The sequence below is a fragment of the Magallana gigas genome, chromosome 6 (genome assembly GCF_963853765.1).
Source record: "Magallana gigas chromosome 6, xbMagGiga1.1, whole genome shotgun sequence".
Classification (NCBI taxonomy): domain Eukaryota; kingdom Metazoa; phylum Mollusca; class Bivalvia; order Ostreida; family Ostreidae; genus Magallana; species Magallana gigas.
Window position 1 is genome coordinate 40,195,874 of NC_088858.1, and position 143,579 is coordinate 40,339,452.

The window sequence follows — 143,579 nt, forward strand, 5'->3', positions numbered from 1 at the left end:
ATTTCATGTGATATAATTCTATATTACAGAAACTAATATCATATTATACAATATCGTATGATACAATATTATAGAATATACAATATTGTATCATAGGATACAATATTATATTTTGCAATATCTTATGTAATAGTATCATGTGATAAAATAATAAATTAATAATACAATATAATATTATACAATATTGTATCAGAATATACAATACTATATATAACGATATCATGATACAATATCATAACATAAAATATCAAAAAAACTGATACAATATCATATCGTATCATATAACTTTTTATAATATTACATATGGTATTATATTGTATCATATTAAACAATATTGTTTCATACCATACAATACTATATTTATATTCCACGAATATTTTGCATGTAAAGCTACTGCAGACCATAACACAGACAGGGTACTCAAAGTTTAAATGACGAGTTTTAATTGTGACGTCACAAACGTTGAACGCTGATAAATACAACGTCACAAGCGAAAATCAAAGGTCACGCTTGTGGCTGTTACAGTGGCTCTTCCATTAATTTAAACTTACCCATAGGATAATACAGCAATTTTGGGGTATAATTCGCATTTGCGTACAAGGCAAGAAGGTAAAAAATGTAAATTTAAGTATTGAATCCTTATTTTTTGAAAGATATGGTCTCATAACTGCAACGGTGTGTGCATACAAATTGAATAACGCGCGTTACAATACTATACCATAGGAATCATGTTATATCATTTATCAAAAAACACATCTATCTATCGGGCAAGTTTGAGTGAGGTAGGAGATTTCTTTAGCATCCTTGATAATTGAGATCAGGCTCTGCATCTGAAGCAACCTCTGCGTTTCATTTATAATATAGTTAAATCAACTATGCAAGCTATCATCTATAAAACATGTGATCTGTTCCAAAAAAAATAAACCTCATCCAGCATCCGAAACATATGGCTTAGATTCAGCATTCAAGCCTGTCAGGTGCATCAGTATACATAAGACGCATCTCCATGCAAGTTTGGTGAAGTTCAGACCAGTAATAACTAAGATATCATCATCAGAGGGTACTAGCAATTAAAACCTTAAACTGCTCCAGCATCCGCAACCTTTGGCTCAGATTCAACATCCATGCCTGTCAGGTGCATCTGTATCATAAGACACACCATCCATTCAAGTTTGGTGAAGTTAGGACCTGTAATAACTAAGATATATTTTTTAGCATCCTTGATAATGGAGATCAAGCTCTGCATCTGAAGCTTCCTCTGTGATTCATTCATATTCGGTTTAATCGACTATGCAAGTTTGAAAAAGTACTATTATCTATTAAACATGTGACCTGTTCCAAAAAACTTAACCATATCCAGCATCTGAAACCTATGGCTCAGACTCAGCATTCAAGCCTATCAGGTGCATCAGTATCATAAGACGAACCAGCCAAGGAAGTCTGGTGAAGTTAGGACAAGTAATAACTAAGATATAATCATCAGAAGGCACCTGTTTCAAAAACTTTAACCAGCTCTAAAAACCTTAACCTCCTCCAGCATCCGAAACCTATGGCTCAGATTCAGCATTCAAGCCTGTCTGGTGCATCAGTATCATAAGACGCACCATCCATAGAAGTCTGGTGAAGTTAGAACAAGTAGTAACTAAGATATAATCATCAGAGGGCACCTGCAACAAAAACTTTAACCAGCTCTAAAAACATTAACCTCCTTCAGCATCTGTAGCCTATAGCTCAGATTCAGCACCCAAGCCTGCCTGGTGCATCAGTATCATAAGACACACCATCAATGCAAGTTTGGTGAAGTATGGACCAGCAGTAACTTAGATGTTGCTATCAAAGGGCACCTGCAACAAAAACTTGAACCTGCTCCAAAAACCTTGACCTTCTCCAGCATCCGAAACCTATAGCTCAGATTCAGCACTCAAGCATGTCTGGTGCATCAGTATCATAAGACACACCATCCATGCAAGTTTGGTGAAGTACGGACCTGCAGTAACTTAGATATTGCTATCAAAGGGCACCTGCAACAAAAACTTTAACCTGGTCCAACAACCTTAACCTCCTCCAGCATCTGAAATTTAGGACTCAGATTCAGCATCCAAGTCTTTCAAGTCCATAAGTAGGTCCAGATGCATCATCCATGCAAGTTTGGTGAAGATAGGACAAGTAATAGCTTAGATACAGGACCTGCAACAAAAACTTTAACCAGGTCCGGACGCCGACGCCGACGCCGACGCCGAGGGTATAGCATAAGCTCCCCCTGACTTCGTCTCGGTGAGCTAAAAATTGTTTCTCTTAATTATATTTTATGTAGAGTTTTAAAAACTAACGTCGAGGACAAACAGATGGAATGACGGACGGACAGACAAATTAATGAATGCTCAAAAGGGTATACTAACAAAAAAAATTACAGTAATAAAGACGTAGACTTTCAAAACAACCCCCTTGTTGAATCTGTTTAACCACTAACATTTTCTGCGTGTGTTATTCTGACAAAACAGTTCTACTATTTACATTTACCCCCCCCCCCCCAAAAAAAAATGTTGTTGAAACCACACTTTCTGAAACGTCTTACGTATAAGAAATGTGGTACTTCTATTAGGTACACTGACCGCATTCCTTATCAAACGTCTTATTGATCGAATTTACAGGCTCCGGTGCCATCTTTTGTGCAAGGGAGTTCAACATACACCAGACATCGTCTTTTACGTGGTGTTCTTGCGATCTAACTAAACTAATCTATCATAGTTGTTACAATGACAAGGGAATATGTCAATTTCCGTTATCCTATTGCAGTTAGTTTGATACATTGAGGTTTCCATAAATATATCTATAAAATTCAATAAAATTTCGACAAAACAAAGAATATCAATTTGGGTACTCCATTTGATATTCAAAACTTTCAAGCTAAAGATGTTTATCATATGATCATACCCATATCTACATTTGTATAAAGTTTGATAAAAAAAAAACCCAACAAGATTTGGCTACACACAAAATAAAGAATAGTAAAAGCAATGCTAGAAAAGGGCGCATAAGGCGGTAAATGTCCCTCACTTGAAGCAATCAAAGCGAACTGTGCTCAAATGTAGTCAGAATATTCTTTTTTAACCTGACTAAATTTTTAATATAGATTCAATGACGCAAATCAGTACTACGTTTTCATTATGTAAGCATGACAGGCAAATAGGATTCAATTGTATGCCTAAATTTTGCCCATTTACTGTCCAAAATTACAAATTTTAGGTGTGATGGGTGAAGTTTCCACTCTATAAATACATTTTTTAAAAGACAGATTATTCATTTTTATTATTGATTTATAAGAATGGGCAATATTTGTGTGTGTTTTTAAACAAGTTTGATAAGCGGAGGCTTTATGTTATTTCTACTTTGGCGAGAGGGTGTTTTAATCACCCGGGGGGGGGGGGGGGGGGGGGGGATTCTTAAATTTTTGTGCCTTTGTTTTCATTGAAGTCAAAGATTATTATTTTCTTTATATTAACCTTTACGATAGTATTGGTAATTTTTTTTAATCAAGTGGATAACGACCACTTATAAACACGTTTGACACACGGTAACGTCAGTAGCGCTTGCATCGAAAGCGCATGGGACCATGCTGCAAAGTTTAGAAGATTAAAAAATAAGTAATTTATTATAAACATTTAGGGTTAAATATGTTCATCTTAGTTTATATATATGTAAGAAAATGTACTTTTTTTTATCAAATGTAAGATTTCGTGTATGTTTGTCGTTTAAACATCCTTTGTGCGGGGATAAAAGAAAAGCCTTGTGCAAGCCTCACGAATATATACACCATTTCAACTCTTTGGATAAAGTCAATATAAAATCAAACAATATAGATATCCTATATAGATACAATGGATTCATTCAATGGTAACATTATCCGGTGTGTAAAATTTCAAAGGCGTACGATTTTTGCTTTTTCTTTTATTTCTTATAACGTACTTCTACAAAGCTTCACTTTTCATAACGTCATTGAAGCACAATGGCAACGCTCAACTATCATACAACGGAAAATTGTTTAAAAAATATTTTTTTAAAAATGCAGCTTTAACTTGCTCTCATTCAAATGCACTGATAAATAGAGAATAATACATACCCTTTTCCATATCACAGCTTGTATCAGCCCGAGACTCCAATATCAGCCCGAGGGATGATATTGGTCGAGGGCTGATACAAGCTGTGATATATATTTATTACATACTTAGTAATAAATTTAAAAAGAAAACCCATCAACTTGAACAAATTAATTATTCATATCATTTGAAAAAAGTCTGGACATGTACATGTATTTAATAAAAAATATGAGTTCTTCTTGTTTTAACAAACATGAAGCTACAGAACGGAATTTCATCAGGTTTAAACGTTGACTGCTTTAAAACATTTGCTAGCATTTGAAGTTTTCAACTGCACTTAAAAATGTCGATTGTAACTGAAAATGTTTTATTTTTCGTCTGTAAACATGCACAAATGCCGTAGCCAAAAAAGGCAGAGGAGTTCCGCAAGGGGTGTGATACGGATCCGTATCAGCCCTGGAGGGCTGATAACCTGTATCAACCCCGGAGGCCGATACGGATTTTGTGATGTCATCTGTATCAAATATGCAAAAAACCTGTATTTATTACTAAGTATGTAATAAATTGTTTCATTAAAGCTGACATGAATTCATAAATACGCATTATTTCCCTTTTATCTCTGACTACCGCCATATTAGATTTCTATTGTTCTGCTCATCGCTACACACCCCCTATATACAGATATAAGGCCGAGGGCACTATCCATGCTTCACCGCATTCAGGAATTTCATACACCCGAACACGTTACCTTGGACGAAAAGAATTGTAAAAACGCGTTTTGAACAAAAATAATATGACAACTAATGCACTGGCAAGATATATCCAATAAACGACGAAACAAGACAGACTGAAATCCAGGCGCAGATACTTCGAAAATTCCTCGATAACTGTAGACCGTTTTCCAATGTATTACATCGCACATGCGCAAACCACACACTGTGGCAGATCGAGCAATGTCAATTATCGCTTGAATTTTAGAAACGGAGCGTTTTTGTAGGATCAGATGGAAACGTTGTTACTTTCTTGGATTTACTATCATTTAGCTACTGTGTTCGATGTAGTGTCGCCGGGGTTTTCAAGAAGATGCAGGCGTTATGCACTCTGAATAAACGACACGTGTTCGATGTGCATGCGAAGTAAGGCAGCACTGTTTGTGCAAAATAATACGGATACCTTGGCCATCCTTTCAAAGAATGAATAAATATTGTATTTCATTGATTGTTGTTTTCTTTATTACATTTTACTACAATGTGTAGTCCATGCATTTAGAAGTCCGTGCAACGTAAATGCCTTGATCGGAAAGCAACCGACCGTAACTTTCTCAACCGGTATATATACCCCTATGGCAGTAGAAGGAGCGATCGAAACTAATATGGCGACCAAATGCTTTTATGAATTGATGTCAGCTTTAATAAACTGGTTTGAATTCCTGGTTTAAAAGGGCCAAATTTCAAAGAAAAATGATAATGGAATTTCCCAATATAATGCACATTTGTTTTCATATAACCTACAAAGTTTCTTAAAATTCTGAGCATAGGTTGGAGAAGAGTTCTGCAGACAATAAAATTAACAACCAGAACAACATACAGTTAAAAGAAACCCCAGAAACTTCTAGTGTGGGGTAAAATGATTTCCATTAATATTAGCATGTTACAAGAAAGACAACTGCTAATTTTATTTCCTTTATTTCATATCTACAAAATACATGGATAAAAGTAAAAATTATCAAATAGGTCATGTAAAAACAAATATATACTTAAAGGACACATGCTGAATATCTTTATCTGATGCAAATGGCTGCATTGGACAATGATTTTAACAATTAACAATGTTAGTTTAGTAGTAGTATAGGTAGTGAACAAAAGTATAAAATATTCAACAAGTGTCCTTTAAATATACACAAAATTTTTGTAAAGCCTTAAAATTAATTCCTAAAATTTAATTTTCACCAATTTTTCAGATTTTGGTACAGAAAATCTAGCATTATCTATCTTCAATGAAAAACTGAATAAAAATATTCCAACAGATTTCATCATGATTTAACAATTCAGCACCTACAGTTACTTTTTTTTTTTTTTTTTTGCATTTTTCTGTTGACAAAACAAGAGAATGGGAAACTCGGTCAGGTGTAAAATAAAAAAAGAGAAAAGAATGAAGTCATGTGAAAAATAAATGTTATCCCTTGTTTTGTAAACATTAATATCATGATATCTGAGTTAACTATTCTTTCATACATCATTCATTCATGCTCTCTTAATAAATTAATGGAGGAATGGTTACAGTCTATGGAACAGTCTAACAAGATGAAGTACAGAGATCTTTTTACAGCGAAAATTTCAAATGCAGAAATCAAAAGTTGAAATGAAAAAAATGTTTTCAAGTATCAACTGAACTTGTATGCTTCAAGATAATGATAAAAAGAAATGGGTCTCAAAAAATAAAAAAAACTTCTGATATAAAAAGGGGTTTCAGATAAAAGATCCTGATATGATATGAACAATGATATTCGCATACACAGCACTCCATATGGAGCGACACATAATGACACATTTAGATTTATCCACCATTGAGGGGATCACACACAGATTTCATCCACTGCTCCACAACAGTTCCACTTCAATCACCATGACAACACACAAATCACAGCCTGTTGATTAAAACCTCTACGACTTGTTCATAGATCATTCTGAGATGCCAGTTCTTTCACCACCTGTCCTTTCAGTTCCGAACAAGAGCTGATTTTCATAAACTTTGAAGAGGCATATTTTGTTCGAACAGCCTGAAAATTTAACAAATTTATTCATAATCCATGCTGCTTAATTACAAATGAAACCATAATCAACAGTACAATGTTTTAGAGAGAAGAATTTAAATATTTTTCTATTTTCTAAACTTAGACATGTAGATATCTGATCGGCTTTGATTAGGAGAACTTAAGTATTGTACTAAGAGTATCCATTCAATAGAACCACTGGGGAACAATTGATACCTCACTTGTCTTAATGGAAATTCATCTCATAATGCCCCCAAGAAAACAATTTTTGTTATTCTAATTCTAAATAAAAAAGTACTTACTGTCAATTTGTACGTCTCTGCTTTGATGACTAGACTACACAACTTTTTCATTAGCGGGGACAAGTCCTCCTCCGAGTAGGAACTGTAGTGCTCTAATGTGTCCGTCTACAATCAATCGTTACTCAGCATTACAAAATGACATCCAGTTTAATTAAACAAAGTAGCAAACAAGAATTCAAGAGATTTTGCCTCAATATTAGTGGCAAGTTAAACTTGCATCAAATCTTACCCATTTTGTTCCGTCTAATAACTTCATTGAAAGACAAAGGGCAGCAGCTGCTATTTCTGAGGGGTAATATTGCACCATATCGTACTCGATGATTGTCAGTTCCATCAAATACTTGGCCATTGTGTGCTTGCTGGCATCAACCTGGTAGGAATTTTCAAATGAATCTTTACTTGGAAGTTCAAAAACCACTTCTCACTAAAATGATTAACTTCAATTGACATTTCAAAATTAAAATAAAAAAAAATTAAGATAATATTCTCACCCCTCCAGCTTTTGAGTTGCGTCTGAGGAAGTGTAAACACAGAGGTTTTCCCATGCCAAAGTCCAGTGTTCTGAGGATCAGGGCTTCCATTTCCCTGATGTCTTTTTTCTGGTATGCATTGTCTGTGATGTACACAAAGTCAGCAACCTCTGGAGCATACATTTCTTCATATTTGGAAGCAATAAGCATGGCTGTCACCCCGACCAACTGGAGCTTGTTACGAGGCACTGGGTACATCTAAAAAATATTAACAGCAACCTTGTATCCATTTGAAGAATGGAAATGTGTAATAATTCTGAGAAATCTTATGCATTTTATACAAGCTTGAATATTAAAAATGTCATTTTCTTTTTAATATGACATTAATATTGTGTGTTAAAATCACTTGCATTAACTACATTTGCTTTACACTTATTTGTGCATGTAAATTCTTAAATACCTGAAGAAAACGATCAATGATCGAAACAGTTAGGTAGAGAGTTTCTTGTAACAGGTGAAATCTGTGATGAACTTGGCACAACCAGTCAATCAAAATAGCTCGCATTTTTCCAGTTATTTCATATCCTTCTAGGAATTTTGATTTCACTGGATACTTTTTCTGAAATAAAGATCAAAATGTGAGCCTTAAAACTCATCTTCATACGCTACTGATTCTAAAGATTCACTTCAATAATAGTGACCATTCTATGTGTAGATTCCAAAAAATAATTCAGTTTAAACAAAGCTTGCACATTCTAGAACTTCCAAACAACTTTTCTTTAACAGTAGTTCATATTTTAAGCAACTTTAGAAATTGTAAGCAAAGAAAAGAAATAAAACCTACCTCTAATTCTTTCATATACTGATAAATATCGTTGACATATTCACTGACAAGTTGGGGATTGTCTTTGTCATTTTCGTCAATATCTTCCACTTTGAGTAGAGCCTTAGAAAATGCCTCAGGTTTATCCTCACTAATGTCCATAGACTCGGGGTGTCCGAGGAGGATATCTGTCTTTGTAACATTTTTCACAGCTTCTATTGAAGGTTCCTGTTGTACAAGGTTTTAAAATTTTTATTTGCATTAAATTTTTAAAAAATTAATGTGCAATCCATTTGAAAAAAGAATTTAATCTGTCATGCATACAACTTACTGATTTTGTCTCGGTTTCCACAAGATCTTTTAAGGAGGAGGTTGCTTTAGCTTTGCACAGTTTCTGTCTGGTGACAATCTGCTGTTGCTGTAGGATTTCCTTTTTGATTGCATTGGTCTTTTTGCTAGGGTCTATCGTTATAGCCGAGACTTTGTGTCCAATATTGTCGATTGTTCCGAGAGCAGACCTGGTTCCCATGTGTGACGCTGGCCGCTGTAGTTCTGTTTTGGCGAGTAATGCTCCATCAGGATTTTCTTTGTTGATGAGAATCTGTGTGCTGCCAAGTGGTTGACGTGCCTACCAAAATGAGAACACACTATTATAATTTTCAGTCAATTACAATTTCAAGCATGACAATACTGAATGTAATAAAATTACATGTGCTGATTCTATACTTTCACTAATGACTAATCACCTCCATATCTCTTAAACCTAACTTCTTGAAAAAGTATAATGTGTAATAATAAACATCAAATATCGCATTAATTTCCCTGTTTTTCTTCTGTTACATGCATATTGTATAAAGGAAAAAAGTCTATGACTATCTCAAGATTGTTTTTAAAACCCCCATTTCATACATTCTTTTAAGAACATGTCTAATCCTGCTATACTTCAACGTTTTACTTCGGAAAAACATTTAAAAAACCCTCATGAATGTATAAAAAGGTTATAAAAACATTAAAGTAATAATTAATGAAAGCAATTTGATTCGCAAAATGAATGCATATGTCTAGTTCATATTTTTAACTGAAATAAGAACCCGGGAATGTCGTGCTGCAGTACAAAACATGTCGGCAAATGTTTACACCACCTCAAAATTGCATTCTGCTGCAAATATCTTACCGTCTGTGGTCTGTTGGTTAAAGCCATTGTTTCAAGATGAGTATGCATAAACTTTCAATTGTTTTCTATTGTGAAACCACTGCATATGATGCCCGTGCGTCGCTGCCTGTTTTCACAACATACTGATGCTTGTTCTCACCATATTCACTGCGGGGGTGTTCAAATTCTTACCGCTGTACACCCATTGGATACCTTTAGAAATATACAACTTTCCGATTGGTTAATTCATGTTTTAGCTTGTAGCAACCCTATAGATGGGAGAACATTGAAATTAAAATTTGATTCTATATCTTTTCAAAACATTTTATTTGATAAGACATCTTTATATAGTAAAGAAAGGATTTTTTAATTTTATTTTTTGCAGTTGTTCTTTTCAGCCCATTTCCGTCCGTGTGGTACTTCTCGGACTTTTACCATTCTATGTATGGAAAGCACCTGCAATACGCGTTTCAATTAGTTTATTGCATGATGAAACTTGTAGTTCATATAGGTATTTAAATTACCTATGCATTGTACATAGATTTAAAATAATCAATTTAATGTTCTAAATATAGAAATAGTGTATAGTAACCCGCTACCGTACATGCAAATTGTTGAATTAGCTGTTTTAATTAAGGTTGCGCGGATCATATCGATCTCGGCCAGTACATACATGCATTTAAAAAGCATGTAAAAATCGAGCTGGTCAGCAATTTTTTTTTTTCAAAGCCAGTAAAACAGTTTGAAGTAAAACAAAAAATTGAAATTAACAAACTTAGACATATTAAAGGTATAACTAAATAAATTGATAAATTCTTATTTATATCTAACCTAGCTATATCTTATTAAATGAAACAAATGTTATGTATAATATTTATATATATACGTCCCTGATTAAATGTGAAAATGCATTGATTATTGAATATTTTTTGCGGAATATTTGCCGTTTTTAAGCACAGGATCCTCCAACACTGCCGCACCTGCACACCTCTGTGACCCCCCACCCCACCCCCCCCACCCCCCCACCCCCTTGCGAATTTGGTTATTTTTACTCTTTTGTAAAAGTTTTAATTACTTGTAAATACTGTATATTTAGTCTACATAATCAATGTATTTATATCGTTAATTAATTTATTTTTACACATACACAGAGTGCACACCACTGGCGAATTAAAGGGAACATGGGGACAAATCAGTACAAGTTAATGTTAGATACTCACTTGTATAAAGGCCGGAAAAACTGTCATGATACTGATCAACTTAGGTATATTACCTTAAAGTTTTGTAATTCAAAGAAATCAAAACTATCTATTACAATCTTAATTTTTTTTTTCAATTACAAAACTTGAATGTAATATGTATATTACATGTTACATTAAAAGTTTTAAATTGCTGCATGGAACCCCGCACGTTAGTGGAGTGTGTGATATTGGACTAACTGTGTTGGATTTCCACACGTATAAGTGTCGATTTTGTGTACAGAATTATATCGGACTGTCCGTGCTGGAATCTCCGCACGTTGAGTTGTCGTCTCGGAACTCCAAGACTGAACTGTTTCATTGGAATGAGTGTGCCGTTTTATTGTCCGACTTAAATACAACTTGTTTAACTTGTTTCGTTTTGGAGTTAAAATTTCAATTGAGCATTCCCCTGAATTTACCATATGAATTTTTACGAACTTTTACATTACAATTTACATTTTTCAATACAAATCGATTACAAGGTACGTTCGTGAAAGTTGGGTTTTATTTAAATAGTAGAGAGCTGAGTAACATCCTACCGGATTAACCGCGACTTCATGGAAACTTCACGAAAAGAAAACGCTTAAAATTTCATTGGTAAAATGTGTGTACCAAAATCTCATGCGTAAACGTAAACATAGTAAAAGAAGGAAATAAGTTAATGCGTACAGTGTAATAGAATAATAATAGAAACAAATAAAAGAAAAGACGCTTGTTGACCAAATATTTTGACTTTAAAATTCAATTGAGTGAATGATGATACAGCATCAAGCTATGCATTACCTTTTTTGAAATTATGTCAGTTTTCTTCTTCTTTCTATCGCCTATATAAATTATCTTCCTTCTTTTTTTAACATCGATCGCATAATTCAGGGACAAGTTTTATTTTCCATATACCAATTCTTTAAGGAAATGCAGAGGGAAAACCAGCTAAAATTGAGTATAATTAATTGTCAAAGATGAGATGTTTTTGAAAAAAGAACTTTACTTAAATTCAATGTTTATTTACTATAATGCATACACTAAATTATTTAATAAATTTATTTAATTGTTTAAATGAGGGAAAAATAATAGTATTGAATTAAAAAAGAAAAATAAATGAACAGTGAAATAGAAGTTAAAGGTGTATTTCCACCCCCCCCCCCCCCCCCCCCACGGTTTAGGATTTTCATGATTCTGGAAAGTATCATTTTGCATTTTCCCTTTTTGCTTGTCACGATTTTTTTGGATGAGCCTGCCCCCCCCCCCCTTCAAAAAGATGCTACGTGCCTGAAAAACACCCAAAACAGACAAAAACAAAACCAAGTTTAAAAAACCCCGAATGACACAAATGGAAGTTACTATAGAGACATCTTCCTAAGTCAAGTGTTTCTGATCTGCTCTGCTACTTTGTGAAAAACGAAGCGGCCTAGCGGATCAGAAAACTTTGACTTGGGAAAATGCCCTAGAGAAGGAAATTAAAAATCTAGAACAAAATGTGCAAGACAAAGAAAAAGAGTTAAAAATATATGTACATACGTTAATCTCGGTTGAGGGGACAAGTTGTAAGAGCTTGGGTAAATTAAAGTGAATTGGTGAAGGGAAAAAGCCATAAAAATTTATTTTTGTTCTTTGGAATCCGTAAAAATTTAAAGCATACAAATTCATAAGGTAGACATTAATAAATGGTCGATTATTTTTAATTAGGAGGAAATAAAAATGTTTTATGAATTTTATTGATAGATTTTAATGTTCTTTCAGAGAGATAATGATAATTGATCGAATACGTGTCAGTTGTCCAGAGCATGAAAATCGTCAGCTATTGAATGCAATAAGTTAGGTTGATGATTACATGAATTCCAAAAACAGTTTAATAAAAAAAAAAATGGAGGCCTATATTATTGTGATAAACAATCGTCGGAGGTAAAACTGGTTGAGAAAAGAATCCTTTCTGTTTCCGACTTTTCCCGCGCAAAACTCACTCTCTCTTACCTTCCGCTGTACCGAGAATGAATCGGGTCAAAACATGATTGGCTTGAGTAATCATTTCGATTTAGATTTATATTGTACAACAATAATGCAAAACGTAACATTTTAAATGTGTTTTAGCAATATATACCACAAACACATAATATAAGTCATTGGAAAGTATTTAAAAGAAGAAAATGTATGATAAATACGAAACTGTCATAATGTCACGTGACGTTTGTTGATATAAATATTTTGGACGTATTTATGTCAGATTGGCAATGACGGTTGATCCTTATTATGAAGTGAATAGAATTTGTTGAGTCCACAGGTAAGCTATTTTAATGAAGAACTCGCATGATAATCATTTAGTTTCAAATTAAACATGACATTAAACATGACAAGTTAATATAGCAAGTCAAATGGTTTATTTTCTGTTCATTTGGGGCAAAGTATAATGGAAACTTTTGGACTGCAAAGATGATTTCATCATTTGTCTAGATTTCCATCGAGGACTTCGTTTAGCAATACAACAGCAAATGAACAATGAAACAATTTCTATATACTAATATAGTTGTTTAAAGTTGTGAATACTGAGTGAGAATTGTGTACATACGTAGGCCCACCAGATTTGATCATCGTTATAATCATGTTAGGCCTAATAGGTCTATAAACAGAGATATGACAAAACATAACTATCAATGTATTGAACTAGTATATGGATATTTTATATATTAGGTTCAATCTTTATACTCTTTTATACTGAAAGAAAGTTGCATGTCAAAGTTAAAATTACTCTGAAAATGACTTGTACTTTCTCATGTTATTAATAAATTTAATTATACTCTTTCCCGAGTTTTTGCTTCCACCACTTTTTGCTTGATATTTCAATAACAGTAAATACCTTTGTGCTCAAACTACGTTCATCCACTAATATGAAAAATGTCCAGATCATCTGTTTTGAAACGCCCCCTCTACCGCTTCAGGTTTCAATACACATCCAAAAATTGAAAGTCTACGAAGATTTTGCATTGCATCAGCCATTAATAAGCCCGGATGATAATGTTGAAAAATTGCGCGATGTATTCCGAGTATATTCCGAATGGAGAAAAGATGAAAACATTTCCCATTACAAATCTCCGTAAGAAAATTGTTTTCGTTTCTGTGAAATCTTATGAGTGAAAAGGGATAATTGTTCAATGAAGATATCTTGGATATATTCCCTTTCATTGATTTCAATTGTATTTCTTTCACAGGTATGTGTATTTTGATTAAAAATCATCAAAAATTGATGGAAGCAATAACTTGGGACAGACTATAATTTAGGAATAAGGAATCATTCTTTGAGTATTACGAGGTGATCAAATGTGGTTGGGAGTGATGAAGGGATAGGAATTTATGTTAGATTTGATCACACCCAGTCATATTTGATCACCTCATAATATATGAAGAATGATTTCTTGGGTATTTTATAGAAGTATCAGAATATTAAATTAGTCATTAATGAAATGTATTTGACTATACATTTCAAAATGAATTCGAAGTGTTATCACAGACAAAGACACTGTAAAAATGTAAATATTTATCTATAAATGTGTATGTAATGATTATGTATTAGATTTTTTTGGATTTAATAATTCTCAGTTGATTACTTGAAATTAAAAAGAAAATTTTCATTTTGCAGGTTTATAAGTAAAAGATGGCAGAGAGCAGTTCAAGTAGCAGTGGATGGGAGTTTATTGGAAATGACGGAAAGCGAGTGGAGGTTATTTAATTAATACAATATAAATTCATGGAAAATAATTGACCAAATGCAGATTTTTGCATGAAAAAGTTATTGGAATCAATTATTTATAGAATAACATTTATTATTGGCTATTGATACCATTGATTTATTTTCTTATTGAAAATTCTAGCACATTCCCAATGAATTTTTCTTCTGCAGTGTTCTGATGATAACCAAAGTGAAACCTCGGATAGTTCTATCGAGGTCGTCTCTATGGATACCAGTGACCTCCATTCCTTGGAATCTATCCAATTGCCCCAGATACCTTCAGCTTCTTCTGGACCTTTCCTTGTTTTGAGACTTAGGAGCAAAGAAAAGGGTAAGTAGCTATTCAAACTTTCAATATGAAATTATATGTGTAACAGAATGTATTTATTGAAAGTTGGTCATTTTAACTTGCGTGCATGCATTAGCTGTTGGTGAGTTTATTTAGTTGTCTCTTAATTTGTGTACAGATTCCCTGACAGAATCAGATGAATCTGATGATCACAAAATTGAAAAGAATGAAGGAACTCTGAAGCGACGAAAGAAATCAAAGTCTAGACAACCAAAGTCTTCAGAGCCTGAGATGTCAACACCAAGTGAGGAGGAGAGGGATTTTGTGACCATCCCAGACCCGGAAAAGGTTTGATAGCCCTCACTTTGTTTAACCATTATATTATTTTAAAGTACTTTTAAAAAATCTTGTTTGTTTTAAATTTCTTGACAACATAATGCTTGTAGATGTATATGATATTGTGAAATGTATTTGCATTTTTAATAGTACCGGTACATGAATTATATATGATCTTTTAATAAGCATTTGTATTTGCTGTAGGAGAATGCTGAATGTGTGGATAATGCCCAAGCAGAAATTGTGAAAGAAAATGTGAACAGAGAATCACAAAATGTAAGGAAGAAGAGCAATCCCTTGTTGTTATTCTATCTGAGAATATTAATGAAAGATTATTGCAGTTATCTGGCATATCATCTTTAGACATTCAAAACTTAACTAATATTAGATGACTCTTGTACCAAAAAGTGTGTATAGAAAATAACAATGGAGTACAGATTTTGAATATTGATTATTAAGAATAAAAAAAATTCTGTGTTCATTGGAGGTTTTAAAATTTTCTTTAAGAGTTTAATTGCAGGGAGATTACATGTTTATATTACTCTTAACCAACATACTTACATGCAGAATGCAAGAATTCAAAAGCCTTGATAATTTAAGTAATTATAATAAGTTTGTTTATATTTTTCAAGCAGTGTTGAACATTTTTTGGAAACTGTTGCAGTTGCACATCATGATAAACTTTTTTCTCCTTGAATTTTTAGGAGGTGGATGATGGTCCCATGCAGGGTTTTCAAGTTGTGGAGGCCTCACAAGTGGAACACCAGGAACCAGTTATTCCCCCTCCATTTGAAGAAAGTGGAGAGGTTGATCAAAGAAATGGGGAAGAGGAGGAAGATTTTATGTTTTTGGGAGTTCCACAAGGTTAACTTTTATTCATGCTTAATTTTCCCCTGTAATTATTTGATATATATTAGAACATACCGGTACATATATACAGGTTACAGAAAGAGATTATCAGTGGTAGTCTATTTTGATGACCCAAATTCTCGATGTACAGAGAGTTAGAATTGCTGGATAAAGAGAGAAATAACCACCACATGTACATTTTACTTTTTAGATGACCCAGATACTGAGTCCTCCCCAGAGATAGAAGATGAGCAGGACGATCGGATGGAGAGTGACCGGAGCGGAGACCCTTTCAGTGACGACTACTCCACTCTGTCCAATGTGGACATTAGCGATTTGATGGCAGAAAACAACCTCATCCGTCAGTATGTGTTTCGACCCAACCCCAGCGTCAATGTCACCCTGAACATGGTGATGGTGGTGGTGATATCTGTGGCCGTGGGGCTGGGCATTGGTCATGCTATTGGTGAGTATATACCTTACAAGTATGTCTGCCTTGTACAAGTGGTACAGTATTACTGTATTATCATAAAATTTTACTTTTAGTGCTCGCCTGCGATTTTACCTCAAAAGTATCTCCGCCTTGTATGAGGGATAATTTTACTGTACATGTTATCATTAACTTTTTCTTAAATCTTTTCTCAAAATTTCCTTTGAAAAATTGAAAGATGATCTAAAGTTCCTAATTATAATTTATAAAGGATTGTTTAGCCATTATAACCTTTGAACTATAAAATTCCTGTCGTTTTATCATTGTAAACGATTCAAAGATCAAGTGTAGATAATTTATTCTTCTAATAAAGGCCATATTTCTGTATATCTGCATACTACACTTATACTATACCAGTTATACCTTCTGATTTATATTGTAATCATTTATAAGATTGCTAAACTTTGATACCTTAACATAATTTTTTTGGTTATATCCTTCATTTGTAGGATCTGCTAAGGAGAGGTTTGTCAACTCGAACATCCAGGAAATGTCTGTCAACATGGATTTAGATTGGGATTGTCCATTTGAAGAGGTAAAATGTTCATACAAAAATCATATATAAATACTAGCACATCAGAAAATACACTAAAACAAGCTCATAACAAAATGTCAGGGACGGACGATTTTCCTTCGTTATGAGCATAATTTGTGAAATCATTCAAGTTTAAGACATATAATATTATCACGAGGAATGAAAATCACTTTGCTGTAAGTGTCTATTTATTAAAGGCGTGTTCCCTATAACCATGTTTTACTGTTAACTGGTAAGCCTTACCACTTTTTTTCTTCAAATCTATTGTAACACTAATACATTTCCTTTTTTTTGCCAAGTTGAACAATATCAAGGTTACATGACTGTTTTTAATCGCAGCTTAGTAGAGTAGTTTAAAAGAGAAGTCATTTACATTTACTAAATGAAAAAGGATGCAAAGACAAGATTTATACTGTTGAAATTGCATGGAACTTTAATTGTGGAAGAAAAATTTGCCCATGATCTCCAGAATTGCTTTTTAGTTCCTTAAATGAAAATATTTTCATTCATTCAACAGGATGTAGAAAAGTTAACCTTAGAAAACAGGGGGCTGAAGGAGGAGGCAAATAAAGCTCAGAATGAGGTTGTTGACCTGCGCTCAGAGGTCAGGAAGCTTAGGTACAGCCCCATTGTGTCTACGGCAGAGGAGAAAAAGAGACAGGCTGACCAGAAAAACATGGCTCTCAAGTCAGAGATGAATATGTTACAGCACGAGAATGAAGACCTTAAAAAGCTGGTGGGAAGTCTGAAGTATGGATCCCACCCAGGCAATGCTGATGGGGGATGTCAACAGAAACTGTCTGGTAAGTTGGACTGTTTTTTGAAACATACACTAGAGGGATGAAAAAATCTTTAATAAATGATGTACGGTACATTGAAGTGCATCTTCGCTAGCCAAGGGTTTTCGGTCCACTTTGCTCCCCGTAAACCCTTGGCGGATTTCATTACGAAAACTCGGTGATGTGGTGGCGCTATCTAGCGAGCAGCTTGAGTTGCGCCCCTTGCATATTTACATTTTAATCGAATTAAACAGTTAAACAACGGGTTATATACACACTACAGTATTTTAAAAATACAACTTAAAAACATGCTGACTACCGAATGTCGGAACATAATTAACGATGCTATTAAACATGTTAAATACGAATTAAGTAATAACGAAGGGAAAGCACAGAATGTTTTATTCATCGTGTTTTGTAAAGACCGGAGTGAGAAAGTCGCCGATTTACATGTATATGAAAGTTTTCATGCCATAAAACCAGGTATCGCTGTCGTGAATATTGCGGACCAAAGAAATTAAATAAAACAAATATCATTGAATCTTTAAAAGCAATAACCATGAGCAGAAACGTATATACTAACGGGATAGGCAACTTCTACTTTTGCCATGTTTACTTCCCATGCTGATCACGCGAGCCATGACAAGTTTGTAGAGCTACATGTTCAATCCCAGTAAAATAGATACATGTAGGTAACAGTAGGTTTTAAAGAGATCTGGTTAGACCATCGTTGAAGAAGCACTGTACTCGGTTGTTTTCTTTTAAAGTTTATATTTACATGCACTGTGATTGGATCAGCTACTCGCAGCTGCAGCCAATCATAAAGCGGAGCCTGTCACCGAGTTTTCATAATGAAATCCGCCAAGGGTTTATGGGAGCAAAGCGGACCGTAAACCCTTGGCTAGCGAAGATGATTGAAGTGCAAATAAATTTATTTTTTACACTACCATATATATACTGCATCTTTGAAGAAATATAAACTGAGTTTATTCAAGGACACAAACAATTATTTGATTAGGGGGGATTACCATTCTCATACCTGGTGATTTAATCCCTGTACTTAATTTATTTTGAAGATAAGTTAAATGAAGTTGAAGAACCTAGAAATTCTGAACCACTGGTTAAAAAGACTGACAGGGAAATAAAGAATGAGCTTGTTGTGGAAGAAGACAATAATGACCTTAAGGATGCGATGAGGAAACCTATGAGCATTGTCAACATTGTACATTCAGGTGGTAACCAGAAACCTCAGTTACATGAGTCAAATAGTGAGAACTCTGACAAGCACCTGTCTGACTTCAGTACATTACATTCAGATGTTGAGAATGAAGAGGCAGTGGAATATCATCATGATGAAGAGAAATATGAAGATGTGGTGCAGATGGATGGAAAGAGAGCATTGGAAGAGAAACTACCTGACCAAGGTGTTTTGTTATATGATGAGGAAGTTAAGGCAATTGAGGATGAAGAAGTGACCAACACAAGTACAGAAAATGTCAAGCCACCGAAGACTGAACACGAAGATATGATTGATGATGATGATGGAGTTGAGGTTCTTGATGAAGACTATGGAGATGACGTGGATGATGATGAAGAGATGACTAACACAAGCACAGAAAATGTCCAGAATCTGGATGACCAGCCTAACACTGGGTCAAATGGCAGTGAGAAGGAGGGAGAAAACAGAGAAGATGGGGCTGGTAAAAAGGTGGACTGGAGAGAGACCATGCAGAAGATACTAAACAAAACTAAGGCCTCTGTGTCTGATGTTTCTCAGCAGATACAGGACACTTGGAAACAGGTAGGATTTCAGTACATGTATAGCTATAGGAAGGACTTTGAATTACTATATGTTGACATCATGAGCTATCCATATTGCCAATGACTTAAAATACTGGTATAATATCTTGTTAAAAAATGTAAAAATACCTTTGTTCCAGGTGAAAAATATGTCTGGAGATCTCTGGAAAAAGAATGAACCTGTTCTCACCAAGCTTAAGACAAATTTGGTCTCAAAAGTGGAAGAAGCAGCTCAAAAGATCACATCAAAACTGGAGGAAAAGACCAAGCATTGGTTCAACAAAAGAAGAAAACAAAAGGAAAATGACCCCAAACACATGAAGCATGACCCAAAAAAGGAACACAGACATAGAAACAACCACTGGAAAAATCAGGATAAAGAAGAAAAGTATCCAAAACACAGACAAAATGATGACATGTATAGAGAAAAGAGGGAAAAACATGAGAAGAGGAAGACATCCAAGTATTACAAGGCCAAGACAGGAAGACGGTCATATGAAGAGGAAGAGGATCACAAACCCTGGAAAAGACAACAACGAAGGGCAGAAAAACTAGAGAAAAGAAGATCCAATAAATTCAACAAGATGAAGGGAAGATTTCAACAAATGCACGAATATCGGTTTTGTCAGATGAACATGAAAAAGAGGCACAAATTCTTCAACATCCTGGATGACTTTGATGAACGATTCAATGCGGACAGGTTGTTGGATCCTGATCACAAGTGGTATAGCTGTCAGTGGGATTGGTGGTGGAATGCCATCTCCTTCCATCTCAACACTTTCATGTTGATGGATCCAAGTTGCCAGGGAACCCTATTGCCATGGCAGGAGGGGATCTTGGAGTCTGGGAGATGGGAATGTCCAGGGTTGCCTCAGAATCTGAAGAGACAAAGCAACAATGAAGATGATGATGAAGATGATGATGAAGATAATGATAAAGATGATGATAAAATGGAAAAAGTTTACAGAAAGCACTTTAAGAACATGCCTTACTTTGGCGATTCTGAGCCTTTACCGAACAGCAACTACACAGAGGAGTTCAAAGGCTGCGATCCAACCAAAGGAATATGCGATTTCAACAAGAATGACTCCTGGTACCTGATGAAAATGAAGTTCCGTCAGTATCAGAGATTCATGGATGCCAAGGAAAAGGGAAAGACTGAATGGATGTTTTCCAGGGCCAGTCACAGGCGAGATGAAAGGGAGAAAACTGACTGTAATCGTGGTGTACATGGCGCCCATGTATGTGGATAGAATGTATTAATGCAAGTTGTAAATTGGGTTGGACCACCAGTAAATTCAGTCAATTAAATCAAATTAAAGATTCTTTGCAAGTGCATTTCTAAATAAAGCTGTTAGTTATACAATGGTCAATGAAATTGAATTGGGGAAATAATAATAGATGAATATTAGTACTGAATTATAAGAACAGGATATTTTATAAAGGATTATGTGTTGGTGATGGTTTGTTATTACATGTTTTTAAATCTACATGTAACGTTACTCGTTATTGTATGTGCTTGTTTTCCCCAGATGTACCGGTATTTGATTTTACTTTTGGTTTCGTCAAGAAAATCAGATAACATGAACACTTCACAACTACCTTTGTTATGAGAGTGGCAAATATTTAAAACAAATTGTGACAGTGTACAATTTGATTCTATATATATAAGCTATCAATCTTTCATCTGTAGTTTCTAGTCAATTGATTTTATCTTATAATATTTTTTAATAAAGCCTAAATAGATTGTACACATACCTGATATATTTTGTCCAAGAGGCCAGATGAACCGTATTAATACATGATATTAGTTGAAATGTATTTATAATTTTTTTTTCAATGCATTTGAAGTCTATGTATGCACCATCATTTGTAGGTTGGTTGAGAGATTCAAACTCCAGATTACTTACTGCACCATCATGTCTCTTTGCAATAATGTTGAAGAATATTTTTTATTATTTTGTCTGAAGTTACGGAATTATTGAAGTCTTTATTATGAGCAATTTTGGGGGAAAATTTTATCCCCAAACTTCTTTAAAATATGTGTAGATTGCTTAATATGGTGCAAGGTTTGGCTTACACAAGTTAAAGAAACATGGAATGGGCTTCTCTTCACTGGCAAGTGCTTGTTTTGCTCACAAAAAGTGCTTTTGTTTGTGATATTGGATTTATATACATTTACAATGACTGTTTTCAGTATAAAGATATTCACATGCATTTATATCCGATAGAGATTAAAATAAATCAACACTTTTAAAAGAAAAAAACATCTGTTTCGTTTTTGAACAATTTATCCAAAGAGAATTGCAATACTGTATGTGGTATTGACCCTGTATACACTATTCAAATTCATATTGGGAATCATTGGAACAAAAAATCAACTGTGGTAATTGAATTTCCATTGTGCTACTAGTGATTGAACATGTCTTCAGGCAGTTGTTATCTGCTGAGAACTTGATCTACTACCCCTACCAAAAGTCGTCAACTCTAACATCCATGGTCCACTGTATTGTCAAAGGTGGTGGTCGGTGATGAAATAATGCCCCAGGAGATCAATGTAAATCATTGAGTGTCACAACACAAAAGGCATCTGCACGCTGGTCAAACGTCAAAATAAGGGGATTGAATAACACGCCCGTATAATTACATTTTAGCGAAAGTAAAAGAAGAGGATTGCAACAAAACAATTTATAAAACCTAATTGATTTTTGAAAATAAACAATATGCATGGTATATTTTTAAACATATTTATTCATTGAAATCATTTGATAATAAATCAACAGTTCTTGCTGAAAATTATTGAATCAAAACAAAATAAAAAACAAAATAAACATGCAATATCTGCTGTTATAAATGACCTGTTAAATTATATTTTAATGTATGCAAACCATATATAGTAATCCTTGGTAACTGAAATTTGTTTTATACAAAAATTTTTAACTTTTGTTGGTAATTTTTTTACAAAATACCTTGCCCCAAGACACTAAACTAAGAATAAACTACAGTCAAAAATTTTAATCATTACATACATGTATGCCCAGTAACTACCGAAATAATTTCAACAATTGAATGAAACTGGACCAGGTAAAAAATTTCATTTCAAATGATCAAATCAACAATTTAATTCTAAAAAGAAGGGTAACTGAAAGTACTCAATGGAAATATCTACAATAATTAATTTAATTTTGAAAATATAGTGCACTTTTCCTTAATTTATTCTATGCATCATCTTAAGAAACAATGTGTACTGGCATAATAAGTACATATATGAAAACATTTTTACAAAAATTTTATTTTAACATAGTTCATATACAGAAGAAACCTGGAAACCAAGATTCAGCTGCCCATACAAGCTACTCACTCTGCATACCGGTACCTCGATGTAAAATAATGTTTACATTTAGAAGATGCTAATTACTTTTCATTTTATATACCGGTATCAAAAATTTTCTTCTTTAAGTCTACAAGAAAATCGTCTGCAATTGTTGTACTAGGATATATAGTCAAATAAACCTGGCCAACCTGTGAACATTTCATTTTATCATTTGAAAAAAATAGTTATGGTACCTTTAACAGAATGTGTTACAAACCAAATGCACCGTTTGTACAATAATATGCTTAACAGCAAGTTAACACCAAGACTGGCTACACAATTCCTCCTTGGTTTGTGACATATTGTTGAATCCAGGCGGATATTTTCTCTAAATTGTCCTCCAGATCTTCAGGATTATTGCTGGGAAGTTCATGCACAATATCTACTTTATACGAGTCTCTAGCTTCATCTAAAATGGTCTGAAAAATTTCACACTGGATGTTGTCTTCCAATTTCTTACCCGAGTAACCTCTGGAAAAAAGAATACATATAGACATTGATAAAAATATTTTTACGGTAATCAGAAAACTGGAAGATTTCTGTTGCAATAAATGGGAATGTACTGCATACTGGTATTCACAACATATAATTGTGATAATACATTTAATTTTCATGATAGAATTTGTCATAAAAATTTGATTTATTACTTAATTTTTTGTACTAGTACATGTGTATCTACATGTACTGCATTTTCGAAATATACATGTACATTTAGCTTTGTCCCACCTGTTTTCTAGTCTTTCATACAGAACTGAATTGTCCGTTCTGAGAACAAAGACAATGTCAAACCATCTCTCTGGAAAGAATTCACACCCATGGTAGTCCACAATGTTCCCACCTGCAGACATGACCTCCTCCAGTTCATCTATTACCTAAAAGCACAAGGAGCCCATATTCACTAAAAGGGTGGGACAAGTTTTATGGAATAAATTTTAAGAATATATTTCAAAATTATTGAAGGTGTAAACTCCTGAAGAGGAGGTACCAATAATATCCACAAAAGGCCAAAGGACCACATTGCTCATCTAAGCAACAACATTTTACTCAACTATATTACCAAGGTAACTTTACTATTTTAAACACTGTTAAATTCAATTAAACACAATGACATGTTTAAAGAAAAGTAAAGTAAAGTAGCCTGCTTAACATTACAATGAAAATCTGAATTATCCCTATGAAGCTGCAAACCTTGCCTTTAACCAATAAAGCAATTTATTGCAAAAATAATCATCTTTAGGAGACTTTAATTAATGGTGAACAAATGTAACATAACCTATGACAAAACTGATTATTTTCTTTCTGCTGGATGGTTTAATTTCATCCAGTAACAATGGTTACAACTTTATTTTATTGGTGACAAAGGGTAACAGAGGTGACGAGCCTTTTTTCTGTTTAGCAGGGGGTCTTATTTTATTTGGTTACAATGGTAACAGCTATAATCCATTGGAAACAAAAGGTAACAGAGGTGACGAGCCTTTTTTCTGTTTAGCAGGGGGTCTTATTTTATTTGGTTACAATGGTTACAGCTATATTCTCTTGGTGACAAAGGGTAACAGTGGTGACAGTCATTTTCATGATTTACAGGGGGTCTTTTTTACATTGGTAACATTGATTACAATAATTACCATAACCCTAAACTAACCCTAACCCCTAACCTTAAACTAACCCAAACAGCTAACCCTAATCCAAACCCAACTATTTTCTAACCAATGTTACCAGTATTAACCACTGTAACCTGTCACAAGTACATCAATGTTTGAAAATCATTCATAATCAAACATTGTTACTGATGTAACCAATGTTACTGGTTACAAATAGAAAGGGGTAAAAGTCAGGACTAATTTCTAGCCATATGTAAATCAATTCCTTGTATTCGTTTAATTCGTAAATATACAAGTATAACATTTAAAAAAAAAAAAACTCCTTCCTTTTACCATGGTAATTTTTTATTCCTTTTACTATACTCTGTCCTGAGTTTTTGCTTCCACCACTTTTTGCTTGATATTTCAATAACAGTAAATACCTTTGTGCTCAAACTACATTCATCCACTAATATGAAAAATGTCCAGAATATCTGTTTTGAAACGCCCCCTCTAAAGCTTCAGGTTTCAATACACATCCCAAAATTGAAAGTCTACGGAGATTTTGCATTGCATCAGCCATTAATAAGCCCGGATGATAACGTAAAAAATTGCGCGATGTATTCCGAGTGTATTCCGAATGGAGAAAAGATGTAAACATTTCCCATTATAAATCTCCGTAAGAAAATTGTTTTCGTTCCTGTGAAATTTTATGAGTAAAATGGGATAATTGTTCAATGAAGATATCTTGGAAATATTCCCCTTCATCGATTTCAATTGTATTTCTTTCACAGGTATGTGTATTTTTATTAAAAATCATCAAAAATTGATGGAAGCAATAACTTGGGACAGACTATAACTATGCTTTTAAAATAGTGTGACATGTGCTTACTCTGTCCTCGTCCAGAATAGGACACTGATACTGTTCATCCCATCCCTCAAACAACTGACCATCCTTGGCTATTTCACCTATGTTGACATATTTCAAGTTTGTCTTCTGGGCAAGTTCTGCTGCTAACGTAGACTTTCCTGTGCCTGGAGTTCCTGTAAATACAGTATTCAATGTGGTAACATTGTTTAACAACAATAAATTTATTCGGAGATATTTAAATGAAACTTCTTGTGGACTGACTTTCATTGTAATTTGGGAATAAAGAGGTACCATTCAATTCAACTTGTTCTCTTTTATAAAAAAAAACTAACAGGCAGAGAATATACGAAAAATATTAATTAACTAAGTTCGTATAAGTTACCAGTTATCAAAATATTTGGACCATGTGGTCTCTTTGCTAATGCCATTTTCTCATAACCGGAAATGATGATTGAAACCTTACGCCTAAAGTTTCCCGTAATAAATTCCGTTTTGTTTTTTCATTCTCTTCAGCATGCAGCAATGTTGTACATATGTTCTATCTAGAAGAAATATAATGGAAATTTTAAATTTGAATTACTGGAAACATCTGAGAATAAGATATTCAGAATAAGAAACAAAATAAAAAACAAACACAAGTACAACTTACCTATTCTGTTTCTGTCTGATTTTGTTCTGAATTTCCTCGAAGAATTGAGATGGTGTAGACCTCCTTGAAGGTAAATTTTACTAGTTATCGACGATATTGTTAGATAATTGATATTTAAAGATTAGCTCATTTTTCTAAGTAGAAAATTATAATTAGAAGTACAATGAAAATATAGAAATTTCAGAAGGATACCTGCATTTATTATGGTATTTATAAAAGTGAATGCATATTCTGTGACTATTATATCATGTATTTTGTTTATCCTGCAAGATAATATCCCATTTTATTACTCAAACAAGCTAGCTTGTTTAAATGTTAATGGTAAGGAAACTTGACAATGTTGTAGCTGTGTATTGAATTCTGACACCCTAAGGGGGGAGGGGGAGGGTTTCGAAGGAGAAATCTTGGCCATTTTTCATACTATAGAATGAACATAATTTGAACCCTGAGGTGTTTATGAATATTAAAGTGACATGGTGACTTAAAAGATGTTTGAATTTTTGATTTTTACCACATATTAATAAGAAAAAATTAGAATTATACAAAATTTCATCTTACTAAATGTTTCATGCATTATAATAGTCATTACCTATCGGTTAACAAGTCGTTAAAACTTATTCAGATTTACACATTGTTTTGGACATTGATTTGAGTGTCACATGATTGCGATTGCCATCTAAGAATAGTTACAGTGGGATAGAAACACCGAGAAAAGAATTTGAAGTTGAGGTTATTTGATGTCCGTATAAGTAAGAAACATGCATTTATAGAGTGTGCATTTTATAGATATAAAGTTCTTAAAGACATCTGGTTTCACTGAGAGCTGATCGTCCATGATATATGCCACACTGCATTATTTACATTTCTATGCACTTGCATGGCTATGATAATGAAGCAGAAGGGAAACTCTATATTTTTGTGTTGGCCAAATGCTTAATTATATTTTTCTCTTTTTAATTGGATTTATTTACTTTTGAACATCGTAATTTTTCAAAAGTTCATCTGTTCATGTGATATATGAAACAAGTAGAAATCATGAAAAAATTCAATATTTGGTACATCATAGTTTTTGCGTCACCATGTCTGTTTGAATAATTTAAGAACATATGCTGCATAAATATTTGGGACTGAGTATAGATTTAATAGTTATGAAAATGAGATCATGTTAATATGAAAACATGACACTGTTACTAGATGCATGGGTACTAAGAATAAATGCAATTTGTGAAATTTTTCTGAAAATGGGAAGGAGACAATCTGAATTAGGGCATAAATTACTTAATATGAAGATAAAAAAGTGCAATGAATAGGGCAATTGTCATTAAGTCGATTTATTGGAGAATATGGATTATTAAGAGTTCAAAGTATTTGGAAACATTTGACTAAATGGTACAACATTATATTCATCTGTCGAATTTCAATAACTATTCAACAAAAAGAAATTTGACTCAGGTTAAAGAATATAATTTTTTCTGCTTTTAGGGTGTAAACTGAGGGTCTGGAAAATGGGAGATCAGAGGCCCCCTGTAGACACTGAAACTTTGCGAAAGAGACTGTCGGATCACTTCCTGGCCACAGACTTACGCTGGAGTCTCTTCGTTGCTGCCCTATACAGCTACAGGTTTGACACAGTGCTGAAACCCTTCCCTCCACAGTACATTAAAAATGGAGAGAAAGATATGAAAAATCTGGTACGATATTCTAATACATGAAAGTCAATGAGCATTACTTGGTCAGTTTCATAACCTTTGTATCTCAGAAGACCTTCTGTAAGCCTTAGGAAAATTGATATAAGGCATGGAATTATATCAACCAAAAGTATTCATATATTCTAGTAGATGTATTATGAAAGAGAAAGAAAACTTTCCCTTGATCATAGCTTTGTTTTACAGGAGAAGATAGTTAACAAGGTACCTAAATTGAATCAGCTAGGAGAAGACAGTGACAGTGAGATACAGGTGCTACTGGCCTGGGTAACAGACAACAGGAGCTGGTGGCTTACAATGACAGACCTATCAAAGGTAAACATAGGGTTATTGTTAAAAGAAAAAAAAGATGAAAGTTTTTTCACTTGGAATTCTTATTTATTGTATGAACATTTGAATAATTTGTGCTATAGTTTAGAAATGTTGAACGAAATTGTAGAAAGGGGATGTAATGAATGTTCCAGTCAAAAGACACATCAAAGTTACAGTAATAAACATACCAGTAGGGATATTGATTACCAACATCATGCTTTTTATGTTAAGTTTTTTGATTTGTGCTGAAGCTTGCATTGATTTTTTATACAACTTTGGTGGATTTAGTTGCAACAGCTGTGGTATAAAAAAAATTCTTGCTCTGCGGAGTGATGATTGCAGCAGTATTGCAGTAAAACATTTCTCTTCTTTGTTTTACAGTTTGATGACATCCAAGCTTTGACAAAAGACAGTGGCGTTTCTGCAGTCAGGCCAAACTTTGTCTTTGAGGTGAATTACTCGGAAGCCAACAATGCTAAATTCCAAGATGTCAGAAAAGGGAGAGAACTCTTGTATGCATACCATGGAAGCCGACTGGAGAATTTCTATTCAATTTTACACCATGGGCTTGCTTCACACATGAATAAGGTTAAAAGATGTATGATAGCCCCAATAATGGCTTTGTTATTAAAGATAATCTCTGTCATAATGATGTTGGCAGTTGGTATCGTTTATTATGCCCTCTTCGCAGAAGGGAGGGCATATTGCTTTGCTACTGTCTGTCTGTCAGTCGGTCCATGTACAATTGAGCAATTTTTGACAGAGTTATGCCCCTTGCACTTCAAAATCCAATTATTACCGTAAATTGATATTTATCATGTGCTAGAGGCAACTGCAGAACTGTTATCACCATTCATTTAACTTGCAATGGATAAATGTTGTATATTCCAGTTTGACTGTATTATCAGTAATAGTTTTGTTCTGGAATCTAGCAATTCTGCAGCTAGGAGTGCTTATATAGAAAATAAAAATAGAATAACATGACAATAACATTTACTTACATTTTCAGACAGCATAAAAAATAATAGAATTGTTTGTTTGTTTACAGGTAGGTGTGTTTGGGGAGGGTACCTACCTGTCAGGTGAGTTGTCTGTGTCCCTCCACTACAGCCCCATGGGGAGGAGCTGGGAGAGGAGCAGTTTGGGGGACAAGCTTAGCTGTGTAGCTGTCTGTGAAATGATTGATGACCCTTCAGTAAAATGTCAGGTCAAGAACAGTAAGTTTATCAAAGGTCATGGTCATAGGAAATATTGATTTGTTGTCAACACTAAGCATAAATGGGATACATATGCATTGGATATAAATTGTTCATTAAAATGTAATCAAATTGATGACAATTGAAAGTTATATGGCAAATTATTGTTTGGAATTTAAAATGCCATAATTCTTTATTAAGATTTAAAGGCTTTTTTGTTTTTCATTTATAGTAGTGCATTCATTCCATTCCTGTTATCTGTACAGAGAATACATCTTTTGCTCTAAATTGTTGTTTTGATTTAAACTCTCATAAGCTTGTTGTATTAATTTTTTTTATTGATGCATGTAGATAATAACAGATCTCGAGCAGGAGACAGCATGGCTGGAGAGGTCCCAGAGAAATACTACATTGTTCAGAACAACGATGTGATCCGCATCAAATATCTGCTGGTTTATTGCCAAAAATCTAGTACACACAGGTACTGTACAAAGTTCCTTAACACAGTATACTTACCTTTGAGTTAAAGAATTAAATATAGAAGCATAAACTTTGAGAATGTTTGGGTATTAGAGGTTTCTTCGCTGAAGCAGAATATTTGTATTCATGTTACACTATATTGACTGTCTCAACTTCTATTCTTGTTTTTCTCATCACTTTAAACCTTTTCTTTATAGGAAAAACAATGGCAAAGAGTGCTCTTTTGTTCTTGAAAAATCTTATTTTTTTACATACGTACCATAATGTTCTTATCATTGTATGTTATCTGTATTGTATTTTTGTTTGCAGGAGATCAACATCAGCTTTCCGTTCTTGGTGCTTCAGACACAAGTTTCTCCTGATGATGATCGTTTACGCATTCATCTTAATCATTGTTGGACTTGCAAACTCAAAGACTTTTCGCTACCAACTCAAAAAGTTTGGCATTTTTAAACAGAGATGATGTCTGACTTCCATATTTACATAACTATAAACCCTCGGTAAAGACTTTCCAAAACCCATGGCAGTTGACAGGATCTGTCATTGCCAGAAGGAATGACCTGTCAGCTGGCTTAAGTTTCGAATGATAGATACCACTCACCAAAACATTATCCTTCGAGTTGTGTGCACAGTATACTGTATATTTAACCTTCTGTTGGAGTACATTTATTGGCATACAAGTACTGTTGGAGGGAGGGGATAGTCTGCAGATGAGTATGGAGAACTTGATTTACAAAGGAATGTCAGTCATTGATTATTACTGATAATGCATGATAATACTTCTAAAACATACAGTGTGGCCATCAAAAGCCAGCATACTGGTATATGCATTAATTTTAAGTGAAAATGGTATACATGTACATACAATGTATCAGTGGTTTTTTCTTATTTAATTTTTTAATGAGTCCCACTTAATTACTTTATATACAAATGTTTTTATGTATTGGAAGTAATAGTGTATCAAACCAGACCATTTACTGAACACCTGATCAGCTTACATTCACAATGTATTTGTGATATTTCTTGTCTCTCCTTGCAATACTCTGTGCAATTAACCTTATGTAAATGCATTTTCAAGTACATATTATATTTATTTAGTACACAGGAATGGATAAAACATGCATTTTTGTAAGATCTGATGATATCTGATTGTATATAATTCATGTTATTTGGGCATTATTTTGCACTGATGTTTAATACAAATTGTATATTTTTTAATGTTTATTCCTTCAATGAGGAAGGTAAAACATTATGTGGCCAACATGTCTGTAAAGCTCAAAGTTGGCAACTTATTTTCTCAATTGTATGAATTTGATAATTTTAGAGGTCCATGGTACAGAATAGGTAGAGGTTAAATGTGCAGCCATAGAAAATCTCAAGTCATACAGTAAAACTCTTTTAGTGCAAACATGGATATAGCAAAATCTTGGATATAGCCAAGTTTAATAGAGTTTCCAGCAAAATTCTCAGCAAATCCTTACAAATTTACGGTAACTGTTTTTAATGAATTTGGATATTGTGAATTTAAGGATATAACAATGATTTTGATTTCCATTGAGGTGAAAAATAATGAAATTTTAAACCTTTATAATAAATTTCTATATAGTTTCAAAAGTTAGAAATACCAATTGACATAATAGTATGAATAAATTTATTTTCACACACATCCAGGTTTCGAAAGAATGTATCTTTATTTTTGGCCTCAATAAGCATAAACTGTAGTCTTATGGAAGAAAACATGAATATAACGAATCTACTGTACTGATTATTATGAATTTGTTACACTGATATAACTAGTCCCTAGGGCTTCACTATAACCAAGGTATACTGTATTTATTTACAGATATTTTTTGCTCTTTCAGGAACCTTTACATAATATGTATATAGAAATTAAACACACAAGATTGTTTGTATATTGTAGGAAATTTTAACAAGCAATGATTGTACATTTATTAATTTTTTAGTAGTATGAATCATATATATACACTAATCTCTCAAAATCTCAAGCATAAAGAACTCTGGGCCATTATATTCATTGTTTTTGCTCATACATATACTAGTATATGTACCTTTATTAATACAATTCTATGGACATTATGTTGCCATATTTTACTAGACTCATTTACACACATACCAGTAATATGCACGACACGTAAATGCATGTACTATGGGATTTCTTAGAGTTCAGTTAACATGTATATCTTAAGCAAGTGAGCATTATAAATTTCGTGACTTGTAAATGAGCATTATTTACCAAGTTTCTGAGTGTTTGACGAGAAATCCATGTCTTGATAATTTTTTCTCAATAAATTTATGGTATTATTGGCATTTTACTCTGTTGTCTCAGATCAAGAAATGTCCATGTACATTGTATATATTCAGTAATTTCATCAAATCTGGTTTTCTTATTTGACATTGGTCATGTTTTTAAGCTGATCGTAAAAAAAATTATCTAGACCTTTCTGTTACATAAATTTTACGTATTAAATTTACTACTCAATATAAAAGAAGATACCAAATGGTTTCAATAAATATTTAATCAAATATCTTGATTGTTAAGTACATGTATATAAAATACAATGCAATAAAAATATATTTCTGATTCTGTACAGAAAACTGTAAACTGGAAGACTGTCAAATGTACTCCGTATGGATCTGTTACAAAGTTCTCTGTTATTCAGTTCTTTATAATATAGCCATTAAAGCTAATTCACATTCTCCATTCAGAAATACATGTAATATCAAACAACATTTTCTTTCTGTGCAAAAGCAACTTTAAAAAAATCTCTAAACATGTTCTGCAGTGTAACTATAATTTGAGGAAAAAATGATTATTAATATTTCTTGAATGAACAATAGGCAATTGGTCTAAAAAAATGTTTTCCTCTGTAAACTTGTTTTGGCAGAAATAATCTTTGTTAAATATGTAGCACATGACAAAACATGTATTTTTGTGCTCTAGTTTTCAGCAGGTTTTGTGATATGTACAGATCAATATACTAGTATTGAAAGTACATGTACAATATACCTGGGTACACTGAATAATTGGAATCATCATCAAACTAACAATAGTGGAATACCAATACATGTATTGTCACACTATATTTCATTCATGGTACATGTTCTGTCTTGGAAATTCTCTTTAAGAGTATTTCAAATCATCACTGGTCCTTGCGAAAAATGAAAGTGAACAGACCAGTTTATGAAATTTCGACAATTTCCATGTTGAGAAGGTCATGTACAAATTCTTTGCTTGTTTAATTGTTTAGCACTTTTTTATAAACATGCATTTGCTTTTCAACCACTTCTAAACTTTGAGAAGAGATTGTTCAAACTTGACCCTTCTACTGCGGTCAGAAACTTTGAAATAATAGTTTCAATTTCAGTCTTTCGTTGATTTATTGTGGATTCCAATATCGTCCTCTACCCAGCATTCAGTTGACAGGATGTCACTTTTGTTATCAACATCAATTGATTCCGATTCCCTTAGATCCTGAGCTGATGAGAAGTCTTTAAATATTTTCCTTCAGGAAAGAAAAAAAAACTATATAAACTTCAAGATACCACAATTTTTTTTATCTATATATGAAAATTATATCAAAAGCTTTGCAAGACTTTGAATGCAGTCATGGTCTTATTCATGCCTGATGTCATAAAATATGTGCTTTTATAATTTTGAGTACATTTTTAAGATACATGTATAGCAAATTTACGTCTTGAAAGAAACATTTTCAGTGACTAATTGTGTAGCATATTGAATAGATAAATACATTTTAAATGCAGTCAGTATTTCACAAAATATGATCAAAATACTTGGTTTTACATGAATGAACAATCATATATATATGGATGAAAAGCATTATATTTCATTATCACCGAGTTGAATTATTCAATATACAATGTACTTGCATGCATGTTAATGCATAATCAGCTGAAAACTTTGGATTAATTCATATACACTGATACACATGAATGTATATTATTTTGATTTATCATTCAAAATGATAATTTGTTACATACACATCAATGTTAATTGCATCATGATTTTAATTAAAATGAATTAGGATGATTTGATATAAATGAAACATTTCAAACATATAAGACAAGCTACAAGGTCTATGAAAAGCAAAGGAAAATAGTTAAGAGTTATCTGCTTTCTATATACTTGCCATTCTCTACAGCTCAAGAACAAAACTTGAGAAAATGAAAAAGCACATTAAGTTTATGCAAAATTAAGATTAATTAATTCTTATATTCATTAATTAATCAATTAACTTTGTTCTAGCATTTCTATTTCCTATGACACATTCATTCCAAATTATAAATCTTGAGAATTTAAGTATGGAAAGACTTAGAAAGAGTTCAAGAATATACTTACACTTTTAATGTAAAAATGACGTGTAAAAGTTTTATTTGGGCAATATGTTACAAACCAGTCTTGATACAAATGTATTATAAATCATATCAACCCTAGTCTTATTACATGTATCTGTAATGCTCATGTGTTTTAAAACGCCAACCCCAATTAAAGTTAGGTGTTTTGAATATAGAGGTAGCACATCAAAGTCAGAAAATCTTATTTTGATAACCGGTAGATTGCCTTTGCCCTACTGCACTTTTGCTATTATGATCTCAAACGCTTTCATCTTAAGAACACAATTTTCTTGGATTTTATAAAGAAAACAGAAAAGATGTACTGGTATGAATGAAGACTGTGAGTTAATAGACTATTTGTGACATTTCATTTGAGAAAAGAACACAACATATGAAACGGAAGAAAAAAAACCCAGTGTCTTATTATTCTTTGTGTACAACAGAATGAAAAGTGTGTGTGACAAATGAATTTAATTAGAATCTTGAAAGGTGAAATGAAATAAATACAGCATCAATTCTACAGACTATGTAAATCTACTTGAAATCCAGCAGTTTTCACTACTTAAAAAGTGAGAAGATTATAAAATCTCTGTAAATCACTCGATGGAAAAATAAAGCCAGAAACTCAATCTGTGCAGTGACTCTCATCAATCTAATGCTTACTACCACATCCACTGTCTCCATTTCATCCATGCCCGGCCTATTAAATTAAGCAAATAATAAAAAAAAAAATTGATGCCATTTAAATCCAAATCCATCCCCCACCCCTCATCACCTTATCTCTAGAGCTGACGATTCTGCCACCATTAAAATTTTAAATCGCTGTCATTGTCACCTTAAGACAGCTACATAAAACTCATACTTAAAATTAATTTTAAAGTAGGGTTATATGAAAGGTCTTGAATTAAACATTCATAATAAGCATAGCCCTTGGTCAAAGCTTAGCTACAGAAGCTAATAAATGGTCAGCCTCGGCTGACATGGGCCTATAATACATCTTTGTTCAATTCTTAACTTTACTTGACTGCAGGAATAGCATTCATGGTCAGAAAAAATCATGCATACAAAGCTTAATTATCAAAAAAATTAATATTCTTTACTATGGGATATGAATATATATAAACCAATTAAATCTGCCCATTCTTTGACAACACCTGCAATTCCCATGCAAAACTGAACATCTTTGATGTAATTACCTCATAGCTGATCAAGTTGGGGAATTGAAAAACTTACAGTCATCCTTTAAAAAACAGTTTGAAGTGAGAAATACCTCCAAACTTACTACATGTACTAATGCATTGATTACAACCTAAATCCCAGAGGAATGTTATTGCTGATCAGAGAGAGAAATTCATGAATTCCAGATGATCTTCAGAAATATCCATGAAATAAACAGAACATGAAAGCTATAAAACTAAATATATTTATAAATCAACAAACCTTTTACGTCCGAAAAAACTCTTAATGGACCCAAACTTGGTCTTTTTCTTGACTTTGGACACATCCTCGGTAGATTTTGAGATGTTCTCCATGGATCCTTTGCCCCCTTTGTCCTTCCTTTTGGGCATGTACATGGGGATTTTAGTGTCCCTGGCTAAAGCTTTCAGATTTTTTCCATCGGTAGGTGTAACAGGTGGAGATGGGATTTTGGAGGCAGAAGACATCTGGTCTAGATTTGGATAGCTCAATCTCCCGCTCGGAACAGGGAGCTTTTTGGCAGTTTTGTTGGAATTCCGGAGAACTGGACCACTCGTTGTAGTGACAGGGTCTGATGAAGGACGTGAAGGGGATTCAGTATTTTGAGGGGTGGACCTCATGGTTAAACTCTCAGCAGCCTTTACATCAAGCTTCAAGTCATTTTTATTGATATCTGGTGAGTTTTTATGACTTTCCTTCCTGTATGAGCTATCGTCTTCTGATGGTTTCTCAGCCTGCACATAAGAGTTCCTCTTATTACTTTCTGAATACTCAATAGGATCCATTTCAAATGCTTGCATATCCCTCCGCTTATTCAAAGCTCCATTTGAATTTTCAGCAGGAGCTGGCACCAAGTGTTCAGGTTTCAGCTGTTTACTGCCACTAGCATCATTAGAGGTTTTTCTCTCCACAGGTAACTTAGTAGAGGAGTCTGACATTCTGGATTTTTGAGATTCATTTCTCCGTGGACTAGGAAGAGGCTTTTCTCTGTGACCTTGAGGAACCTCTTGTTTCACACTTCTTACCTCTGGTAACGTTCTCCTTTGGTGAAAGTTCTCGTATGGATTCTCATTTCGAACTTTCATTGGGCTACTAGTATTCTGAGAGTGAAAAGAACCAGATAAATTCTCATCTTTTCCAAAATCCTCCTCTTCATCTTCATCACCATATATCCCATAGTCCTCCACAATCTTCCTCTGGAATGCAGGTCTACCTGCCTGGTATCCATTGTAAGATGCGGGGCCAAATCTGTCTTCAGCAGGTCCTACAGGTTCTGAGGAAGTGGTGACGGGCTGGAAGTACTGGTCTCTGTCCTCCTGTCTATGACTGCCCTCCCTTTCTCGCTCAGCCAACAATCTCTGAAGAGACAGATGCAGCTCATTCCTCGCCCTCCCCTCACCTGGATGATCTCTGGGTGAGTTGAGGCTTGAACCATGGAATGACCAATCCTCCAGCATCTGGTCTCTTCTCTCATTTCCTCTGTTGGTGAAATCAATGGAACTTGCTGGTCTGGTCCGTCCTCTTCTGCTAGAAGGAGGAGGTCTCAAATTCTCCTGTTCATCGAAAGTCGTGTGAGTTGTCGGAGTACTTGAAAATGGAAAATGAGGTGTGAGTGGGCGAAGATAATTTGAATTGATTGCACTCTTTGGATTGTCAGGTCGCCTCCGTATTTTGATTCGCCTTGGAGGTTTTTCGGGACTACGGATTTCTGGCACCTTGTTGGCTGGTATTTTGGACAGGGAAGAATACATCTTGTGGCCAGACTGATAGGGTAAGTAGACACTGCTCTCTTTGCTAGTGTTCATGAGGTCCACATACTCCTGTGCAGATAAATCTGGATGACTTCCAAATGCATGATGATGTCGAGAAGGGACGGTGACAGGGCGGTCCCTGTACCCCTGATCCTCCCTCTCTCTCCGCTCCCTCAACACCTGCAGCACGTATCTGCAAATATCATAAAACATGTAATACAGAGAAACAGTTTTTTAGAGAAGTTATCTATTCAGAAACACATTTTTTTTAAGCTCAGAGGTCAATTCAGAGTAATCTGAACAGAAATGAATGTTTTCATATTTAGGGTTAGAAGATGATTTCTCCATACCTCTTTGCAGTGTTGGGTGAGGCGGGGTGACGCGTTTCATCTTCCTGGATTCCACTGTCCCTGGCACTGGACACCTGATTGGCCTCAGCACTACTCCCACTAGAACGAGAACGCATTGAATTCCCACTCTCTCGTGACCTTCACAGAGAAAAGGAAAATTCAGTACAACATCAAATATTTACATGCAGTCTCTAAATCAGAACTTTGTTCTATCATAATTTATATGGAGATTCTGACACAAAGGTAATAATCTTGGAAAAATTATAAAAATCATATACCGCGAGACGTTGAGGAACTGCGAGGCGTGTTCAATGTCATTGTTCATGATGTAGAGGAAACTCTTGAGGCTGTAGAGGGCCGCCTCCAGGTACTGTCTGTCAGGGTGATCCATTGCTGTGTGCTTCAACAGATTCTGTAGAGGGAAAAAATCACCATTCAGTTACCATAGTCAAATGACATGTGATATGTATGTTTCTATAATATAATAAAATTTGAATAATACCTTCAGCAAAAGTGAGTATTTAGGTATCTGTTGTAATGGCTCCAAAAGCAGAGGTATGACATTTGATGAAGCTAAATTTGAACTCTGCAAATAGATAAAAAGAAGAAATTGAATTATTATTTCAGTACAAAAGTTAAAATTATGCATCAGAACACAAATGAATTTTTGGAATGGATACTACAATGGTGACTTACCCCCATGAGGGACTTGAAATGAGGCGATTGAGAAAACCACTGGTTCATGTTATTGATGATGGATGGAAAGTCGTTGATGTATTCTTTGTACAGGGCAAGTCCCTCTCCCTGTTGATAAAATAGCATTCAGATCTTGAAATAAGCTACATGTAAAGAACAATTTATAAAGAAACATCTAAAACCATTTTCTTTCCGAGTTCACAGACACTCCTCATTATCACCAATTTTAACAAAATTTTCAACCACTTAGGCCTATGTCCTTACGACAAAAAATCCTTGACTTACATCTTGTTTCTCCAGCATTTTGACAAACACGTCTCCCAACATGCCCGAGATCTTCCACTTCATCAGTCTCTCCTCCATCTTGTGAAGCTGCAGACAGTGCTGCTCGTACATCTGAGGGATGTAGGTGGGGAAGAGGGCAGACAACTCTCTGGTTGTCATGATGTCTGCATGCCTCAGTGGATTCATGTATGCATCAATTAATGTCCAGAGCTGGGAACAGTAGGACCTCTCAGCCTCAACAATCTCTTGGGCAGCCTTTTCCCTTTGCACTGTGATAAATAGGTACCCAAAATTTTAACTATATGAAATTTTTTGCACTTTAAATGATAATGATAATACAGTACCGGTATACTGCTTTAAACTTGATTCAAAAATTGTATATTCCATTTGATATTTGTTAAACTAAAGCTAAATGTTACCTTGGTAAGTATGAGTTTAAAAATGTAGTCATAAAAAGGTTTAATGATATAATTCTGTTAATAGAAAATTACAACAAATCCTGACTCTGAACTCCTTCAGATTTACAGTTAATCATTGGATTTAGCATTAGTAAAGGCAGACAGAGTGAAAGTAAGATTCAGTGAAGCATGAATCACCATGGTTACCTTCTTCCACCACCCTTTCATGGAGAGGTAATTTTCTTGGATGAACATGTTTATCATCAAGGTAATCTGTGAGTTTAAAAAAGTAACAGGATACAGTGATGTGAGAGGTGAAGGACACAGCTCCAAATGTCAAGGTCAAAGGATTTAGCAATGCAATTTAATAATTTCAACAAAGTAAGCACTAGCAGGCCTTTCATTTTAAACACTGGTGGGAAAGTTTATTCACACAGCAGGGTTCTAAAAACCTTAGGCATTACAATGTATTTCCTTTTATAAGAAATTTTAAGCACTGGATAATTCACCCTTTAAAAAAAATATGAAAGGAAGGAAACTACAGTAGCCATTTGCAAAATTTGGTCCTATTATTAAAGCAACAAATACCCGGTAATCACCAGGGACACAAACTATCATCTGATTGGTACACTTAATCTTTGTTAAAAGATGCTTTATTTATGATATTTTTAAAAAGTTTTAATTATCAAAATTTAGAATGACATGAATTTATGCCAGATGATTTAAAACTCCATGAAAATCATAAGTACATGTCCTGAATTTGCTTCAGAGGTGACAAGATACGTGCACACAACATCCCAAAGTATTACAGTAAACCTAACACCCTGAGAAAAACAAAACAATGCTGCTTGTGCAAGTGGACACTTACAACTGCCATCTTTGTCCATGAAAAATCCAGAGCCCTACAAAACACAATTACTACATTGTAAATTTCCTTAATACTAATGAACAATTCATATAGCATCAGCTAAATTTCTTTGTTATATGCAAAAACAGACACTATAGATTATACTTTTTTTTATTAAGCAGTAAGTTTAACCTCCAATTGAGGGAGGGAAATTCTGTATGGGTACCTGTAGATTTCTGAGAGTATCATCCTCGTCACTTGATGAGAGCTCCAGATGGAGACACTTCTCGTGTAGGGCCTGGGACAGGTTCAGACTCTTACATGCAAGAGCCGTCACAGAGTGTGTGTCACAGTCATCAGCAGCTATAACAAACAGACAAACAGATTTAGAGAACTCCACAAAAATAATGAAATAAGAATTCTCACTTCTTTTATAAAGACTGTTGAGTGCTTCCACTATGGGTATTAGATTATTCATGTATTGTACACCAAAAAGGTAAAATTGATTTCTAAAAATAAGCCAAATTGAAAAGAGAGAGAGAGAGAGAGAGAGAGAGAGGTGTACCTTTCTGCTGATGAAGACTAGCAAGATAAGGCTGCACCATTGGGGCCACATCTTTTCTGGACGAGTCTGGAGCAGGAGAGTCCACCAGTCGGGGCTTTTCAGACTTAAATCTGAAAACAAATGTTTACTAATAACATCTATAAAATGCATTCATTTAAAATACACTTTAAAAAGTAAAGTACATGTCCAATTTTGTCTTTCCCCCAAAAGTTGTTTTGAATAGTCACATAGGCATCTATTTTCAAACCTAAGCATGTACATTCAGTCTGACTGTGTCAGCAATGATGGTGATATTGTGGTTTCATTGATATTCATGGGCATCAATTTCTGTGGATTTAGATCACAGTTTCAAGATTATGTAAATTTGTGGTTCACAATGTTATTGGATATTGCACTTCAATAAACATTTAATTTTGTGGATCAATTTAACAACGAAATCTACGAAAATTGATATTCAACAAATATTGATGAAACCACAGTAATTATCAATGTAACATTAAAATTGTGAGATTGAGAATGTCTTTATGTAGTTGGAAAATAAAGTACAGAGAATGGGGGGGATGAGGGGGGGGGGGGGGGTGGAATTGAAGATAAAGTTGGGTTGGTAGGGAGATTGGTATGGGAGTGCATATGTAGCTTGTCTATCATAACATATGCATGTACCAGCAATACCAAATCAAACATTGTGTTGTAAAGTAGTCATATGATGATATGATACAAGGACTTTGCGATTTTAAACCAGTACATCAGCAAATACAAAATCTGACAATACTTAGTTCTAGAAACCCCAGCTATCAATGACAGTCCATTGTGCCAGTAATCAGTGTTTCTATCTAACATCATCTCTGCTCATAGCCACACACTAGCATCTGCACAGTTCACTGAATGGGTGGGTGCTCTACAGATCTGCTGTAACACAAGATTCCAGATACCAGTAGTGTACAACACTGAAGGTCAAACAGATACACAAAGCCCCCCATTATAACTTTACCCAAATGACGGTATGACAAATTCCAGTCAGAGAGTACATGTACCCCCATGCTTTGAATTTCTGTTTGAATACGGAATCGCACAAGTGTCAATGAAAGTGTTCTGTACGTGGCATGTCTTTTGTAACAGGCTTTAGTCAATATTGACAAAACTCAGTTTCGAAAAGTAATTAAAAGTTTTTTCCTACTCAGAATGACATAATCCACTGAAGAGTGAAAAAATATGTATTCTTTCCTCAATGTTGGCATTGAAAAATTCCATTATATCTTAAATATAAGCTCTCTCCAGTAAAGAGATCATCTGTTTTCTTTCAAAGACAAGAGGTAGTATAAGATGACTGACAATTGCAATAGATACAATACCAATGGAAACCGAGCTCTACGTTTAACCAGATGTCTACATTTCTCTTATTACAAAGCTATTCCAGGGTGGATGGAATGACATAAAAGTATAACCTATCTGTCGTCGGATCACCAAAACCGACAGTAAACAAGTGTCTTCTCCTTTGAAAGTCTTTTCACTCCATTACAAAAGGAGCTAAATGTCTGATTTACCAGATAACTATGGACATAAAAATCTATCAAGGACTGCTTCATCATTTAAGGATGATTTTATTTCACTGATAAAATCTATTGCTGACCTACCACATTATCATTGGGGTTTGAATTCAAAATGGTGTGGAAAGGAATATGATAATTTTAAAATATGAATGGATTGAAATGCATATTTTTTATGTATGTGTTGTTTATTGATTTTGACCTTGGAAATGTTAGGTCTTGGTATATGTTTTAAACAAAAATAGAAAAATTAAATTTCAGCATTTTGATGGGTTATTTTTTAAATAAAAAATTGAATGGGAACAGAACTACTGATAATTGTTTACAGATTATGATGTTTGAGGCTAAGCTTCCATTGTCAACAAAATATATATAGGATACACAACATGCATGTGCCACCCACATATTGAGCTTTACTGCAACATGTTGCACTCTGACTAATGCTTTGGTTTAAAGAAAATAACACATGACAGTTGATGGTAAAAAGGAGGATCTTGTTTGTTTACAGATTATGATGTTTGAGGCTAAGCTTCCATGCATCAAAAGTGACAACAATACAAAAACCAAGATTGTATTTTCTTTCTTTTTTTCTGTTGAAAAGGAGTTGAATGTAATGATTTTATTGTGTGGGGAGGGATTCAGGGTTTAAACATGAACAAAGGTATTGCAACATCATTGCTTATATATCCTTTCTGTTTGTTCTAACAAGGTAGATTTTAATAGTGAACATTAATCGCATAGCTGAAGAACTCACTGAATCTTCCTTACACTTCGAGAAAAGAAGTTATCATGCAATCAGTATTTATGATTTTTACATGCACTTCTTTTTCAGAAAACCTCTCAGTGAACAAAATTTTAAAATACTTACTTTTCCTCCAAAGTTTTTTGTGTAGCCACAACTCCTTTCAGCTCAGTTTTAATGGTGTCTACCTCAGACTATAGAAGAACATTGAAAACTGACATTTACACATACACTGTATACTTTATCATACCAATTTAAGCCATAATGATGAAATGAAAATAAAAACTCATACATGTATAAGCAATTAACCCATGTGAAATAAAATCAGAACAATTGTCTGTTTGAGGCAATATATATTTTACTTGTTTTTGGCCCTTTAGGAAGTTTCTCAGACAAATCATCATATTCAAAAGCTAAAATTTTCCCTTGTTACAAAATAAGGACAAGGATTTGCAGCTGGACCAGATATTGAATCCTACATGCATAGCAAGTTGACTGCTTTACAACTGAGCAGTACCTATTCTCAATGTTTGTACAAAGAGAGTGATGACTTGATATACCAGACCTTGAGACTTTTGACGAGGTCGGTGAGCTCGGTGATTTGTCGTAGGTTGCTCTCCCTGTCGGCTGACAGTTGCTGGTGTAGAGAATCGTCTCCGTACTGTGTCTTGGCCAGCTCCTCCATAGCCGAGGTAAAACTCAGCTTCATCTCCTGCACCATGTCCTGTACCTAGGGAACAAAAATAAAAGCATCATTTAGTAAAATGTCTGGCTAATATAAACATTAAATTCATGAATACTGTGTAAGACTAAATTCTGTATTATGGCTCTTTAAGGAAAGTAATCATCTAGCTGTTGAATTTAAAACCTGATACCTGGTAAGTAAACATCTGATCACAAATGATGAATACTCTTTAATTAAGACATATGTCATTAGTTCATTACTCAACAAGATACTAATCATATGCTCTCAAGCTTCCTCTCCCTTTCCCCACCCTCCAAAACTGAGAAAGCTAAAGAAGCAATATACATGTAAACTCTTATGACCCAAGAACTCAGATTTACCCCCCCCCCCAACTATCTGATAATCATTTCAGTGTCTTCAAAATTAAGAGCATTGTAGAAAAACTATGGTCAGTGTTGTATGCTATGCTGGGAATAGTTTTCAGATGGTCAAAACTCTTTCCTATGAATGCTGAGCTTGACAAGCATCTTATTAATATAGGATTTGAACCAAATTTTTTTTAAAGATTTGGTCACATTCCTCTGTTACTGCACCTAACACATGTACCAGGTATGTAAAGCAGTCTGTTACAGACTTGTTACTTTTTCCTTAACCACACTTTGACAAAAGTATGTATATATACATGATATTTCTGGATTGGTTTTTACTTTTTTATAAACAAGAGTAATTTGTGGAAACAAACATCATTCAGTTTATCTTTCCCATGGCTGACAATTTAAAGGTCAAGTGAAATGGTTAAAATCTGATAAAATCCTAATTAAAATATTCTACTCTATTGACAATATACACGTACAGTATAGTAACAAAGTGTTCAATAACGACCGAGCCTATTCAAGCTCTGATTTAAGCATGTCAATTTCATGTCCGAGTGATTAATTATGTACATGTATTTCCACTTTATAGATGAGGTTGTTTAAAATACAATGAGGAAATGAGAATTAATTGTGGAATGAGGGATGCAGGAAACCTAGACCTTTATCTTCCTTGTTGAACCAGGAACTGTGATTATGAACGATGTAATGAATACATGTGTTATGAAGTGGTGTCTGGCTGTTAGGGGGCTCTGCTCATTGGATTTAATTCAACAAAGATCAAGTCCGAAAATTTCTTGAAAGAACTCTTAATTTCTTGGAATAATGTCAAAATTTCTGTTGAATTCTTGGGAATTACATGTTTGTTTCATATTTCATGAACAGTTAGCTAGAGCACTGATTATGTTCACTGACAACTTAGTTTCTATATTATGTCATCTATTACGGCCTATGTATGTATGAGTTAAATGAGGAGGTTCAGAAATTGTGCCGGTAATAATGAGTTGACATGTCACTATAACCAAACGATCACTATAAATGTGACACCAAAATAGAACTAATAGCGATAATTTAACTCTTTCTTTTTTCATTGTTTGCAATAACTTTAACAGTCATGTTTCTACAGCACAAAAAGACAAATATAATCCTATTTCTAAAGATTAAAAAAACCAACCTTTTTTAATATTTCAGATTTTATACTAAATTCAGCAATAAAATACTTCAGCTATGTATACTAGTAGATAAAAAGGTACATTATTTTTTTTTTTACCTATGAATACATGGAATGTCAATCTTAACCCAATACAAGGTACAAGTTCTTCACTTGAAAAATGATATGAATCTGTTTGATATGGTAAAGTGGGTGTGTAATATACCCATTCTTACAGATTTTAACATTCATATGCTTAAACAAGATCCAAGAGATAAAATGGAAAACTAATTTAGGAATTATTCACTTGAGTACAGGTAATTTCCATGTACTATGAACATAAGTACTAGTGAATATATTAAGTACATGTATATACAGTATTTAATCAATAAATGACCTGGGGCATTTATACATGCATAGATCTATCAAGAGGTCATATGACCTTAATGACCTAAACTGTAACTTTTAGGAAACTAATTTGAAAAAATTCTTATATTTACCATAGCAATCTGTTCTGTTAGCTGTATTTGCTCCATGGCTGAAAATAAAAATAATAAAAGTTTTAAAACCTGTCAGATTGGATTTCATTTTTTTCTCTCCATATTTCACCTCATTTGCGTAATTGTAAAAAAGCAGCTCTCAGCAAATAACCCAAAACAAAGGCAAATTTAGGGTATCTGTTTAAGCCCCCATTTTATCAATGAGATTGTATGTCCTTTTAAACGCACCGATTTCTAAGGGTTTACAGATAATTACAGATCATAAAATAACAATGTGTGAAACTCCAAAAGACACCAAGTTTTGAAATAGAAAAATTCACCTCATAGAACAGATTCTTATCTCCTTGTTAGTATCAGTACATGAACCACTTTGATGACAAATCTGCACTAGAAATACCCAGGGACGAGTGGTACATGGGTAGTCTCAAATCCATACCTATCCTCCGCCTTTCATACATACACACGTTAGCACACAGGTAGATTTGCTGTTGGATTTAAATAAATGATCTTGTATGTCTGATCAATCTTATCTTTCCGTAAGATTAAAAATACATCAAATTCATTAAATGTCTTGCATACTGATAGTCCTATTTGTTTGGACATTACTGAAAATCAGGAGGTCAATATTTAACTTGCTCCCCAATACACACCTGAATTTCTACACCGCAGTATTGTGTATTTATCGTCCAACAACAAAACAGCTGTTTGGGTAAAATAGCTCTAGATTTTTTTGAAAGAATCGGCAGGAAAATTCACATTAGTTAATGGTCTTCAGAAATTCAATGGTTCCATTCTGTAAAAACGTGGGGCGGATTTCCGAGTACAAAACAGTTTGAATTGACGGAATGTTAGAAAAGACATTGACGATATATGGGTTTTATATTCCTGGTGGTATATTAAATAGACAGTATATAAAGGTCTGAAAGTTTTAAATCTCTGATTCATCTAATGATTTGACCTTTTTTCCTTTCCACGGATTGGAAAATATATTTGTTTGCTGATTAAATTTCGCCCCATAAAATCAATTCTGACAACAAATATTTTGTTTTATACCTAAAACTTGTTCAATAGTCAATGACTTCTGAAGTGATATGAACTTATGCATTGAAGTGCTATAAATGGTAAATGATAACAAACTTGTATATACATAAAGGAATGCAAAGTTATATAATCTTAGATCTGCCATGAACAAACATGATGTAAATTCAACAAAAGGCAAGCTATATTCACCTAATATCACTTAAATTTCTTCATTAAACTCCTTTCAAACACATTACAGCCCTCTTGTCTGGGAAATTTCTGGCATTTTTCTTTAGCCATGTTAGAATTCACCCATGCCCCCACCACCTGTAGCTTTCTGTCAACACCCCCCAAAAAGATATCTAATCAATGACAAACATTTAAACACAGAGAAAATAAGAGCAGCTGTCACATCCAGTATCAATAATGTGTATTCCTCAAGTTGTATAGATTGCTAGGGAAAATTGCAAGATGTACTCTAGACAGTGAAACAATACAAGTTGTATCAATTTAAATTTTTGGAAGATACAGTAGGTATCGGTAAAAAGGAGGGGGTATCAGAAGCAGAAGAGAAGGGACAAACTAAAAAGTAAATTGGATAAAATACAAAATGTGTAACTTTCCCCTTCTCATTTGCCAGGAGAGAGAGAGAGAGAGAGAGAGAGAGAGAGAGAGAGAGAGAGAGAGAGAGAGAGAGAGAGAGATGAAACATCTGGTGTAAATGTTATGTGTATATAAGCTGCCTTCTGTGTCTCATTTTGAAAAAAAAACAAATCCTTCAAAACTTTTTTGACAATAATGCATATCACACAATTCTCATGAGAAAATGCACAAAAATCTGTACATAATATTGCAAACAGACATCCAGATGTTCACAAGCTGGATAAAAAAAATGCTTAGATATAAAAGCATTGATCATAGATATCACTTACTAGGGTTCATTTTCTGCATAAACTTCAATAAACTTGGAACTTTTCCAACGCAGAATATTCCTAAATATGAAAAATTATCATATCCTGGTGCAGCATTCACACAGCATTATCTACATTATTACACACTTATCACCCAACCTGAAATGAACCATATGCAGCTTAAGTCGCTGGGTTAGATCCTGAAGAGACTGTCACAAAGACCTTATCCCTTACAAGAAATCTCCTTGTCCGTCTCAATCCAGACACGTACAAGAGCATTAAATATTAGCAGCCCTTACGACACATCTTAACCCGGTGGTAAAGCCATGGTTTAAAAAAGTTTTTCGGGACTCCCTTCGTTTCCTCTCTAAGCTGGATATTTAAATTCTCCACTTGTTGGAGAGAGAACCACAGGTTTACTGTTTCCATTAGCCCAAGGACAATCTCTTCTTTGAGATTTTTTTTTACTTACTTCAAGATGTATTATTGAACAATACCAGTGTGTATTCACAATGAAAATCCCTCTACCTCAATCTTGATAAAGACGATCATTTTGACCATACAGTGTGCATGGGGTCTTCTTTTTTAACAATATCTGTGCAAATTCATAACTAAAATCACCTTTTTTTTTGGGACAACCCAAAAGCATTATGACTTGCTCTTAGTACTTAAATGTACATCATATCAATCGAGAGAAAAGTAATCAAAAGACAATCAAATGTTAGTTACTACATGTATCACAGATAATATGGTAGGGAGAACTTTACTTTCATTTAGAAAGAATATTGGACAAAAATAAGTGTAAACTCACCACTCCTGTGTATAAATAAGTCTACCACACAGATTTTTGGCTGGTTTCAAACTCTACATGTAAGTTACAAATAAAAATTCCAATTGAAATGACTAGCTCACATGCCAAGCTTGTGTGGTACTTTGAACTATATATGTGACATTTTTAACTTGCACTAGCTATGTCATCTATGTTGGTTTTGGATTAGAGTGTTTTAATGGGAAATATGTACTTATACCATTAATAGTCATTGAAAGTAGACTCATACCATAAATAGTTATGCATGTGTGTTTCATATAAAAAAAAAAGATCTGAGAAAATACCCTTTTTTGTTTTTTCCCCTTGTAAAACATGAATGATACATTTATTACAAGATCATTCACAGCTTGAATAACTTAATATTGCCATAGTACAGCTAAAATAAATATGTTCTTTAATAATAAAAACTGTTATTAAGTTAGCAATCGTAGCCTATTGAGAGGTATATATTAAGACCTTGAGGTGAAAGATCACAGAATTTTTTAAAGACATATTTAAAGAGAACTTTTGCTGATTTGAACAAACCATATAATTGTGTCTATACAGTAGATATACACAGCAAAAAATTCATTTCAGCTACCTTTCAAATGTCATTATCGTTGCTTTGAAATAGGTACTCAAATCTTGCAACAAAGGAAAGGAATGCAATATAAATGATTTAAAAAATAGCAGCTGTAGTTTATTGTCTTCAACATTTAAATGGTTTTGACAACACATATGCGCCCAAGTTTTCCTGAGTAATACAGACCCACTGAGTCTCAATAAGATGATGTACAACTTCTGACACACACAAAAAGTTCTATATTGATTCAAAACTTACCCAAAATTTTAAGTAAAAACGATTCTATCTCTCAAATTATGGCCTGTATATCCCCTACTTATAATCCATATACTGACTGAACCCTTACATATTGGTTACAACGATTTCAACAATAATTCTCCAACATTCTGTCAGAATTACATAACAAAAATACCCCCATTATCTGACACATAATTTAATCAGGACAATCTTCTACTTAACTTTAAGACCCAACAAAAATGAACCAGGTATGAAGCATAGAAAGATGTATAATGGTCTTTACCGGCAAGGCCCAGGGATTAAATGTTTCTACAGTTCTCCCGATGTGCCCTGATTGAACTTAATCCTAGCTAACCCCACTTCACATAAGTTTCTTTAACTTGTGGATAATCTCTGCAAATTGTGATTTTCTAATGCTATTTTACCAATATGTACATATCTGTCCTTACTAAGATAATTTTTTATTGATCATGATATTGTCATTTCTTGAAAGTTGTTCAAATGTTTAAGAAAATTACAACACCGTATGCATAAAACTTAAAAGCTAAATAAATACTGAATGCTAGCTTAATAAAAAGAAGTATCAGTAAGTTGTTTTCTCCTAATTATTGCCATTAGAATTGATTTAATGGAATCATTAAAGCATTATTTTCTGCCCTGAAGCCCCTGGCTACTAAACTTTTAGTTGGCTGACAATTAATTACATCTTTTTAAAGCTGTCAGAAATGAACATTTAATTGCTTTATTTGAGCCTCTAAGCAGGAATGAAAATATTTAATAGAAACCTTTAATTACATACAAATAACAATGTATTCAGAATGTAACCATAAGGTTGAGTGCCCTTGTTAGAAAAAGAGGTCATGCATTTTACTGGTAAAAAATTGTCAAAAACAGACATCTGCATTTATTATTTTAGCTTTTAAATACCTCAAATATGCTTAATATCTAATATGTTTAAATATTTAAAAACAAATTCATATTTTAATGGATAACTGCTACTGTGAGTCACTTGGTTCAGATGTCTTTAGTTCTATTGTATTTAATCCTTTATAAAACTCATGAGAAATTTTTTTATACTAATCAATCATAGTAGGCTGCATCTAAAAAGTCTAAAATATATATTAAAACAAAGTTTAATTGTAATTATTTTGTTTCTTCTCTTTTATTTGTAAATTTTCTTTTACCATTTAAACCATTGTTCTGAGAAACCTATATATAGCTTCAGTTTACTTAATTAGCCTTAAGAACCATGAAAGAAAGAAGTACTTATTGTACAACTTGATAAAATTTTGAATCTCTATAGATAAAATTACTGGTTTTCTTTTTAGGGTTTGGGATTTGAGGATATCTCTATATAGTGAAGCAATGTTTTTCAAACTCTTTTAAATAATCAACATATCAACTGTGTATGTATGTTCCTATAAATACTATATATATAGCACCCTCCCTGAAGTATCATGATGTAATGTGACATCTGGTTGTTCCATCAGATATCAGAGCATGGATTGCTGGAATGTACAAAATGCATAAGAATAAGAAGAATGCATAAGAAATATCAAGATCTGGCACCTACCCCCTCCATCTCCTTCCTCAGCCTGCTGGGAGAAATTCTTCTCTTTTCTATCTAGATTGCCATTTTGTTTTGTCCCTGTCGTCTGCTCCACCTTTCCCGCCTTTTCTTCCTGGCTGGGCGGTGGTTCCCCTGGGGTAGCCACTCTGAAAATACACCACATTTCATCACTGCTCCGGGGCTCCTTCAAATACATTTTGATTTTGGTGAACCCCGTCCTCATTTTGTCCGATGCCATTTTTCTGATTTTCTCAGAATCAGGCACCTTGTCCTTTGTTAAGTCACCATGGTGAAAAACAGTTTTCTTCATTGATCACAGAATTCTGTGAAAATGAAAAATTAATCTCTCAATGAGAATCACAAAGTTTCCTGTGCTTTACAGAAAAACACTTATGAATTCCGTCTGTAAACAATATTTGTCCAGCACACATTGGTACGAGAAATAAGGCATTGTAACATAGACTCAGCCGCTCAGCATACAAGATGAATTAACTTCATCCTGGCACTTGACTTTGGCTCTTTATCAGAAAATCTGGTTTCTACCAATTTGCCCCAACTAATACACAGATGAAAACAGGAAATATTGGGAGTATTTCATTAAGTGAACATCCCCCAGATTTACCACCTTTCTTATCTCTCACCAGATCAAAGTTAACAGAACCTGCTCCTATCAATTATCAGGAGACAAGGCACAAATCTCAAACACTTCAAAACTTTTAGAAAAATTATTCCAATCAAAACTCTCAGATGTTTGGTTTTCAAAATTCTTTCAAGATACATCCAATTATAACAAACTTATCAAAGAATTTCATCTTACTTTGGCTAGCTAGGGGCTTGTTAATACCAAATATCTATCAGCAAGCACTGATCTATTCTATCATGATATCTACCTACATGAGAGACATAGTAAATGTGAATTACTCCCGACACCTGGGCACTTCTGCCTAATGATTCCTTCCCCACCGAGACTGGGCAGGGACCCTTATAATGATGAGTTCTCTATGTTTATTAATGGCTAGCTCTGTGGGGCATGTGTTTTACCATGTTTATGAATTATGAGGAGATTGATCGGACATGAAAGAGCTGTCGTGTCCACCAACTTTCCTGATTGTAATTAATTTCTCTTAAATGCATATTCACTGGCTAATTGATAAGACTGGCTCCATGTTAATTGACTTACTGTAGACTGCATGTACAATAAAGCTTTTAATTACCACCAATTAGTTTGCTATATTCATTTATTCATGTATCTGCACCATGAGCATATCAATAATAGCAATTCAGTTTTTTTTTCTTTTACATGCAACTATATCTTTTTTTTTTTTAATCTAGCCTTTGGTCAAATTCCAACTACATGTGATTAGTTTTAACTCAAGACTTCTTTCCAATCCATGCGCAATAAAAAGAATAAGTGTGCCTATATTCATAACACCTGCTTTGAAGTGCAATTTTATTTTTGATGCAATTTACACTGGGCAAAAATATATTCACATAGAATAACAGAGGACATGCCCCAAAGCCTGGCAACACTGTAGATAAGCCTTGAGGACATAATTGACGACAACGAAAATTGATCGTAAATAACATGAAAAGTAAATTATTTCAGAAAAGGTGGTTTATTGAATCTTGTGGTGGAGCACCCATATAAAACTCCATACTCTGTGTACACATATTAACACTTTCATGCCTTACTTGGCAACAAAATGATAATTCTGAAATGGCACTTTAATCCTTTTCTGAGGTGCATATATGGATATACCTGGGTAACTTTTTTTTAAAGCTGCAAATCTAGAGATTTACTTATAGAGTTGCATATAAAATTAATATTTAACATATTTTTTCTTCTATAATATAAAAAACTCTCATATTTATATGGCTAATATTTTTTCTCTCTCATTTCAACAATATTGTATCAAACAAATACATAGCATGTAAACGACTGCACATTAAATGAATATAAAGGCATTCTGTTTTGATTCCCTGTGCAAAAGAGATCCGATTCAGAAATATAATTGCTCTATGATTCATTGTATTTCGATTGATTTTGCCAACACAATTATTATCAAAGAATATATTCTTTAAAGGAACGACAGAAATGATGTGTCATGGTTCCTTAAATTTAAACATGTATCAAAAATCTATGATTTTATAAAGCACAAGAAATATAATTAAATGCAATTTCTTCATGATCTTATAATACTCAATTTCCATGTTGATCACTCTGTAACTCCAAGTTCATAGGGCTTGAACATTGTGCAGAATAGATGTTAGTCAATGATATATTCCTTTACTTATTTAGTACAAAGAAATCTTAGAAGTTAAATCTTTTTATTACTCTACTTACTACACTGAAACAGTGACAATAGATGTTTAATATATATAGTAAGATATGGGATACACACTCTCTTAAAAAAGTTAAGCCTCCATTTATATCTGGTTGTAATCCTTGAAATAAAGAGGTAAACTTAGGTTAACAGCTTACAACAAGGAAGAGCTTGTAGATTTATCAAAGAGAAGAATTACGTAAATAATTATGTACTAGAATATATCTGAGAAATTTCAAACCTTTTGCTGATGCAGTTGTAAGTTTCCTCATCAGGGAAAAGGAGCAGAGTCTCAGGAATGGTATCCATGGTAACACTTTTTCTGGAGTGATTTTTCTGACTTTAACAGGACATGCGGGTAGAAATCTTGTTCTGTCATCATTCCCATGGCGTGCTTGGTTACACCTGAGTTCACACTCACAAAACCAGAGTCGGACAGTTTTTTCTTTTCATTGCATCCCTTTTGAACGCACCAAAAAGAAGATTATCTCAACTTCAGAAAAATAATCTACCTTGGTAATTATGATGAAGAAATGGACACCAAGTTTTTTCTCTTCTCTGCCCTTTCTAAATCCTTCTGTAAGGATATGGATAAGCTAGGCAGGGCTCGCTATTAAAAAAAAGAGCTGTCAGTTCATCATAGACTACTCAACCAAACAATAACTAGTTGCTAATCATTCATCTACTGTTGAACCTGACCAGCCCACTTTTCATTCAATTACAATGGACTTATCATTGTTAAGACATTTAAATGATATCTCTTCATACAAAATGACATGCTTTAAAACCCCCATAAAAATATAAAAATTTCAATAAAGTAAAGATACTTTTGTTTTAGTTTACTTACAACTTTACATGTCTCTATAATCTGGGCAGGTTAAAACACTCACATCCCACAAAACATTAATAGAAAATAAAATTTACATTTGGTTGGAAAAACAAAATTAGTCATGTTAGCTTGAGGAGATACAAGTTGATGTTAACTTCTAGCAGTATGGGACATGTAATGAATAGTTGACTCAGGAAGGTAAAATTATGAAATATAGTAATTTAAGAGCTTGATCTCATTATTCACATGTTGCCATTTGTTAAACAAAAGCCTAAATACTGTTTTAGAAAAGTTTGTACATATTACGTGCAGTATATTTTAATTAGATATCTATAGAAGTAGAAAAAAAACCTGTATAAGGAGTCTACACTTAAAGGGGGACAACTCTGTTACTTTTTCATTTCAATCCACAAACTATTTTTATGTTAGGATGCGACTTAAGAAAGTTTGCATGAATTCATTGCATTTCTAGGAAGAATCGAGACAAATTCTGTTTTAAACTTTCTTACCGAGTCAATCTGTGTACATGCATAGTCACACAGTCTCAATTTTTTTTCAAGACTGATATCACAGGTTTCTGAATATCACCATGAAATAAAATAACTTTTCTCAATGAGTTTTCATAGATAATAAGAACTGAACAGATTTGCAACTGTAGCTTAAGGTAGCTCATGGGTTTACTGCTGCTTAGAAAATCTATTTACACTAAATATTTGTCAACTAGATACATTGGTTTCAAAGGTTTATTTATTTCTAAAATAAAAAATTTGAGATTCATCTGCATGTTATGTTATTGTACATATCTCAAACACTGCAATGTTGACCAACTCAAGTACCGCTATTTGAATAAAATTCCTACTATAGTCTGTATTAAGTAATTGTTTCAGTAACTTTTTGCTGATTTCTATCAAAAATACATATCCCCATCAAAGAAATACAATCGAAATCAAAACAATAGGAAAAACCTTAGATTTCTTCATGGACACTTAATTCAGCTGTATAATTTTTTTCCTAGAGAATTTAACAATGAAGAACAAAAACAATCTTTCTTATTGAAATCTATTATGGGAAATGTTGACACCTTTTTCCATTTGGAAGTACTCGGGACAACTTCCTCAATTTTTTAATGTTATTATAGGGGACCTTTCATGGCATTTGCAATACAAAATCTTCGTCAATGACTTATTTTAAATTAAACTGTGTATTAAAACCTAACAAGCTATAGGGTTTTTCTAAAGGGAAAATCTTGGGATTTTTTTTAAATATTAATGAATGAATATTGTTTGAACCTTAAGATATCTATAAACATTAAATAATTAAGTAAAATGTGACGTGAGGATATCTTGGGGCAGAGTACATACAGCAACATGCACATTTTTGTCAGTAATTAAACCCATTACGGGATCAATGCTCATAAATTTAAAATGAATCAGACGATCGAGTTTAATAATACTCATCAAAATACATGAAGAGATAATTTGAAACCAATCCATAAAAAAAAAAAATTACTGAGTTCAGGCAGGGACGTATATACGTCCCTGGTTGAGGTGAACATTAACAACCCTTTAGCTTATACCATTCCCCTTTTCTATTTCGTAGGAAACTACGCAAAATACATATATATATAAATATATTTAAAAAAAAACAACAACATATAATTATACCTTTGTTCTTTTCATCAGACACTTTTAACAAGTCCAACTGAGCAAGCTAACTAGGCCAACTTTCAACTTTCCCATTTTTCATGTGTCGAAATTACCCGAATGCCAAGCCCGATCCAAAAAGTAGCAAAAGCGGGAATGATTCAAAACATGAAAACCAGATCACATTGAAAATCAGCCTTTTTATGAAGAATACATAATCAGGCTTTAGTCTTTTCACTTTAAACATATGCAACTTCTTCATCAACATATTACATGCAAGAAATTCCAAATACCAACAATTTCACTGCATCTTGTACAGAAAATACTATGATTGAAGAAAACATAAATAACAAACGTTGTGTGAAACTGAATCTATCATGAAATAGCGTAGAAAAAAAATTATGCACTGCACTGTCTACCATCTAGTAATTTCAAAAATTTGATCTCCCATCATTAAAACAGAAATTGATACACCAGCAATGTTTTCAATGACTAAAACAATACTTAGTGCAAATATTGACGGTCAATAAAAAGAAAAATATTTAATTTTATAATCAATTTTAATAAATAAATTCATTAGATTTATTATAGCATCTGAAACTTGGTGAACACATTTAAAGTTTTCTTGCAACAATCAGATTTAGCTTGGGCACCACATGTTTCCATTGGAATCTGGCAATTCCTTGTGTGCAATGTCCCAAATCCATGGCTTATCTGGAAAAAAGAAAACTCTCTGGTTATGAACAGAATTTTGCATATTTACCAAAAAAAAATAAATATGTACATGCATACAAATACATGTACATGCTTTTTAATTCAAACATTTTATTATGAGATAGATGAGTCATAATTCGAGCTTAGGTCCAGCATAAATTTTCTGAAGAAAAGACTTCTAAGCCAATATACCGATTAAACTTAGTCTTGTTCTTAAGCTTGTAAAATACTTCTTACGTATACATTGTAATAACAAAATTTTATTGTTTTCATTGCCTTTTAATTGATACAAAAATAGCACTTTCTCTTTAAATGAATGTTTCATGAAAAATGTGAAATTTTTGTGAATTCTATGATTGCTATATAGTTCTAAGTATTTACAATCATAAAACACAACACATTGTAGGAAAAACTATGGTACATGAATATATTTTCAAAGTTCTCTACTTGCAACTATTTTTTTTCAAACACATGCAGAAACATTTTGTTGAAATCACAAAATTTTGTTATGTACATATTTTTATCAATATTTTGATTTAAGTAGTCAGTAGCATATTTAAAGGTGTACATACCGCTTTTGGTGTATGCTCTGGGTGGAAGATCATTTGGAAGAACAAAAGTTTTCTGTCCAGCTTCTTTCACTTTACTTGAGCACTTAAACACTGCATTCTCAACCTGTAATTTCAATGCAAGATGGATAAACGGACATTTCAAAAATTTTCTTAATTATCATCATCCTGTAATGGAAAACCAATATGATATTTCTCATTCTCTTCTATCATAATATTCAAATGAAAATTTAGGTTTCCTAGCTAGTGCATATTAAATGTGATTAGTATTTTTCTAACAGATGCCATAGTTTTTACCAAATATTTTGGGATAAACAGCACTCCTATTTCATAGGACCGAATCATCAGTTGACTCCCCTTCTTTTCCAAGGCCCCCCATGCCGCTTTTGATAGGTTAGAACTGAAATAAAAAGAGAATTTTCAAAGACAGCAACAAGATTCTTTTAAATCAAATAATTACATTTTTTCTCCAAGGCAAAAGTTACTCAAAGTGTACATAAAGATAAATGGTATAAGGTATTTTTGGCTGACCTCGTAACAAGAAACCATGCAGCCTCCCCCCAGGTCGGGGAGGGACGGCAGTAGGTTTTGATGTGAGGCATGGCCCGATTTCTTCCCCTTCCTTCAGACTTCCACTGGCTGGACAACAAAAGTAAAATAGTTCATTTTACATGTAATTACTTCACCATAAATGTATGAAGCAAACTCAATATTGTTTCATAGGACATTATAAAATCATTCATATTTCATTGTAAAATTAGACATTGACACAAAATCTAAAGCCAAAATAAAAAGAAAGTATTGGTTCTTTAGGCTTAATCTTTTTTGCAAGGGGGAATAACTCAGTTTTTTTATATTTTAACTTTGAATTGAAAATTCAGTTTCTGCCATTTTGTGCATCCTCAATCTTCTAGTATGACCAAGAACTTTAATTTGTTATGAAATCTAGCTTACTGGAAGTAAGAGTGAAGCCATGGCTGCTTCTTGGCAACATTGATGCTGTATGGGATGGAGCCTCCTGCTGGATAGCCCTCTAGACTGGTCCTCACATTGTCAACAGTAGGAAAAATCTAACGACAAGAATCACAATATCAGAAAAGGAAAATGGATTACAATTGAAGTTTAAAATATATCTAAATATTTGTATGATATTTTGATATATTAATCAAGCATTTCAATGTAACAATGTACTCAATCACAGTATTCACATAATAGTTTTTTTTCATTTTGTTAAACAAATAAACAAACCAGCTTGAACTCTACAGGAGCTAGTGGTACACTGCTTGTTCCTTTCACTGTTGCAAGAGATTGCAAAAATTCCACAGACAACCAGTTCTCTTTGGAGGCTCCTAGGGACCCAATACTGGAGAATTGTCCAACCACTGGCCATTTGGAAGCCTGCTCTTTCACTGGTCCATTTTCATTCAGCAGCTTCCGAAGTTTCATGTGACCAAACCAGTGCTTCTTTTCTGCCATGTGTCTGCCTGGCACTGAGCCCACAATGAAAACACTGGAAGAAAGATATTTATTCATTAGATTCTTGATACATTGAAGTAATGAAAAAGATGAAAAGACAGAAGATTGTCGGACAAGTTTTAAAGGAATAGCATTCTAAAAAGGATATGAAAGAAAGCAATACAAAGAAAAATTGTGTGGTCCATGAATTTGTCTAAAGTACTTAATTTTACTGAGAAATTAAATATCAATGTCAAAATTAAATTATTTAAAGAACTTGGCAATGTATTGGCATGTTTTAACAGAGGTAAGTTCAACAAAGTGAACGCTTGCCAAAATTCCCCATACCTGCAACACAAATTTTGGCGAACGATTGCAAGCACTCGCTCCTTGAACTCGCCTCAGGTATACAACAAAGGACATCAGAAAAACATTGACTTGTAATGTGCATGTACATGTCACTGCAAATATTTTAGCTACAATGACTTTGGAATATCATGCTGATGTATCATTTCACCATGAATTTCCTCTAACCAATATTACTGCTGATATTTTCACCACCCACTTACTTAGCTGAGGATAGGTCATGCCTAGATATGTGATCCTGCCAATCCTTCAGTTGGTAAGCCTTGTAGGCTGCGACATACTGCAGGAGGTCCCTCTTGAAATGAGTGGGAGAATCCCCTTGTGTGGGTGAAGGACCTGATTTCAGCTTTGGAAAGACAGGACTTATCCAAATCCTACAGCAGTACATATCCAAGCAATTAATGGTACATGCAAGTCTAAACTAGATATAGATGAACAAAATGGTTGGGTAAAGTAATTGTGCATTGAATTACATAATATTACTGTTTGCATAAACAGGTAAGACACCACAATTATAATCCTCACTGGTAGAATTTTAATATCATGTATAGTTTTGTAGAAAATAGAAAATTTCCATGTTTTCAGTAGTTTACACTAGATGTAATGGTTGAAGCACTGACTACAATAACTTAAATACACATGTATGCTGCGGTAGATTTCATGTTCTTACCCCTGAGTTTTCTGGTGCCAGTCACGCTCTATCAGGTTAGCTGTGTGGATCACAACACGAAGTCCATTATCATACAGCAAAAACATCATTTTCCTTCAAAAACATTTGAAACATAATTCAAAGCTGGAGGTTTTTTTTACTGTCAAAATATCATATGAAATGTTTAAATACATTATTTTCAGCACAATCAACATGTCTGTGGCTCTCTGTATTACAAACATAGGATATTCAAAGAGAATAAAACAAGCTACTTAAAAAAGAAATTGGCATTACTGTCAAAACTATCTCCCTTTTATGAAAAAATATAATGTTTCCAGGGTAAATCAAAATACAGATGTACTTACGTATGGTGAGTTCCATATGGCATTTCTAATTTTGCCTACAAAAGGTTAATTATAAAAGAGTTTTTACAAAACAATCTACAATGTTATAGCAATTGCCCTAGCTAACAAACAAGTGTTTTTTACAAACAAATTCTTCCTCTCTCTTCAAGAATCATTATATAGCAGAGCAATAGAACAAAATAGGTTTGAATCCATCAATAATGTTAAATGGAAAACCTAAATTACACTCTAAGACATAATCAGACATAGGGTATACATGTACTTCAATATTTAGAAATAATACTGGGTATTCAAGTTACATTTAAAACCACACCTGACAAAACTTGATGTTTGTAAACTTTCTGGCATCTGCCTCCAATCCAGCTTTTTGTCCCCCTTGAAACCCATGGACACAGAGAAGAGCTTTCTGTCTGAAACATTCAGGTACTGGTTGTTATCATTAAAACTACAACTCTTAATGGTCATTTCCTTTAAATCAAATTTCAACATTTTTTTCTCTCGCATTATGCCTCAAATTACTGTTATTTCACATCTCCCATAACACAGTAATAAATGCCAGTACATGTATATGGTTAATGATTCACAATGTAACATCTCATAGACAAACCCCACTACAGGGTAGTTGGTTTTCTACCTAAATGATGTTGGGTACTGTTGGATGAGCCATGGAATCTCAAACATGTAGTTGAACTATAAAAAAAAAAACAAGAAAGATGATACTTACTAATGCATTAACATGTAAAAAATATTAAATGCATATTTTAACATTTCAAGTCAATTAATATGCTACATTTTAAAGAACCAATTGCAGTCTCTAAGAAAACTTTTAAAACTTATTGGCCAGCAGGACCAGTGATCTGTCAACATGTACTGGTCCCCAAATAAATTTACTGGCCCCAAAATCTTTTGTAGCTCATGTGACACATAACATACAGAGTGTTGCATAAAAATTGAGTGAAAATATCCTGATTCCACAAGTCCATTGGACTTCCTGATTTTTTATTTTCACTGACCCAACCTCAAAATTTATAGGCTTTGATCTTCAGACCACTGAGTTTTCAAGATGACTGCAATTGCTACTAACAAAAATAAATCTGTGTAAAGGGAAATGTCAGCGGAAAACTTGTGTCATATGTGAAGCTGATGAGGCAAAATTAATGTTATTGTGAATTTACCTGACATGACTCTTGCAAATTCCCCATGCTTTCTGATAAAATGTCTGCAATGTCAAAGAAATGATTCCAGTTGAAATTTCATTTTTCATGAACATAAATTTTCTGTACTTCAAAAAAATTCAAATCTTTTTTCTGATGGCCTGTCTGTATATACCTCTGAGACTCATTGTATAGGCACCATTATAGTCACTAGAGATTCCATGGACTTTGGTTAAAAAGAAACTCAATGGCTGAGCATGAGTGAAGACATCTATGGGTTCTTTTGATGTCAGTGATATTGTTTCAGTCTTCTGCCTTTTCATTGGCGGAGATGTCTCCTGCTTTGTGGATTTTCTTCCTCTAGCATTTTCATTGCTGTCATTAACTGCTGCAAAACAGGAACTGACAAATACCAGACATTGTCGCTACAGGTTTATTAATTTTTGTTTGTCTTATATAGATATTAAACTACAGATGTAAAAGCATCAAAGCATTCAAGAACATAACGTATATCAAAACAAAAAATTACAAACAATATTAAAAATATTGATGAGCCAAAATTAACATGCCATAACATCTGTATACTTACAAGGATGGGAAAATTCCTTGAGGTGATCAGGGTTTTTCCTGTAACATTTAGAGCCATATTTACATGGAGGTAGAGCTTGAGAAGAGATTGTTTCTGAAACCCTCTTTGAACTGTCCCCTGATGAATGTTTTCTTTTTAACACCTGAGAGTCATGTAATTTTTTTTGTGGAACACCTTTACTTGCATCTAATTTTTTATCTTTTGCTGAATTATTCTGATCATCAATTTTGCCAAAAACTATTGATTTTTCATTTTTCTGTGAACTTGAGGATGGGGATTTTGACAAAGAAGATTTGTTAATTCTTTTGAGCAACATTGGTGAGCTGCGTCCATTGGATAAATCTTCTGTAGTCTGATGTTGAAATGAGTGTTTCACAGAGGAACATGGCTCCTCATTGTCAGAGTCAGACAACTGATGATATGAAGACTGTCTCTTGGAGACCGACTGAGGTGGGGAAGGGGTGAAGAGATTTGGAGAATGATCCCAATCACTTGGATCTGGTTCAATGGTAATATCAGAATCTGTATCAGACATTTCTTACACTTACAGCTTTCTTCTTACTTTACTGGACTGTTTAAAAGAAAGGATGTTCAGTTGATACATAAACGTTATATGAGCCCGTCCTATGATATCGCGATAGTTATAATCATTTTGACGAAAAATCTATCAGTACGGAAATATTTCCAAATACTAATGTTATTGTGAGATTCCTCTATCATATACCTCAGTGATGTTCAGCGTGCCTCTAATGACTATGTCTAAAAATATCCCGACGTCAAATGTCAATTTCAGCGCGAGCTACTATACTAAAGCAGAGATATCATAGGAAACACGCATATGTTGTAAGAACCTCTGGCCCCGCCGTCACCAACTTTCCTCAAGTCAATACTCAGCCTCAAATCTGAGGTTTGACCTCAAATTTATGCACTTTTCTTTATAGGATTTGAGTTGAGGAACGAGTTGAGGGATTTGAAAATTTTGGTGACGGTGGAGCCAGACCTGTTCTTGTTTTACAGTATTTTACTGGCTTAGACTAATTTGTTAAGTATAGGCGCATAAAAATACCTTAGATACAAACAATGTAAACAAATAACAACAGCTCACTATGCATGATACGTGCATGCAAGTTTCGATCACCACTTCGGCACTTCTATTTACATTGAACTTTCATTTTCATATTGAATTTGACGGTTTATTATACAGTGATAGTTTCGCATTTTAAGTTTCTTGTAGATAAATATCACAGATGATACCAATAACAATAATCATTATCTATTTTGAAAAATGAACACAAAATGTTTGCATAATGTGTACATAAATTAAATCTACAGATCTATTGTGTTGGTCACATTTACGAATATCTGAATACGAAACAGTGGCTGATATACATAGAAGTAAACATTCCAACTGCTTGCAATCTGGAAGAGATGATTAAACGTCTTTTTTGAGGAATTTTAGTAAGGTTTGTTCATTATATCTCTCATAAATCTTATCATTTAACCATTTCTGCAATATTTTAAATAAGCTTTTGAGCGTAGCTCATAGTTCATTAACACAGTCAAGCAACAATGATATTGTTGAAACATGTCTGGGCAGCACCAGTTAATTTCACCCAATTCATTTTCTACCATATACTTCATAACATCATTTTGTTAGTTATTTTGTCAGAAATAATTATGGATAAAACTTAATGTGTATTATATTGTCATTCATGTAATGATGTTTTTTATTGAAATAGCATGAACTTTCTCACTTTGACAGTTAGCTAGACACTAACATTAATAGACAGTATACATATAGATGCTTATATTAAACACAGGTAGAGACTCTGAATAAAGACATTTGTTACATTTTCTGCATCCATGTAGTGATTTGGCGTTATTCTCTTGTAGATGGCTGAGGTTCACATTGTTGGACAAATCGTTGGAGCCTCTGGCTTTCCTGACCACAGTCTTTTCTGTAAATGGGGAATAAACACAGGTATATTCTTGTACATGGCCTTTAAATGATAGCAGTTAACACACTATGAAGAAAATGTGCATCCATATTCAATTATTGTCCGTAATGCAATATTTGCTTGACTTTTATTTTAGGTGGTGCTTGGAAGGCTTTAGCGGGTCTAAGAGAAGGACAGACACAAGTTGATACTCCGCAGCAACATGACGCAGCATACTGGGCTCACCCCATAGACATTCACTATGCAACAAAAGGCCTACAAGGTAGGAAAAAGAGCATGTCAGGCCCAACAATTTTGACTGGTTGAATGCTTTTCCCAATTCGAAAGATTATATTCAGGGCAATTATAAACTCTCCAAATTGAAGATGCTAATTTATCTGAGAGAATGAATCATGACTTAAGTACGAACATTACATGTTTTTCCATACACATGGAAGGAGGGTACTCTGGAGAGGATTACTTTTGGGAGTCATTAATATAGATTTTTGGTCATTATTAATTTTAAACAAAGATCTTGGGGAAATTCTAACTTCGAACATAACTTCTTTTTGATTGTTTAAATACACATTAATCATTTTCATGGAATTCTAGTATCTGTGGTCATGAATTGCATGCCATCTATATTATCATGATGCAAGGAACAAGAAGTTCTATAATTTGGGGTTGGAACTCTTCAATGTTTTCAAGATTTTTAATTACGCATGGTTCCATGAGATAGGGACTGTGGTACAAAAGCCATGTAATAAGTAATGACAACTGGAGCAAGAATATGATGATCATTTCTGGCTCAACGAAATAGGAATGAACAAAGGAACTTGATTTGTTGTACACTGTACATAACATTACATTAGTGTATGTTTCAAAAGATTCCTGGGTAGTTTTCTTTGCAAAACTCTAAAGACAAGTTCTTTTGTTGAAGAGAAAACACAATGTGTCTCCTTTTTGGGAGACAAGTATCTTATAAGAAAATCAAAATAAATTTTGTTTTATTTCCATACTCTTAATATTTGCATGTAAAATTATAAATTTACAGGTTGGCCAAAAATTCACTTTCAAGTATGGCATCAAGATTCGTTTGGAAGAAATGAACTCTATGGTTATGGTTTCTGTCATGTACCTACAACGCCTGGCATGCATGAAATTGAATGCCCGACTTGGAGGCCCTCTGGGAGTTTCAAGGAACAAGTGTCACAGTATTTTCTGGGAGGGGGACCGCAACTGAAAAACCCCGACTTGATATACAGTGGTGCTGATCGTTACAGACTTCATACCATTGCGATGGGAAGTGTACATGTACGGCTCGGAGTTATACTCAGGAACTTTGACAAATATGGAATTGAATGTTGATACATGTAATGATATTTCTGAAGCATTTTTTTGAAACTGGACATCATAATTTTTTACCTGATAATTGACATGAATAACATGAAATATAATTTATTGGTTTAGAGATGTTAGCAACATCTAATGTAGGGACACATTCTTTAGTTATACATAATTTTTCATGTGTCTGTATATGTGTTACATAGTTTTTTATCATGTAAATGTATGTACATGTATAATAAAATATATTTTATGATACTGTAGTTCATGTTATATCAAGTTAATTGTAGCAATTGTGGTTGTTTGAAGGGCAACAACTTTTCAATTGAAAAATTCTGCCAAATTTTGTGAAAACCAGAAAACCTTTTAACAACAGTCTGGACTTAGGATGAAACTACCAGAACTAGTTCTTTCATCCAGACAAGTAAAGACAAGTTGATAAATAATAACATGCTTTTTGATTCATTAACAAGAGTTATCTTTAAGTTACTAATATTCTGACATCAGGGAGCCTTTAAGTTTTTTCAGAGCCATAAGTTACCTAAACATTTTCTGTTTAGAAAAATACAAAACATGAAACTGTGTCATTCCAAAGGTGATAATTTACAAGATATTGTACATGACTATATTTTAGTATTAAACTACAAGATAGCCAGAGTCTGCAAATTAATAGATTCTATACATTTTCCTATGATATCTCTGAAGAAAAGCCTCCCTCAAAAATATTTGAAAATGGAGAATATAAATCGTGTACCAGAACATGTTCTAGATAATATGTGGTTTCATCAATATTCGTTGAATACCAATTTTCGTGGATTGGTTAAGTTGATCCACGAAATTTAATGTTCATTGAAGTGAAATTTCTATTAACATTTTGTATTTATAGGGTCATTGGCCACGAATTTACATATCTTTGCAACTGTGATTTTCACTTTATCCACAAAAATTGATACCCTTGAATATTAATGAAACCACAATATTTGTGATTCAATAAATCATGATATCATATTGTTGTAAGGTTAGGTATTAAGAGGAATACGCTTGAAATTTTGCAAGTTTACTTTGGCTTTGAAACTATTATAAATCATCTTGGTGTATTTTAGAATGTAATAATTGCATAATACTTAGATTTACAACACATGATTTATGGCATGCATTTATCAACAAAGGATCGATCATATGAACCTAAAATTTCAAGGGTATCTCGCCCAATCCGTTATCTTATTCCCATGCTGAACAAATTATCAGCTCTCATTGGTTTAAAAATAATCAAGATAAGAGAATGTTCATGTATATAAGAGTTTGACACATTCAAGATAAATCAATTCTACTCAAGGAAGGTAGAAGGTAAGAATTAGGAAATGAAAACAGCATTTTTCAATATATTTAACAATTTTTAAAGTTTTGTATATTTAACATACTGTGGAATAATTTAAATTTGTGGGGGCCAATTTTCAAGGATTGCAAGTTTTTTTTAATATTACTAGTGATGCAATTTTGTGGATGTGTCAGTTTTTAGTTTTAGCAATTTTTCAAAATTTGTTTTCATTGAGAAAGTAAATTCATGGGGAGGGCTACCCACGAATACTACGAAAATTGAGCCACCATGAATTCTAATGATTCCACAGTATACGTACATCTGTCTTTATAGACAATTGCTTATAATGATACTCCAAGTATTCTGTTGATTTTAGCCAACAATGGATCCCAACAAGTGTGCACAAGATGCCTTGCTATGTGCTCTCTGTAAAGAGAATACTGACGTACAGATGCTTTGTACCGTGTGTTCCATGTACATGTGCAAAGAATGCGTTGGAGAACACTTATCCGATTCTAAATATCACCAGGTGATTAATTTTAAGCAGAGAAATGATATTCTGAAATATCCAGAATGTAAATTACATGAAAAACATTCATGCGAAATGCTTTGCAAAGACTGTGATATTTATGTGTGCTCTAAATGCATGTTATCTGATATTCATGGGAGACACAAGTTTTTGGATGTGCAAGATGCTTTCAAGTCCAAAGCAGCCATCTTGATGAATGATACTTTTTATTTAAAAGAAAAAATCCAACCAGCTTACAGAAAAATAATAATGGAAATGGAAGATCAAATGCAGAGAGTTGCTAAACAATATGAGAAGTTCTCACAAGCCACCACTGAATATGGTGAAGTTTGGCATGAAATTGTTAATCAGTGCACCAACCAATTGAAAGAAAAACTTGAAAATTACAAAGAACAGCATTTGGATGTTTTGAAAAAAGATATGGAAAAAATACAGCAAGTTTTGTCTCGTATCAATCATAATATTGAAGAAAATAATGAAATATTGAATTGTGGAGATGTTGCCAAATCTCTCTCATACAAGTCTGCTTTGAAACAATTTGACAAAATGCCCCCTAAAACCACTGCAACACTTTCAAAATTTCAACTCATGAAAATTGATAAAGAAAACTTCTATAAACAGTTTGGTTGTTTAGGTGAAATAATTTTTGGAAAAGAAGAGCGTGGGTGTATTTTAAGTTTAAAAGCTGAAATATCCCCATCATATGAAAGGCCAACACTTTCTGCAATATTCAACACAGGACATCCAAAACTTAGAAGCATTGCTTATTTTAGTGACAAGGAAATTTGGACTTGTGGACGATCTAGTGAATTAAAATGCTTTGATGTCAAAGGTCAACTCAAAGAAAGTCTCAGAACAAAATCAAAAGAACCCCCAAATGACATAACAGTTACCAAATATGGGCATCTTATCTATTGTGATAACGGGGGAACCGTAAACTTTTTAAAGAATGGCCAGGTTGAAGAGGTAATCAAATTAATTGACTGGACACCTAAAAACCTTTGTTTGACATCAAGTGATGATCTTTTAATCATTATGTACAGTCATGATTTCACACACACAAGAGTTGTCCGCTATGTCAATTTCAAAGAGGTTCAAACCATCCAATTTGACCACAATAAGAAAGCTCTGTATTCTGAAAATGTCTCTACTAAATACATTTGTGAAAACAGAAATGGAGACATTTGTGTATCAGACAGTCGACTGGGTAGCGTAGTTGTGGTTAACAAGGCCGGGAAGCTCCGATTCAAATACTGCGGAAATTCTTCCTCAGATACAGAGAAACCATTTATTCCTTTTGGCATTTGTGTGAACAGCTATCATCACATTTTAATTGTAGACTGCAACAACAACAGTGTCCACATCATAGACCATGATGGGAAGTTTCTCTGCCAAATGGACAACTGTGGTTTAGAGAACCCTTGTGGGATTTGCTTGGACAAAAATGAACATTTACTTATCGCCGAACAATATAGTGGAAATGTGAAAAAAATCTTGTTCTAAATTACATGTATACCTGCTAAACAGTATGAAAAATTTATCAAACACAGGATCATAGTGAAAATTGTCAGATCAATACTATTTATACAAAATAATTAACATTGTTAGTATCTGGTAAAACTTGGTCAATAGAAATGAAATGCAGTAATTTAAAAAATGATGATGTACCGGTGCATGTAATAAAGGTGTTGGCTACTTGACAAAATTCAACACTGCTTGAATTTACTTGATACCAGTACTCTAAAGAGCATTGCAATATTTACTCAAGATAAGCCATCAAATGCATAAAAATCTAGTTAATCTGCTTGTCATTATAATAAATGTATTTACACAATTCCAGTGCTGTGAAACATAAATTACTCACTAAAAAATACCGTAATTTTTACTTTGAGTAACGTATAAATGTCATAATTTATAATATGGTATTTAAGTTATAGCAAATTGAGAATGAAGGTCAAATTAACCTACTCTTTAAGTTGACACATGCACTCAAGGTTCAAAAATCAAACAATTGACAATATTTGACGATTTTAAGCATTCTCATTAAAAAAAACTATAAATACTTCGAAAATAAACAATCAAATAAAAAAGGAATTATTTGTAACATTCTTTTAATTGTTAGACCTAGCGATCCTAAGATGCATCAACTGACAAAGTTTAATGAGGATCCTAGGCCTCATCTTGCCTAAGACATGCATTAAAAACAACTTGAAGAAAAGCTGCACAATACAAAAGAAATGGGTCATTGACCTATAGTACTATTGGACCAACTTATCCTCAAGTCCCAAGAAGTATCTACTGACAGGATTTGATGATCCTCGTCCATATACAGTAGAGGGAAAAATATTAGAGATTTAACAAAAACCATTTAAAATCATTTTTGAATTGACCTTGATAACAGTCCCCTTGCCATACGGTGATGCCATCATCATTTTTGTAAGTTTAGTGTTTTCAAGATTTGATGTTTTTCAAGATTTTTTTTCTCTCTAATCATGTACCTTTATTTATACTTTAAATTGGCCAAGGGTTCTTGAGATATGACCCACATTTGAACAAGAGGCCCAGGGGCCACATCGCTCACCTGAGCAACAATAGCCTTAATTAACTGATCAAATTAGCATTACAGTATCAAAATCAAAATATCTTGACAACTAAGTACAGTAGATCTTGCTTTAAAACCATTTAAAATATGCCAATTTTTATCCACATATTACCAAGCCCCTTTTGTTGTTGTACCTGTAAGAAGATTGTTCTCTATTCCTATATACCCCCCCCCCCCCCCCCCCCCCCATTCTGTGGCCCCACTTTCCTTTAAGGAATCATGGTTTCATCAAATATTTATCTGCACAACCTGTGCTTTCACACAAGTTACTGCTTTTTGGACTGAAAACTTTTCCATAATATTTTCAAAGATTCTCTCTATAAATTCCTATATAAAAATTCATCCAGCCATTGTGGCCCCACCCTACCCCCAGGTACTATGATTTAGCAAACTTGAATCTATACTATCTGAGGATGCCTCTACACAAGTATAAGCTTTTTTTGGCCTAAAAGTTTTTAAAAAGATTTTCAAGATTTTCTCTATATATTCCTATGTAAAAATTCATCCCCCACTGTGGCCTCACCCTACTCCTGGGGACTATGACTTAAACAAACTTGAATCGATACTATCTGAGGATGCATCCACTCAAATTTAGGCTTTCCTGGCATAATAGTTTTTGAGAAGAAAATTTTCAAAGATTTTCTCTATACCAGTATATTCCTTTGTAATAATTTATCCCCCCATCGGGTCCTGTCCTACCCCCAGGAACCATGATTTAACGAGGCCGAGTACAGAACGAGTATGCACGCTTTCGCGCAGCGTTTCATTTGTATTGTGACGTCATCTTTTTGCTTTGTTGACGCCATGGCCTGATAGTTTCAACTGAAGATATTCAGCGAAATTTGTTGAAAATAGCTCGTTTGATGCGTAAAATTGATATTATATTGTGGAATAAACATAAATGTCTCGAATTATAAGGTATATTTGTGCTCGGGTCGAAAAAGTGAAGAGGGTTCAGCAAGCCTAACCCTCTGTCACGTTTTCTTAACCCGCCTAAATATCGCTTAATTCATTTATTTCAAGATATTAACCATGTATTTTATATTAATTACCCTTAATATGTGATGTTATATATTTATTTATTACTTAAATATGTCTTAATGTTTTAATAATACAATAAAGATCACCATTTCCGTCTTTGTCAAATAAAAAATAGCCATTATCTGACAATCTGGGAAATTGGGCGTACAAAAAATAACTTTGATAAAACCCCCGGAACAAACCAGAAGGTAAAAGGTTTTTTTTATTTGACAATTTGATGCCTTTTAGCAATAACTTTAATATGTAGAACAGAAAAAGAAATCCCTAGGGCAGAAGTTTAAAAAATGTGCAAATTTGGTACATTTCAAGCAAAATCCCATAGGGTCCTATGTTAAAAATTAACAAACTTTGAGATGACCCCTTAAACAAACGGTATGGTAAATGTCTTATTTTTTTATCTTAAAATAATAATTATATCAGTAGAAATTCTTGTAAAAAATTTCATTCAAAAATCTAGGGCAGAAAAAAATTAGACCTGGCCTCGTTAAACAAATTTGAATCCACACTATCTGAGGATGCCTCCACGCCAATTTGAGCTTTCCTGGCCTTATAGTTTTTAAAAGAAGATTTAAAAAAATTTTCTCTATATATTCCTATATAAAAATTTATTCCCCCATTGTCCTGATAGTTTTTGAGAAGAACATTTCTAAAGATTTAAAGATTTTCTCTATATATTCCTATAGTTTAAGCTTTTTTGGCCAAATAATTTTTGAGAAGAAGGTTTTTAAAAATCTTCTCTACACAATCCTATGTAAAAATCCATTCCCCCATTGTGGCCCCACCATACCCCTGGGGACCATGATTTGAACAAACTAGAATCTACACTACCTGAGGATGCTTCCACATAAATTTCTCAAATAGTATTTGAGAAGAAGATTTTTAAAAAATACCAACAAATTTTCAATAATTCTAAATTACAAATGTATCTCCTCTTGTGCGTGACCCTTCATTTGAACTAACTTGAATCACCTTTGCTAAGTGATGCTTTGTGCCAAGTTTGGTTGAAATCTGCCCAGTGGTTCTGGAGAAGAAGATGAAAATGTGAAAAGTTTACACCAATGACAACGCTAGCTGCAATAATGTAGCCCTCTCCCGATTTTTTTTTTTTTGGGAGAGGGCTACAACCCCATAGTATCTCCGTATGGTGCAAGTGCGGGAGTGATTCACTCCCGCATCAATTTCGTCTCAAATCATATATAAATGACAATAACATTTGCATTTTTTACCTGAACTCAAACGTTGTAGATGTCTATGGCATAAATTAATCCAAAAATATCAAGTATAGTCCATATATCGGTTATTTTTCGTGTATGTCAACATCGCAAGTTGAATTTGTCCGCCATGTTTAATGACCTTGACCGGTTTTATTTTTTCATTGGGACAGCCAATGAGAATTCAGGAGCGGATCTTGAACTGAATAAAGGAATTCCCCTATTTTAAACATTATTAACGCGGTAAATACGAATTTTCCAATATATAACATTTCCTTAAATGATGTTTTAGTGATAGAACAAGGTAAGGTCGATTATTTACACTGACATTCACTTTATCAAGCCAATGAAATCTCCAAACGTAAATCCCATAAAATCACGCGAGAGCTGTCATGGCTGCTGAAAAAGATGACTGGTAAACATGCTGATGTGTTCTATCTGGTTTTGATTTATATACGGTTAGTTTGTTCAACCAGAATTAAAAAATCATTTTATCTAAAGGAAGTCAAATATAAAATCGATCTTTTCAGACCGAAGTCAGCCGTATTAAAAAATTAATTTTGCACCATTACGGAGATCCTGTGGAATTGTAGCCCTCTCCAGTAAACATCAGATATAAAAAATCGGAGAGGGCTACATTATTGCAGCTATGACAACGCCAACACCAACGCCAACGACGACAGACAATGGACAAATTTTGATTAGAAAAGCTCACTTGAGCTTTCAGCTCAGGTGAGCTAAAAGCTTCAAGATACTAGTACCACACATTCTTGAGCCTTCCAAAGAGCAAATTGAACTCTGATAACGTTATACATATCTTGACAAAGACTTAAAAACAATTTTTGGTACAGCTGTACAATTCTTTGTGTAATGTGGTACCTAGAAAGTAGAAACACTGATATAAAATCTTGTTACACTCCTGCCATTTAGAGTACTGACAAGTTTAAAACAACACAGAGTCATACATCAAATATACTGCATGCCTCTAGAGGAGATAAGAAACACTGTTACAGAAATATGCCAATAAACTTAACACAAAACATCCTGGGAGATCATTCCAGGTTTCAAATTATCTCTGATAAATACACACTGACAACTAAAAACTGCAAATAAATTACCAGCTTGATGCAATGAATAACAGCTATCAAAAGTAGAGCATATTCACTGGAAAAGTCTATTTAAAACTTAGCAACTAAAGTATGTGCAAGGACAAATATATATCGGTAGTTGCATAATGTTACATGTACCAGTACATGTTTTATGCATGTAAATCTTAACTCGAATCATGCATAAAAAACTTCCATATATGTCACGAAATTCAAAAACCACATTTTAATATCAAAATCAGCAATAAAAAATAAGCCATTTGTGATATTTCAACTAGAACATGTATTTCAATTCATTCATTTACAAAACAATCTACTTTCATTTTGGCTCAGATTTTTGTTCAGATTTAGGTTCATTATGTGCTGTGATAGGGGTGAACCCCGGGGGTACATAGTCTGTATCTTTAGGAGCGATAGCAAAAAACTTGAAGCCCCATCCCATTTGCTGAGGGTGCATTAGTCTCCAGACACTCTTCATCATTGCTCTTCTGGTTTCAACGTCCTTATCCTGCATCAGCGCCTAGTTTAATAAATAACATAATTTTTTAGTCAAAGACAAACTGTCATGATCACTTCAAATAATTGTATGTTCATATGATATACACATGAACATACCTAAATATAATCAGAAAATTTTAATAATAATAAATAATAATTATGATCATTAGGATAGGTCAAAATTATAATGTGTCTGTTTGGCACAAATTACTGGCAAGTTTAAAGTTGAGCATATCAAAGGTATGCATCAAAGAGCTACACACTAGAAATGACCTTAATAGCAGATGTAACAATTTTAGAAAAAAGTTTGATGCACATGGGCCAAAAAATGTGTTGCAAATCAAACTCAAATCTGATCTACAAGTCTATTCAATGCTGCACACCAAAAAATCATCTCAATGCAACAAAAAATCTTTAAACTTTCCATATTTGAAATAAACTTATTCAAAGGATAATAACTTAATCTAGGAAATCGAAATTGGTGAAATAGACACAGAGTAATCACTAATAAGGATCACATGTACATTTATATACTGTGGAATCATTTTTATTCATGTCAATTTTCATTGAATGCAAATTTTCAAGGACTTTTTAATCAATTTGATCCACAAATCACATTTAAATGTTCACTGAAGTGAAATTTTGTAATGATATGGCCATCAATTTATGTGCGTTTATCCTTGAAACTGTGATTTTCACTACATCTTTGAAAACATGCCAATGAATACTAATACTAATGAAACCATAGAACATGTATATGGTAAATCAACAACAGACAGACAGTACCTGTAGCCTGGCTCCTATCCCCATTCCATTCAGGAAATTGTTCTGTGTCACAGGACCAAATGTTTTCACTAAACATAGAAAAAAAACATGCATCATAAAAAATGTTAGATTATTCAATTTTCCTTCTTTCACCGCTGCTCTTCAACTGCGAGTGCATAAAATTCTAAATTAGAATAAACCTTGTGTACTATAGGAAAAAACTGTTCAGGTATTTAATTGAATAGCGAGCATCGTACCATTCTCTCCACAACAGTGTTTAAAATAGGCAAAGTCCACATCAGCAGTCAGATCCGCTGATCCTGGCATCTCGAGAGGGTCATACAACTTGTGGGCTTTAAAAGCCTGTAAGTATACATTTACTTTATATCAATGTTCCATCAGCATCCAAATAGATGAAGGATAATTTGTGCTCTGATTCTTCTGAATGCTGTCCACCTACTCTGACAAATATAATCAAGTACTTTTGATTTACCTGGTAAACTTTGTCAATATACATGCACGTATCAAAATGTTTTCTTCCTTATCCGTAACTGTCTGTTGAGAATGTAATGACTTGTTGACTCAATTTGTAATATCGTTAAAGTTATAATTAAAATATTTGGTGCACATACCCGGTAACTTAATTGTCATACATGAGAGAATCCAGCAGAGATTTGTTTTACCCTAAATGTGTCTTTCTTTGTTCCTTCGTGCCCGTAGTCAATAATCAGTGCCCGTCCACCATGATCGCTGACTCTCTGTGAAATTTTCTGCACTATTATTCCACTTTCTGGGCTTACTTCAACATGATCTCTCTCATCTGTCTCTGCCAAATGCTGAAATTTTGTCAAAGCATAATCAGTTGGATTTACAATTTTTATATTGTGCATCATTAGGAAAAACAGTTTCTTCTCTTCACATACTTACTGTGAGAAATGCCTTTGCATTGGTGGTTGGTCCACGAGACATGATAAATCGTAGTCCTCCTCCCTCTTGAATATCTACTAATATCTCATGCCATTCACCATCTTTTTTCTAAAAATCAAATGTTATCTGTGCATTTACGATAAAAAAAGTTATTAATAAACATTTATTCAAGTACATACACCATATGATAATTATAAATACCTAAATAATACTAGTAAAATAATAATAATGGAAAAATTGTTGCAGATGTAAAATTCCGTACAATGCAACATTTCCAGGAATCTTTTCCCTGCAAATTACTATTATGGTAGTGGTATATAAACTTCCAATATGACCACTTGGTCATAAAGTTTGGTGGGTATGATACACCAGAACTCCCATGTTTTCAGGCCCAAAGTGGGCATGCAGACCACAGGTATACAAAAGTGTTTATTATTACGTTACATAATTTATAAGATGGACTAAGTCTCTAGTCAATTCATTCATAAAATTATAACTCATCTCTCTCACATTGCCAAGGATATCTACATGTATGTCAAAGAACATTACAGTACTAGTAAATGATCTGATCATGAAAGCTAATAAACTACCTGAAATTTATAGATGGGCAAAATATCAAAAAACTCGTGGGCAATAACACATGAACGCTCGTTGGGTACTTGGTCTAAGAACCTGTGCCAGTGAACCTCTGGTCCATACTTGGACCTCTGGGACTCTACAACAGTGTCTTCAGGAGTTGTTGCCCCTGTGAGAGCCTCTAACTGGAATTGTCTCATCTTTGGACTGACTTCTACCAAGTGAAGGGAAATTGCTTTGTTGAACTCTTTAAACTGGGAAAACACCTGGGAAAGCAGAGAAAATAGTTTTTAAAAAGGAGATACAGTTGAACCTCGTTATCTCTAACTAGATGGGACTGGTTAAAAACTTCGAGATATCTGAGTATTCAAGATATTAAGGGTAAAATACTTAAAGTTTAAGTGTTTGGGACTAAAACATCACTTCGAAATATCCATTGTATTCGAGATATCGGTGTTCGAGATACCGAAGTTCAACTGTAAATATTATTACAAGAGTTTTCAGCTATCATAATTTTTCCCACTTTAATCTTGGGCTATTTATGCTACCAGTAAACAAATAAAAAGTAACATACAAGGAAGGAAGGAATTTATTTGAAAAGAAACATTTTTCATTGATTTATACATGTACCCTCATCATATCTGCTGCAAGCGTTCCCTTCCCTGGTCCCAACTCCACTATCTGTAGCTTATCTGGTTTACCCATTTGTTGCCATTCGTGAACACACCAAATGCCAATCAGCTAAAATGGAAAGAAAAAACTGATTAACTGACTATACCACATACTGTACTTCAACTCAATGTTTTTTATACTCATGCAATCATAATTCTGATGACATATCAAAATACATGTTAGTTAATATTATAGAGTTCAATTTTGGTATCTTGAGAATGGGTACCATACTCACTGCATGATGTCAAAGAGAATTTGAAGTCTCAACCATTTATTCTACTAGAATTTTAATTTGATATTTCAAATCTTCAGACTCCTGTGGAGTTTGGGATAAATAGGTTTGACTGTAGTTATAGTCTGTCCCAAGTTATTGCTTCCATCAATTATTGATGATTTTTAATAAAAATACACTTACCTGCGAAAGAAGTACAGTTGAAATCAATGAAATGGAAAATATCCAAGATATCTTCATTGAACAATTATCCCTTTTCACTCATAAAATTTCCCAGGAACAAAAACAAATTTCTTACGGAGACATAATGGGAAATGTTTACATCTTTTCTCCATTGGGAAGTACTTGGGACACCTCGCGCAATTTTTCAATGTTATCATCCGGGCTTATTAATGGCTGATGCAATGCAAAATCTCCATAGACTTTTTATTTTGGGATGTGTATTGAAACCTGAAGCGGTAGAGGGGGCGTTTCAAAACAGATAATCTGGACAATTTTCATATTATTGGATGAACGTAGTTTGAGTACAAAGGTATTTATTATTATTGAAATATCAAGTGAAAAGTGGTGGAAGCAAAAACTCGGGACAGAGTATAAAGTATTGTATTGTCAGTATAATCCACTATTCTTACCTCTCCAAACATTTGGTTGATTTCAGGGGAGGTAATGAAGTCACCACTCTCTCCGAACACCTCATTTTTTATGTAGTAGCCCTAACAAGATTAAAACAAACATAACATTTTATTGATAATTTAACTTGTTGTGTTTTCAGATTACTCAGAAAACCCCCACAAGAAGCCACATAATATTACTTATTAGGTTTGTTACTGACTGTTTAAAGAAATTTGTGGGGTCGGTAAAGTCCATAGAAGGCGAGGCTCCGCCTCGCCTTCTATGGACTTTACCGACCCCACAAATTTCTTTAAACAGTCAGTAACAAACCTAATAAGTGTTTTGTTTTGTCGAGGACCTAAAGTTTGATATGTAAACAAACGTTTGTGTAGAAAATCAGTTCAAATAACGTTACGTCCGCCATGTTGCGCTATAAATTTTGACGCTTGCCTTTTAAAGAAATTTGTAAGGCAGCCACGTGACGCGTTTCATCCAATGACGTCGCGACATTCTAGTCCGAGGCAAAACAAAGAATTTCATAACTCTTCATTCCTCAACCAATACATAATTTACAGTCCTTTGATTGAATTTTCATTATGCATCTGTTTTTGATCCCTTACAGTGACTGGGTTAGTTAGGACTTCTTTCATATACTCAGCGATACTCAGTGGTCCGTTGGCCTTGATTCGTGCTGTCAGGTGCCGCATAAAAAACTCCTTGAGATCCAGTGGTTCTTGTGTGCATAAGTCTCGCTTGATCTCATGCTGTCTCCCTGCAAGGCACAAGCTTTAAAAATTTAACAAGGTTTTTTTTTTCAACTTAATAAATAAGTGCTGTATAATATTATTTATATGAGTCATGAAGTACATATTTTGTGGTTTTTTTTAAATGAACAATTAAGTATACTTTATATATAGTATGTACTGTAGACAGTGGGGTATGTAAATTTGTTTGATAATACATTAAAATTGTACTAGATTTTATGTTAACACACTGCAGTTGCAGGTAATTAAAGAAAAGAGTCTGCAGTATAAATCATTTTCGCCCAATCATGATTCATAATACATGCAGATATACTTCAATATCATAATGCAGCAGTGATAAACATAAATTTATAGTTGATACGCTTTCATATATACATGTAGTTAATTTTCAGTTTTTCTACGATGATGAAACACCAAACAACATTGCATTACTTCCTAATCTGTTTACGCCCGTAAGTCTAGAGAAAACAGACCACGTCAGTCCAGGTATATTTCTACGTGACATTGCACACACGTGCATCACGGCAAGATTGGAAAACCCCCTTTCCCGAATAACCTCGGTTTCGAATGACAAATCGCCACGTCTATTTAAATTTAATATTCATACTCACTGGTGGTATTTTTTCAATTTTCTTTGATTAGATACTTTCATGACTTTAATGTAACAAGAAGATAGTAAAAGGACTATGAGTTACTATTGTAAAATAATTGATTTATCCAGATTTTGGCTATAAATACAGGAACTATATCGTTTGTAAAAGCACGCGGAATCATATCCTTTGTATGTTCTCGGTGCGTGATAAATTTAGAATCAAAACAAAATTAGCATATGGGCTTGTTACTTAGATTGGAGGTGTAAAAGTGACAGAAGAACTTGTAGTAAATGACTTCTTTACTGTTAAAGTGTTTTGTGTTGCTTGCCATTTCTTTGCTGTTAGATGCAAAAAATGGAAGCAAAAGTCAACCAAGTGCATGCTTCTGCAAGGTAAGAGTTTCCATTTCGAATTATCTCTATATTTTTTAAACCTCTCAACTTTTATGGATTTACAGTTTTTAACCTGCTGATGACTATAGCTTTATGAGAAACAGTTTAAGATACACTAATTTGATTTTTGTCCTGTTACATTGTCTCGTGTTTCTAAATTTTTAATCAATAAGCACCATACTCTGCAATGCCTCCGGGCTCCAAACACACCGATACCGGTATTTGTTTATATAACATTTATGTAAAGTAACTGTTGTTGAATATTAAATATTAGACACTGTGCTCATATAACAAGCAATATGAGGGCCTCATCCCCTTCACGGTGACTATAGTACTGCTCTTTTGCAGGGCAAAATGACATAGTTTGGTGAAATATGATGTAACGCAAATTCATTTAATTATCTAATTACTAAAACTTGGCAAAGTATATAATTTTGCCCTGCAAGAGAGTAGTACCATGGTTATCATGAAGTGGTATATAAATGTGCCTGTGGTTTCTGTATATGAACATTTAGGGTTTTGATTAATTAAATTTGATGGCTTTTAAGACCAGAATTCTACATATAACTTTGAATTCAAAGACCGGTATCTATGAGTGTCGTTATTTTCAAACAGTTTCAAAATATTAGTGATCTGGCTATATGTGCTCAGATTTCATATCTTTCAAACTGGCCCTTTATTTTATAGAAAAGAATCCATAAATTATAGTCGTAACAAGGAAGGAAAAAGTTGAATAGCATCTTACAAAGAGATGACATGATACTGGTTCACATCTTCTATGTATTGCAGTTCAGTGCATTCATGGAAATAGATGTGGATTTGTAACATTTGTTAGTAAAAGAGCCCTCGGCAATGTCGGCATTGTTGATGGCTCAGTAATGAACAATATGTTTTTTCAATGGTGTACACATAGACATACAGAGATGACTGTATCTTGTGAGATTGTGAAAATGTAATATTGAACATGGTATTATAAGATTGATCTTTAGTTTTACTTGTTTATATTTGTTTTTGTGGATTAGACTGCCTAAAAATTTGTCTGTAATTTTTTTAGGATATGTAAGGAAAAATGTGCATGCATGTAACATGAAATACATATATGATGCTCTCTCTCTCTCTCTCTCTCTCTCTCTCTCTCTCTCTCTCTCTCTCTCTCTCTCTCTCTCTCCTTTTCAGCAGTTATTACAATAAATAAATGTATGATAAGATATTGTACTCATATTGATAGATTATCCTAGACAATGTAAAGTTACTATATGTTCATCATGTAAAATTGCAATCATGTCTGATTATTTATTGAATTCGTAGAAACAGATAAAGCTTTTAACAGCTGATTGAATTCATTCAAATTTCCATGTGGGAAACATCTGCTATTCACCTGACAGTGCTATGTTCGATAAAATTGGCAGACAGAACGATTTATTATGTGTACTTGGTGCTATATATTGACTTAATGACTTCACCATATGTATAATTTATCAACTTCAAATCAAATTGCACTGATGGCACAGTCACAGTATCAAATATAAATAGATTTGAAAAGATTGTAGCCATTGAACATAAACAGGAAAGCTTTGAATTATCGTTGATTTTGTTAAGATTAAAAATAGGAGTGGGCATCAAGAAAATTGGATTTTGCAAAATCAAAGTGCAGTTTATAATGCATGTATAAACAAGTTGCTGTCCTTAAACTAATTAAAAAAGACTGCAATATGGAAATATGAAAACCTTAAAATTATCACAGATTCCACCGACTCTAGCCCCCCTACTTTGATATGAAGACATCTACAGAGCTCGAGGAGATCTCTAATTGCAAAAGTGATATGATGCATATCATATTAGTAGCAAGCCTGGATTTAGTGCCTTTACCCACTAAATGTGTGCATTGTATTACATAGAGCACTGACCTTTCACTTCAGAATTAAATATAATTATGAACTAATCTAAAATAATGAAGATTGCATGTATAGTATCAGACATTCGGAGAATTCACTGTTTGCACACATATTACACAATCACTTCACAATACTTTGTTAGCTATACACCTTCTGTAAATTGATTTTGAATCATATTTTGATGCATTTTTCTTGAAATGTAAACTTTATCCAGAGAAAATTATATAAAGTTACTTACAGGTAATTAATTAATCATGCTTAAATGCTTAAAAATTTTACTCAGTAAGTATAAAAGCCCCGTCTACTAAAAATATAGGTAAGCTATTATGAAAAACAACCAAGCATCACGATTTATGCTATTTGATGCATGTTGCAGTTTCATTATAACTTTAACATATTCCATGATTCTGTCAGTTCATATCACATGCCGATCATTTTTTTTAAAGAAATACTTCTTTTTCTGTACTGTTCACCAACAATTTTACAATTATAGCTCCTTAGAACATATGCATATGGCATGGAATCCCAATCCCGATTCAGATAAACGTTAGCTAGCCTGGTTCCCTTAGCTACCCATGATATTGCGCAAGTACCAGGCTAGCTCATGTGCAAGCTGAATTTTCCTCATAGCATCCGGTTAAACTTTGAGGTCTACGCAGAAAGTACTCTTTTGTATGATTTTTGTTTGTTTACGCATTTTATGATCTTGTTCACAGACATTTGTTAAATATGGGCAAAATCAAATGTAGCTGCAAAAATGTCCTCTCCTGATTTTTAAAATTTTTTTTGGGGGGGGAGGGGGGCGAGAAGGAGAGAAAACATTATTTCAAATTTTGAATCTTTTGGCAATGCTACTAATAAAACCCACTAATATTAAAGTTCCTAACATCCTCAGAGCTGAGGTCTACTGATTTACTGTGTAGAGCTGTACTTGTAGCTTCAGGGAGAGGTGGATGACTGTTCCTGTAAAGTAGAGAACCTGGACTCCCTCAACAACAGAAAGGTCTATCCCGTCCTGAAGAGCCTGCTACAGAGGGACTACTTTCGATACTTTAAGGTAATCTACAAATTATTTCTCTTTGGATGGGAGAGGGTAAAAGGGGTCACTTTTGTTGTTATTATGCCAAAAAAGGGATTAATAAAAAGAAATATGCTTGGGAGATACTTCTGTGTTAGTTTACAATATTTCATATTGGTATTTATCCAGAATAATGAGACACATTGTAGTCTGTAACAATTACTTTTATTCAGTTTGGTTAAATTATTCTATAAAATATATTCTGTATTTTGATGAACTTGAATATAAATGGCACACATGTCTGTTGTAAATGTCAATTCTATATTGAATTCATAATTACATGTACATGAATTCAGATGATATGGCTGTTCATATTTTTTAAAAAAACTCCATTAGGAATAATTCAAGGTCTAGAACTTTTCAGGGTCATGTCTGCAATTATATTGTATTGTCAATACTTGAAACCATTAGAAGTTAGATTAATAAGCATCAGAGGAAGAGGTCCTTAATTGATACAAGTATGTGTACTTGTGATAAAAGTCTGAGAGTCACCGAGACCTCCAAACACAATGTTCCTCATGTAAAAAAGTGTGGCAATCTAGATTCTGACCACAGACTTTGTTCTTTTATTACATGAAGCTCGTATATCTAATTTAAGAAAGATCTTTGACATTAGTTTATTTGGACACAGACTTATTTTCATTGTACATTTTTTTTCGGAGACTAATAAATCATTTGTAATACTGAAAAATTATTAGATTTCATGGTGGCTCAATTTTTGTGGAATTCGTGGGTACCTCTCATCCTTTAATTAAGATCCTCCACGAAATAATAAATGAGGGTAATGAAGTAAAATTTTTGTTGGTACAAGAGAATACACAAAGTTACATCCCCACAAACATATAAGATTTAAGCAATCCATGAAAGTTGGCCCTCACAAATTGCAATGATTCCAGTATGCTGATTTATGCAAACATGACACTCGACATGAAATGACTTTGAAATTTAACAAATAATTCTATTAGCAATTCAATTTCCAAATTTGAACAAGACATATAAAAATTTATTTAGTACATGTAATTGACATAGATCGGTAATTCCCATCCACAGCAAGGTTGGTGTGAAGAAATCCAAAATATCTAGGTATTATAGTTTGTCACAAAAATAAATTTGTATTTGATTTCAGATTAGTGTGTACCATACACATGTATAAACTTTTAATGTGTGTCTGCTTTGAATATGTTTTTAGGTGAATTTGATGAAACCCTGTCCATTTTGGTCGGACGACAGTCGCTGTGCTCTGAAGGACTGCCATGTTCAGTCTTGTACAGAGGTAAAAATAAAACGAAAAAGAAAATCATGTAAACGGGCATGTATGGAAAATATTGTACATGAATAAACAGGAAATATTTTTTTTTTTTAAACTAAACAAATCGATAACGATATTTATTTCATTCCCATTAGTCTTTTAAAAAAACATGCATTGTTTGTAGGCATTGCCTCAAACAAGTTATTTTCCTGGATTAAGGCTTTGTAGAAATCTATGCATAATATGCAAACTTAATTTTGAAGGTATTCCAGTGGAAGCAATTTTTTTAAATGGTGAAAAGATTATTGATTTTGTCTTGAAATACAGTATTACAATGTAATAGTAAATGAGTTTTCCTAGACTAATCAACTAACCCTGATAAGGCTGTAGGCAATGGAAATGTGTTGTATGATAGATTAGAAGATTTGTTTTGAATGTATTTTTTTTTTTTACATTTAAATCTTGAAAACATGGTTGAGTTTATTTTTTTTACATTTCTTAAGAATCTGTGAATGCATAGTACCTTTATGAAATGCAAATACATGTACATAGTCAATTATGTATTTTAAAAAAACTTGTCTACTTTTAAGTACAAATTTAATGTGCATGGTATCCATGGTATCAGCAATGTAAATTTTATTTATTACAGCACAACCTTCATGATTGCTAGTAATATTCATCTTAATAGATCTATATACATGTATTAGATAGCTACTCCATCAAATCATGTGCTTGAATGCTGTTGCCATAAGCTACAATATACTTATACATTATTTTAATTAAAATTTTGATGGGTGCTATAGCACTTGTAAAGAAAATCAATTTTGATGGTATGTGTTTATTTTCCAGGATCAAGTACCTGAGGGTTTGAAGGGAAATAAAAATGAAAGGGAACCCAACAAGGTGACACTTATTACCTGTACATACTTAATATACGTTTGTGATTCCAAGTGATTCAAATTAACAAACAATATACATATACCCAAATATGCATACATGTACACTCAGGTAAACAACATCCTGAAATATGCATACAAATCAGTTTATAAACAACATCCTAAAACGTGCATGCAAGTACAACTCCAGTTAAACAACTTCTTGATACAAATTTTATTAGTCAAATTTACCAGTACATGTATAATGTTGCAATGTTGTTTTATGTCCATGAAACCAAAGAAAAAAAAGCAGCAAAACAATAGACTGTAGCAAATGAAGACTGTATGGTATATAGAGTGCATAAACAATTCTTGTCTTATAACAATTTCTAAAATTCTGTATGACAGTACTCTAAGGAAGCTCAGAAAGAGGAGCCGAACTGTAATGAGGAGAGAGAGCTGGGGGCTCTAGACAGAACCATCAGGTAGGGTGTGACCTTGTGTGCCATATGTTTCATACCAATTTATGAGAAGGGATTAGGAATTAGGGGAGGGGTGGGGGATTTATCTGGCAATATTCACAATATCCAGTGTCTTTGTGATAACACTACGAATCAAAGTAAATTTTGTTTATTACAGCACAACTTTTATGATTGCTAGTAATATTTATCTTAATAGTTCTATATATTAGATAGCTACTCCATCAAATCATGTGCTTGAATGCTGTTGCCTTAAGCAACAACATACTTATACATGATTTTAATTAAAACATATATAGTTCAATAATTTCATCATTGATGCATGCTTTTTTTTTAGCCATATTCAACATGTGTTGCTTATTATTCAAGATGACAGTATAATGATGAAAAATGACCGCAATGATCACCTCATTATACTCAAAGAATGATTCCTTATAAGTTATTCCTTAAATCCTATTAAGTGGGATATACAAGAATTGCTGTGTAATCTCTGCTTGAATTTGCTTCCAGTGCAGAGAGCATGGAGGCCTTTAAGAACTGGACCCAACACGATGACAAGCAGGAAACCTTTTGTGAAATAGATGGTAAGATTCATTCATTTGCATTCAAAGATTGCTTAATGCATTTTTATTTTGGCTGTCCATCTCAGTGTAGTCTTTGCTTTGGCATATTTTTAGCATTTGTACATGTATTAATTTTTTAATGTGTTCATTACATGATGAAAAGGTAAAGGGCAATGTGTTCTAGTCTATAGACTCTTGCTCTTCTGTTCATTGGACAAATGTGTTGCTGTTAGTCAGGTGATAAGATTCGTCCATTGATTCTGCAATGGAAACTGATCTGTTTTGTACTGCGCCGTGATTCATTTTGTTCTGTTTGACAACCCAATCTATATTGCACCTTTCTTTCAGATGAATACACCCCAGATTGTCAGTATGTGGATCTGCTGTTGAACCCAGAGAGATACACTGGCTATAAAGGAGCATCCCCTCACCGAATCTGGAAGAGTATATATGAGGAAAACTGCTTCAAGTAGGTGTTCTTTAAAATCTTCTTTGTATCATGACTATATGTTCATTTTTTTTTTTTTTTACAAAAAAATGTGTGAAGTGTCTATTATAGCTCTACTGTTTATTTTCAACAGACCAGAAAAATTGGTATATGGATCTAAGAAAAGTCTAGCAGGTAATGTGAATGCTTTATTATCTTGTTTACACACATATAGAAGCCAATGAATCACTATTTTATGATGTGAATATGTTTTTAATTGCATAATTAAATTTATGTGGGCAGACGTTTGAATTGAGAATATATAAATAATTTGGCTAGAACTTTATTTTTGCTAGATGTACCACTTTTTGTTCAAGATATTTTCCGAGGTTTGTTCAGCACGTGAACAATGTTCTGGTTCAATGCACTTTCTATCCATTCATTGGCATTAGGGGCAACTTATGTGAAAAAGGTTGCACTTCAAATATTTTGATTTATATTTCTTATTTTATGTATTCATGTCTAGTTTTTCAAGGATATGGTAATATCAAGATAATTCACCTAAAGAAACCGCTAATTTTTTCCTGTGAAGAACATTTACTTTATTGTTCTTTGCTCTGAAAAAAGCTATTAAGATAGGATCCAAATTACCCCTGTTTTTCTTTCTACCACTATTATGTTGTTTTTTTTTCACTCAGGGTTTGGTGTTTTGATTTTTATACCCCCCGCAAACAAAGTTTGGGGGGGTATATAGGAATCACCTTGTCCGTCCGTCCGTCCGTCCGTCTGTCCGTCCGTCTGTCTGTCCGTCTGTCCGTCTGTCTGTGCAATCGTGTCCGGTCCATATCTTTCTTATGGAGAAACATTGGAAGTTCTTACTTCACACATAGATTGCTTATGACCTAAAGGTGTGTCATGACCTTGACCCAAGGTCATTCGGGCAAGGTCAAGGTCACTGGCAGAAAAAGTGCAAAACTCTTGTCCGGTCCATATCTCTCCTATGGAGAAACAGTGGAAGTTCTTACTTCACACAAAGATTGCTTATGACCTAAGGGTGTGTCATGACCTTGACTCAAGGTCATTCGGGCAAGGTCAAGGTCACTGGCAGAAAAAGTGCAAAATTCGTGTCCGGTCCATATCTTTCTTATTGGGAAACATTGGAAGTTTTTACTTCACACAAAGATTGCTTATGACCTAAGAGTGTGTCATGACCTTGACCCAAGGTCATTTGGGCAAGGTCAAGGTCACTGGCAGAAAAAATGCAAAATTTGTGTCCGGTCCATATCTTTCTTATGGGGAAACATTGGAAGTTTTTACTTCACACAAAGATTGCTTATGACCTAAGGGTGTGTCATGACCTTGACCCAAGGTCATTCGGGCAAGGTCAATGGAAAAAAATGCAAAATTTGTGTCCGGTCCATATCTTTCTTATGGGGAAACATTGGAAGTTCTTACTTTACTCAAAGATTGCTTATGATTAAAGGGTGTGTCATGACCTTGACCCAAGGTCAATTGAGAAAGTTCAAGGTCATTGTTTCAAAAAAGCTAAATTCTGTCTGTGTCATGTCTTGTATTAATGGAAATATTAGAAGCTAAAAATTAACAGTTTTCAAAAATAAAGCAGTTGTTATTTATAGAAAATGGACAGTGAAATAGATTCATCCAATATTTTCTGTAATAGCAAAAATACATGCGTTATGATTTTTTTCTTAGCGGGGGGTATCAATTGTGAGCTTGCTCACAGTACCTCTAGTTTAAAATTTACTTTTTAAAAAAAAATAACCCTCCCCCAAAAATATTGGGAAAGAATACAGTATTGTGAATTATTATTCCTCTCTGAATATTTTTTTTACATAAAATTACAACAAACATGCTACTCTTTCTAACTGTGAAAAAGTTTCCATCCTATCTGCCCATGGTGAATAGTTATAGAAACTTTTCACCAGCAGCATTCGATTTCCAAACGTTTTAAAACCGGGAACACCTCTGGTGCTCCCAGTTTAAATTCATAGTCTGACAACCCTGAATTGCTTACCATCAAGAAAAACAAGTAAAGTTTTCTTTGGTATGATATAATACCTTTTTACTGACTATCCGGACAATAGCAACTTTGTTGTCCCCCTCAACAATTACTGTTTCCCTATACTTTGCTTTATGAAATAGTTGTTGTCTCCGGGGACAATAAACTTGTTATTGTCCTCATAGCCACTAAATAGGCATATAATATGTTACCGTATATCTTAATTTAAACTGTTGTTAAAAAAAATATGATCTTAAAGTTCCATGCAGTAATTGCTTTATAGAACATAAAACATTTCTTTATTTTATTGGAAAGCACATTTTTTACAACAAAAAAGGCAATGGTGGTCTTTCAACTTTCAACTTATTTACTAATCAGAATTTCTCCCATATTTCTTTGCAGGCTCAATGGAAGGTATGCGGATGGTAGTAGATGTAATAACATTTAGTCTGTGTATACTAACTCTTGCTGTCTCTCCCAATCTGCAGATCAAATTGCATGATGTATTTATATTATGTTTTGTAAATTATAAGTTTTAGCTTGACTAATTAATAGGCATGTATAGACATTGTAGTCTGAGTTTATATTTTCTTCCTGATTTCCATCATATACATAAATTTGAATGAACTATACACAGATTAGTTTATGTAGTATTCTGACTAAAGATTATTAACAAGTGCTTAAAATTACATATACATGTATCTTATTTTTGCAAAAGTAAACAGAACCTATAGTACATCATAGTACATTAGATCCACTCATTGTACTTTGCTTATTTTTGTTGCATATATCTTACATATTGCATTAAGGTACATTGACCATGTCAGTAAGAGAGATAACCTCATCTGGATATATTGATATAATTTTTTTTAACATGTTCAGTTGTTACAAATTTAAAGTACACAGATAATTACATTTTGGCCAGCAGGGTATGCAAAAAATGTGTGCATTTTGATTAACTTACATTTCTTTTCCAATTCCTTATTGCTATAAGTTAAATCCGAGTGAACAGCGTTAATGGACCTTAAACATTGTGTTGACAGAAAAAGCAATGACTTGTTGTAATAGATAATTGCATGCATGCATGTCTGCAGAGTTTAAATTCACATGTAGAATAAATTATTTTCTTTATTTGGAATGGTGGCACTAAAAACTAATGCCCTAAACAACCAATGCTTTAAAAATATAGTATTGCATAAATTAATGTAACTCTACTTTAATACATTTCAAAGATATATTAAAATTTAGTTTTGTTGATTTAGAGTTTGATATATTTCTCACATTACTACTGTGTGTTGAAAGTTTTATGTCTCTTGCTAATTTAGGTCTTTGTTTGGAGCAGCGGGCGTTCTACAGACTGGTTTCTGGTCTCCATACCAGCATCAACCTTCATCTCTGCAACGAGTACCTCTTTCCTGGTAAGTTCTAGATGGTTAGGGAAAAAGTCGAATTCTAGATGGTTGGGAAAAAAGTCAAAAGTTCTCATACATGTTCCTGACAGTGTATATGAGTGGGGTTTTTCTGAGAGTGAACATTTTTTGTGATGATTACAAAAAAATGATTCAGATTTTATTTTTTTGAATATTTTAAGAGATATATGAGCAAGTTTTTGCAAATTTTAGCTTTTATGTATCACCTTGCAGAAAAAAAATCCCATTTATTTCGATAAAGCTCAAATGGCACGTGTGCTTTTGGAAATGCTTGTCAAAATATTAAAGATATCATTTAATAGCAAAAAATATAATATATTTACTTTTCATAGTACCAGTATTTAATGTAATACTGTTAAAACAATTCAACTACTGTAACTGCCAAAATTGAGAATACTGTACCGTTACTTTTTATGCAGCAAAAAACCTACTGTCTGCACCTGAATTTGGCCCAAACACTGAGGAGTTCATTCGGCGATTTGACCCCAAACCCACCAAAGGTCAAGGACCACAGAGGCTGAAAAACCTCTACTTCACCTACTTGGTAGAGTTGCGGGCCCTGGTGAAGGCTGCTCCTTACCTAGAAGAGGTATTGTCTAAGTCAATGTGTTTTCTTCCATTAGAATTATATTCAGTTTCTTCATATTATAATCAGAAAAATTATTCTCCTTTTTCCCAGTTTATTTCATAAATGTTAAAGTTGTCAATTTCAACTTTTCAAAATTGTGGATGATTTTGAGTCTCTATTTTGGGAATCTAGGAAGACTTTTTTACCGGAAATCCTGAGGAGGACAAAGACGTGAAGGAAGGGGTCAAGGACTTCCTGGAAATCATCAAGTGAGGCTCTTAATTAAACTTTTAGGAATTTTATTGCATTGTGTAATCGTTTATGTCAAATTTCTGTTTATTTCCTGTGTGTTTGGTTGAGGTATTTCTGCTTATTTCCTCAATGTAATGTCAACTTGATTTAATTCCAGGTCATTCCCAGACCACTTTGATGAGAGTAAACTCTTTAAGGGGGACCCCAAAGTTGCTGAAAAACTAAAGGTACCTGGGTGCAGTAATGAATCATAACCAGCATTTTGTGTTGCAGTTTATTTACTAACAAAAAGATAGATTTATGTCTAGGTCCATAGTAAGCTTATCGGTTTCTCTAACTGATGTCTACTTGATCAATCAAAGTAGCGTTAAATGAATATTCATGCACCAAATGAAATATCATGTTTAAACTTATTGAATTCTACACACTTTGGGTTGTGACCGCATAAACAATGTGTGTTATGCAAACTGTAATTTGATAATTGAAGCTCAATATCCAACAATGCTAACTGGCATTGGTCAATACTTTAATACGCTATGTGATATTTCCTTCTCATGAGGATCGTATACATGTGGGTCATGGGTTGTGACATTGTAACTTAGTGTAATAAATATCATAATTCACCTAATTATGTATGTTTTATTTGTATTTGTTTTCATTAATTGCAGACTGAATTCCGAGAGCATTTTAGGAATATCTCCAGAATTATGGACTGTGTTGGATGTGACAAATGTAAACTATGGGGAAAATTACAGGTTAGAAATCTGTCCAACTCTTTTCCCCACAATAAACAAAAGCACAAGATGTTTTGCTCTACAGGAAAATATACGAATCATACATTCTATTTGAATTTTCTGTTTCTAAGAGAAAGTAAATGTATGGGGAAAAACTCAAAACTTTACAATATGAATGATATAGAAAAACAATAGTACAATACCTGTATAAATGCTCTTTATTGTTCTCCAGGTACAAGGCATGGGGACAGCCCTGAAGATCCTGTTCTCCGGGGACAGGATTGGGTTGGAGTCCACAGTTAATGCTCATCACAAGCAGAGATTCCAGCTCAGAAGATCGGAAATTGTCTCCCTTTTTAATGCTTTTGGAAGGTATGTGATCGATTAAAATCTACCCTGTACTTATCTTATTAACTAGTTTTCCAGATGAGTTAAGGTAGTCCTATACTCGGCACTAAATGGGCTCAATCATTAAAAGCTTAGCTTTAAATGATAAATATACATTCTAGCAATACATATACAAAAGAAAATATGCATGTTTACATGCTAGTTTGTTTGTTATCACCTCTCAGACGGGTGTACCCCCTTACGAAAATTATTGACAATTATGAAATTTGCCATACGTCCGTTTTTCCTAAAAATAATTAACAATTTTGGGAAAATTAGAACTGAACATACAAAATAGAGTATAAATATTTATTTAAGCCACATCTCATCAATAATTTTGCGCAAATTTTTGTAATTAAGTAAGCTTTATGGACCTGATGTATCAAAATAGAATACAAAAAATGCAATGCTAGTATCGCGTTTGGTAATTTTTTTACTATTTTATGGACTCAAACTTAAATTCATGGTGTTTTTTCTATAGATTGACATCTTAGAAAAAAGATTTGGTAAAATAAATTATATGTTGACGGATTACTTTTCACGCTATAAGCTCTAAACCAAGTAGACCCTGACGAAAAAATCCGTAAAAATCACATTTTGCTACAGTTTTCTGCCTAGCTCTGTCAACAATGTTAGATATCATTTAAACATTAATTAATTGACGATTTATTAAATTCGAAATAGCTTCTGTCTCTAAATTTAAACCGATTTTAGTAAAAGAAAAAGAAAAATTCGGGGGGGGGGGGGGGGCATCAAAACAAAGAAGATATAAGCATACCTGAGATTCTGGTCAATCAGAAACTTGTTTTTCATTTTACTTTAACAGAATCGAGTTTCTCAACATTAATCATTTCTATCTCTCATAGAATACATATATTACCGTTCTAATTGCTTATTACTGCCATTGTTTACAACAGTGATGTAGAGCAAAATCAATACCGGGTATTTAAAACGCTTTGTAAAAGTGGAACCAATATTGTAAAATCCGTATTATGACGTAGTGCGATACTCGGACTACTTTAAATGATACTGCATAAAGAGAAATTCACTTGTCTGAAACTGTTCATTCTTCTTAAGGTGGCTCTATACACCACTTTTTGATGACGCAGTACGCAAAAAAGTAAATCTAAAAGCATGTTTTTCCGGTACTGGCTGATTTAAACTGAGGCGAGTTGTATAGGGACCGCTTTTTAAAAAAAATCGTTAAATGAATAGTCTTAGATTTAATTTGTTAATTGGAAAAATTATTACTTTCAAGTAATGTGACTCCTTCAAATTGTGTCGTATTATTTATCGAAATAAACAATAAAATCAAGTATAATTTTTTAAATAGTTTCTTTCCAATATTTGGTATCTTACCGCGTAGCGCAGTGGGTTAGTACGTTCACTTCAAACCTGTAGGTCATGAGTTCGAATCCCGTAGAGGACACAACAAAATTTAATTTCAAAAATTTTCTTAAACGTATTTTTTGGTTGAATACTGTGAAAGAGAATTCTAAACCGGTGAATGTATCTAAATTATAATATACTTTGATCAACATTAATTTTGACAGATGTTCCTAACCATTATAAGGGGATGGGTGGGTGGCTTTGAATTTCTCTCGGGTTGGGATACATAGATCCTATTAGTTAATTTTCCTCGTTATTTATTTGACTTAGTTTTGCATTAAAGCGAATGAATTCACATATATAGGCCTATAATGAAATATGTGTGTATTTTTCATTCCATCGTGATATTTAGGAAGTTTTCTTCAACTCAGAAATGAAAAATCCCCAAGATGTTTGGGCCTTGGGACTTAGGAACGATAACTCTTACCAGCGGAACTTTTATACCAAATAAAATTTAAAATATTTTTTGTGTTTGTTTGCAATGATTTTCATTCAAATTTTTTATGTCTAAGTTATTGAAATACATTTTCTTATAACATCAAGCAGCTTTTTTTAGATGATTTGTCAACAGAGTAAGAAAATATGAAAAATTATGTTTTGGGGAAATACTAAAAAAAATTGCAATAATAAAATTTTTGAATGTTAAGAAGTATTATATTTATTTTTAGGTGCCCGAAAGAAATATCCATCATATGACCAAAAAAATTCTCTCAATTTGTTAATAGTTAACTTTTTAAAAATTATTTTACAAAAACACGAAAAAACATTAAAAAAATTCTTTAAAAATACCTATAGTACCCCTTCATCATTTTAATATTTGATAAGTATATGTTTTGTGGTCTTCTGTTGAAAATTGGAATAAACTGTGGGTGTATAGAGCCACCTTAACCCATTATCTTTGTATGTGAACTATTAAGGTAAAAATAAATTTATCTGATATAGTAATATATATTATGTGATTTATAAACTGCTTGCTGATCCTATGGTTTTAAGAATTGTGATATGTTTAACAATAACATAATTAGGGGTAAGCAGTGAGTTTTTGAAGCTATTATTTAGAACTCTTCTTTTCTTGCAGGCTTTCCAGTAGCATCCAAACCATAGAAAAATTCAGAAAGCTGACCAGCTGACAGGGGATGGATAAGAAGTAGTTCAGAATCTCTGGAATCTTAATGACTACTGACTACAACAATGGATCTCAGCTCTAAACTTACCTGTCTGTGTAAATCCATGCTAGGTTTAAAGTGGAAAATATCTTCTCATTAAGAAAATCCCCTGCTGTAGAAAAATAAAAACCCTTAAGTTTTGGAAGACCAACCATTCTGTCTCATGTTAGGATGTTTTAGTATGGTAGGTATTTCAGATTTTTCATGCTTATTTCATTCAGTATTTTGTTGTTTTTCAAGATAGATTTTGTCATAATTGTTCTATGCTGTCACTATAAAGGTTTTACATTCCATGTACATTTTAATGGGACCCACCGTTTAATAACCTTATCTAATTCAATAGTTTCTTTTTTCTGAAAGCTAGGTGAAATATATTTTGTGTATAACATCTGGTACAAGAAGATTTCCTAAATATTAAGAAGTAGTGTATTTAGTGTGGTGAGTTAGATTTTTTAAGCAGTGCAATATCTGAGGAACACAAACTCTGTAATAGATTGTGTATACTGAATCTTTTTATCTATGTGATATTTTTAACTCTGATGAAATCATACTTGCTCATTATTGTCTGTAATGTTTGATTTCACACAGAATATAATATGGTTGAGGAATTTATATGCTGTATTTTTATGACTAGAGTACTCTATTAGCCTTGTTATAAAATATATGACAATAAATACATGTACATGTACTACATGTATGTATTGTTGATGAAGTTATCATATTGTGCAGTTTTCCCTATAATTTATTACCAATGTACAACGTTGTCACGTGAGTAAGAGATAAAATTGATTTTTAAAACAGTGGGACTACTTCTTTATAGCTCATCTGTTTTGTTTGTTATTATGGAACTATCTTTACACATGTTTCATCTTGTGTTCATGAAAGGTGCTGAGTAAGGGTAATGCATTGGAAACAGTTAAAAAATAAGAGAACTTTTGATGGATTATAATGCAAATGAATGTTCTCTTAAAATTCTTGACATTAAGAATTCACTGGTTCTTTGTTCATACAATGCATACCATATTCTTACTTTTTTCAGTGTTTTTTTTAAAATGTTGTGTTTTTAAAATAATAACTTTAAACCTTATATCTAAAGGCATGCTTTTTTAAAGTCTCTTATTTGCTCTTTTTGTAATGTTTATAAAATATCGTAAATCTTCAACATAATTGTATCATACGTTTTACAGGAAAATTATTATACAGTAGGAAAGAAGTTATAATTTCATAACATTTTAAAAAATATTGGTACACCTGTATTTTTCAAAACTCAATGGAAAATTTTTAACAAAATGGGGGGGGGGGGGGCTTTTGGCCACTGGATTGGCACCAACACTTCACCAAAAATGCTACTCAAATGAACCACCTACTAGATTGACTTTTTGTTGTAATGGACATGAAAATTGTAATGACATGTACATGTTGAGTACTGTGATATTGTTGAAATGTACTATATTCTCTTCTTTAGATGATATTATTTTTGTTATTTCATTCACATACCCAGATAAAGTATAACGGTGCAGATGTCTTAAATTTAAAAGATTAGGGTGTACATTTTTCCAAAAATTTCAATCATTAGTGTATTTTAGGGCTTATGTGCCATAAATGTATTGTATAAAATAGAAATTTCTGTGTCTGTTTGAGATTCGTATAATGTTTCTTTTTTCACTGGGTATAAGATTGTATAGACAATCTCTAAATGGTTTTAAAGTTGTTTGTAGTTCAAGAAATTGTATTCAACTTTCTCCTTGTGGGTTGCTTTTGTGCTTTGTGCAAAAAAATATGTTTTCTTATGAAATTGAAATCCATTTCAATTTTGACTTTAGTTTTGTTTATGATTGTCAAGGCTTTCAATTTTTAAATCTTTAGGAAAATATTCAACAACCAATATGAGTGCATAATTAATCAGTCAGCTTTTGGAATACATGTGAATTTGAATGCCCCACCCTCTGTTTAAAAAATATCAGTATACGCTAGCAGTCATGTACTGAACTATTTTGAAAGTACAGTTTTGGTGTGGCGCTAATGTGATAAAAAGACATTGCGTAGAAATACCTGGTAAAGTGATTCTTTTATCTCCCAACCAGCTACTGGTTGTTTTGATGTTTGTTCATATTAAAATGCTTATTTATACTAAAAAATATTCAAGTTTCTCCTTAGCCCAGTTCAGATTTGTGTATTGAGGTTTTAAAGATGACAACTGGAAACATGTTGAGTGGATCTCAGTACTTTTAGTACATGAACCACTGTAACTGTACTTTGATTTGATATTGCTAATAGCTACTGAAGTTGTATATAATGGGGGTAAATTAAGTCTTTTTTATGCATGTATATTTTTTGAGAAATCCACTTCTCCATAAACATTAAGCTGGTGCAAAAATGCTTTGTCGTAGAATTAAGTTGGAAATGTTTCTTTGTAAAATATAATTTAATATAGAATGTAAACCCTGTAGCATTTACGATAGTTTTATTTAAATTACCATGTCCATTATTGTTGTATATTTATGTGTCTATACCGAAGATCAGTTTGTTGTATTTAAAGTTTGGTCAGTTTCACATTGTTAAGGAGCAAGTTGAATGTTATGTCTTTCTCTTCTTGTTGCTATTCTGCCTTTGTGATTAATTTAAATTCATACTATGAAAGATATATATATTTGCTACATTTTTCAAATCAGAATAAATGTTGATAATGACAAATTGGCTTTCTTATATTTCTTAGAAACGTTCACAGCCATGTGCAAATCTCTTATTTTTGGGCTTAAATGATATTAATGCCATTGATAAAACTTCAATGCTACAATTTGTAAAATTACAGAGCAAGTATCCTATTAAAATTTGAAGATTCTTGAAATTACTGTAGATTGGCAAATAAACACGATGGTTTTTATTTCACTTTGTTTGCGATTCATTTTCCCGTGAAATCAAACCCATTGTGAATACTATCATTAGTTTTCAAAAATGTTTCAATGCTTGTATTCTGATCAATTAATTTTTTGCAGGGTGAAATTAAAATGATCGCAATTGGTACTTAATGAGAAATCGTGAAATTTTAACGAATTAAAACGACTTACAGTATTCAAACTGGGACCACCCTCTCCCAACCAAATAATAAAGCCCTATTAAATAGTGGTAAAGTTCAACATACCAGTAGATGGAGAAAAATGTTTATTCACAAAATGTATACTGCTACAATTTGTGATATTGTCATACAAATAGCCTGATGTTGAAAAGATTCAATTTTTTTTTTAAAAACATGTCCATTTGACCAAAAGGAGAGATACCAAGTTCAGCATAGGTATTTGTTATACCCCTTTTAACAGTCTTCTATATAATTCTTGCCAAGGAAAAGTCCAACAAAGCAAATATTACTTCAACTGGTCTTACAATTTCCATGTTCACCAGTCTTTTGGTCCAACATCAAAATTGCTAGACAACTTTGTCGCAGCTAGTACATGTACGTGTTAATCCGATCTCGGCAGAACAGATAAAGCCGAATGGCTCTATGACATGAATTGCAAGTAACTACATGTACTTGAAATAATACTTGCATCAGCAATGAAGGGTATAACAAAACAGTTACTGACTGGGATTTTGGCAACCTATAATTTGTTGGACCTATAGAGAGAAATGTTGACTTCGGCCTCTGTCTTCAGTTCAAACAAATTATATGTTGCTCTTATAACCAGTCAATAACTGAATGATATATGAAAATATCATTAAACATTTTTTTCTTTTGTTCTTAACTCAATCCAATAGTCATTAATCATTTTTAAATAGAGAAAGATTGCTTCACAAATTAAACAAAAATCATTGATTTTCTTGCTCTAATACATATACCGATAGGTCTGACACACAATATTTAATAAATCTTATGGTATCTTACATGTACTGTACATGTATTATTATGGAAAATCACTCTTTTATCAAGCTAAAGATGGATTTCAAAATACAAATATAAAACCATATATCATTTATATTTTATTCTGTAATACGCTGTATTTCATGACACATATATCTAAAAATATGTAGACTGACTTTAAACTTAAGCTTCAAATTTAAACTTTTAAAAAATAACATTTTTGGCACTGACAACATATTGCAATGAAGGTAGGTAATGTTTGAATAACAACTTTGCGATGATAAATATATTTGTTATTTGGATCAGTAACAGTTTTCAAGTTCTGGTGAGAGCTTGAACGCCTTCCTGTACAGCTCCGCTGCCTGCATACAATCTCCTTGAGCCTGGAATTAAAGTCTTAATGTTAAAAGTTCTTCAGGAAATTTATATATCCTTGAATGAAAAAAAGCATTTGTACATCACCAGTTTGTAGTTTATTCAAAACCTATAGCTAGCAATTACATTTATAGATAATGAGCAGAAATTACTGGATGGTGATTGAATATCAAATCCCTTATACCGGTACATGTACCAATACTTGTATATAACATACCCATTCAGTCCCATTGTCATGTATATAATATATGGGTTATGCATGGGTACTTGTATTAAATAGCTTATTCATTATAACTTTACAAAATACTTGTGTAAATAAACTCATTATTTTATAGATCTGTATTGTGAGTTGAAACATCTGATTTAAAAAAAAAAAAAACTCTAGATATATCAATACATGTTCCAGTACATTTAGTACCGAGCTCTTATACCAGGTTACCTATAAAATGCACACATTTACATGTATATATAACATGCATTATTATAATACATACTTCAAGCCGTTCCGCTTCCTGTATCATTGCTATGGCTTTTTCTTGCTTTTCATCCATCTTTTTCTCTCCAATCTTTCTGTACATAATATCTGTTCTCAGTATGTATTTTTTGCCAGACCTACACATAGGATTAGAAAAATCAGAAGCTGTTTAATTATTAATTACTAACCAGGTTATATAGTATTACCAGAATTGCAAACAAAATAAAACCTACAAGAGTTGTTCCCCCTCATGCAGTCTTTGGTGGTTAAACAAAATGGCCATCCCTGCTTCAGGTTTAATCTTGCAGATTATGTTTTCTTTTTCTGCACAGTACTTTCCATTCTCATCCTAAGAAAAGATTTGTCTCAAATTTCAGTCATTGGTATTTTGATTTTGTGCTAATTTTCAACTAAAATTAGGCATGGTAATCGAAGTTTTGTCCCTTTGATTGTGCACAATGAATGCACTATTTTTTTTTTTTACCTTATGTAAGGTCTGTGTCTCATCAACAAAATTAGTGCTTCCTCCATCAAAGTCTCCATTGAGATAAATCATAAAGGTCTTTAGAGACCTCTCTCCTGGTGATTTACTGTAAAAGCCATCAAAATGAGGGGCAAAATGTCCTCCTGGGAAATATCTGCACAGCCTGAACAGCTGAAAAACATAAAACAACTGCTCAAATAAAGAGTGACTTGGTCAATCTGTTTACATGTGCCGGATGCAGAAATCCCCAAAAGTCAATATCCACATGTGGCCCTTGATTGATTTACTGTCTTGATGTATATCAGGTCATTTTGATAAATTGATTTGAGGATAGAATAAGGGATCTTTATTTACCTTATTCAATCCAATTGGCTGCCATTTGCCTCTCAGTAAATAAGGCACACCATGAATGTGTAAATCTTGGAGATGGGCGTCTTCTGGTACATTAAACTCTGGAAGGTAAGGCTGTATTCTCTTCCATAAAATGTGTGATAATTCTTCACTTTCTATTACTATTCTACAAATGGACATATACAACAATTTAAGGTGAACTGATGGAGAATTCAAAGCAGGATGTTAATTGGGACTAAAGAAAACCAATAATTAAAAAAGTCTCTCTCTCTCTCTCTCTCTCTCTCTCTCTCTCTCTCACTCACCTATCACAGCTGCGATAATCCCTCTTCGCTCCTTTAATTTCACCAAATCCGATCTTTTCGCCTTCATCAATAATGTGTGCACACTCTTCAGGTGTCATTAACTGGTGCAGTAAAAAACCTTGATCACCGAAGTCCAGAATTTCTGATCTGTTAACTTCATCGTCGCTGTATTTACGTGTGTCCTCAAATACTGACAAACTGTGAACATCGTTTAGGTCGCTTGCAAGTTCACCATTGACATTTGCCCCCGCCTCCGCTCCGGGTATAAATTCTGAGCTCATTTCTAGAATCTAGTAAGTAAAACGATTCTCTGTCTCCGATGTTTGTTTATTTCACAACACATGCTTCCGGATATCTTCATCTATTTTTACCTTTGACGTTTTCGCAATTTGGCTATGTCGGTCTTGAACTGAGTCGTTTATGTCCGTCTTTGGTTAATTCATGTGGGTATGAGCGAGCATTACAGAAAAAAATACATAACTGGTTATATTTGTTGTCAGACCGCACATGACATTGTTTTGGTGGGTTTTTTTTAATCTCAATCAAATTTGAAATAGTCCATGAAAAGCTCCTGAGAGTATAAAAAAGTACAAAACAACAGCAACACCTATATCATCATTTCACGAGTATACTGAATAAAACAATGAAAAATAAACAAGAAAACACACAATTCTATATATCGTTGTTCATACGCGGACAAACTACGAAAGATTGTCTCAGACCAAAAAAGGGATATGGCCAGAAATTAGTCCTGACTTTTACCCCATTTCATTTGTAACCAGTGACATGGCACTGTTTTTTGGTGACAAAGGTAATATATATGACAAAACTGATTATTTCCTTTCCGCTGAATGGTTTAATTTCATCCAGTAACAATGGTTACAGCTGTATTATATTGGTGACAAAGGGTAACAGAAGTGACAAGCCTTTTTCTGTTTATAGCTGCTAGGGTGTCTTATTTTATATGGTTACAATGGTTACAATGGTAACAGCTATAATCTATTGGTGACAAGAGGTAACAGAGGTGACGAGCCTTTTTTCTGTTTAGCAGGGGGTCTTATTTTATGTGGTTACAATGGTTACAATGGTAACAGCTATAATCCATTGGTGACAAGCGGTAAAAGAGGTGACAAGCCTTTTTCTGTTTAACAGAGGGTCTTATTTTATTTGGTTACAATGGTTACAACTATATTCTATTGTGACATAGGGTGACAGTGGTGACAGTCATTTTCATGATTTACATGGGGGTCTTTTTTAAATTGGTTACATTGGTAACATTGATTACAATGGTTACCTAACCCTAAACTAACCTTAACCCTAATCCTAACCCTAAACTAACCCTAACCCCAAACCCTAAACTAACCATAACCATAGACTAACCCCTAACCATAACCCTTACCCTAACCCTAACCGAAACATAACTCTATATTGTAACCAATGTAACCAGTAACCACTGTAACCAGTCACAAGTACATCAAAGTTTGAAAATCATTCATAATCAAACATTGTTACTGATGTAACCAATGTTACTGGTTACAAATTGAAAGGGGTAAAAGTCAGGACTAATTTCTGGCCATATATGAAAAAGGGGGTTAAAAGATGAATTTGTCATGTAAATATATGTTTGTTCATCTGTTCATAGACAATAACCTTTATAAATACAATTACTGAGTGGAGAAAAAATTCAGAGGATATTAAAATTTATTTTAATAAATCAACCAGTCATTCCAAATAAATCTTGGACTCTTTGCAACCGAAGACGAAATTTTCTGACTAGCCTCAATTAACTTTTATGGTTTTCGACTTGTCAATCGTAAATTTGATTAATTGTTCATTAAATCAAGTTGTAAGGAAATTAAAATAGTACATTTTCCTTTCTTTTTTACTATCATACAACTCTGGCATAGAAAAAGTAATCAATGTTTAATATCTTACAAGGACTATATTTTTGGCGTAATAATGGCGTAGGAAAATATCACACGTTTCGCAATTCAAAAATGCTGCAGATTAATGAGTCTGTTTAACATTTTTAAAAACATTAACATTAATGTTGGGTTTTTTTTACTAATGTGAACTAATGATATGATACTTGGGTTTCAGAATAAGTTTTTAAAATATGATTTGCTCATCAAATTACATTTTTATAAGCCTTTTAAAACGCCCATTCTATAGATTGGTTTTTGTAAAAAAAAAATCACAAAAATTAGTTTTTCTCTTATTAGATGGTCAATATATTTGAATTTCTGTCAATTTATATCTTTATATAGAGTCTTCAAAATATATAAAAATCAGAAATATTTTATTATTGGAAGCATAAAAAAATAATCAAAATCTCTTCAAAATTGAAGAAAATTAGAGGAAATGCAGGCTAAGCAATCTCAATTTTAGTATAAATGTTTATTCCAATTTAGTAGTATAAGCTTATAGACATTCTGATATTCTATCATTTCATTGAAGAATAAAATCTTTAAACTTTATACAAATGTCAACAGAACTACAAAGAGCTACACTTATTTTTATCATCCTTTACGTTGAGGGAAAAGGTAGTGACCTTGACCTGACCTTTATGCGAAAACAAAAAGGTCAAATTTGATTAAAGTGATAGAATCATTTGGTAATATGATCCGTCTGACTGTATCAAAATTTCATGAATTTTTTATTTTAAGAAATGTATTTGATAACGAGAAGACTACTTCCTTAATTAAGTTGCTTCAAAAATAGCCATAATTCTTTTATTCCAATTGTAGCATTTTGTTTTTGGACAATACAAAAAAAACGCGGTTTCACATGACAGTAACATTTGTTTCTTAGTTTTATTTTTGCTGTCACTAAAAGTGTAAGTTGTGTCCCAAGAAAAGATTCCATACATTACAAAAGATATCGGAATATTTTGACGACTCCATTGCTTCCTCCCACCCAGAGATAGCCGTCAGCGTCCACGGCCACCGAGAACGGCTGCTTCGTAACGCTGTCCGACCTCGTCAGGAGACTCACAAACTGTCCTTGCTGGTCCAGGAGGTGAATACAGTTGCTTTTATAGTCTGCGATGATCACGTGTCCATAGCGATCACACGTGATTCCGCACGGTTCGCCGAGTTTGGTAGACTCAGTCCCAGTGTATCTGTGTTTGACCTTTCCGTCATGAGTGAGAATGTGAACGCATCCTTCTTTGTGGTCAGAAACATAAATATCTCCGTTGAGATTTTCAGCAATTCTTCTTGGGTACTTCATTTGAATGTGTGCCCGCTCAAATTCCGCAACGACCTTGCTTCCAAGTTTAGAGTATTTCACAACAACGTTTTTGTCCATTGGACGATATTTGTCATATGTGCTGGATTTTGCAAGACAGATAAGAAGGTCTCCGGATTGTGATAAAGCAATGCCTCTAGGAAAATCGTTCAAAACCACCATGTCTCGAATCCTTGTATCTTTATTCAAAAGTTTGATACATCGGTTCTTACGACAAGAAATATACACGTTATCGTTTTCGTCGGAAGTGACGTAGTCGACATCGATGTCGTTTCCAAGTTTAATTGTACGTAGTCGAGAACCTAGTCGGTTAAGAAGATGAAGACGAGGATCAAATCCACATATCACCCAGGCTCTACCATCAGATACCGGTGCAATACCGCGAATCAGATGCCTTCCTGGAACCTTATAGTGGCCGACTTCCGTCACTGTTACCGTTGTAGATCCAAGTTTCGAAATTTTCCCGAACAAATCCTCTGTTATTGTTTCCGCTGACTGCGGTTCTAAAAAGTTTATATCGAAACGTGGAATAAAACCAACTGGTAACATTTTAGACGCTTCTTGTAGATGGAATTGCAAAGTTTCCTTGCCAACAGCAATGTCTTGGTTCGAACCGAAATCTATGCAATGTTTTGCTGCCGCTACTTGGGAAGAAACAAACGTTATCGCTTCGGTAACTCGATTTTTGAAAATAACCAATCTGTCCTCTTCTATTTGAATTTCTGAATTTATCTTGGTTATAAATTTCTCTCTCAGGTCCTCGATTTCCCTATGTAACTTTTCAGAACGTGCGTCAATTTGGTCGATCAAATGTCTTTTTATGCTTAAAACGGCTTCATCATGATTTTCGACATCTCTAAGTCTCTCCTTTAGTGACGGTAGGTAACTCTGCAAGAAATCCACTGATTCAGTCAATTCCCTCTTCACTTCATTGGCAAACTCCTTAATGTTTTGCGTATTGTGTTGTTCATGTGCTTGATCACGGCAGTTCTCACAAATTGGCATTCTACATTTGAAGCAAAAAATGTCGATTTCTTGTTTATGTTCCCCGCAATAAGAACGTGACGTCATCTTTTGGCCGTGTTCGCCTGGCTTTTCTGAAACTAAATGATGAGACTTGGACATTTTCATCTTCAGGTGAATTGTTCCACATCGGGTACAAAAATTCTGCTCACATTCCAAGCAATACGTTTCCGCTAATGTTTTGCCATCGTCGCATGTTTCGCAAATTGTGTTTTTGATATTTTTTGTAGCCTGTAAGGCATTTATGTAGATATTTGGCTTAAACCCTTGCGCTCCGTCCATTGGTACTGCGTGTCTTATCTTACAAAGAGGACAAGCGAAGCTACCGGCATCTTTTGTTTGGTCGATGTATTCGTTTAGACATCGGCTGCAGTAGGAATGGTAACAGGGCAACATTTTTGGATCGCTGTAATCATCAAAACAAAGTCCGCACCATTCAAATTGGCTGTCTTCATTCAGTAAAGCCCGAGGGGTTCGGGTTGTTTCCGATTCTTCGGATATGACCGCCATCTTACTTGTTATGGTACTGGAACTCCTTGTTTTGGCAGAATTTGAGAGTGGTACACCTGTGAGACTGTTAGAGAAGGAAGAGATCGAGGGTAGTCTTATTACCTCTCCCGCCATCTTGGATGAATTCATTTCATTATATTCCAATTCAACAAGCCTCATTCAATCGGCAGAGATTACAACTTTTAGACAGTCAACTGCCATGCTTCTCAAATGCATAAGTTCACTTTTTGTTTCTTTGCATTCTATCGGTTAAAAGGCGTGATTTTTCTACCTATTAGAAACCACTCTTGCGAATGTGCTTTCTATTATAGTTAAATTTGGACCCTATTTTAGTAATTGATATAAATTTAAAGTTCCTTTGTTGAACTAAGCTATTGTTTTAGCTATAGCAATTTCAATTAAAAATCGATGATTATTTTAGAAAGTTATTAATTTTTAGAATATAATAACATGCATGCATTTATAGTACAGTTATCTAACAAATGTGTTTATCGACATGCATGCATTTACACAATGTACTATACATTCTTGTATATTTTTGGTTCAAATTAACACACTTAAAAGTTTTATTCTTGGTTTCTCCTTTCTATCTCCTTCTTTCAGATAATGACCAACGACATAAAACATTAATTTGGTGCAAAATGTGATGAAATTGTCAGGTATGTTTAGCATCAAAATGTTTGCACAACACGCGCATATTATTTTTTAAATTAGTGTGATCATATTTATTTGATCAATACTGAATGGTTAGTATATTATTTTTACATAACATTCACAAAGAAAATTCATTTGAAATCAATGAAAAATAAGTTTTTATGTGGAAGGTTACTCAAAGGAAAGTGACTACACCCCCCCCCCCCCCAAAAAAAAAGGCAATCTTATGAAATTTCAATGTATACTTTTTGTTTGATTGAACTTTAATTTAAAACGCACATTTTTAACATTTGATGTGTTTGAAGCGTATTCTGTAGGTCCTTTAACATGAACGAAATCAAATCTAGTAGAGAATTTGATAGACATTCAGTACGGGCCTATAAAATCATGCCGCAGGCTGATTTTTTTTCGCGCCAAATTTTGCAATAATTTTACCTTTGAAGCCCTTTATCTAAATTTTGACATCACCTACCACCATGTTTTATTTAAATATGTCAAAATAATACTGAATACACATCTAGACGAACAGAATTAAATTTATAATTTTTTTTATATATTCAAGAAGCTTTAATCACAGTGCATTTCCAAACAAATTGCATGTATGTCATGAGAATTTTTAAAGCAGCTTCAAAAATATTTTTTCTTAATCTCTCTAATTAATCTTATCATTGTGTATAATCCAAAACAATATGTGATGTGACATCAGGGATGACATTCGTCCCTGGCGATTGCATTTTAAGTCCAAAAAGACAAAATTAAATGCACCATATAACTCAGAGGAATGAACACTGCTCCCCTATGTTTTCTTTGTATTTTTAAAGTATTTTTTGTCTACATATTTTTATCTTGATCCAACAACATTAAGTAGTGAGAGGCTTCGCTAAGACAATTCCCTTTTTTTGTAAGTTAAAATTTATCTTGTTTAGCGACAAATTGCGAATCATTCTGCACTTGGGCTAACATTTATTCTATTTTTACGCCATCTGTCGGGGAAACACCTCAGTAAACGGAAGTAAACATGCGTCAGCCATGTTACTGAACAGGGACAAACAATACTTTAATTTAGTTTAATGCAGCGGTTTTCATGGATATATTGTTTTTGTAATAATTAACGGAAGCTTTTCGAATTTCGATATTCACAGGGCTTTCCTTCGCCGTGTATAGTTTGCAGATAAGATCGTGCACATTGTACAACAAAATACAGTACCATTTTAATCTGTATACATGGTGAAAATGAGCGTTTCGTCAGTGCCATCTGCAGGGTCAAGTGCTCGTAGTACACCTGTACCGATGCAAAACTCGCCAGGTCTGGGACCTTACAAACCTATTACCCCCAGCCAGTACGGTGCCTCGATAGGTAAACAGAGTGATGATGAGCTCAGAAGACAGGGGGTGGATGATCTTCTACGTATGGTGAGGCGTCTTGAATCAGAAAACCGATCAATCATCGCTGAGCATAGTAGCATCATCAAAGACGTAAACAGACGAGTCCAGATCTACAACAAGGAGATGCGAGGTCTCAAAGACATTAATCAGAAATTGCAAGACGACAACCAAGAACTCAGAGACCTCTGTTGTTTTCTGGATGATGACAGACAGAGAAGTAGAAAACTGGCTCGCGAATGGCAGAGATTTGGCCGTTACACTGCATCGGTAATGAGAAGTGAGGTCTCTGCATATCAAGAAAAGCTCAAAGCTCTTGAGAACAAGCAGGACGAGTTGATCTCCGAAAACACTGAGCTAAAAGAGCTGTGCTTGTACCTTGACCAAGAACGAATTCGCTTTACCCAGACTCGAGACGATGGTGATGGCAGTAGCAATAGTACAACAGCCGGGCATGAAGAAAATAATCAACCCCCACAGATTCCTGATGTAGCTGTTACAAACAATGTGAATAGAAGAGGCAAGTAACACTCTGAAACCTCTGTCTTTCCAGTCCAATGTATTCAGGTTTACATACACAACCTCTAAGCTCCGCTGTTTGTTATAACTATAAGCATGCATTTTAGAAGCAATTGTACAAAATGTGTAGATTCAGAAACTATAGGTGCTACTGAACAAGTGGCTACTAATAAGGTAAAGGACTGTAGGTATAATAACAGAATATTAAAATGTGATATTTTTGTTTCTTGCAGATTCAACTTACATCCAACAACTTGAGTCTCAAGTCCAACAATTAGAGAAAGAAAAAACAGATTTACAGGTGTGCATGGATATTTTCAACATCTATATTTTGCCAGTGGTTGGATTGAACTCACATCTTTTTGTGTACAAAGCAACATCTTAACAGTCAAACAAACTGGTTAATAAACACTGATAAAAGCTACAAGGAATTTCTTAAACAGTTGTAATGTACAGCCACATTATTATCAGTTGATTATTATATACAAATGTATTGCAGAAATCTGGGCACAAATTTTCGAGCCCTGACAAACAGTCCCCGAATCCTCCATCCCACCTGCAGTTAAAAGGCTCACCAGTAAAACCAGTGGTAAAGAAACTTTTTGTATTTCTTTTGCAACAAATGTTTCAGCAATTTGCTAATATGAGAACAGATTTGAAGATGTAGAGGATGTTTTAGTCTTACATTGATAGTAAATGATACATTAAGATGTAAGTGCTGATGAATTTCTGTGCCACAAGAACTGTCATAAAAGATAATAAACATCATAGTAATTTTAAACAACAGAGTCTTCTGGCCTCGGAGCAGAGAGGTACACCTGTGGGGAAGAATGGCAGTGACCAGCATTCCTCGGTACCCAGCACCCCCAGTACCCTGGCAGACACACCCTCCAAACCAGAGGCTGTAGTACATGCCATGAAGGTAACAGATCTGATTTACCGCCGGTAAATTACCGGTATATTTTTTTATTTGAAAGTTTCCTGTAATGGAAGGATAACAATGCATTAGGATATGTAGATGTTTTAAAATCAGTAAGGTTATCATCAGTGAATCAAGAAAAGGAAAAACAAACAGTTCTATAAAAGTAGTATGAAGGCAGTCATGGATCATTCTAAGATACACGTGCACTGGACCTTTCATACATATCCAGTGGCAGCTAATTGATGATATCACTGATTACAGTTAATTGAATTTTCACTCAGTGTCATTATACTGTCAACTCTATATATTTGTTGATCCTAAACTTTGTGATTCTGACATGTCTAGTCATCTATACACTGCTTACCTATTTTAGGTGCTCGAAGTCCACGAACAACTAGAACGTCCCAAGACAGACGTAGGGGGAGAGAACCTAGATGATAAAGAGAAGGCTATAGTTAGAGAGATGTGCAACGTAAGTTCAGCAGAAAACAGGTTTTAGTTATACAGATCTGTATTAGCAAGATTTGTTACTCCATAGCCACCCTGTGGGAATTTTAGAAATAAGAGCTTAGTATTGTATTGAATGTTTGATAGCAGTTGAATTATATTATAAACTTTAATATCATTAGTCATTGTTGTCTTCAATTCATTGTGATATCGAAATCTTCTATCAATCTAAATGAACTACTGTCAAGATTTTTAAGTCATCTCATGCATAAAAAATTCTCAAAAAATATCTCAAATATAATGAATATGTCATTACATAGCATATATCGAATATTTAAACTTATGTTCATTGCTTCTTTTTTAGGTTGTATGGAGGAAACTGGGGGACACTAAATCTGAGAGAGATACCCCACATCCAGTCTATGAAAATATGGCCCCACCCCCTCCCCCAGTACCCCCACCCCACAGACAACCATCCCAGGGCCCAGTCGGTGAGACCAGAAAATCCCCCTCCTCATCCAGTGTCCCAAATCATGACTATCAGCAGAACAATGCCCAACATTACCTCCCACCTCAAGGCTCTCCACAGTACAATGCTAATCCTGATTCTTTTGGCAATTATCAAACCTCTCCCCCTGGGGGCCCTGTTTTGCAGTGCAATTCTACAGTGCCCCACCCTGGATCCTCTCACACAGTGCATTCCCACAACCTGCCCCACTACCAACAGTATAGGTCCCCACCCCCCCTCTACCCCAAAGAGAGACCCCCAGCATCAGTATCCTCATATGATAGTGACCATAGCTCCTATGCCTCACAACCTTATGACCGACCAAATCTACCCTCCAATTACTATAAGGACAGACTTGGACATGGGGGTCAAGGGGGACAGTATGACCAGTTAAAGTCCAACTATCAGCACAGGGCAAGTTCTCAGTCAGATCTGATCCCACCCCCTTCACCTAGACAGCCATACAAAAAGCATTTCTCTCAGTCAGATGTGAGAGGAAGAGATTACAACAGAGGAGGTCAGAACCCAACACAAGGACCGCACAACTATAGCCAAGAGTTGAGGGACAGGGGGAGACCCAGGGAAAGCAGCGTTCCCCGTGAGGCTAGGGAGGGCAGCTATACACGAGAAGTTAGGGAGGGCAGTTATACGAGGGAGGCCAGAGAGGGTAGCTATTCCCGAGAGACTAGTGCATCCAGAGATGGAGATCCAAGGAGAACAAGGGAATTACGTACACCGGATCCCTGGGATTTGAGGGATCCCAGACATGAGGCTATATCTAAAACCAGTAAGGGATCTTACCATTGAGGTGTATAGCTTTTCTGCAAAAAGGGTATTATTCTATTTATTGTCCAAGTATTTACACATAATGTATTCTAGATGTTGAGTTTTTATGATCTACATTGTGTAACATTTGTATACTGAAGTGAAGTGTAAAAAAAGGAAAAAATTTTATGGTGCCATGGCAAATGTTAAAGCATTACCATAAGTATTTATAACAGTCTGGAATATTGTCAAAGTTTTGTATTATGTGTAAGTCATTTTCAAACGAATTATTTCCAATCGTACTGCAACCATACAGCAAACTAGATCTCAATTTTCTTTGACTGTACCAAGTTTTTAATGGTGTCTGGTCTCATTCTTAAATGTTCTGAACATGTGCCATTCATGTATAATTTTTCATTGATTTCCTTTTGGCATTTTTATTATGATCAAGAACCCATTTTTGAAATAGGGCAAATTTAACCATAATGCCACTGTTTATTTATTGAAAATTATTACATGTACATGTATTACCAACTTTTTATACACTATGCATGCATGGTTAACAAACTTGTATTGTGTCTATCATTGTAAGGGAACTAGTTTTCCTTATCTGATAATGATAAACATACATACTGTTAATTTTGAATTTTTAAATGTTGGATTTTTGGGTTGTAGATTTTTTGATAGAGATTATTTCATTGTTATTACATACATGTTATATACACAAGCATTTATCAGCGAAGCTGGCTTTATTATTTATGATGTCAGTGATTATTTTGTAACTCATAAACTTTACACCATTTTTTAAAAAAATAGGTTGTATTAAGTTTATATGTTGTACTTTATCATGATAGACAAGTTTGTTGTGAACTATTTTGTATCATAAATGTTGTTTTTTTCGGGAATGAACAAAATTTGATGTGGATTTGTATTTTGTTTTACATATATTAAACAACATTTATCATGAATTATCAGCATGGGATTTGATGACATCAAATCTGGCATTGCCATTCTCTTTTTTTAATACAGTCACATCAATGTCACACATACATGTAACTATGCAATATTTATGACTTTCTTGTAGTTATAGTGAGTCTTCAGACAGATTTTAATTTTGGCAATATGTTGTTTAAATATGGCAGCCATAGCCTTTGACGACAAACTCAATAAACCAACTTACCTGTTGCAATGCTTACCTTGTATTTATGATTTTGACTGTTGAATTCAGCTTTGATACTGTATGAATTAGTTTAAACTGTTGTTAATCAATCTACTGAATTTTGCTTAAACTGATAATTGGCAAGCAAATTTTAAATCTTTCTGTAGAATGTCAAATTTGATATTGAAAGAACCTTAAAATTAAAGAATTGGGAAGACAAGGATATACATGTACATGTAAATGACTATAAGTCAGGTTAATAAAAAATATATTTTTATGTTCATTGTAATATAAGTTGGTTTATGGTTTTAAAAGTAGCATGATAATTTATTTCTTTATTTTACATTAGAGGAGTAGCCATGACTTAATTTTCTAAAAGATCCATTTACATTAACCAAAGAAGACTGACATGTAAATTACAGGGCAAGAATCTCTACATGTGTAGCATACAATGTTAACTATTGTCGGCCAGTACATTTTTATGGTTTGATGATTATGTATTAGATTTACCAGAATTCTAGCAATATAGATATGACAATGGTTTTAGAAAAACATGCAGTATTCGTATTTGTCTGTACATCCTGGTATGGACTGGCAATATTAAAAAATTTCAATGCTTAAATGAACAAATATCTTATATACATGTGTTTAATGAAGGGTTTTTATCAACAGTTTTGAAGTCTGCATTTTTAAATGAATATATACAGCAGCAATTTGTATTTGTGCTTTTCTAGTGCTGAAAAAGAAATCTTTGCTGTTTAATTATGATAAAATATGCAACTGAACCAAGGATATTTAAATGTTACAGTACTGGAATATAAATACTGTGGTTTCATTAATATTCAAGGCCATCATTTTTCATGAATGAAGTGAAAATCACAGTTTCAAGGATACGTAAATTTTGGCCAATGACCCCATCAATATAAAATGTTACTATATAAAAAGTGCCTGTTTGGGAGGGTAACAGTTGAAATTGACATCCCGAGGAAACCATTGTCATCCGACGCAAAGCGGAGGTTGACAATGGTTTTCGAGGGGTGTCAATTTCAACTGTTATCCTCCCAAACAGGCACTATTTATTTTATTATACTGAATGTCTTAATTATTAACTTAACAGCGAAATCCACGAAAATTGGTATTTAACTTATATTGATGAAACCACAATATTTCTCAGTTTTCTCACCATTCTATCCTATTTCTGAGCTCATTTTCACATTTTCTGTTGATCTATTATATTTGTGTATTTTGTAATTTTTCATTCTTGTACCATTTTCATGTTTTTTGAAAGTTATACATAATTTGGAAATACGGTAGTTATTTGCATTTAACTTCATTTTTACTCTGCAATATTTTCACCATTTGTTAAAAATATGTATATGAAATAGTTTATGATGAAAACTAATATTATATTAAATCTCATATTCTTGGTACTATTTTTGATTGTATTTAGTATACGTATAGAATGAAGGTGCTGTTTTTTGCAAAAAAAGAAAAAGGAAATAAAAAAATATTTATATGAAGTTGGATTAGAAAGTAAATCGTCAAAATTATTTGAGGCTGTGTTTGTTTTCTTTATTTGTTAAAAGCTGAATACGACCCAATAATATACGCATTGACCATATACTAACTTAAGTATTTTGAATGCTAGAGAATGTAAGGTTTTTGGAGCAGGAGCCCTTCGATGGTCAAATTTTTGTTATTTCTGGTCTTAGTTATTCCCCCCCTCTGTAGGTGAGATGGCATACTGTTTTTCCTTGTGTGTCTGCCTTTATGTCCGTAACAAATTTTTGACGCATTTTTCTCAGCAACTTTTAATTGCAGAATGATGCTATCCTTGAGGACATTTTCCTTATTTTTTGAATGAATCCGTTACACCAATCTTTATTCGTAATGTACCAAATATATAGCAAAATTTGGTGTATTTTAATATTTTGAGATGGCCCCACTAAAAACAAGATGGTGGAATTTAGTATTTTTTTTTTTTACATATAAGGTAGTAAATGATATTAATATGTTTTACGGTGCGACCGTTGGGGCGAGCACAGCATGTGATCAAACAATGAATTATAATAAATTAATAAAATTAAATTAACAACGTGAAATTTGAATGCCAAAAAATAAAACATACCTATTTTTCAGTAAATTTTCATTATTCATAGTTTTATAGATTTGTTATAATTTATTTATTTATATGTAGAACAATAGTTTAATCTCAGATACAATGTTGTTAAATAATAAAGATTTTAATATATAAATATTCATTGCACTGCATCTCCTCTTTTAAAGTGATTGTGATTATGATTGATTGATTGATTTCCCCCTTTTTTTTGCAGTAGACATTTTTTCTTAAACTTACATATAAAACTTGACTCATCATAGAGCTCCCCCCATGCTAATTTTTTTTTCATTTTTGTCAATTTATACATAGAAAATCGACTTACCATGGATTTGCCCCTCCACTTAAAAAAAAATAATTAATGTTTAATTTTATTTTTAATTTACGCTTAAAAATATTTGCTTATCATGTTAAAAGAACATGATGTTGTCCCCCCCCCCCCCCCGCATGTAATAAATGATTAAAGAAACCATTGAACTGCTAAAGAGCTGAAGGATCAGAATTTTCATGATTTATTTTTCTTTTTGCTTGCAAAGATTTTTTGGATGAGGCTGCCATCCACCCACCCACCCCCTTTAAAAAAAGGCGCTGCTACGTATAACGTTACGTTTCAGGAAATTACCGTAATTATAGTGAATAAAATATTTGTGAGCATTCATCCAAATTAGTGCAATTTACAACCGTTTCCTGTATCTGAAGAAATGTCCTTATTCGTCAGCTGTTCTTTATCTTAGCCTTTGCAAGATTTTAAGAGGATTTTGGTCATTTCAGCAGATTTACAATAACTTCAATTAGAGTAATTTCCCCTTATCAGTGCTTATTGTGACGTCAAAGATGACGTTGATTAAGTGTCGTCTTACTCTTTAAAACTCCCCTGAGAAATAAAAGTATGCGAAGTATACTGTTTTATTTACTTAAAAAGCATGATGTTCTTAAAATTACACATCTTATAAGCTTTTCAAAGGTTTTACTTTGATTCTCGGGAGAACGTGATGTTGGAACGTGAGGTTGGAAACCATTGGTACTATGAATTGTGGGTCAAAATTTACTGACTCCGAAAAAATATATCGGATCAATGTGTAAACGTTTGTGACGTCACACGATTATTTTTGATTGAAAGTGTACTGAGGTGAACTTTAGAGGTAACATTGACTGTATGTCGCTTACATCGTTATTGTTTTTACTGTCTAAATTTGTCTTGCTGATTCTCGTGAGAGTGTGAAGTGATAAAAATTGCCATGATTACAGGGAACTACTGGGACGATTAAAACGATGCATTACTGGTCCGATTTACTGACGCCAAAAAAATCCGTTGAATGAATGTGCAACTAGTCCGAATTTTCTATTCACACACGCCTTGCCGGTAGAGCTCGCTTCGCGCCGGCGCTGCGCGCCGGCGAGCTGCGCTCGGTATAACAATTTGAGAAAAAAGCTATCGTGTATTGATAACATATTTTAACATTAAAATGTCGCTTTTTCAAAAAAAAAGTTGGAGAGCTAGCTGACCCAGAGATTATTAATTATGTACTTTTTCAAAATATTTTTTTGAAGGATAATAATTAAAGTCCATAAATATGACAATGTTTTTTTAAACACTACTTTAAACCACGTATTTTAAAGTCTCCAATGGCTCACTGATTTCGTCCAGGTTTAGTGAATAAAAACATGTAGTGTTTTGGGTTAAAATTCTGGTGGTGATCCTTTTTCATTTTTTTTAAAAAATAAAACTTTTTTTGTTTTTAAATGTAATATTGACATAGAATTATGTTGAATTATAGAATAGCGGTATATTTCAATTTGTCGTTATTGATTTCTGCTGTATGAACACTATTTTCTGTTCTTATTACTATAGTTTTAGATATTCAATTTAACTGAATTAAAATATGTACATATATACTATGCATTAACATTTCCAATATAACTACAGCTAAACTTTGATATCTCGAACAATGATATCTCGAATACAATTATGGATTTGTTAAAGTGATTTGAAAGTCCCAACCCTTTATTTATAAGTATTTTACCCTTGATATCTCAAAGTTTTTAAACAGTCCCATCTAGTTCGAGATAACGAAGTTTGACTGTAGTTATCGGTTAACCCCTCATTGCCATTTTTAGAAAGCTTGCGAGGTTTTTTTTTATTGCAAGAAAAGACATGTACTTCAACTCTCAACATAATTTAGTTTTAGTAAACAAATTTTGTTAAAACCTTTACATAGCCTTTCGAGATTATTTAAACAATAAAATGCTTTCTTTGGTGATTCATAGGAATAGATCTAGAAAACATTTAATTATTTAATTTTATATTTACATCCTTCTTTTAACAAAATGATAAATAATTGTGAAAAGTAAGTAAAATTCACAGAATTCCTGTAAATGTATAATAGTAGGTAATAGCTAAAAGAAACAGCTAAATCGTCTGGTATGGGAATTCGAGACTGATATTATCCGGATTATTTCGTGCAGTTTGTGATTTTCTTAGGGCCGCTGTAAGTTTCGACCAATCGATAAACGGGGCGTGTAGATTTCAGTCCTGTTAGTTTCCACAGCTGTTCGGTAGAGCTATGAATTAACTATGAGTTTCTGTAAGAAATAGAGGGAATCATACTCGATAGATGTAAATACAGACATTTAAATCCCAATTGATTCGTGTCGATGATTCCTGCAAACTTACAATCTTGTGCGCCCAATTTCTTTTCGTCAAAGATTTCTCAGCAATTATTTATTGCAGAATGTTGAAATTTTAAAGCACTCTTTGTTTAAACATGCCATATGTTGGGATTCATTTTTTAACAAATTCGATGTCAACTTCCCTTAAATATCGACTGATATTTTGTATACCTAGATCAGAGAGAGGTTATTACTAGTGGGCAATGGCTCTCAGAGATTTTGTTTCACCAAACGTGCTTGAATGAAGCATTGAGGGATACCTAATTATAAATAATAAAAAAGACTTTGAAACCGTTTCTAAACCAAATACATGTATTTTAATTTTAGATGCTGAAGGATGTTAAGGTTTCGAAGCAGGTGTCCTTTGATGGCCTTATTTAGTATTTACTGGTCCGATGGTCACTAAACATGAACGGATTAGGTGTCTTGTAAATTACATGCAAAGCTTGTTCATTGCGAATTTCAAGGGACCATAGAGAAAAATGTTATAGCCGTAATTCGTTGTACGTTTGTAGCGAACGTGTAAGAAATATATAGCGAATTCGTTATAAAATAATCAGCTGACAGTACTTCTAAAGATCGTTAAGTTATAAAATGTTCTTTTTCAAACTGATTGTTCTCACTGTTAATTCGTTTTAAACATGAATAAACAGTTACAAGCCTTTGTCGCATTCGTTTTTGGTCTAAACCTGGATTTTTTAAAAACAATCAAAATGTAATAAAACAATATCATGACCCGAGCTTTGTCACACCTCACAGCCTACTCAATATTCAGGGTCATGAAGAGAGACAACTCGTAAAAATGTGCTTTGACTATAGTCCGTTTCTTAATCTTATTAAAATAAAAAAAAAATAGAGGAAAGTTTTGAAAGTATTTTAATTATACGTAATACATATTACAATAAGTATAAAGCATGAAAAATACATAGTGAATTTAATTGCAAAATTATATCAATACAAAACACAATCAAATGTATATGGCTTTATTTTAAATTTTTTTTTAAAAAGTACATAATCAAATACAGTACGCGGGTACATGTACCTAGTGAATATTAAATATATAGTGTTTGTAGGTATAAATTTACACAACTACACAAAAACAAAACGCCTGTAAAATATTCTAGGAAAAATATACAATAATACACCTGCATGCACGTTTTATACCAAAACATGTCTATCTAGTCACATTTCACAACGACCATTAATTATCAACATCTTGGTCACACGTGTATGGTAGAACTAATGCACTGCAGGTTTTCAAAAAGGTATTTATCTAGTTTAACTTTGTAAGTGAGATGTTCTTACCGATATATAACTACCCCCTGGCACGTTTCAGATTGTTGCCAGAATCGACAACTACTGTTCAGACAGTTTCATGCTGAACAATATTCAACAAGATATGGCTAATTACACCAAACTTCGAATTCACATTAAGATAATTGTCCTGCAACTTTAAATGATTTAAAAAGCTTGCCAATAAAAAACCCATAAAGTTTTACTTACTTTTTCGATCTAAACTTCTCTCCTTTGTTGTCATTGGTTCCTGCGATTTAGCATGTATTCATGGCAGGTCGAGGAAGAAAAAGAAACGACATCAGAATGTAAAAACAACATTGTGACAGCTCAGCTGTCGGAATTAATAACACTCGTTATACAAAAATTACGAGAATAATTGATATTCTACGATCAACAAATGTCTATAGATTGATAGACATCACTACTGGATGATTACGTGTGCAATTATAAACACGTCCATCAAATTTAACAAAACATATGCAAGATCGACTTTCCATGTGATGGCCGCCATTGTTTACGATGTCGCATGTGGGTCAAATATAGACATGCTGATAGCGGTTTTTAATCACGAAAATAATAAACACCACATACCTCCATCGAAGTTTTATTACTTTTTCATATTGATTTACATAATATTAATTACTGGCACACGGTAATATTACTTAAAATCCATTATTGAATTTCACTATATAATTCGATTGGGGATGCAGCGTTTCCGGTTTGGTAATGTTACCAATTCGACGTCATTTGTGTAAAACGTCATCAGATCATATTGGTGATCCCGCATATCCGGTTAAAATAATATATATATATACGTGCATTCCCGCATTTTGACACAATTGGGGTTTGGGCTTTTATGGAAATTACACCTACTTACGAAACAGTAAGCCTGAGAAATTATTCGGGTGCCAGTTTATTACTTGCTGAAATACCTCTTAATGATTTATTTAGGCCCTGGAATTTATTCACTTACCAATTCTATTTCCAAGGGGATTCTATGTATTAAAAAGTATAACCTGTGATTTGTTTGTAAATTAAATTCATCAATTAGAATTATTGGTCTTTGTCTTCTGTTTTCGTTTATTGTCATGCATTAAAACTCATCAAAAGAATCTGCGCTCGGGTACGTTACAGAATTTTGGTGGCAGCGGTGGGATCTAAAGCCTTTGAATATATTTTTCATAATGACGAGTAGCGGACCTTTGAGTCCTGCTTCCAATGCGCAGGGTTTAAGTCGTATGCATGATGATAGCGAAAGAGAAATTGTCCTGTTAGGGCCCACAACCAACCCTAGTTCAAAAATCATTCCGATTTTGCTTGCGGAGATAAAAGTAAAACAGATTCTAAATCTGGCAATTCGCCGCTGTAAGCAGTTCAGGATCAACTAAATGTGATCAGTGATCAGTTGAGTCAATTCATGCGAGATCAATTTTCTCAGTTAATAAAGGACCAAGAAGATGGGTGAATAAGGCGTGTAAACTGCCCATATGAGGATAGATAAGATACTATAAAATTAAAATATGAACAAATTGCATAATTTCTTTCTCAATAATTGAAAACAGTGTATATTTACCATAACATCGATTTATAACCTTTAAATATATTAAATATTTAGAAAAGGTTGATTAAAACCGGCGTATGCGAGTCAAAACCTCCAAATAGTGTCATTTTTAGGACTTCAATGCCTTTTTATAGAGTGGGTCTGGGCTCCATATTTTTGTCTTAGTCTATACGAGGTTTAAAGGAAATCAAACCGATTTCAATCAACAAAAACTTGGAGAGATGACCCACTATGCTTTAAAAATGTCATTTTGTATCCCAACAATTGAACGTTTTAGAGAAATACTACAAGTCCGTCAATTCGTGGTTGAAGTTGCATTTAGCATTTAACAATGATGTTTGTTGTGACTGAAATGGCTCAGTGGTTAGAGCACCAGACATGAGGTAACATTATAGAGCTAAGGTTTTTAGGTTGTGGGTTCGATACCACCAAAACTTTAGAATTTATTTTTTTTCTTATCGTTTGTTAAAATAGTCAAAACTGAATATAGTAAGAAATCGTGCTTTTGTAAACTTGTAATATAACATCATCTAGTATATTTGGTTGGAAAAAATTAATTTGAAATTGTTTTTTACGACAAAACCAAATGGGCATTTCCGCTATCTTGTTCCCCCATCTTCCTTGTTAATATGGTCCAGGATCAGATGTCAGCACCTAATTGTTATACAGTGGGTAGCGGCGCAGGATCTCATAGCGAGAATGTGCGTGCGTCTAGCTCTTCAGCAGCAAGGTTACAAAGTTTTAATTCTCAAGAAAGAGATGGCTATGTTGATGACTCGATGTACATTCCGAGAGAACGTAGTTTTTCTGGTTTCAATGAGACTCGTAACCCATATGATTACCGTTGTGCAAACAGCAGCGCAACTGGTTCAAGAAATGAAACGCAAGATGGTTTGTTTCATAGACATCGTGTACATTTTGAACACCCCGATCCTTTACAAACAAAAAGTCACACAAATGTATGTGCAGACAATGCTTTCCCTAGATTTTAACCCCAGCCCTGTTTCTCACAGCCCATACTACAATCCCCGACATACTCACAGGGTGAGCGGAACAAAAAGCCTGCAAATTATGACGGAAAAACTTCCTGGTCTGATTATTTGATTCAGTTTGAAATGATTGCAGAATTAAATAAATGGGACAATCTTACAAAAGCCTATGAGCTTGCTACCAGTCTTAGAGATGATGCTCAGACAGTTCTTAGCGACATCAGTCCTAACATGCGGCGAAATTATCAACAATTAGTCAATGTCTTAATTAGGTTCCCGATTTGAGCCCCGAAATCAGTCAGAGTTGTACCGCGCCAAACTGAAAAATAAAGTAAGAAAACGCGGAGAGAAACTGGAAGATCTGGCCCATGATATCAAATCGCTAGTAAGATATGCTTACCCAAATGTTTCCCCCGAGACTAGAGAGCAACTCTCAAAAGATTGTTTCATAGATGGGCCGTTTATCATGGCAAGCCATACTCGCTACAAAACGCCGTCACATTACCGCTAGAATGTGAAGCGTTTCAAAACGGACGCAAGCAACGATCTAATTTAAAATATAACAGATCTATGAATGAGGTTCAGTACAATTCCCATCTTCCAAAGTCCTTAGATTCAGAATCCCGAGCGTGTCCCTCAGCGTCCCAGAGAAAACATGAACCAAATTCAGCGAAAAGGTCCCTGTCATTATTGCGGGTTGAATGGTCACTAGAAATCTGAATGCCGCAAATTCCAGAGATATCAAAACATGAAACGACCCCCGGGGAGGCCTTATTTTTGCCCCAATCAAACGAGAAACGTAAGTTTAAACTTCCAATAGCTGACACTACGGGTCAAGTGCCAGCTAAAACAAGTCCCAAAAGACCCCATACTGGTTTACCCGTTGTTTCTCGTAAACCAGGTGCTTTGTTTGTTAAAGCCACTGTATTCGGCATTGATGTGGAATGTCTAGTAGACACTGGTTCTACAGCTACTATTCTTCATGCTGACAAACTTCATCCCCCTTCAAGCACCTTGCGGATGGCTGATGGAAATGTTGTGAAACCTTTGGGTACAGCCAATTTTCCACTTGTTATAGACAATAAAGAATAAACAGCCAGTCATTGTTGCAAACATTGATGAGCAGTTTGTTCTTGGGTTTGATTTTCTAGCAAAATACAAGTGTACAATTGACGCAGCAAGCAGTAGTCTTCAGATTGGTCAGATTCCTATTCAAAACAAAGAAAGTTTGAGAAGTGCATCAACTTGTAGAATACGGGTATCAGAAAACATAGTTCTTCCCCCTTATAGGAAACAGTCATCAAAGGTGATATTGTGGGAGAAACTACAATGACTGAATGTGTCCTGGAACCCTGTAGTGAAAAACTGGCCCAAAAAGGCGTTGTTATAGCTAGATCTCTAGTTGATATTAAGCAAAAATCTGTTCCCTTGAGAGTAGGAAATTTTACAAATGAAACTGTTACTGTTCACAAAGGCACTTTTGCTGCAGTTGGTGAAGAAATCCATCATATAGAAACTCGAGATCTGAAATCAGAAAGTGTTTGTCAAATTGATCAAAAAGTAACTGAGGTGTCTGATCTTAATTCCAATATTTCAGAGCACCTGGCTGACCCTTTAGTCTCATCCGACTGTGTTCTGAATGATGAACAAAAGTTAAAATTTAAGAATTTACTTCTTAGACACAAGGATGTGTTTGCAAGGTCCAAGTGTGACCTTGGTGTCACAAACATCATTCAACATCAAATTAACACTTGAGATTCAGCCCCAATTAAGCAGAAAAGAGAAACAGTTAAAGATGAAATTGACAAAATGTTACAAAATGGAATCACAGAACCCTCTACAAGTCCCTGGGCTTCCCCAATCGTCTTAGTTACCAAGAAAGATGGCTCTGTCAGGTTTTGTATCGATTATCGTCGTCTCAATGCTGTAACTCACAAAGATTCATATCCCCTTCCCAGAATTGATGATTCCCTTGACGCCCTCAGAAGTTCAAAATGGTTCTCTACTCTTGATTTACAAAGTGGGTTTTGGCAGGTCCCCATGAAAAACAGTGATGCTGAAAAGACATCATTTGTTACTAATGTTGGCTTATATCAATTTAAAGTGATGCCCTTTGGACTTTGCAATGCCCCTGCTACCTTTCAACGCCTTATGGAATGCGTGCTCAGTGGCCTAAACTTTGAAATATGTCTTTTGTACATTGATGACATCATAGTCTTTTCTGAGACCTTTGACCAACATATTGATAGATTATCAACTGTTCTGGATAAACTGCAGAGTGCTAATCTCAAGATCTCCCCTAAGAAATGTAGTCCTTTTCCAAAGGAGGTTACCTTTCTGGGGCACATTGTAAGTGCAGATGGAATATCGACTGATCCCGAGAAAACCAAAGCTATAGAATCGTGGCCTGAGCCAAAGTCTGTCAGTGAGTTGAGAAGCTTCCTCGGTACTTGTGCTTATTATAGGCGTTTTATCAAGTCTTTCAGTGACATTGCAAAGCCCCTGTTTAAACTCACAGAAAAAGATTCTGTGTTTTGCTGGTCTGAGGAATGTCAGATATCCTTTCAAACCCTCAAAGAATGTCTTACAAGTACCTGTACTTGGTTACCCTGATATGAATTTAGAATTTGTTTTAGATACTGATGCAAGTGCTTTTTGTATAGGTGGCGTCCTTTCTCAGATAAAGGATGGCAAGGAACAAGTGATCGCATGCTTCAGTAAATCCCTGTCTAAACCTAAGCGAAATTATTGTGTCACTCGAAGAGAACTCCTTGCTGTTGTAGAAAGTGTGAAACACTTCCATCATTATCATTATGGTAGATATTTTACTATCAGGACTGACCACGGTGCCCTCAACTGGTTAATGCATTTCAAGAATCCTGAAGTTCTTTCAGTGTATGACTTTGCCATTTTACATCGTCCTGGAAAATCCCATGGTAATGCAGATGGTCTGTCCCGACGTCCCTGTGGAGAATGCCAGTACTGCAAAGGAAAGAAGATAGAGGTTGATTCCACGCAGCAAAAAGAATGTTATGATAGAGTGTGTATCTTGGGGCACAAAGAAAGAAGTCCTATATCTAACACAGAGTATCTTGACCAATATAATGAGGTCGAAGGTCAAATGACAGAACCTGATAATTCATTATCTGAATCTTGGCATAGTTCAAAGAAAGCTGAATTAAAAGCTTCTCAGCTCAGTGACCCTTTAATTTCAGTCGTATACAAATGGAAAGAATGTTCCACTCGATCTAAATGGGAGGAAGTCTCCCACATGAATGTAGAACTCAAAACATATTGGTCACAATGGGATCGTCTTGTCTTAAATGATGGATTTCTCTACCGAATTTGGAAAGACACCAATTTAGATTTGCATATTGCACAAGTTGTATTACCCTTATCTTTGCGGCGTGAAGTATTCACTATGTTGCATGCAGTCCCTACAGATGGTCATTTTGGTGTTCTTAGAAGAGATTCTATTGGCATAATAATAGAAGAGATATCATACAATGGTGTCGGGAGTGTCCGGCTTGTCAGGTACACAACCCTATTACAAAACATCCAAAGGCTCAGATGAGACAATATTTTGTTGGTGCCCCAATGGAGAGAGTGGCTATTGACATATTTGGTCCCCTTCCCCGAACAAAAGCAGGAAAAATTTATATACTAATTGTGTGTGACTATTTCACTCGCTGGACAGAAGGGTTTCCCTTAACAAATATTGAAGCTTCTACTGTTGCACAAACCTTTTTCTTCCAATTCATCTGTCGGTTTGGTGTCCCCCGTCAAGTCCATACTGACCAAGGCGGTTTGGTGTCCCCCATCAAGTCCATACTGACCAAGGTACTCAGATCGAGTCTGACCTGTTCAAAGAAATTTGCAAATAATTAGGCATAGACAAAACCAGAACTACCCCTTACCATCCCCAAAGTGATGGCTTGGTCGAAAGATTCAACAGAACTTTAAAGTGCGTGTTCAACAAATATGTTGGAAAACATCCAAAAGACTGGGATTTATACTTACCCCTATTGATGTTGGCCTATAGATCCTCGACCCATGAGAGTACTGGAGAGTCCCCTAGTTTATTTATGGTGGAAAGAGAAGTTGAGCTCCCTGTAGATTTATTATATGGTCGCCATGATACCCCCAGACTTCCTGTTGATCCCTACAATGGTTATATCCAAGAATTTCGAAGTACAATGTTTGAGGTGCATGAGTTAGCAAGGTCACAAATGTTAAAGGCTGGAACCCGACAAAAGAGAAAGAATGATCACAATGTGAAACAATACCAATATAATGTTGGTGATCTTGTCCTTCTGAACATACATAAAACAATGAAGATGCATCCTAAGTTTTCCAGGAACTGGGAGGGTCCTTATACCATTATCCAGAAAATCTCTGACCTTATTTATGAGATTTCCAGGGGTCCCTCAGGAAAGAAAAGGATTGTACATCACTATCTTCTCAGGCCATACATTGGCAGGGAATAAGCTGGCACTCACATATATCCTGAAAGAATAAAATAATAATAATGATTTATTATGAAAATTTCCGGAAATTCTTGCTACAATTATTCCACAGAAAAGAAAAATGATTTGTTTTTCTTAAAAGTACCTATATTTTATTACAGATGTATGTGAAATGCAGACTCTGTTCTAGGTCTTTCCGTCTAGACTGCAGTTGTCCCGTCACTTTCAGGAAGTGCATGGAGATCTATTGGAGTGTAGTGTATGCAAATATATTCTCCCAGCCACCAGGAAGTATCTCATGAAGCAGCATATTACCAGACGCCATGAGGGAAAACCACTGACATGGACCGTACGTAAAAGGGAAACCTTCAGGAACCCTGGTGCCTATCAGCCTGACTTTCTGGAGTACCGGCCGAGGAGAATTACATCCCGAAGATCCCCACGCAAGTCCCCCCGAAAGTCCCCTAGACGGCCTCATGATAACCAAAAACCCACAGATTTTAATTCAGCCCCTGTCTGCAAGAATCTTGAAGGGCCATCTACTCCGATTACCCCACTGAGGTCTCCATCCATTTCCGCAGCCCCATGGAGGTTGACATGTATGGCATTAATCCTGCTACCCCTGAGAGGAGGGTGTTAATGAGAAGCCCCGTACCTGCCATTTCTCTCTCATCATCAAGTCATCCCAGGCCCTTGACTTCTCCATCTTGTGGTTTTACTGCTGAAACTTCGCCTGGGATCGTCAGTGCCAGCGAGAGAGATCTTCCTAGAACTACCACGGAGACAGCCTCATCTGTTGTTCTGCCCTCTGTTTCTCCAGGACCCGTGCTCTCCCTTACTGAGACGTACGACCCTGATCATCATGGCCTTATCTCCATGCCTGATTTTGATTTCCTCTCTGATCTGGATCGTCAACTTCAAGCTTCGTCACCAAGTGGAGCTCAGGAATCTTCCCTCCCTGTAAAGCCAGCTGTTGAGTCTTCTCTGCCTGTTCCAGATAATCATCCCAGGCCCTTGACTTCTCCATCTTGTGGTTTTACTGCTGAAACTTCGCCTGGGATCGTCAGTGCCAGCGAGAGAGATCTTCCTAGAACTACCACGGAGACAGCCTCATCTGTTGTTCTGCCCTCTGTTTCTCCAGGACCCGTGCTCTCCCTTACTGAGACGTACGACCCTGATCATCATGGCCTTATCTCCATGCCTGATTTTGATTTCCTCTCTGATCTGGATCGTCAACTTCAAGCTTCGTCACCAAGTGGAGTTCAGGAATCTTCCCTCCCTGTAAAGCCAGCTGTTGAGTCTTCTCTGCCTGTTCCAGATAACCACCCAAAACCAGTCTCATCTGTCCCTGCACCCTCGGCATCTTCCCAATCAACTATTGCAAAGAATTCCACCGTCAACGTTCCATCCTACATTCTCCATAAAAGTGAATCGTCCCCTCCCTCTTACCAGTCATAAGATTTGGTAAATGATCCCAGATTTTTCTTTGCCGGTACCCCCAGTTTCGAAAAAAACGACTTTGTTGCCTGTCTGCTTCAAAGTACAAACCTGGACGCACGACGTCAAGTTGGCCGGAAGTTATCGTGGCTTCCTCTGGGATCATTTGCCATGGAAAGAAAAGAAGAGCTCCGCTTTCCCGATGGAAGACAATACTGCCAGACAAGTACAATCTGCAGAAATCCGCATTACAACATCAAAGATGCCAAGTCCACCCAAACCGATTTTTCCACTTCATCTTCATCTTCTTCAAAGTGTTACGTAGCGACTCAAGTGTCCACAGTCCAGACATTCACCCTTGGGGACTGATCCACCAGTGTCCTATTTCCAGAGTTACTGTGACTTTTTTCTGAGACCTTAGGAAATTATAAGAACTGTAATATCAATTATATATTGCATTTTTTGTTTAAAAAAATGCATTTGTTTGTGTTGATAGTGGATGTGAATTTCGCATTCACTATCATACATGTAATTGATAGTGTCAATGTGTATATTGATATTTAAAGGGACGTATATTCCCTGAGATTCGCATGTGATGATTATGCGTGTTTATTGAGGTTTCCTTTAATTTTCACAATTTTATTCCAATTATTAAATTGTTGATTACTTAATATGTGTAATGAATTGGTAAGTGTGTTTTAAAACCCCCTCATGTTATTCCCTTTATATGTATAAAATTTACTTACCGTTTGAGGACGAACGTTTTCTTAATGGCGGGGGTGGTGTGACAGCTCAGCTGTCAGAATTAGTAACAGTCGTTATACAAAAATTATTACGAGAATAATTGATCTTCTACGATCAACAAATGTCTATAGATTGATAGACATCACTACTGGATGATTACGTGTGCAATAATAAACACATCCATCAAATTTAACAAAACATGTGCGAGATCGACTTTCCATGTGATGGCCGCCATTGTTTACGATGTCGCATGTGGGTCAAATATAGACATGCTGATAGCAGTTTTTAATCACGAAAACAATAAACACCACCCACCTCCATCGAAGTTTTATTACTTTTTCATATTGTTTTACATAATATTAATTACTTGCACACGGTAATATTACTTAAAATCCATTATTTAATTCCACTATATAATTCGATTGGGGATGCAGCGTTTCCGATTTGGTAATGTTACCCATTCGACGTCATCTGTATAAAACGTCATCAGATCATATTGGTGATCCCGCATATCCGGTTAAAATACTATATTTATACGTGCATTCCCGCATTTTGACACAATTGGGGTTTGGGCTTTTATGGAAATTACACCTACTTACGAAACAGTAAGTCTGAGAAATTATTCGGGTGCCAGTTTATAACTTGCTGAAATACCACTAAATGATTTATTTAGGCCCTGGAATTTATTCACTTACCAATTCTATTTCCAAGGGGATTCTATGTATTTGAAATTATAACCTGTGATTTGTTTGTAAATCAAATTCATCAATTAGAATTATCGGTCTTTGTCTTCTCTTTTCGTTTATTGTCATGCATTAAAACTCATCAAAAGAAGCTGCGCCCGGGTACGTTACAAACATAAGCATGCAATAATTAATTTCAAACAAAAATGACAATTAGAGTATACGTGATATGACTTCACGCAATTGTCGTATGTAAAGGTAACACCACGCCATTGTGGTACTAAAGGCATGAAGATGGAGGTGACTTTACGACATGGTCGATTTATAAGCATGTAGATAGAGGTGAATTCACGCCATTGTCGTTTTATATGCATGCATATAGAGGTGACTTCACACCATTGCCTTTATATCAGCATGTAGATAGAGATGACTTTACGGAAGATCCTTTTTCTCAACAAGGGGTGTAGAGAGGACACCATGGAACCCCCTTTATATTTTTTCAGATTTCTAAATCTTCAAAATAAGTCTGTAGCTGCACAGTTCGACAGCTGTTTTAAGTGATTAAAAGGCATTGTCCTGTTTTTGTAAGCATAATTTGCATACAAAACAACATGTACAATCTCATATTTTTTGCTTTTGTATTTTTTGGAAACAGTTTTGGTCAGTTTCGGGCAGAAACAAGCATGTTCAAGAAATGTTTACATTCTTATCCTTGAATGTACAAGATGGCCACATATTCCCCTTAACTGCTGAAAGGAAAATCTTGATCATGAATATCCAAGGAAGAAGAAACCTTTTCATAAAACAAAGAAACAAGGTTGCCCATGTAAACTTGTGATTTAATAAAAGATTGATAAAATAAAAGTAGTTTTATTAAGAGGTTTTCAGGTACGAAATCTTTCAAAATTAAACCACATAGAAGTTATCTGATAGGTTTATGCATGCGTGCTCTTCTATGTTTATATATGATTTCTTCTACCTCCAGTTTATATAAATAAACAGTTATTTAAATTTTAATTATTATTTAAATTTTGCAAATTCCAATTAAAAATGTATATGTCACTTAATATTTGTAAATATTAGTATTGCTACTTGTATATTTCATCTACAACATACATGACTATTTCATTTAAATTGCTAATGTTGCCAAAGATGATGACTTTGCATTGATGGAATTTATTTTAAAAGCAAGAAAAGCTTTGTTGCCAGGTAATTTAATTCTAATAGTTTTAATCAAAACATTTATTTATAAATCAAATCAATTTAATTTTTAAAAAACCACCAAACACATGTCTTCAGGTTTTAAAAGTGAATGGTGATGAAGTAAAGCTAACCTACATGACTCGCTTGAGACATTCCTTGTTTAAATGGCCAGAAAAGGAAGATATTTCCTGGAAATTCTATCACAAACCAGTATTTCCGGAACTAGTACAAATAGTTTGAAAACAGTGTAATTGAATCATTTCATTCAAATTTACACCATAATTTATGCTACACTGATTGATGTATTGTTTTATTTATAAATTTTATCAAGATAACTTTTTAAAACAGTTTTTATTGGAAATCAGTGACTATTTTAGAGTGAATTTAGACCTAACTTGTAGTAAAATATAAATATGTTTTTATAAAAACAAACAGGCTTAAAATCTTTCAGATTTTGTCCCATCCGTATACACTCCCCTAGTTCAAAAAATCGAAATAATAAATATTTTACATATCATTTAATAAATGCAGAAACCTTTCACAGGAACCATATTAATACTTTAAACTATCAATATAGATTAAGCTACATGTATAATACTGGTATCAAAACAGTTTTCAGAGCCATGAAAGTCATAACATATACTAAACAAAGATTTAGAAACGAGAAAACATGCTTTTGTATAAAGGTGATCACCTATAAATGGTTATAAATCTTTTTTTGGTGCATCTAAAATCAGATATAGGAATTAGTTGATTTTGTCCCATCCGTAGACATTTATTTTTAGTCTTGTATCATCTTCAAGCTTAAAGGGACTTGGACACGATTTGACTTAAAATTTTCAAATTTTATTTTTCCATTTTCAACGTTTATGGTGATAAATATAGAAGTTTATAATGCTATGTCAAAATTTGAAAGTCAAATATCAAGATATAAGCAAAATACAGAGTTCACAATTCTTTGTTTTGTAAACAAAGCTCGAATATTGTCATTTTTACATATGTTTTGTATTTGTGTAAGTTTCAATCAGATGTATCTTTTTGTTGTTGATAATAGTATTTATGAAGATATTGAACAGTTTAAAATGTTTTTTTCATGTCATTTTGTCTAAAAAATGATAATTCTCTACATTACATTTTTTGTGAACAACTATAAGACTCGAGCTTTGTTTACATAACAATCAATATTTACTTCTGTATGTAACTTGTAACTTGATTTTAACATTCAATATTTTGGTCAATTGTTTAAAATGCACCAGTAAACCATTTTATACAAAAAAATAAAACTAAAATTTTTGATCTCAAATCGTGTCCAAGTCCCTTTAAGTTACTTTTACGATTCTGATTAGTGTCTCTTATCTAATTTGAAAGTGTCTTAAGGCAAAAGAAAATACTATCCTTTAAACATGTTTTTCAAGCATTTAAAAAAAAATTGACCTTTTTGAAAAATTTCTTTTTCCAGTTAAGTCTAAAAATGTCTACTTTAAAATACTGATCAACATAGTTCTATCAACATAAATTAACAATAAATGAAGGTTCCAAACAAGGGGTCAAATCTCATTTATGCCGAATACTTTCTTTTCAAACCAAGATATTGAAAAAAAACTACCTTGTAGTCTTGCTATTGAATTTGAAGCCTTCAAAATTGGTACAAAACAAAGAAATGTATCTAAAACAGGCAGGTGTTAGGATGCAGCAAGTGTCTGAAAGTGAGAATCAAATACCATGGCAAAATTGTCTATTTGTTAAGGCAAATTTGTCTTTTTGTTAAGGCAAATATTTATGGAATAGAAATGAATTGTCTCATAGATACTGGATCTACAATTACAGTTATGCATCCAGGTAAATTTAATCTGTTGCCAGTGGCAGATAAAATTATAACTGTAAATGTACAACTTATAGTGGCTTAATGATGTGTTTTCTGTTCTCTTGGCAATGTACATCTTGCTCTTGAAATAAATGGTCGGATTTTCCAACAGCGTACAGTTATAGCAGGTGTTGATGCTCCTTTGGTTTTGGGATATGACTTTTACTCAAAGTGCAATTGTGAAATTTCACAATTGCACTTTGAGTATTGATCAGGGTCAAATCTTTTTATTGAAGGTCAAAGAGTGAAGGTCATTTGGAAAGCGAATTATCTTCAGTATTTCGTTTCATATTAAATGAAAATGTGGTGATTCCCCCATGTTGCAAGATTATTATACATGCTTTTATTGTTGATTTCAAACAAGCATCTGCTTCTGACGCGATCATTGAACCTTTAGATTCTAAATTCACAGAGAAGGTTATCCTTGTTGGAAAGTCACTTTGATACCTAAGTTCGGGTCAGGTACCTATAAGAAAAGCCAATTTCAATCTCTATGGTAGAACAACAAGAAACAAAAAACTGTCATACTGTCCGACAAAGTTGTGAAACTAATCAAGAGATCCCTGAACATTTGCAAATATTAATATGGAGTTCTATAGAGAATTCATTAGATCAAAAGCAAGCCAAGTTGGCAAAAGAAGCAATTCTCAAAATAGTCATGCTTTTGCTTAATCCAAAGACGACTTAGATCGAACTAATGAAGTGCAACATAAAAATTGACACTGGCAATGCTATTCCAATTAGACAACCACCTAGATGTTTACCTATAGCCGAGAAAAGAAATGGTAGGAAAACAAAATTAAGCCAATGCTATAGAAGAATATTATTGAATCTTTAAACAGTACCTGGGCCTCTAGTTTAGTTATAGTAGAAAAGAAAAATGACACTCCTAGATTTCGTTGACTATCGTCGCCTATATGCAGTTTTAAAACGTGACTGTTATACTATTCCTAAATTAGACGAATCTTTAAAATACAGAATACCCTAAACGGTTTTAATTGGTTTTCAACTTTTGATTTAGCTAGTGGCTGTTGGATTAATGGATTCTGTTTTGTCTGGTTTACACTGGCAAAAATTCCTCGTGTATCTGGACGATGTCATTGTCTTTTCCGATACCTTTGAGTCTCATATTAATAGATTGTCAAAAGTTTTTAGATAGATTATAAAATGCAGGTCTAAAAATTCTCCAAAAAGTGCCAACTGTTTCAACACAAAATCGATTACTTAGGACACAATGTCTTTAGCAAAGCAATTGCTACAGACCCTAATAAATAGAAGCCGTTCAAAACTGACCATAACCTAGAAATGTATATGCTGTCAGAAGTTAAATAGGTATATGTTCGTATTATAGAAGTGTTACGAAATTTATTTCTCACATCCCAATACACATTCCCTGTTGCAAGAAAAGTCCACATACACCATATCAAGTGAATTTCCGTTTAATACATCGTATGATGATCATTCGCTGTGTACTAAGATATTTTATTATTCATGTGTTCTTTGTTTACAATTACCAATCAATGTCGAAATTATCGGCGAGAAATTATCCCGAGTTTCCTCGACGATTCATTTGGTCTTATTTATATTTCCATGCATCATTTAAACCCTTTCGTTTCATGAATTCCTCAATCACAACTCCCTCTATTGCCTTTCGATAATACATATCGTCAAAACGCCGTTATTCACGTGTTTCAGTTCTCCGATCTTGTTTACTGCTTTCCCCATAACGGCGGGTTTGCAGGTGTCATAACAGTATTTCACTGAAGGTTCACGTCAAAACATGGCTGAGCCAAAATAATTCCCGAATTTTCCTTTGAATTCGGGGCGTTTCCGCACGCGACAGGAGCTGATTTTTTTTATGAGCTGAAAAACAATGTGTAAGAGGTCTAACTATCCCATTTTTGTAATAATGCGAGGTCATTTGAATTTTTGATGCGTGTTGTTTCCGGAGGGGGGTGAAAAGGCCCGGGCTTGATTTTCAAGCACATGTGTAACTTCGAGGTAAACAAAGTCTCACGCCTTGCTGGATGCACGTGTGTATTTTGCTAGGAAATTGTAAATGAAGCGTTGTTTAAAAAGATGTCAAGAGGATTTTTTCCAGAAGTTCGTTTTGAATTTTTAATCTGTATCTAAAGTTGTGCAATTTTGGTAAGAATATATAGTAAAATTTAATACTGTAGTGCAACCTGCAGGAAAACGGGTTTGCTATGTTAAAAATTGTTTTACCTGTGTTTTAGGTATTAAATCAGCGTGTTTAGACGGAAAATGACAAACAATGGGGTTTTGTAGCCAGCAGCACGCTTATTTTGTTTTTAATGATGCATACAAAATTAGCCCACATTTCCTCTGAAATGTTCTACTGCCTCAAAACAATGACCCATTTATAATAGATCGGACCGTCTAAACTGCCCGAAAAATTTTCAGCAGATCAAATACGATGTAGTATTCATCGTCGTAAACAACAAAATCTTCTACGGGGTGTGAATTTCAAATAAAATCGGTTGTTTAGGCCCTTGTGTTACAGTAAGAAATGCTCAATTTATGTCCAAAATTGAGAAATATTGGTACGAAAGCGGAAAACAGCTGAGATGTATCACTCATGTTAGTTAGATTAGAACAAGACCGTGCTATTTTGGACAAAGGTTCTCACCATTTTCATAAATTGTATGAAATAATGACGTTTTCTCTACCCCACCCCCCAGAGGCAGGGTCATTGAATTTTTTGCTGACATAATTTCTAGGGTCCACATGATATTAATTAATTTGCGTCATTTTATACATTTTCATACATCACTTGTCAATTTAAAACCAAAAAATCACTGAATATCAAAACACCGTGTAAATGCATACAGTATAACTTTGATCATATTTTCATAAATCAGTGGCCACCGTGTACACCGTGGTGTTAAAAAATCGCTCATAACTTTCTGAAATGAGAAGATATCTTCATATTTTTTTTTTAGTCACACAACACAATGAGTATTAATCAATTTATTAATGTTGATTTTGCGATAACAAAAAATGAGTTATATTGCAGGTGTCATAACAGTATTTCACTGAAGGTTCACGTCAAAACATGGCTGAGCCAAAATAATTCCCGAATTTTCCTTTGAATTCGGGGCGTTTCCGCACGCGACAGGAGCTGATTTTTTTTATGAGCTGAAAAACAATGTGTAAGAGGTCTAACTATCCCATTTTTGTAATAATGCGAGGTCATTTGAATTTTTGATGCGTGTTGTGTCCGGAGGGGGGTGAAAAGGCCCGGGCTTGATTTTCAAGCACATGTGTAACTTCGAGGTAAACAAAGTCTCACGCCTTGCTGGATGCACGTGTGTATTTTGCTAGGAAATTGTAAATGAAGCTTTGTTTAAAAAGATGTCAAGAGGATTTTTTCCAGAAGTTCGTTTTGAATTTTTAATCTGTATCTAAAGTTGTGCAATTTTGGTAAGAATATATAGTAAAATTTAATACTGTAGTGCAACCTGCATAGCATGCGGTATGACGTCATAACGGCCGAGCCCGATGCCTTAAATAACGAGCTCAGCTGTTTGCACGGCAGTTGGTTTGATCTGCCACGGCAGATCAGACGGTCGAGTCCACATCTGGAAAACATCCACACATTGGAAATGACCATGGAAATATCCCGTTGGGTAATGCTCGATAATTTAGCAGTGGGAGCTGATGCAATAACCTTTTATTAATCAATTTATTATATTTAAGTATATAGGCCACAGGGGAAAGATTGTATAGGAACGGGACTCCCGCACGGTTAAGCGGGATATTTAGAGCTATATTTATTAAGGGTTTTGGCTACTTGTAATATTTGTATTTTAATCCCATCAAGTTGGGAATTCATTTATGTTATATTTACACTCCCAGAGTCTTGGGACTATCCTCATTTAATAAACTGAAATATCTATATTTTATTTGAATCCTGACTTTGAGTTTTCTTTGGTACCAATATACAGATTTGGGAGACCCACAAGTTGCGTTTCACAACATCCCGAGTTATATATAAAACCCAAGTTCAGTAACATATAATTTATAAGCGGGACAGTTTTAAAAACGCAACAGAAGGTTCATCAAAATATTTGCACATATTGCAAAGCCCTTGCATAAACTTACGGAGAAAAATAAAAAGTTTTCATGGTCTCCTGAATGGCAATGCTGAAAAAGTTTTTGCCTGTAACATTTTGTTGCTATGATTTCAACGCTCAACATATTCATTTCAGAAAGGGGATAATGGGTGGCTTTGTAATAGAAAGAAATAAAGTACTGATAGAACTGAAAAGCCCTAACCCAGCTTCTGTATATAACATTTCAGCTTCTGTATATTTCCTCATCACTGCGTGGCAGCCCCTGCAATGATGTATGTAAGCCCCCCTACATTAGATTCACAATAGACCGTGCAGTTATGTGCATCAACCCCGGAAACTGGTTCCCTAACCAGTTAAAATGATGTATACTTCTGCTCATAGGGGGTGGTTATTTGATGCAACGGAAGTATAAGTCTAATGATAATAAAGCGCTGAGCTATGCTTAGCGCTTTAAAAAGGGTGGTATTTACCCAAAATTCACCAAAACATGTGAGGGTTAATATACCATTGTTTCAAAAATAGGTGACTTGGTCTACAAAATCCAAAACCCATAGGGTGATGTCAAGATTGCACACCACAATCTTCTGAAAATCTAGTCATTACTAGACCACTGCTGACGAGACTACATTATAAGATATTTCGATGAAAAATTAATTCACTATTCAATTTTGTATATGTTAACTTTTATTATTATCAGAATTATTCTTATCAAAGAAATCCATCGTACCTGTGTAGGATTGAAGGCTGTGATTGACAGTTTGACACTCGGACACAGCTGGAGAGGCAGTAAAAGAATAAACACGGTTACAGAAGCGTGTCCTCACTGTAGATACGGTGTGCCCCAGAGCAGAGCGTACCTTATGAGGAATCACCTGGAAAGGGTTCACAAAGTTCATTACCATGTCTAGGGGAGGGGGGGGGGGCTAGTTTATTTACGGTTATAACTCCAATCTTACCTGCCAAAAAACAAATTTCCCCAAAAAGTGAAGAAGTGGGGAAGGGAGGGCCTAAACATTCTGATGCTATGTTCCTAATGGTAAGGTCTAACTTTGCAAAAAAAAGGGGGTGGGGGTTGATTCATATTCTAGCTATTAATTTATGTACAAATCTTAACTATGTGTGATTAAAACCTCGTTTTTTTTCCTTATCTTCACTGCAACAAAGATATATTTAATTAGTCTGTGACATCTCATAACCGGTCATTTACATGTTAATGTATACTTCCTATTTTCCTGCAAAGTTTTAAATCAAAATGTAAGTCCAGATGGTATGTTACACTTCAGCCTCTGCCAATGTGTAACCTTCTGTTAGATATAATAAATGAATTTATTAAAAAAAACATAATTCAAAATACAGGATAACAACACATACGACGATGGAGCCCAGCGAGCGTTGCGAATTACGCCAATTACAACGTTCTTGAATCGAAACAAAATAACAGACGCAGGCAGTCTGAATATGCCCTTAGAAGAACTTGAAGAAAAATAGTTGGCCAGAAAAAACATGATTCGACCATTGATACAAGAAAGAACTACGGGACAGAAAAAGAAATGAGGGAGAAAAGCTTACCTGTACGATTGAAGAGATGACCAGAAAACACCGTGGTACTTCCGGATTATACCGTGCATATATAGGCAGTACCCCATAACAAAAGGTAATGAAACAAAAGAAGAAGACGGAGAATTAAGTCTAAAAATTAATGTTAAATGGGATTTCCATCGAAAAATTTAGAAAGTATTTCTATAAAATATCGTTAAAAAATATAAATTGTCAGTTTTTTGTTGTTGTGTTTTTTAAACATGCATTGGTACATTGTTACTCTGCTGAACTGTTGCACATTATACATGTATACTTGCCCTTAAAACCTTTGTCAGTACACTACTGAAATTGGTAAAAACAGTCATCTATATAATAGGCATAGAGACAAGAATAGAGGAAAGGGATTATTAAATCTGTGTCTGATAATAACGGTTTACACGCCAACTCCTTCACTAATGCTAACAATACTTGTAGCAGAGGATGATTACTCTTTCTAAGCACCTTATCCTACCTCTATCTTTTTGGAGGTCCGTGTAGCTCTGCTTTGAATTTGTATTTTGGTTTCTGGAGTTTGAGATGGTTGACGGTTTGTTTTGTCATTTTTTTTCATTCTAAAGACAGTGATCTACCACTTAACAATTTGAGGTCGATTGCCGTCAGCATCCCCGACCCCATCGGCTTTCGGTAATATTAAAAACGCGCCTGATGATTATAAAGAAAGGTATTCACTTATTCTTAAGGAAGTGAAATATCACTCAATTAGCAAGGGATTTTAAAATTGCATTTAGTCTGCGTAATGCATACAATACTCTAGAGACATCTAGAGATCTTTTGAAACATAGACAAAACCTCTTCTTATATGAGAAATAGAAATGACGATACAGACCAATCCACACATTACAAAAGTAATGTCCCTTGGCCGCCACCTTTGGGGGGAAAACCCATAGATTTTTCACAGTAGCATTTGTAGTTTAAAGGTTTATAACTTTGTCATTTGACATTAAAAATCCGTTTTCGTTCTGGGTTTTTTATTGCCCCAAGATGGGACAACACCCATATTGAAGGAATAAATTAAATTCTAAAAGATTTCGTCACAGGACGCCTAAATACTTAGTTGCATAAAGAAGAAAAAAGTTGTTTTTTTCCTTTTGATCTTTGAGTTGACCCCGCAAAGGAAACAACTTTTGCAAAGTGTGGATTGGACTATATTGTATTGAGTGCATGACGTCATATGTTCTTAAGCAGGTGGCAAGCGTATCCTAACACGGCAAATTATCAATATAAATCGCATCGGTGCAAGTGATTAACGACATTATGTCAAAAATATTTTTATGAAAAACCCTTCGATAAGGATCGGATGTAGTTTACACTTCTTGTTGGGGGTTCACATTAATTATATATTTCGTTTATTTGAAATATTGTCAGATCTTTTCGCACTATCATTGATGTTAGACACATTTTTACCTTCATAAAATTAGGGCAATAAGTAGATTCCCAAAGCATGATTCACATTGGTACTTATGTGCGCCAAGCTGTTTTTTAATAAGCATATATACTCTGTCCCAAGAGATCCTGGATTTACATTTTGCTTAATTGCATTATATTTATAAATACCTCAGGGCTCAGACGATGTTCATTAATTTTTCAAATATGAAAAATTTCCAAGATTTCTCAGTCGAAACGCCCCTGTTAGCTTATCAGGTTTCAACACAATGCTAAAAAATGTTATGTCTACGGGAATCTTGGATTGCAGCAAGACCGGATAATAACGTTGTAAAATTGCGTGATGTATTCCCGAGTGTATTCGGAATGGAGAAAAGATGTAAACATTCCCCATCATAGATCTCCGTAAGAAATCTGTTTTCGTTCCTGTAAATTTTTCCTAGTGAAAAATGATAATGTGTCAGTGAAATTATCTTGGATATATTCCCAGTAATGTGTCAACGAAATTATCCCTTTCAACTATTTCAATTGCACTTCTCTCACAAGTATGTGTATTTTTATTTAAAATCGTCCAAATGTGCTGCTTAAATATCTTGGGACATTCATTAGTTAACACGTAGCAGAAGTCTCCAAACCATTAATTGTTTATAAATAGTTATTTTCCTGCTGATTTTTTGATACTCAATATTTATAATTTTAAATCAAGTATCACTGGTATTTATAACAGTATTAATACACACTCTAAGAATGATCGAAACGAATGCAGCTCGTAACAAGTTAATTGTCACGTCATATCTTATGAGAAACAGACAAGCGACTTTCTACACTTTGCTGTAAAATCAATCGGGCAACTTTAACATACATGACGTCCGATTGGTACAAAAATAGATCCCAATATATGACATGCCTCAACAAAGGGTGTCTTAAAATTTCAAGCATTTGCGATAAACAGTTGCTTCGAAATGTTTGACGAAAATTAATCAATACATTTTCTCTATGTTGCTATATTGGACCCCTGACCCAGGGACCACGAACTTAGGGACAGTGTAGGCAGATGATTTTATGGACATCATAATCATGGATTTAGTTTTTCTCTAAAATATATGAAGTTGAAAAGATTTTGTAAGACTTATTGCAATTGTCATATTGGCCTCATCTTAAGACCTGAACCCCTGACCCAGGGGCCATAACTTTTCAAATAAAATTAAAGTAAAAAGTAAAAGTCTTCGTTGACATAATAACCATGGATTTTGTTTTTCTCTTAAAGATATGGAAGTAGAGAGGATTTTCTAAGAATAAATACATGTTGACCATATTGGCCCCGCTTTAGGGCATGAACAACTAACCCAGGGGCCATGAGATTCACAATTTAAATAGAGCTCTTCATGGATTTAGTTTTTCTTGCATTATCACCGGTGCGAGACCGGTTTGTCCAATGTGAGACAGCAGTGTGAGGTTAATAGAATTATTCATTATTACGAGTGTGGGATAGTGAAATTCCACCGAGGGGACAAGATTCACTGTCTATGACGAGGCTTTGCCGAGTCCTAGACCGTGAATCTTGGCCCCGAGGTGGAATTTCACTATCCCACACGAGTATATAATAAATGATTATTTTTCTCGCATTATATTAGCTTAAAAAATGATGTTTGACAACTTTCTGTTATGACGTTCAAACGATTACTTTCGGTTTATCCCTCCGCGTGCTTCAAATAGTGCAAGTTAAATGAAAGTATACGACAGTTTTTTCAATTTAAATATGAAAAATTATAAATGATTATGCAACACAATTACTTAATGGATAATCTCAATGCACTATTTTGCATTTCCCTACAGCAGACAACGTTTGTTTACATTTTAAAACAGCGTAGTAATACACAGTGTAAGACAGAAAAATCTCACACTGCTGTCTCACACCGGACAAACCGATCTCACACCGGTGATAATGCGAGAATTTGCTGTCTTGCACTGTGTATTACTACGCCGCTTTAGAACGTAAAAACATTGTCTACTACTGTAGGGAATTGCAACATGATGGATTAAGATTATCCATTAAGGATAATATTTTGCTTTATTAATTACAATAAACATATTTTTATTGAAAAAAAACAGTTGTCGCATGCTGTCTTTTTGACTTGCACTTTTTGAAACGCGGTATGATAAACTGAGAGTAATCTTTTGAACGTTATAATAGGGAGTTGTCAGACAGCGTTTTTACTATAAAATAATGCGAGAAAAGTAATTATTCATTAGTCATTACATACTAATATGGGTTAGTGAAATTCAACTTCGGGGCCAAGATTCACGGTTTTCACTATCCCATACTCAAATGATAATGAATGATTCTATTCTTCTCAAATATATATGTGAGTAGTAGGAATTTTAATGATTAATTACCTGTTGACTTTATGGCAAAATTAGCCCCGTCCAAGGGCATGAACTCTAGGCCGAGTGACCATTATTTTCACAATTTAGGTAGAGTGCTCACTATACAGTCATTTAGTTTTTTTTCCCACATGAGTGTTTTGAAAAATTGACCTTTTGTATATAATCCTTGGACACGTGTAAAGTAGAATTCGTTTTTGTTTTAGTTATTCGATATTTGATGCAACTTTGCAACACACGTTCCCCACCGCCCCTTCCAAATTTAAAGCTGCTTGGTCCAATTTTATATCAAATTTTATGCACGCTTTTAAACGATGGTTATGCTAAGTATATGTATAATAATAGAGATTGCAGTAGTTTTCCCAGTCAGTTCAGCCAAATTTCAATGAAGAAAAATACGTACAAAATTTGCTAACAAAACAAACGACATAAAAGGGTACCGTGTTCTTTCGCCTCATGCTAAATTTCATCCCAGACGGGTATGGTTGTATTACGACTTTGACATCGCTTTAAATAAAGGTCGAAATTCTCAGACAAATTACAAATAAACATGTGTACGTTTTGTTCGCTAATATTTCTGAAGTTTGCTTTCTTTTCAATCGATGCAAAGCATGCGGGTTGAATTAACCCAATCACTCGGGGGACGAAACCAAAGGGTAAAACCACTGCAACTTTTATCAGCTTACAAGTCGGTTTGCGTCCAATGCCACACCTGTAATTAAACTGATAGTTAATGTATTTCTGATTTAGTATCAATCCATATCTCGATCATTATCATCATTAGAAACTTGTCAGTGTGTACATTATTCCTACTTCTAACATTTCAACATTAGTTGAACCTTTTATTAATTTATTTGAACCTTTTTACAAATTTTCCTGTATTACAAAGTAACAGAGCCCCCCCCCCTTTTGCGGAGCACTTGTCCCGAATGTCATGAACAGCAAGATTTAGGGAATATTACCTATATCAGTTTCATAGATCAACTTTCATACAATTGACGATAATATAGCAAGTTAAACAACCAATAATACATTCAATTCATTAAGTAATATAATATCAGTAAATGAACATTTAAACATCAATATAAGGGTATATCCCTCTAACTATTTTTAGAATCGGTAGGACAACAAAGTAGTGCCTTTAAGCAAAATAGTCCCTATACTTGCGGAGTGTATATACATTTATTGGGACATTTTAAATCAGAATGCTTGACACATGTCAGAAAAGAGAATTTTCAATTTCAAAAACAAGTGTCAAAATTGAATTATCATTTGAAGAAAAGAATTGAAATTGTTTGATGTACACCCTTTCCAAAACTGAGAAATTCCCTACTTTTACTTTCATTTTCAGAGTTTTTCAATACAGACGCATTTTGCCGGAAAACGAATCTGACTTCAAACCACGAAATTTTAACAGGAAAGAGACAATTTGATGAGCTTTCATTCAAGAGGTCCCTCGTTGCTGAACGAAAATTAGGGCCGGAGCTATGAACCCTAACGTTAACATTACCGCCTATGGAAAATGCATTAGTGGACTATACCCATAACACTAACACGGTCAAAGACATACTTATCTTTACCCTTCGTAAAATATACATACAAATAATCACTTAATGTTTAACCAGTCCATTTTTGAATGATTCACAAAGTCTCTAAGGAGATTCAGATGGAATTGGATATAGTTCTCGGTCGCGCACACGATTTAGAAAATTCATTTCCTTCTTCTAAGTTCATCAAAATCCAGGAAGTTCGCTTCGTTACGCAGTGGAAACATCGCGTGGAAGCCCGGAAGGGATGATCTTGCAGTTGTTTTGCAGATAGTCAAGGAAGAATCCGTAATGCTTCGGGTTTCTGCCAAAGAAGAAGTCGAAGTTCTTGCCTGATTGTCCATGCATGCAGGTTGATGCAGTGCACGCTAAAATGGAAGAAGGACCCGCCTGGAGAGTGCTTTTAGTTGTTTGAAATAAGCGTTACAAGTTCTTTTTGTTGCGACTGTAATGATAGAATTTTAACTGCCTATTTGTCCATTGCTGGTGCAAGGGTGTTTGATGACAAGGTGTTCGGTGGCTTGACTACCGCGTTATGCCAGCTTGATCTGAAAGTGATGATTGTTTCATCTGTATCAACTATGCCGTCAGTAAGTAGAGAGATATCATAATCATGTTTTGGTTCCGTTGATTCACTTAGGTATATATCCTTGGCGAAGTTTTCTAGGGGATTTGATTCTTCAAATGCTGCTGGGCGTTCAGGGATGGATATAGGTAGGTAAAATGGCTTGGAAGTATCATCATTGACTTTCAGCTCATATTGAGAGGAAGAAAAGGCATGGGTGGCTCATCCTTATCTTCTTGAGATGATACTACTGTGATTGGTCTTGAAAGTTGTAACTCCATAAGGGCAGAAATCTGTGTCTGCAGCTGCTGAAGCTTTGGAGAATACCTCCTTTTCTTTTTGGAGATCATGTGTTCTGTAAAACTGGTTCTCTTGGCTGACTTATTGATAGGTGGTAGGGACTTCATTCAAGGGATGCAGAATTTTGACCTGGGATTTGGGAATTTTTAAAATTCAACAGCTTCTTCCCCAGTAAATATATGAGTGGAATTCTTCACGATTGGTAAAGAATAGTTTCTGCACCCACGCTTGCCGCACCCAGAACATATATGGCAGCAACCAGAATGGGCAGTTGTCATGTGCCTCTCACAATGACTAGGGAAGGCAAATTCGTAAACACGCATTCCACACTTGTACCTTTGCACCTATTAAAAAATGAAAAGAAAAATATTTGTGGTTAGAGAAAGGCTTCATGAAAGTAAACATTACAAAATTTTTAAAGTAAAGTGGGCGAGCGAAAGTCATAAGGGTTTTTTTGTACACTACAATAGAGTTTCAATAGGTTATGGTGCACTATTTTGGACCATCTTTATTTCTATATCACATTATTGACTCTTCTCTTGCAACTAAATGGACATATATAAGGTCTACAGAATTTTTGACCAGGTAAAGGGTATTTAGGGGCAAATCACCAGACAAGGTCACCACAATTGTACTTGTTATTGCGTACTTTTTCTTCTATACTCTTTTATCATATTTTTGAAGGATAGTTGTAATTCATTCCGAGCAAAAGTATGAATTGTCTCAATTTTTACATTTCACAAAATAAAGTTAGCCCCAAATTTCTTTGATTTCATATAGTTTTTAGTTTCCAGGTATCAGGATTTAAAACAAAGATTTAAATTTTGAAAATAACTTGTTCAATAAAAACAATTTTTACTCAAAAATACCTTTTAAAACATGCTTCAAACAATTTGTTTTAGCTTGCAGTACCTCTGATATGCTCTACCATATCCTCTTGGAGGTGGACAATTGATATATATGTTATAACATTAATTTATATGTCTTGAAATCTTGTTCAAGTTTTGAAAGTTAATTTTGTACAGTTATGTACCAACAAATAAATTAATTCAAGTTCCCATCATACCTTTTTAAAATCAAACTATTCCTTTTAGTAGGTAGAAAAACATGTAAAAATGACTATATTCGTGGAGCTTCTTAAATTTTGATGTAAAAAAAAGCATTTACTTCGTTTCACATTGCAGGTAGATGACTCACTCATACACAGAAACATATTATCATATCACTGACGTCGATTCAACGTATTCTGGCAAATGTCGATATCAAAACAGGAATACAACTTTGTCAAGTGAAAGTAGAGATCGAGAAAGAATATATGCAATCTGATGTTATAATGGGTTTTTTTGTTGCTTTTAATAATAAACTTTTCACTTGCACAACATTTTATAGATTTATATTAAAAATTTCTTTAATCTTCCAAAGCAAGTTTAAAACTTTTAACAATGAAACTGTTCTTCACCATATTCACATTTATCAAATAATATATACTCATTCATCGAAATTTATTATATAAAAAAGGGGAAATGCTTACAATGACCTTGAGCATAATATCTAATTAAACATTAAATCTCATTCAGATTCGCAATTTTGTTTGTAGTATTTTTGCTCTTAGTGACATGCGCAAGATCTTAATATTGTTCTTTTCACAATTTGGTTATCCTTTCCTTGTGTTCATTGTGGAAGCCAAATAATTAAGTGCAAACAACTACTATATTTCTTCCTATCTCGACACTGATAACTCTCTGGTTGATCAAGGGTTGGTTTAAGGGCAAGTTGATTCCATTTGTCTTGAAATATTCATAGGAATAAGAAATTATAGTCTGTCCCAAAATATTGCTTACATCAATTTTTGATGATTTTTAATAAAAATACACATTCCTGTGAAAGAAATACAATTGAAATCGATGAAAGGGAATATATCCAAGATATCTTCATTAAACAATTATCCCTTTTCACTCATAAAATTTCACAGGAACGAAAACAATTTTTTTACGGAGATTTGTAATGGGAAATGTTTACATCTTTTCTCCATTCGGAATACATCGCGCAATTTTTTAACATTATCATCCGGGCTTATTAATGGCTGATGCAATGCAAAATCTCCGTAGACTTTCAATTTTTGGATGTGTATTGGAACCTGAAGCGGTAGAGGGGGCGTTTCAAAACAGATAATATGGACATTTTTCATATTAGTGGATGAACGTAGTTTGAGCACAAAGGTATTTACTATTATTGAAATATCAAGCAAAAAGTGGTGGAAGCAAAAACTCGGGACAGAGTATAATAAATATTTACTTTATATAACTTTCAATTTGTATATTAACACATGAATTTGACTGGCATAATAATTCCTTCATATTTGAAAGGATGTTAACATTTTGTTCTGTTCGGCCTTTGTAAACCCAGGTCTGGCTCGGAACAGATTCAAACCACTGCTGAAAATATTCCAGAAAATCCTGCTCTAAGAACTGCAACAAAAAATCTCTGAAATTAAAATGCTATTCATACCATAAACCATTTACCTGAAACCTTGGATGATTCTGGGATGTGCATGGTTTTAAATCAGGCTTTCTGGTGAAGACCGATCCTTTAACGACTTCGTATTTAGGCAATTAAAACGATCTTCAAGCTTAAAAAAGATTGGCTGTTTCCGACATTTCTAGACCATAGTAGGGCTTCATTACTTCGGCTAATAGTATACAGTTGTTGACTGGGGTTGAGGGCAACAGTTGATCTGTTGGACCTGCTCGCAAACTGTTGCCCAAGGCCGAAGGCCGCGGGCAACAGTTTGCGAGCCAGTTCAACTGTTGCCCGAGACACAGTCAACAACTATTTTGTTATACCCCTACTATTTTAATTTTAAAAAATCACTGATCTCATTAAAATTTAACAGGATTTTACTTAAACACTTGATATGGAGCAAAGAAAAAATTGTTCAACTGTTACCTGAGTCACAGTCAACAACGGTTTTGTTATACCCCTACTTATA

General features: G+C 34.0%; 13 protein-coding genes across 30 annotated transcripts; 6 read left to right on the forward strand and 7 right to left on the reverse strand.

The window, feature by feature from the left end:
• Window positions 1-6,430: 6,430 nt before the first annotated feature.
• Window positions 6,431-9,804, reverse strand: LOC105317174 (G2/mitotic-specific cyclin-B). Its single transcript, XM_011413733.4, has 8 exons — window positions 9,640-9,804; window positions 8,797-9,093; window positions 8,487-8,693; window positions 8,103-8,261; window positions 7,664-7,900; window positions 7,402-7,542; window positions 7,173-7,277; window positions 6,431-6,876 (listed from the first exon to the last, which is right to left on the reverse strand). Exons 1-8 carry the CDS (start codon window positions 9,685-9,687, stop codon window positions 6,772-6,774), a joined length of 1,299 nt encoding a protein of 432 aa, XP_011412035.1. The 5' UTR covers window positions 9,688-9,804; the 3' UTR covers window positions 6,431-6,771.
• A 3,181-nt stretch (window positions 9,805-12,985) lies between these two features.
• On the forward strand, window positions 12,986-21,927 carry LOC105317173 (uncharacterized protein PF3D7_1120000). The gene is made up of 11 exons (XM_011413732.4): window positions 12,986-13,137; window positions 14,491-14,571; window positions 14,752-14,911; window positions 15,048-15,217; window positions 15,410-15,481; window positions 15,910-16,069; window positions 16,266-16,520; window positions 16,994-17,079; window positions 17,597-17,882; window positions 18,935-19,659; window positions 19,799-21,927. The coding sequence occupies exons 2-11, from the start codon at window positions 14,506-14,508 to the stop codon at window positions 20,909-20,911; spliced, it is 3,093 nt and encodes a 1,030-aa protein (XP_011412034.3). The 5' UTR covers window positions 12,986-13,137; window positions 14,491-14,505; the 3' UTR covers window positions 20,912-21,927.
• Window positions 21,928-22,389: 462 nt separating this feature from the next.
• LOC105317172 (adenylate kinase isoenzyme 6) lies at window positions 22,390-26,012 on the reverse strand. Its single transcript, XM_011413731.4, has 4 exons — window positions 25,865-26,012; window positions 25,504-25,655; window positions 23,758-23,903; window positions 22,390-23,502 (listed from the first exon to the last, which is right to left on the reverse strand). Exons 1-4 carry the CDS (start codon window positions 25,908-25,910, stop codon window positions 23,304-23,306), a joined length of 543 nt encoding a protein of 180 aa, XP_011412033.1. The 5' UTR covers window positions 25,911-26,012; the 3' UTR covers window positions 22,390-23,303.
• A 44-nt stretch (window positions 26,013-26,056) lies between these two features.
• Window positions 26,057-32,320, forward strand: LOC105317169 (protein mono-ADP-ribosyltransferase PARP16). Its single transcript, XM_011413717.4, has 7 exons — window positions 26,057-26,201; window positions 27,614-27,822; window positions 28,024-28,152; window positions 28,531-28,737; window positions 29,198-29,366; window positions 29,697-29,826; window positions 30,135-32,320. The coding sequence occupies exons 2-7, from the start codon at window positions 27,637-27,639 to the stop codon at window positions 30,286-30,288; spliced, it is 975 nt and encodes a 324-aa protein (XP_011412019.3). The 5' UTR covers window positions 26,057-26,201; window positions 27,614-27,636; the 3' UTR covers window positions 30,289-32,320.
• A 24-nt stretch (window positions 32,321-32,344) lies between these two features.
• Window positions 32,345-53,370, reverse strand: LOC105317170 (uncharacterized). Of its 13 annotated transcripts, none has more exons than XM_034468655.2 (16): window positions 52,978-53,370; window positions 50,416-50,558; window positions 45,284-45,321; window positions 43,143-43,307; window positions 42,704-42,771; window positions 40,289-40,398; window positions 39,950-40,086; window positions 39,745-39,778; window positions 39,084-39,149; window positions 38,479-38,747; window positions 38,194-38,301; window positions 38,000-38,083; window positions 37,776-37,909; window positions 37,498-37,635; window positions 35,640-37,340; window positions 32,345-33,349 (listed from the first exon to the last, which is right to left on the reverse strand). In XM_034468655.2, exons 1-16 carry the CDS (start codon window positions 53,043-53,045, stop codon window positions 33,208-33,210), a joined length of 3,405 nt encoding a protein of 1,134 aa, XP_034324546.2. In that variant the 5' UTR covers window positions 53,046-53,370; the 3' UTR covers window positions 32,345-33,207. The 13 variants fall into 13 exon arrangements, with proteins under 13 accessions (XP_034324546.2, XP_065944090.1, XP_011412023.3 ...); XM_066088018.1 differs by lacking the exon at window positions 52,978-53,370 and adding an exon at window positions 51,307-51,332; XM_011413721.4 differs by lacking the exon at window positions 52,978-53,370 and adding an exon at window positions 34,863-34,899 and having other exon boundaries at window positions 50,416-50,976.
• Window positions 53,371-55,749: 2,379 nt separating this feature from the next.
• Window positions 55,750-62,285, reverse strand: LOC105325733 (tyrosyl-DNA phosphodiesterase 1). Of its 3 annotated transcripts, XM_034468651.2 has the most exons (16): window positions 62,065-62,223; window positions 61,794-61,922; window positions 61,070-61,640; window positions 60,656-60,868; window positions 60,502-60,545; window positions 59,961-60,016; window positions 59,640-59,736; window positions 59,327-59,361; window positions 58,983-59,075; window positions 58,516-58,686; window positions 57,740-58,001; window positions 57,446-57,561; window positions 57,023-57,130; window positions 56,789-56,891; window positions 56,495-56,597; window positions 55,750-55,922 (listed from the first exon to the last, which is right to left on the reverse strand). In XM_034468651.2, the coding sequence occupies exons 3-16, from the start codon at window positions 61,602-61,604 to the stop codon at window positions 55,849-55,851; spliced, it is 2,010 nt and encodes a 669-aa protein (XP_034324542.2). In that variant the 5' UTR covers window positions 61,605-61,640; window positions 61,794-61,922; window positions 62,065-62,223; the 3' UTR covers window positions 55,750-55,848. The 3 variants fall into 3 exon arrangements, with proteins under 3 accessions (XP_034324542.2, XP_065943758.1, XP_011423724.3); XM_066087686.1 differs by lacking the exon at window positions 61,794-61,922 and having other exon boundaries at window positions 60,656-60,865; window positions 62,136-62,285; XM_011425422.4 differs by lacking the exon at window positions 61,794-61,922 and having other exon boundaries at window positions 62,136-62,285.
• A 120-nt stretch (window positions 62,286-62,405) lies between these two features.
• Window positions 62,406-64,613, forward strand: LOC105325732 (B9 domain-containing protein 2). 2 transcript variants are annotated; one of them, XM_011425419.4, is made up of 4 exons: window positions 62,406-62,532; window positions 62,963-63,050; window positions 63,164-63,289; window positions 64,061-64,613. In XM_011425419.4, exons 2-4 carry the CDS (start codon window positions 62,963-62,965, stop codon window positions 64,372-64,374), a joined length of 528 nt encoding a protein of 175 aa, XP_011423721.1. In that variant the 5' UTR covers window positions 62,406-62,532; the 3' UTR covers window positions 64,375-64,613. The 2 variants fall into 2 exon arrangements, with proteins under 2 accessions (XP_011423721.1, XP_011423723.1); XM_011425421.4 differs by having other exon boundaries at window positions 62,406-62,527.
• A 7,755-nt stretch (window positions 64,614-72,368) lies between these two features.
• Window positions 72,369-77,795, reverse strand: LOC105325730 (protein arginine methyltransferase NDUFAF7, mitochondrial). The gene is made up of 10 exons (XM_034468648.2): window positions 77,636-77,795; window positions 77,060-77,211; window positions 76,460-76,540; window positions 75,554-75,664; window positions 74,938-75,189; window positions 74,348-74,455; window positions 74,104-74,256; window positions 73,678-73,783; window positions 73,442-73,509; window positions 72,369-72,677 (listed from the first exon to the last, which is right to left on the reverse strand). Exons 1-10 carry the CDS (start codon window positions 77,721-77,723, stop codon window positions 72,477-72,479), a joined length of 1,320 nt encoding a protein of 439 aa, XP_034324539.2. The 5' UTR covers window positions 77,724-77,795; the 3' UTR covers window positions 72,369-72,476.
• A 182-nt stretch (window positions 77,796-77,977) lies between these two features.
• Window positions 77,978-94,993, forward strand: LOC105325728 (ERO1-like protein beta). 2 transcript variants are annotated; one of them, XM_011425414.4, is made up of 16 exons: window positions 77,978-78,188; window positions 81,021-81,140; window positions 82,351-82,434; window positions 83,260-83,313; window positions 83,694-83,770; window positions 84,275-84,348; window positions 84,676-84,796; window positions 84,909-84,949; window positions 87,177-87,188; window positions 88,100-88,192; window positions 88,624-88,793; window positions 88,965-89,041; window positions 89,182-89,251; window positions 89,693-89,779; window positions 89,991-90,130; window positions 92,613-94,993. In XM_011425414.4, exons 1-16 carry the CDS (start codon window positions 78,087-78,089, stop codon window positions 92,662-92,664), a joined length of 1,374 nt encoding a protein of 457 aa, XP_011423716.3. In that variant the 5' UTR covers window positions 77,978-78,086; the 3' UTR covers window positions 92,665-94,993. The 2 variants fall into 2 exon arrangements, with proteins under 2 accessions (XP_011423716.3, XP_011423718.3); XM_011425416.4 differs by lacking the exon at window positions 87,177-87,188.
• Window positions 94,994-95,851: 858 nt separating this feature from the next.
• LOC105325727 (uncharacterized) lies at window positions 95,852-98,987 on the reverse strand. Its single transcript, XM_011425413.4, has 6 exons — window positions 98,547-98,987; window positions 98,245-98,407; window positions 97,891-98,061; window positions 97,640-97,755; window positions 97,426-97,543; window positions 95,852-96,939 (listed from the first exon to the last, which is right to left on the reverse strand). Exons 1-6 carry the CDS (start codon window positions 98,825-98,827, stop codon window positions 96,859-96,861), a joined length of 930 nt encoding a protein of 309 aa, XP_011423715.3. The 5' UTR covers window positions 98,828-98,987; the 3' UTR covers window positions 95,852-96,858.
• Window positions 98,988-101,414: 2,427 nt separating this feature from the next.
• On the reverse strand, window positions 101,415-103,442 carry LOC105325726 (tripartite motif-containing protein 2). The gene has a single exon (XM_011425412.4). The coding sequence runs from the start codon at window positions 103,440-103,442 to the stop codon at window positions 101,415-101,417; it is 2,028 nt and encodes a 675-aa protein (XP_011423714.4).
• A 1,531-nt stretch (window positions 103,443-104,973) lies between these two features.
• LOC105325725 (uncharacterized protein DDB_G0284459) lies at window positions 104,974-111,235 on the forward strand. 2 transcript variants are annotated; one of them, XM_011425410.4, is made up of 6 exons: window positions 104,974-105,885; window positions 106,118-106,185; window positions 106,384-106,473; window positions 106,669-106,806; window positions 107,180-107,278; window positions 107,618-111,235. In XM_011425410.4, exons 1-6 carry the CDS (start codon window positions 105,207-105,209, stop codon window positions 108,566-108,568), a joined length of 2,025 nt encoding a protein of 674 aa, XP_011423712.3. In that variant the 5' UTR covers window positions 104,974-105,206; the 3' UTR covers window positions 108,569-111,235. The 2 variants fall into 2 exon arrangements, with proteins under 2 accessions (XP_011423712.3, XP_011423713.3); XM_011425411.4 differs by having other exon boundaries at window positions 106,672-106,806.
• Window positions 111,236-123,368: 12,133 nt separating this feature from the next.
• Window positions 123,369-124,241, forward strand: LOC136276386 (putative uncharacterized protein DDB_G0290521). Its single transcript, XM_066088279.1, has one exon. It carries the CDS (start codon window positions 123,369-123,371, stop codon window positions 124,239-124,241), a length of 873 nt encoding a protein of 290 aa, XP_065944351.1.
• Window positions 124,242-143,579: the final 19,338 nt, after the last annotated feature.

What these genes read in the sequence shown, in the direction of transcription:
- LOC105317174 (XM_011413733.4), bottom strand. Translation starts at nt 9,687, where the DNA reads ATGCATACTCATCTTGAAACAATGGCTTTAACCAACAGACCACAGACG. An exon ending in GCAACTCAAAAGCTGGAGGG is followed by an intron (nt 7,543 to 7,663) that starts GTGAGAATATTA and finishes AATTCCTACCAG; the next exon opens with GTTGATGCCAGCAAGCACAC. An exon ending in TATTAGACGGAACAAAATGG is followed by an intron (nt 7,278 to 7,401) that starts GTAAGATTTGAT and finishes GATTGATTGTAG; the next exon opens with ACGGACACATTAGAGCACTA.
- LOC105317173 (XM_011413732.4), top strand. Translation starts at nt 14,506, where the DNA reads ATGGCAGAGAGCAGTTCAAGTAGCAGTGGATGGGAGTTTATTGGAAAT. An exon ending in GTTTTTGGGAGTTCCACAAG is followed by an intron (nt 16,070 to 16,265) that starts GTTAACTTTTAT and finishes TTTACTTTTTAG; the next exon opens with ATGACCCAGATACTGAGTCC. An exon ending in GGGCATTGGTCATGCTATTG is followed by an intron (nt 16,521 to 16,993) that starts GTGAGTATATAC and finishes CTTCATTTGTAG; the next exon opens with GATCTGCTAAGGAGAGGTTT.
- LOC105317172 (XM_011413731.4), bottom strand. Translation starts at nt 25,910, where the DNA reads ATGGCATTAGCAAAGAGACCACATGGTCCAAATATTTTGATAACTG. An exon ending in TCCAAATATTTTGATAACTG is followed by an intron (nt 25,656 to 25,864) that starts GTAACTTATACG and finishes CTGTATTTACAG; the next exon opens with GAACTCCAGGCACAGGAAAG. An exon ending in CTATTCTGGACGAGGACAGA is followed by an intron (nt 23,904 to 25,503) that starts GTAAGCACATGT and finishes TTGTGCTTTTAG; the next exon opens with GTAATAGATGAACTGGAGGA.
- LOC105317169 (XM_011413717.4), top strand. Translation starts at nt 27,637, where the DNA reads ATGGGAGATCAGAGGCCCCCTGTAGACACTGAAACTTTGCGAAAGAGA. An exon ending in AGAAAGATATGAAAAATCTG is followed by an intron (nt 27,823 to 28,023) that starts GTACGATATTCT and finishes TTTGTTTTACAG; the next exon opens with GAGAAGATAGTTAACAAGGT. An exon ending in TTGCTTCACACATGAATAAG is followed by an intron (nt 28,738 to 29,197) that starts GTTAAAAGATGT and finishes GTTTGTTTACAG; the next exon opens with GTAGGTGTGTTTGGGGAGGG.
- LOC105317170 (XM_011413718.4), bottom strand. Translation starts at nt 50,722, where the DNA reads ATGAAGAAAACTGTTTTTCACCATGGTGACTTAACAAAGGACAAGGTG. An exon ending in AAATGCTGGAGAAACAAGAT is followed by an intron (nt 38,302 to 38,478) that starts GTAAGTCAAGGA and finishes TTTTATCAACAG; the next exon opens with GGAGAGGGACTTGCCCTGTA. An exon ending in CAGTTCCTCAACGTCTCGCG is followed by an intron (nt 37,636 to 37,775) that starts GTATATGATTTT and finishes TTCTCTGTGAAG; the next exon opens with GTCACGAGAGAGTGGGAATT.
- LOC105325733 (XM_011425422.4), bottom strand. Translation starts at nt 61,604, where the DNA reads ATGTCTGATACAGATTCTGATATTACCATTGAACCAGATCCAAGTGAT. An exon ending in TGGCACCAGAAAACTCAGGG is followed by an intron (nt 58,687 to 58,982) that starts GTAAGAACATGA and finishes GTACTGCTGTAG; the next exon opens with GATTTGGATAAGTCCTGTCT. An exon ending in GCATGGTTTCTTGTTACGAG is followed by an intron (nt 56,892 to 57,022) that starts GTCAGCCAAAAA and finishes TTTTTATTTCAG; the next exon opens with TTCTAACCTATCAAAAGCGG.
- LOC105325732 (XM_011425419.4), top strand. Translation starts at nt 62,963, where the DNA reads ATGGCTGAGGTTCACATTGTTGGACAAATCGTTGGAGCCTCTGGCTTT. An exon ending in TAAATGGGGAATAAACACAG is followed by an intron (nt 63,051 to 63,163) that starts GTATATTCTTGT and finishes CTTTTATTTTAG; the next exon opens with GTGGTGCTTGGAAGGCTTTA. An exon ending in TGCAACAAAAGGCCTACAAG is followed by an intron (nt 63,290 to 64,060) that starts GTAGGAAAAAGA and finishes ATAAATTTACAG; the next exon opens with GTTGGCCAAAAATTCACTTT.
- LOC105325730 (XM_034468648.2), bottom strand. Translation starts at nt 77,723, where the DNA reads ATGCACGTGTGTGCAATGTCACGTAGAAATATACCTGGACTGACGTGG. An exon ending in TCCTAACTAACCCAGTCACT is followed by an intron (nt 76,541 to 77,059) that starts GTAAGGGATCAA and finishes TAATCTTGTTAG; the next exon opens with GGCTACTACATAAAAAATGA. An exon ending in CAAAGAAAGACACATTTAGG is followed by an intron (nt 73,784 to 74,103) that starts GTAAAACAAATC and finishes GTATACTTACAG; the next exon opens with GCTTTTAAAGCCCACAAGTT.
- LOC105325728 (XM_011425414.4), top strand. Translation starts at nt 78,087, where the DNA reads ATGACTTCTTTACTGTTAAAGTGTTTTGTGTTGCTTGCCATTTCTTTG. An exon ending in AACCTTTTGTGAAATAGATG is followed by an intron (nt 84,349 to 84,675) that starts GTAAGATTCATT and finishes CCTTTCTTTCAG; the next exon opens with ATGAATACACCCCAGATTGT. An exon ending in AAGTTGCTGAAAAACTAAAG is followed by an intron (nt 89,252 to 89,692) that starts GTACCTGGGTGC and finishes CATTAATTGCAG; the next exon opens with ACTGAATTCCGAGAGCATTT.
- LOC105325727 (XM_011425413.4), bottom strand. Translation starts at nt 98,827, where the DNA reads ATGAGCTCAGAATTTATACCCGGAGCGGAGGCGGGGGCAAATGTCAAT. An exon ending in GATTATCGCAGCTGTGATAG is followed by an intron (nt 98,408 to 98,546) that starts GTGAGTGAGAGA and finishes GTCCATTTGTAG; the next exon opens with AATAGTAATAGAAAGTGAAG. An exon ending in CATGAGGGGGAACAACTCTT is followed by an intron (nt 97,544 to 97,639) that starts GTAGGTTTTATT and finishes TCCTATGTGTAG; the next exon opens with GTCTGGCAAAAAATACATAC.
- LOC105325726 (XM_011425412.4), bottom strand. Translation starts at nt 103,442, where the DNA reads ATGGCGGGAGAGGTAATAAGACTACCCTCGATCTCTTCCTTCTCTAAC.
- LOC105325725 (XM_011425410.4), top strand. Translation starts at nt 105,207, where the DNA reads ATGGTGAAAATGAGCGTTTCGTCAGTGCCATCTGCAGGGTCAAGTGCT. An exon ending in GCTCACCAGTAAAACCAGTG is followed by an intron (nt 106,474 to 106,668) that starts GTAAAGAAACTT and finishes AATTTTAAACAA; the next exon opens with CAGAGTCTTCTGGCCTCGGA. An exon ending in TAGTTAGAGAGATGTGCAAC is followed by an intron (nt 107,279 to 107,617) that starts GTAAGTTCAGCA and finishes CTTCTTTTTTAG; the next exon opens with GTTGTATGGAGGAAACTGGG.
- LOC136276386 (XM_066088279.1), top strand. Translation starts at nt 123,369, where the DNA reads ATGGAGGTTGACATGTATGGCATTAATCCTGCTACCCCTGAGAGGAGG.